At 52.3% G+C, this 137,863-nt stretch overlaps 5 protein-coding genes and 1 long non-coding RNA gene across 17 annotated transcripts; all 6 read right to left on the reverse strand.

The window, feature by feature from the left end:
- Nucleotides 1-1,900: 1,900 nt before the first annotated feature.
- Nucleotides 1,901-68,685, reverse strand: KIAA0232 (KIAA0232 ortholog). Of its 10 annotated transcripts, none has more exons than XM_036227469.1 (11): nucleotides 61,800-65,295; nucleotides 60,478-60,615; nucleotides 43,241-43,737; nucleotides 30,092-30,229; nucleotides 23,092-23,158; nucleotides 21,660-21,741; nucleotides 16,490-19,748; nucleotides 10,466-10,574; nucleotides 7,028-7,105; nucleotides 6,273-6,370; nucleotides 1,901-4,314 (listed from the first exon to the last, which is right to left on the reverse strand). In XM_036227469.1, the coding sequence occupies exons 3-11, from the start codon at nucleotides 43,469-43,471 to the stop codon at nucleotides 4,132-4,134; spliced, it is 4,245 nt and encodes a 1,414-aa protein (XP_036083362.1). In that variant the 5' UTR covers nucleotides 43,472-43,737; nucleotides 60,478-60,615; nucleotides 61,800-65,295; the 3' UTR covers nucleotides 1,901-4,131. The 10 variants fall into 10 exon arrangements, with proteins under 10 accessions (XP_036083362.1, XP_036083361.1, XP_016016711.2 ...); XM_036227468.1 differs by having other exon boundaries at nucleotides 60,446-60,615; XM_016161225.2 differs by lacking the exons at nucleotides 60,478-60,615; nucleotides 61,800-65,295 and adding an exon at nucleotides 68,525-68,685.
- Nucleotides 68,686-100,378: 31,693 nt separating this feature from the next.
- Nucleotides 100,379-101,778, reverse strand: BLOC1S4 (biogenesis of lysosomal organelles complex 1 subunit 4). Its single transcript, XM_016161252.2, has one exon. It carries the CDS (start codon nucleotides 101,735-101,737, stop codon nucleotides 101,084-101,086), a length of 654 nt encoding a protein of 217 aa, XP_016016738.2. The 5' UTR covers nucleotides 101,738-101,778; the 3' UTR covers nucleotides 100,379-101,083.
- Nucleotides 101,779-108,336: 6,558 nt separating this feature from the next.
- Nucleotides 108,337-110,767, reverse strand: LOC107519035 (S100 calcium binding protein P). Its single transcript, XM_016161251.2, has 2 exons — nucleotides 110,580-110,767; nucleotides 108,337-108,606 (listed from the first exon to the last, which is right to left on the reverse strand). Exons 1-2 carry the CDS (start codon nucleotides 110,715-110,717, stop codon nucleotides 108,472-108,474), a joined length of 273 nt encoding a protein of 90 aa, XP_016016737.2. The 5' UTR covers nucleotides 110,718-110,767; the 3' UTR covers nucleotides 108,337-108,471.
- A 4,066-nt stretch (nucleotides 110,768-114,833) lies between these two features.
- LOC118608645 lies at nucleotides 114,834-117,256 on the reverse strand. Its single transcript, XR_004953021.1, has 2 exons — nucleotides 115,775-117,256; nucleotides 114,834-115,485 (listed from the first exon to the last, which is right to left on the reverse strand). It is a non-coding gene; the product is annotated as an uncharacterized LOC118608645 (long non-coding RNA).
- Nucleotides 117,257-119,477: 2,221 nt separating this feature from the next.
- Nucleotides 119,478-121,533, reverse strand: LOC107519036 (putative MORF4 family-associated protein 1-like protein UPP). Of its 2 annotated transcripts, none has more exons than XM_036227475.1 (2): nucleotides 120,929-121,533; nucleotides 119,478-120,562 (listed from the first exon to the last, which is right to left on the reverse strand). In XM_036227475.1, exon 1 carries the CDS (start codon nucleotides 121,301-121,303, stop codon nucleotides 120,944-120,946), a length of 360 nt encoding a protein of 119 aa, XP_036083368.1. In that variant the 5' UTR covers nucleotides 121,304-121,533; the 3' UTR covers nucleotides 119,478-120,562; nucleotides 120,929-120,943. The 2 variants fall into 2 exon arrangements, with proteins under 2 accessions (XP_036083368.1, XP_036083367.1); XM_036227474.1 differs by having other exon boundaries at nucleotides 119,478-120,511; nucleotides 120,929-121,506.
- An 8,139-nt stretch (nucleotides 121,534-129,672) lies between these two features.
- On the reverse strand, nucleotides 129,673-131,809 carry LOC107519033 (MORF4 family-associated protein 1). Of its 2 annotated transcripts, XM_016161248.2 has the most exons (3): nucleotides 131,696-131,809; nucleotides 131,144-131,576; nucleotides 129,673-130,677 (listed from the first exon to the last, which is right to left on the reverse strand). In XM_016161248.2, the coding sequence occupies exon 2, from the start codon at nucleotides 131,537-131,539 to the stop codon at nucleotides 131,156-131,158; it is 384 nt and encodes a 127-aa protein (XP_016016734.1). In that variant the 5' UTR covers nucleotides 131,540-131,576; nucleotides 131,696-131,809; the 3' UTR covers nucleotides 129,673-130,677; nucleotides 131,144-131,155. The 2 variants fall into 2 exon arrangements, with proteins under 2 accessions (XP_016016734.1, XP_016016733.1); XM_016161247.2 differs by having other exon boundaries at nucleotides 131,144-131,699.
- Between the last annotated feature and the right edge of the window lie 6,054 nt (nucleotides 131,810-137,863).

Here is a 137,863-nt window from a genome sequence, read left to right on the forward strand (position 1 = left end):
ACGTCTCTGCCGGGCGGGCGGAGTGCGGCGACCGAGGGGCGCGCCGGGCCAGCGGCGGCCTCCAGAGCAGCCGCTCGCCGCCCGGGCTGTGCTCGCGACGGCGCCCGGCCCGGGGCGCCCTCCGCCGGCTGCGCTCCGAAGCGGGGGCTGGGCCCTCCCTTCCGTCCCCGGACGCCGCGCAGACGCAGGCCGCGCGCACCCTGCGAGCCCGCAGCCTGCCGGGGTGGCTCCTGCGGTGGCAGGAGCAGCGGCCTGAGCACTTTACCTAAGGAGCTTTTACGTCCCTTGGTTGTTTAAAAAGCACTTGGCTGTGACGTCAGACTTCCTGGGGACAGGAACAGGCCGGAGCCCGTTTCTGGGTAGCGAATGCGCACACGGCACCCCACCCAGCACCCCACCTGGCCCTCGCGGGCGTGGGCACTTGTGAAGCGATCCCGCTGACAGTACTGAAAGGACCACGGCAAAGGGGGCGCATGCGGCCCGCGTGGCCACTGGGCACACCCCTGGGCGATGCGTAAGCCGACAGAAAAGGCCCCCGACGATGCCGGTGCACCCGGACTGGGGCTGCCCTGCTGTGGGGACACCCTCCGGCCCCGCCTCAGGGGCCTCCGGGAAGGAGGTGTCTGTGCCCCCTCCCCACTCACCCGGGCGCCGCCGCTACCCCCAGGACGGCAGACGCTGTGACGATGCCCACGGGCCGGTCACTCGGAGGGAGTGGGGCACGAGGCACCGCCTTCAGCACGTGACTGTTGCTTTCCTAAGGTCACAGAGCCACCGCGCAGTGGGACCTGGGTTCCACGCTGCAAGAGCCCAACGCAGACACCGCCTCGCATCGTGGCCGGCAAGCGCTTTATAAAACACGGTGCTGGGCTGCCGGCCAGCGAGCTGCGGGAAAACGAGGCCGAATCCTCGAGCCTCACTCCCTGTACCCGACACGCATGCTGCGAAGATGACCTCTACGCGAAGTACATGGTTTCCAGAAAAACATGGGAGAATACTTTATACTCTTAAGATGGAGAAAGCATTTAAACACTTGCTACACGTTTCAGAAACCATAAATTTAAAAAAATGGAGAGAACACAACTGAAATCCCTGTCCCGAACCCATGTCCCCTCTGTCCAGCCCAAAAGCAAATGCTAAGCCCAAAACCAGTCCTCGCCTGAAGCACGCCACGGAATCAGTCCTGCCCCGCACACTCGCCGCTGGCCACGTCAGCGTGGGCGGCAGCAGGCCTCATGCAGGCGGCTTCCCTCGGGACAGCGACCGTGCGCGGAGCCCCACGGAGCTGCAGCCCAGCACAGCGAAGCGAGTGCAAGGACGCTGATTGACGGGGACCTGTCGCATCTCCGTCAGGGGGTGACAGCTATAAAAGTTGTCACGCAGATCTATTTCTGAAGTTACAGCAGAGCGGGCAAGTGCGGCCCTTTAATGCAAATGTCTGAGTACGTTCGGACACACGCTCGCTCGGCTGTCTCCGCGTGCCCTGCACAAATGTCAGAGGCGCACCTCAGGGGCACGGAGGAGCAGATGACGTCTTCCTTTACACTTCCCTCGAAACACGTCCGTTCCTTTCCTACAGCGAACACTATCATGTTAACATACACAGTATACAGATTTTTTCCAGAGCAAGAACACTTTGTCCACCTCCTAGGGACGGAACGCTGTGTTCTCTGCGGGATTCAGGCGGCGGTTGGGGCGGGGGTTTGGACGAAGGGAACTCGCTTCTCGGTGGGCCGCGCTCACTCTCCTCCAGCAGAGCAGCGCGCCAACGTTTTTTTGGCGGTGCCGGAAGAGGATCAGCTTTCCCGTGGGATGCTGTCACGGGGCGCCGCCTCCCACGCGCACGTGAGGAAGAGGAAGGAGCCTGGGGGTCTTCGCTACGGTAAATAAAGACAACCAATTGGTTTTCTAATTTTTTATTTGGTGTTAACTCCACAAGAAAACAAAAAATCAGTTACTCTGGTGTACGTGAAATCAGAACAATACAACCACGGGAAAAAAAATCTCAGCCTGAGAACGGGGACTGACACCTCAGTGCTACGGACACGCAATGCGCTTCATGCCACAGTGCGTCTCGGCGTCTTGCCGACTTTCTGAAAAGGCTTTTTCTTTGTGATCATCCATTCACAGAGCTAAAAACCACACTTCCACCCCTGTTGCTGCAAGCCTCTGGCCTCAGCCGCTTCGCTATGGACACAAGTAAATACGCTGGCTGTCACCCCTCGCCTGTCTGCGGGCCGGGGGGGATGCACCGCCAGCCCCGGAGCACGCTCTCGATCAGAAGCCGCTGTTCCAAACCAACGGGGCTAAAGGTCGTGTTCGAGATATATTTACTTGGTCTCTGCTACATAAGCAACGATTTCTAGGATGATCGTCACTGTAGTGATTTTTAGGAATTTACAACTTCCAATTCTTTTTTGCCTTTGCTGTTAAATTATATTTCAGTGCAGATGCTAATCAATTATTAGGAAGCTCCAGAAGAAAGAAAAATACATAAAACCTTATAGAGTCTGTAAATAAATAACAGCAACATAAAGTCTTACACACATACGTGCACACACGCGCACACACACAAACCCACTTTAAAGTGTCAAAAAGATGTGCTGCATAAAAATGACCCCCGACGTGTGAGATCACGCCCAACGGCCCGTGGGGTCTCACAGCAAGGATACACTGAACCCAGGGGACCCGCAGCCTCGGAGGGAGTCTTCTGAGCCATGGACTGAGAGAGAGGCAGCAGCGCCCAGTGCGCGCGCAGGGCACGCGTTTCCCGGCCAGTGCGGCCCTGGCGAGCGCCCTCTGCGCGCTGTCGCCACCCGAACCAGCGTGGAAGCCACCTCGTCCGTGTCAGACTTCTCTGCTGTTCTCGACGCTACAGACATGCCACACTGATTTCACACGTTAGGTTTTTAAAATAATAATAATAATAATGATGAGTTGGTTAAAAAGGAAATCATTTAAAAATGTTCAGGCTTTGCAAAGAGTGCCCCTCCCAACGCATGGCGGCATGAAAGCCCGCGGAGGAGATCGCGACAAACAACAGGACTTGCACGAGACGCGCTGCCCCCCGGTTCCCACGGGGCAGTCACACAGGTGTGGGAGAGACCGCGACTCTGCCCGCCCCCACCCCGCCACACACGGAACGTGCACAGAACATTCTCTCAAACACAGAATGCGATCTAAGCTATCCTACACCACAGCCACGAGGGCAGCGGGCTGCAGCGGGCTGCAGTGGCCGAGGTTTCTTTGGAGTGACGAGGTGGCCTTTATTGCATGTCAAACGTTTACAATTTTGAGTTCGAGGGGCCTCAATTCAATGTAGGTCACAAGAAAAATAAAATTTGCAACTAAGCTCCTCAGCAAATAGTGTAAAACTCGCCACACACAGCCCTGGAAGGTGTTCGGTGTAAATGAACTGCAACGTGAGAGCAGGCTGGGGGTGCTACGCCGCGGTGCCTCACGTACCACCCTACGCCCCGAATCCGTGGCTTCTCCAGTTAGCAGTAAAGTCACAAACCACAGTGCCTTCCATGACACTTCGCGGGAACACCCTAAGACAGAACACACAGCATCTTGTAAGTCTCTAGAAGCACGCCCCTGTGGTTCCGCCTTGTGACGGACGTGAGGTTTTGTGGAAGGGGGACCTGGGGGTCGGCACCTGAGCCCCCCTCTGGCCCTCGGGAAGGCCTGAGCCACTGCAGGGGCAGCGCTTCCACCCCAGTTCCTGGAGAGGAGAGCCTAAGTGTCCCAAAGCTACAGTGTGAGGAGCGGAAGTGGCTGCGGACAGCGCAGTGCTGATAAGGTGACAGTGACCTGGCTGCAGTGAGGAGGCCGCAGCTAAGATGCAAAAAGCAGCGACACTTCTAGGACGAGCACATGCACACCCATTCTTGATTCGACAACACAATCTAGTCTATTTCAAAGAGCCAAGAATTGAACAGCTTGGAAAAAACAATCTTCAACAGGATAGCTGTCCTCAACTCTAAAATAAGCAAGAAGAGAAAGGTAAGTACTGATCTGAATCAGTTAATTGAGAAGAAACCTAAGGTGGTGTTTTAGATTAACAGGCCTCACAAAAGGGTCATTTCCCATCACATTTCGTTTTTAAAAAATTTGCACTACTCTGCAGGTTTAGAGATGAGTTCGAGAAAAGAGGCCCTCCTCGCTGGGCTCGGCCCAGCCGCCGCCGCCGCCATCCGAGCCTGGGTCCCCGGGGTCGGAGCCGGCGCTGGAGGACGCCCTTCTGCGGGTGCGGTTGGATCTCACTCCAGAACTTCTCTCTCCCGTGCATCTTGCTTCATAAACAGAAGACACCTAAGATTAAAGGAACAATTTTCAGCAGATCAAAAGCCATTTTCAAAATGGCTACACGGTGCTTTATACACAGAGATTAAATAACGAGTCACTAACGTTTTCCTGTGGACAGTTAAGAATCATGAAGCATTTCACTGTTTCAAGACCCAGCTCTTCCCCCGATCCAGAGGTGGGTGCTAGATTGGGCACCAGGACGCGCACATGGCCACCCCCTCCCAAGGCTTCCACGCCACGAAGGAGACCTGCGAAGCCAAGCAGCAGGACCTCGTGCTGCAGGGGAAGGGGACCGGTGACCCCGTGGGGGCGCTGAGGGCAGCAGTAGCAGGGAAGGCAGATCTCTGAGGACAGGCGCCCTCACCTGACGGCTGGGAAAAGCAGGTGGAGCCAAAGGACCAGCCAGAGACTGCTGGGGCCCTGGGGGCTGCGCTTCCGAACTGGGGTTCCAACAGAAGCTGGGCTTCTCAGGAAAAACTGTTGTGTGGGACTGTCCCCCACACATCGGATGGTCAGGCTCGCTGGCCCCCAAAACATTAAATGCAAGTGGCAGCCCCTCCCCCGTCGGTAATTAGCAACGCTCCCTCCAACCCCCTCAGTAAATCAGCAACACCTCCCCCACTGTAGTTGGTGACGCTTCTCCCACCCCCAAAAGTGGTTTGTGATGCTGCCCACGTCGCAGAAACCAGCAGCATCCCCATCAGTGACCAGCACCCCCTTTCCTAGTGGCAGTACTGTCCCTAATGAGCACTCCTGAGGCAGGAACACGCGGAGGCAGCCATACTGGGGGGACAGGACATCAGAAGGGCACATGGGGGCAAAACGCCAGGGCCTCCCGGGCCGGCTAGGAGTCTGGGCGCTGTCCTAAGAGCCTTGGCAAAAGACAGCAGGTCTGCGCTGCGCACGGGGCGCACGTGGCTGTATGACCCGAGGGCCAGGGTCCAAAGCTTGCGAGCCTCGCTTTTCTTTTCTGCAAAATGGCGTGACAGCACCTACCTCGGGGGGCTGGGGCGGAGACTGAATGAGGCCAGCCCTGGGAGGCCATCCTGCCCTGCTGTGGGAGAGAAGCCCCAAGCAACACGAGCGGAGGGGGAAGCGGAGGGGGAAGCCCGGGCAGCTGTGCGGCGGGGTGGCCTGCGCCAGCTGTGTTTGGGGCGGGGGAGCGCGCGGGTCGGGGCGGGGCTGGCAGACTGAGCAGATGGCGGGACGTCTGGGGAGCAACCTGCAAGTCTGGACTGCTGACGGTGGGTGCAGCCGGGGACCGGGGACCTTCCATAGGGAGGGTCGGGGGGTGCCCGGGGAGGCCCCGAACACCGACAGCCCCAGCGCAGCGGCGTGGGGGCGGCCAGGCCCCACGCTACAGGGAGCTCTGGGACAGCATTCTCGCAGCACCTGAACCGACACTGACAGTCGCCCCACAGAAAAAGAAGTTTCCTTAGATCCATTCGCCTGCTGCCTAACTGGGCGGGGCCTGCGCTGGCACTGCGCCAGGCCCCGCCCCTGAGCCAGGCTCCGCCCCTGAGCCAGGCCCCGCCCCGCATCAGGCGGCTCCGGGTTCTGGGGGGAGACAGACAGCCCTGGGGGAGACAGACACACAGTCAGATGCTCTGGCTGTGACAACAGAGTCCTCCCAGGCACGGCCAGGGCCGTGTGGGGTGCTGTGGAAGAGGAAAAGGGGGCCCGCCTGAGGGGTTTAAGGGGGAGTGACAGGCTCCGGCTGGGATTTAGAAATTCCCTCCGGCAGCGGTGCGAAGGGCTGCTGGAGGTGGAGGACCTGGGGAGCCCCTGGGAAGTGGCTGAGGTGGGAGGTGTCCCAGACCACAGAGGAGAAAGGTCACATCCACAGGGCTTGGTGGCCCGGGAGGGGAGGGGGAGAGGAAGTGCACAGGACTCCCAGATTTCAGCTTGAGTGACAGAACGGGGTGGCCGTTGTAAGGTGATAACGAGCAGGACAGTCCACTTACCCTATTAAAATCTAACAGACGCTCCTCATTACTGGGCATTTCTTTAGCATCTGGATATTCTTCTATACCATTCTCTCCCTTGGCATTTGTATAACAGTCTTAATCATTTTGAATGGAGAAGGGAAAAGAGGGAAAGGGGGAAATTCCATTAAGACACAGTTATGAAACACGCATTCTTGTTTCGCTGCTGAACCTCAGATCGGTCAAGTCTGCCAACCCTCGGGAGGTGCTAAGTGGCCACTAAAAGCAGACATGGTCAGCTCAGTCGGCCGGGGGTGTACGAGGACACCAGGCCGATTTAAAAACTCTTTTAACAGACTGTTTATCGAGTCTTTAAAAAAACAGGCCAGTATCACCACACACTCCTGTCGCCCTGCCACGAGACCGTCATCCACACACGCGGGCACACCTCGCTCCCCTGCACCTCACTTGACTGTGCTTTGCAGATGCTGCATTAAAAAAAAAAAAAATCGAAGGCAAGACCCTACACCAGCAAAAGACGCATGTTCCCATGACGCTCGCTGCACTGCGGTGGCCTGGGAGGTGCCTGTGTCCACACTCACAACGTGACGGGCCCTGGGCACAGGGTCAAAGCCGGCTGTGCGGAGGGCGACAGAGCAACCGCGTGCACAGCCGTGTAACAGACGAACGATGGCGCGTCAGACAGGAGGACGTGCGGTCAGACAACAGTGCGGCGGCCCTGTCTGTTCTTCGCGGCTCAACGACATGCTACAAAGCTACGCTATTTCTTTTACCTGTGGACTCGGGTAGAGAAGCGAGGCTAATGGTCTGACTGGGTAAGCGGCTCGCAGAAGGGGACAGGGAACTACAAGCTGGAATGAGAAGAAATCAAATAAATCATTTAGTCCAGCGGTTCTCGGCCCGGGCTGGACATTCCAATCGCCTGGGGGCCTTTAAGGACAGTCTGCAAGCCCAGTTCCCCATCTGAGAGTCCAGATGAATTGGTCCGGGGAACAGACGAGTATTAACGTTTTCTGACAGCTCCCAGGTCATTCTCTCCCCACCCCAATATTCGAGATATATGTATAAATATTATAGCTGACTCTGTCCCCCAGCTAACTCTGATGCGCAGCCAGGAGCCAGGGCTGAGATGCGCTGGTCTTGACCTAGACCAGCCCCCATTCACCTTAACTCTATGGAGAGACGCAGTGAAGAGACATCGATCGTAGGCCTGGGTGTGGACCCCAACACTGACGTCGCCGTAAGTCCTTTAACACCCCCGAGCATTTGTCCCTCCAGACCAGGACCACCTGCGCCCCCGCAGTACGGCTGCCGTGAGGCTCAACGAGGCGGTATGCTACCCCTTCGCAAAACTGGAGGGGACAGGGCCAGCGCTCCACGGCGACTGCGCCCTCCCGCCGTCGGTGGCAGACCTGTGCGAGCGGGAAGGCAAGGCCGTCTGGGCCCTGCCCAGCCTCTCACCAGGCCGAGCTGGCCCTGCTGTGCTCACCGCAACCTGTAGTTCTGACTGCTGCAGGTCCTCGAGGTCACCAGTTTACATTCGTGAAAACCACCAGGCTCCAGGAAGAGGCAGGGCAGCCCCGTCCTGGTTATGCGACGTGCCTGCGACATAACGGGGCGAGCTGCTGAGCCCTGAGCCCCAGTTCCCTCATCTCTAACAGGGTCACCACTTGCCCTCAGGTTTCTGTGCAAGTTAAGAGAGACGGGGCGTGTGCAGCCTCAAGTTCAGTGCCGCACACCCAGCAACGCCCACGAGGGCAGGGCCTCGGCCTGTTTGCCTGTGTCCGCAGTGAACTGTCTGGCACAAGGCAGGCATGCAAGAACTCCCCGCTGAACAGACGTGTATGTGGATGCATGCAGGCTCACAGGTGGCAGACTGCATGTGCGCGGGGCTCTGGGAGCCGGGACAGGCTGCCTCACTTACACCAGGGGTCCCCAAACCCCGGGCCATGGACCAGTACTGGACCATGGCCTGTTAGGAACCGGGCCACACAGCATGTGAGCAGTGGGCAAGCGAGCAAAGCTCATTCTGGATCTGCAGCTGCTCCCAGCACCAGCATCGCCGCCTCAGCTCCGCCTCGGATCGTCAGGCACTGGATTCTCATAGGAGCACTGGCCCCTGGTGCCACAAAGGTTGAGACCTCTGCTGTAAGGGGTGGTCCTCCTCCCCCACCAAAAGGCTAAGGGCTCCCAGGCTGGCCCGACTCGGGAGTGGCACGGGATTGCTACTCATCATTAGCAACACGAGGAGCTGCAGGAGCTGAGTGGTGAGAGGCTACTTGTTCCCCTGCCGGTCTTCTGAGACTAAGGCCCCACTCCCGGCACAGAGAGAAAGATGCTTCCTAACGCCACTACGGGGCAACCTGCAGGGACCTAACTCACAGCTGTGAGTTAAAGCTCATTCGAAAGCCTGGTTGCCATTATTTATCCATTGAGAGTTTCTCTATATGCCACTTCACAATGAAAAAAAGGCATTCTGTCCTAACGATCACTGACAGCACCCACCATGGAACCAGAGAGACACCACGGGTCTGGAGCCCAGAGCTGGAACTGGATTCCTAGACAGGAAGCTGGACTAAGGCTGCAAAGAGCAAAGAACTCTGTGTGTGTGAAAGTCTTCCTAGGACCCCCCAGCACAGGCCTTTGCCGCCCCCAGACCCTGCCTGCCGCGCATCCTGCTCCCGCTGGCTCTCCCCGGGAGGTGGGGAGGTCTCTGCTGCACCTGCGCCCTGGTAACTCCATGACGTGACGCTCGCCCAGGGAACTAGGCTAGACCTGAGTCAAGGCAGCTTTGTGCTCCTCGCGTCTCCCTGGGCACCAAGCGCAGACGGCTGCTGCAGAGAGCAAAGCTTCTGAACAAGACAGGCTGGGCTGGAACTGAGCTCAACGGCCAGTGCATGATTCTGGGCAAATTCTTAAACCCAAGATTTAGCTTCTCCATCTGAAAACTAGGGTGACTTCACACGAGGCTTCTGTGGGAGTTACAGAAAACATATCGACAGCACCTTGTAAATTATAAAGGCAAACAGATATTAGCTAATGGTGGGACAAGAGACCTTGAACAAACACTGTTAAACACACAAAACCGAAGCTAAGAATGAAGCCTGCGCGCGGGGCCTTCCTTACGGCCCAGCGAACTTTCGGGCGCAGGAGGCAGGGTTTGGGGGGCTGCTTTTGTGCCTATAGAACAGAAAGGCGCAGTCAGCCAGCTAAGGCCAGAGAAGGTGTTCTGAGCACCCGGAGCCTGCAAAGCATTGTGGGCAGTGAGGGACATCGCTGGCTCCACATTAACTACAATTAGCCGAGAGACGAGACAGACGGGCGAACATGGAAATGCTAACAAGTGACTCAGCGCTCTGACGGGAGAGGCTGCTCAGCAAGTGCTGCGGCCAAGGACGCGCAGGAGACCACAGCAATCTGGACAAGCTCGCCCGCTGGGCTGACCCGTCCCCGCCGCCCCCCTGGCTCCAGGTCGGGGGACTCCACAGCTTCCAGGGGCGTCCACCTGGAGGCTCCCAGACTGAGTCATCTTCACTCGACCTGCCGCTGCTCCCGTCTCCCTCCCGCCTCTCGCTCCTCACAGTCACCCCACAGACTCTGGCGTCCTCTCGAAACCTCGTGGTGCTGTTCTATCCACCTGCCCCCAGCGCCCTGGGCCAGGCCCCTATCCTAGCAGCCCCAGACCCGCAAGAGCCCAAGAACCCCCACAGACGCCCTCCGGTTTCTCTATTCCCTCTCCACTCTGTTGCTAGAATTGTTTTAAAACACAGACCTGACACCTTCCCATCTGAAACCCTTTAAACGGCCTCTCCTTGCTGCACGTCCAATTCCACCTGACTCAGCAGAGCTCCGGAACCTGCTTGGCCGCCTGCCTTTCCGCCCTCAGCCACGACCCCGCTGGGCCCTCCGTGTCCCTGCTCCCCTGGCCTTTGTGCGGCCCGTCCTTTCCACAGGACGGTCCTTCCTCAACTTCCCCACCGGGGGCCTCCCTGAAGGCCTCCCCGAGACTCGCTGGGAGCCGCACAGCTCTCACCCACATCTTCCCCCACCTCAGGCCGTGGCTTTAGTTCCCCTCAGTGTCCCCAGAGCCTGACGAATGCTACCCACACAGAAACCTCTCGTGTTTTCTGGACTGATAGTCATAGAAAAATAATTTATTGCTCTTAATGAATTAGAAATCTGAAAGAATGGCTTAATATAGGTCTCCTTACCTTCACACTCTGATGCAGGAAAAAGGGGAGAGTACAAGGCTTTTTCCCACCAAGTCTGTTTTTCTTGACTTCTGTTCATTCCTTGTACATCAGTGTTCAACATGGGAAACTGTTTAGATTAAACCAAATACAGAAAAACTTTACAAATTTTCAGGATAAAACAAAAATTCAAGCATTAACTATAAACTACAAACCCAAGATTTTTAAATCGCTGTTTACTGTTTTAAAATAAAAAATGGCAACATGTCCATAACACACAAAAGAAGTTTTTCTTAAAAAGCATTTATATTGGAACTGGAATGAAAATCTTCTTTAAAGACACAACAAAAGGCAAAGCCACGTAACATAACAGGAAACACCCCAAGTAAGGCAGGTGTCTAGTTCTGGAGCGCGCAGAGAGACAGGGTGGCCACGTGTCCCTGATGCTGTGAGAAAACAGGAGGACCCTCTTCTTCACATATCCAGGCAAGGAGTCGAAGCAGAAGAAATGAGACAGAAGAAAATTTTACAGGCAGAGTTACTGACCTAAAGGTCTTTATAACAGAACTATCTGCTTCAGTGAGAACCAGAAGGAAGCTAAGACTAAAACCAAATAATAAAACCGGGAACAGTTCGGATTTGGATTGCAACACGGCCATCGGAACAAGGCAGGAAGGGCTCCTGGGCAGGGGACCCATGCCCCTGCGTCTCCATGGCCCTGCAGGACAGAAGGCGCCCAGGCTCCATCCCTCACTAGTGGACCGCGCAGTCCCAGCTGGATCCTGCCCACCTGCCTGGGCACTGAGGCCTGGATGCAGAGTGGCCAGAGGTCAGCAGCAGCAGCAGTGATCATTAGTGATTAAGGAATGTCCTCGTGAGTGGTAATCAGAAGACCTCTGGCCGACTGAGGTCACCACGTGCATCCTAGTGTGCTTGTTGTCGGGGCAACACTTGTCCACGCCCCTTCTTCACTGGGCCTGACCAAGGCTCTCCCAGGGCAAGGCCCATCCTGGTATCTCTACCTCTCCCGGCCCCTAACTCAGTGGGTGCCTGCTCAATGGCTAGGCCTGAATGCAGCATACATCTTTACTGTTTTCGAAGACACTCTGTTTTGTGTTCAAGTTTCAAATCTGAACTGTTCAGCAACTAATGATGATTCTCTAACAGGATTTTGTTCTTCAATAAAATGTAAATTATTTATGAGTCTAAACCTTTTTGATTTAGCAATGTATATATTTTTTTAATTTAACTAAATGGTAAATACACTTTGAACTTTCATTTTCAGAAACACTCCTAGGTCAGAAACTGCCTACCCGGTGGTCAGTTAGCTGTCACTTTTTTCTCCTGAAGCGTAGTCTAACCATAAAAATCAGTACTGCTATTAGATAAACAGATACCGCGGCCAACAGAACTGACAAGGCTGGGCAGCGAGGCCAGCAATATGCGGGGTGTGCGGTTAATTCGAGGTGACCAATTACACCTTGTATGGAGTCACCACACCAGAAGACCTTTCCAGAAAGACCGTGCCTCCTCTCCAGGGCATACGTATTGTGAGACTGCTTAGTGCTGCTCAGGAGCAGGGAAGGCTCCCTGCGAAGACCTCGCTGTCGCCCCCGAGGCGCCATGACACAGAGAGGAAGGAACTGGGCTACAAGTTCTTATCTGAGAGGAAAGCGTCCTGGCGGGCTGTGGACTGATGGGTGTTTTCTTCCGTGAGCACGGTGACACTCCTTCCCCGTCAATCCTTCCTTCAGGCTGCGGGATCGGGGGAGGGGAAGGCAGGCCGGAGGGGGTCAGGGCGCCATGGAGGACGAACAGGTCAGATACAAGTGGAACCGGACTGTGAGCTCCGTGAGGGCAGGGACAGCATGGCACTCATGTCCACACGTCCAGACACAGGGCCAGCACTGCAGGCACCCGACGTCCGCTGACCAAAGGGCCCAGTGGTCGGACGCGTCTGCGCACCAAGCGCACCGTTTTCTCCTTCCTGCCGAAACCGCTGTGAAGGTCATGCCAGTTCCTGCCAGTTTTAGGGTTTTTCCTGCATCTCCATTCAAATCCAATGGTTGGGGCTTTTTAGTCCTGTTTTATGCTACACTGAACACATATTTAATCAATATGGATCATTTTTTATGCCGCTTTGTCTCTCAAGTTTTTAAATAAAAACGTTGTTAATATACAATATTATATTAGTTTCAGGTGTACAGCATGGTGATTCGACGTCTATGTACCTAATGAAGTGATCACCATAAATCTAGTAACCCTGTAACGCCGTCCAAGGTCATTACAATATTATTGACGGCTACCTTTGCCATATGAATACGTTACTTTGTCCCATCTTTCCACTTAGCTGTTCCCAACTTTTAGGCTGCACAGTAAAGACAACCATGTTTTGCCTAAATAACGTCTGTTTGATGTATTAATTCAATTTCTGGTTTGGTTGAGAATTTAAAAAGAAAAAAAGGAAGACGTAATGGAGGGAGGAGGCGGCAACAGAACACAAGCCTGCAGGGCCGGGCGCCTGGGCCCCTGGGCTCGGCCGGCTCCCCGGGCGGCTTCCTGGCTGGCCTTGGCCTCCGCGCCCACAGGCCCTTCCTCCACGTGCACCTGCGCCAGGGACCTGCGCCCCCATCCGCCTGCCCCCTCCCTCCGCACAGCACCGTGCTCTGGCGTTCAGGGTAACCGCGCTTTGACGGACTCCACAAACGCGACAATCTTTGTCCCTGACTGGCAGCATCGAGGACGGCACCCAGATACAGCAGGCTCTTAGTAGACACTTGATGAATGAATGCAACAGTGGGAGGGGGGGAGCCATAAACTTGGTCCAGAAAGCTCGGCCAGAGGTTCTGGCAACAGGTGGAGGTGAGCGAGGCTCCCGCTCCCCGCTCGCAGCAGACAGCCCCGGTTCGGTCCGGCGGAGAGGGGTGCTCGGTGCGCCTCTGAGAACGCCCTTTGCTACGGCCAGTTACTGGGCCCACAGAGAAAAAAGGAAGCCTTCCATAAGCCTTGTGCTTTGGGAAAAAAAGAAAGGAAATGTAAAAGAAGAGATGCAGAGAACAGAGGCCAAGGGAGAGACGCGGCCTGTTTTGAGCGTCCCCGCACCGACAGGAAGCGCAGTCAGGGAAGGCACTCGGAAGGCACCTGGGCTCCTCCCCTCAGCCTGGGATCTGGGGCAGGCAGCCCACTCTCTGGGCCTAGTGTCCTGAGCAGTCACGGGGGATGATCTCTGCAGGTCGCCGTGGGCACTCGACAGGGTAGCGGTGCGAAAGCGGTGGGCACAGTGCCTGACACAGGTGGGCTGGGCACCGTGGCCCCGGGCAGCCCGGCCCTCTACTCACGGGGCCCGGCTTCCAGGGCCACTGGCCCGGCACCAGCCTCCTCTCCTGCACGGTCGATTCCCGCAGACGAGAGGCGCCTTCTGCTCCCTTGCGGTGCTCCAAAGGCCTGGCACGAAGCCAGCGGCCCATCGGACGACACGTGACGCTTTCGCCACTAACGTATGCGCAGACGGACACCGGAGGCGCGCACTGCTGCTCCTCGCCTTCCGCCTGACACTTCGGAAGCCACGACCTAATCGTGGTGCTGCCGGCACATGTGAGGTTTCAAGCCTCGGCTTTTGCTTACGCTGTTCCTCCGCCCGGAGGCCCCAGACCCTCAGCGGTGTTCAGAAAGCCGCCCTCAGCCCTCGCAGGCTGTGGGGCTCTGCTCTGGGTCTCCGCAGCACCTGTGCTCGCCTCTGCCATGCCACCTACCATGTTACCTGAAACTGTTTGCCCAAATGCCCTACAAGACGACAGACTGGCTGGGTCAATCGCGGTCCAGCCATACAACAGAAGACTGTGCAGAAGATGAACAAGGGGGGCGATTACCACGAAGTGCCACTTCGCCAAGAGGACACGTAGGGGGACACCGCTGTGCACACACTGGCGCATGGGCCGTGGCACGTCCTCGGAGGCGACGCCAGAACGCACCCTCCCGGCTGCTGCTGGGGAGGGGCCTTTTCACCGCGCACGTGCCCTCTCGTGACTTCTGGACTCGAGCCGCAGGAATGCACTACCCACTTCAATAAAATAAACTCTCTGTTTACAAACTGGCCTTTGTGACTAGACGGGATTCCTTGAGGGCAAGGGCAATGCCTGTTCATACAGGCACCTAATTCAGCGACGGGCATGTAACAGGTATTCAATAAATGATCGCTAAACTGAACTGAACTTTCAAAAAGAATCATAACTCATGTTTCTGGGCACCAATTCTATTAGAAATCCTACATTTCAGTCTGCCTGGTCTGAGATAGCTGGGTAACTAGTGACCTTTAGGATGGGGCTCCCAGAATGCCCTGTGTAGGCTGCCCTCACTCAGAAAAGGGGGAAGAGCCTCGCAGGGGCTCCGCAAGGCTGACGGAGCAGTGTGAGAGAGGCAACGCACAGCCTCACCCTAGCCTGGCCCCACACTCTCTCGGCCTCTCCATAATTCAGGCGAGTCTGTGAAGTCCGCTCCGACCCGGCTCTAAGCTGTGGCGATGCTGCCAGACCAGGGCTGACAGTACCGACAACATCTAGACTGTCACACGACCCCGCAATGTCCTCTGAGGACCTTACTGGTGGTCAGAACCTTTCACGACAGCCCGGAATTCTGATAGCACATAAATACATCAACACGCTAGTCAGCGCAGGAGCGTGGCAGGGTGTGATGCAGACTCTCTCTTCCTTCCCATCTGGACCCAGGCGAGACACGGAGTGCACAAAGGAACACGTAAGGATGAAAGCGGGACAAGAAACAGACAAACGCTCGCCGCGCTGTTTTTTCAGTTCTCAGTTAAGCTCAGAGGTCAGTGTTTCAACGGGATCAAATTCCCGCCTGAGGACGTCCAGGCAAGCTAACCCAGCACTGATTCTCCTCGCCCACCCTCGCAGGCACCCGGGACCCGAGGCACCGACCCCACAAGCGACCCCACACGGGAGGAAGGCACAGTCCGCATCCCTAAGGAGCTTATAATCTAATGAGAAAAAGTATGTAAAGACTCATGGAAAGTGGAAATGCAATTTAGAAAGAGGTATAAAATGCATGAAAAAGGAGAAATTATTTGTTGTGGGGAGTGGGTGGAGCAGGGGAGAGGAAGTAGGGATTGTGTCAGCGAAGGGGGTGGGAGGGATTTAGGCGTGCCACAGGTGGGTGGAGGGTGCACAAGGGACATTCGTCGGCTCTCCCGTCACCACCACCACCTCCAGCTGCCTTTTTAGTAAGTGGTTCCTGAACAAGGCCGGGCACGGCTTTGCCAAGCGACGGCTGAACAGTAGGCAGATCACTGTGCTATTCTGTGGAACAGGTCACTGCCTTAAGTGCGAGTCCTTCAAGTCCACTTCTTAGGACTAGTCAAAAGGGACAGTGACCCCTGTTAACAAAACTATTACTATGACCTCATCTCACAGACTTGGCTCCTAATGCGCACTGCTGCAGGAGTATGCACTCTGTGTAAACTGAGGTCCATTCACACGGGTTCTCCGGAAGCTGCTGTGTTGCATTTAGGTTGTGGGTTAATTTCTTCCTGCATCACAATATATTTCAGAGAACTCTCTACAGATGTAATTTACTTTACATGTAAAACACAAGTTCTGATACACCGGTCAGTGTGGCAGAGGCAGTCAGGTGGACTTGCTACTGGGGAAACCCTGCACAGCTACTTCTGAAGAGCAGAGGGCCTCCTGACTGTGAGCGGCCACGTCCGACTCCTCGACTCTGAAAGCGGAAACGCTTGTATGTTAGGTTTTGCTTTAAGCATAGTATGTGCATACTAAAACAACACATAAGAATCATATCCTGTGATTTAAAAATGTCTTTTTTCTGCAGAAAATGTCTACTGCCTAGTTCAGATTTATAAATATTGAGTTCATTTTAAGTCCTTACATAAAATAATGATAATTCACAAGAAAGTTAAGCTCATTTCCCAATAATGTAACCCCACTTTTCATTGCCTGATCCGGTTCTTCTCAGACTGAAGTCTGACCGAATCCTCTTACCCATACCAACACCCAGAGAGACACCTACCTCCTCCAGCTGTGCCGAGGAAACTGGATTATCTTCATAAGCAGGCAACTGACAACCTGCTTTACAACTGCAAAGATTATTAATTTCTTCCTCACACTGTGCCATTATTTTACAATTTGCTTCTGAGCTTTCTAAGTCGATTTCCAGAGACCCGCTCAGGCTACACGCCAAACACTGGCTCTGCGGCCCCACTGGCAGCATCCCCGCCGACTCCTCCTGGGAATCCAGTGATGTCTGAGCACTCTTTTCCATCCCGGATTTTTTTAACCTGGGAAGGAATTTTCCAGACTCAAGTTCTGATTTTCCATAGTAATGGCCTTCTTTCTCTGCATCTTCTTCCAGTGGTTTGAGATCAGCCTGTGGATCTTCAAATGCATCGACTTGAGAAGGAACAGGAATATTTGCTTCCTCTTTCTCAGATTCAAATTCCGACTCGCTTCCTCCTCCTGGGGACAGTTCAGATGCAGAAATTGGGCGAAAGTGAGTCCTAGGAGAGATTCGAATAGCCCTGTATTGTGTTCTGTCCACACCACAAATCCTGGGGTGAAACACCTCACTGTCTGAATCAGAGCAGAGGATTGATTTCGGTTTAAAACTAGGGCTGAAAGATGCAATCCCTTCGGGTTCAAACGAACATTCTACGTGAAGAACTTGTGAAAATGGATTGCTTAGGTCAAAGGAAGAGAATGAATATTCAAGTCCAGGATCTTCGACTTGAAAATTACCACAAGCTCCTAGTAAGTCTTCATGGAAGATAAAAGAAAATCCCTTATTTAATCCATTTTCCCCACTCTTCGGCTGGTCATTCTGTTCGAAGGACACGAAGGGTTTCCATAACTGCCTGTGACCAGGAGCAAAACTGTTGCCTGGGGTCATGAAGACATCCGTGCCAGCGATCGTCACGACATCGGAAGCTGCACACTGTAACAAACTTCCCTTCGGATGACTAGGCGGTACGACTGCCCACTCCCCATCGCTATTGAAGGTTTTGAGTTCCCCGTACACTCCTCCAAGAATGAAGGCGTTCTCCTTCTCCTGGGTGACGTCCCAAGGTTTAGAGGGTGTAGTATAATCGCCACCGTCCACCTCTGAGAGCTCGGTGGACACGAAAGCTCTCTTCTCCAGGCTCTCCTTCTGCCCCTCCCACAGACGGTACTCGGATCTCTGCACGGCCTTACTCGGCTCCCGCAGGGGCTCCGCTTGAGCTTCGGCGTCCAGACAGCAGCAGTAGTTATTTACATCTGCCGAAAACAGCTCATCATCGACTCTCTCGACTTCTACCAGAGCTACAGAATTCCTATCCGCCATCTTTGTCCAGATGTCTTTAATAACCCCTGAGCTGTAGCCATCCCCGTGCGGACTGGTTTCACGGCACGCTTGTGCAGTTTCAAACGTTTTGCTTTCCGTTTTTTGTTCTAGCTGAATACCACAGACAGATTCTAGTTTAGATTGTTTTTTGAAAACTAACGTAGGAATTTCGCCTAAAGTTCTACTGTTTTGCTGGCAAGTTTCATCGTGCAAAAAATCTAGAAGTTCTTCATCTACATAATTTGACGAGACTCCGGGAACCACGTAGCTGATATCTTCGGCATTAAACTGCGCGGCGGGCTCTTCGAACTGAAGACTTGCTGCCTCGTTATCCGAACGCGTTTCTTCCGAATGCGACCAGGGACTGCAGGTTCTCGTTGAAAGATTAGAACAGTGTTCGTTTTCTTCAAAGGCACTATTTTTGGTCCATATTAGCAATCTAGACTGCGTCTTCCCAAGCACATTAGCACTAGAATCTGTATTTTCATTTCCCAAGTTGAGAGTTTCAAAGGAAAACGGTAGAACAGAATTACTGCATTGCACCTCAAACACTGAAAAACAAGAGTTGATACCAGATCCTTCATTCATGTCCGAAAAGAGCTCTCGGTGGCCGGCGAGCGCGTGCGGACTGCGCGCCACGCCATCCAGGCGCGGGGAGAGTCTCCCCGGGGAGTCTCCTCCCAGACTCTCGCCGTCGGCATCACCGGAGCTGGACGAACAGCACTCCCAGAACCGGGCCAGGCTGCCGAGGTCCTGCAGGAGCAGGCCCTCGGCGCCCGCGGAGCCGGCAGAGTCTGTCCATATTGCACGCTCCCCTTGCAACTCCATGCCGTCTAACACTATGCAACACTCTGCCTCAAAGTCTGTCTTCTCTTTGCTTTTTTGTCGAATCATATTCAAAATCCGACTTTCCCCTTGCATTGTTTCTGAGGCACCAGGATCCAACATGGATTGATCAATATCCACTTCATAGAAGTGTGTTAATTCTGAGAGATGAATATCATCTAAGTATTGGTCGTCCTCCGGGAGAGAACAGAGCGAGGTCCCAGCCAGGTCGAGCTCCTCGTCGATGACCGCAGGCATTTCCACGAAGTGGCCGTCGATGAACGTGCCTGCGGCGAGGTACGCCTTGTGCAGCGCGCCGCCAAAGCGGAGCCCGGCCAGGGCGTCGGCGGGCGCGGCGCGCACCTCCCGGTTCCGGTACGAGGTCTCCAGCTTGCTCCTCCTGCTCACGGGGACGAAATACTCCGCGATGGGCTCGGTGTACCACAGCGGCTCCTCCTTGTACTCCCTGTCGTTTCTGCTCTCCGGGTACAGGTCTCCCGCTTCCGCGCTGCCCGCGTCTTTCCTCCCGGTTTCCTTGGCCGGCCGCTTCCCGCGCTTGCACAGCGGCCCGACGGAGCCGCCGCCGCTGCTGCTGCTCCCGGCGTGGACGTCTCTCTCGGGCCTCTCGCCGTGCCTCAGCGCAAGCCTGCTTTGCCCGTTGCGCCCTTTCTTGTTCCGAATTTCTCGTGTCTTGTGTCTTACTCTCACGCACTTCACGGATGCTTTTAACTCCCCCTGATTACCGCTTGAACTTGAACCTGCTTCGCTGGAGCCGGAAGACCATGAGCGAGGGCGAACCTTCCCTTCGGGCTTATGTCGGATCTGCTTTTTGTACGAAGCGGGCTTTTCTTCGATGGGGCCATTGCTGAGTTTGTTCTCCTTCTCGGTTTTGCTTCTGCCCTGCGCTTTCTCGCGTGCAGTGGTGGACGCTTCGCCGCTTCTTTCCTTGATGACGTCACCTTCGCTGTTGCAGTCCTTGGGAGAGGACGTCCCGGTGCTGGTCGGCGGGGCTGTGGATGACGATGAGGAGCTCGAGTAAGAACTGACTGCTGGCTTGTTCCACACAGTCATGATCTCTTGCAGGCAAACTGGTTTCTCAGAAAGTGGTGGAAACGCTTCATAGTACCTGACAAAGAGTAAAACAACATGATCGACTGCAAAATTGGATATTTCATCTTAACAGTCTACGTTTGCATCATCCATGAATTAGTAACTTTAAAATAATTAGTAACGCAGCAAAAATATCCTTTATGTTTAGTCCCATGTATCAAGCACTGAGATAAGCACTTACAAACATTAAGAAAATATGTAAGATGGCAGTTTTTTTCTTCAAAGTCTGAATTTCGATTAAGCGGCCACGAGTGACAACTAAGATGTAGTGGAAAGACGACTCCTTTGCTACCAGATACCTGCGTCTGGTTCCCGGCTCAGTCACTCGCTGCGCTTGGACTTGAACCAGTTACCCAGCGTCTCGACTGCGAGGTGGCGATGACGCAGCTCACCTCACGAGGCCACCACCCTACGAGGTCGCATGAGCGCTGGTGCAGCAGCGCAACTGGGAACACGAATCCTGAAGTCCCACTTCCTAAGTTTGAACCCCGACTGTCACTAACTGTGCGACCTCAGGCATGTTCCTTAGCCTCTGTGGCTCAGTTTCCTGACCTAAAAACTGGGGGTAATGACAGTATCTACACCTCGCAGAGCTGTGAGGACGGAAGGACTTAATATGCGAAATGAGAACAGAGCCTCCTTAGGTCGGCTGTCGGCGCTGCTCCTTTTCCTCTGCGGCCAGCATGAAGGGGGCACCCGGCAGATCCTCGGAGGTAATGGGGATTATGGCATTCATGTGTTCAGAAAAGGGGGTGCTGGTGAGCCCAGAACCGTTAGAGAAGGGGACCAAGACTGAGCCTTGCAGTTCCAGAAACGTGGTCGTCTGGTGAGTAGTGCCCATGAGACACAGCGACCTAGGTGAGGACACCAGGCTGTGCTCACGGAACCGAAGCCCGACAGGACCAGTGACTGTGGAAATGCAGAAGGGAAAACCGGGGGCTGGCTTCGGGCTTGAAAACAAGGAAGAAGGTTTCAGAGCAAGACAGACTGCCCAAGGAAGAACCTGGCATCAGGCTGGTGACCAAGGGGACTGTGGTTCTGGAGGCCCCCCTTTCCGGTCCATATCAGAGCTAAGAGAAAGATGCTGTGTGTGAGCCTCATATGCAACTCTGAATGCTCTAGGAGTCACGTTGAAAGCATAAGTAGAAACAGGTGAAATTAATGTCAAAAATATATTTTACTTAACCAAATATAAGCATGATAACATCATTTCAACATAGAACCGATATTAACAGATATAAGTGAAATATTTTACACTAAATCTCTGGAATCCGGTGAGACTTTTACACTTACAGCACAGCTCAGTCTGAAGCAGCTGCATTTCAAGCGCTCGCCAGCCTCACGCGGCTTCCGGCGGCCACGGCGCAAAGCACAGGTCTACACAAACCAACCAACTGCTATTTTTTCCTTAAGTTTTAGAAGTTCAGAAGATTCAAATAAAATGTATAATCTGTTTATAAGGCAGCTGATCTTAATATTAACCATTTACAAAGAGAAGATTAAAAGCATCTTCAGCAAACAAGTGTGACAAGGTCAATGACCTGCCGTGTTCCCACTAGAGTCAGCAATGCAGACTTAGCTTCCTTGTGTGTAAAACAAGGATTAACATAATTTCTTTCGGCTGTCTCAAAGGACAGGTATGAATTTCAAAGGTGACAGTACACGAATAGAGTGTAAATAATGAACTTTCTTGTTTCATTCATTCGTTGCAAAAATACTGATTCGATATGAATGCTACAGGTAGAACTATTTTATTCACTTTTGAATTCTCAGTGTCAAGCACACGTGTTAGTGCCCACTAAGTATTTCTTGAATTATAAAATATGAAATTAAATAAAGACAAGAAACAAAGACTGTAAACCAAGTAGCAGCGATTGGCTTGATTTTAACACACGTGCACTTTATCACTGAATGCAACCGTACGTACATTTCCACTTGATCCTTTGCTGCAGGGGATAACTCTGCCTCTGGGGAGGGAGAGCCCTCTAGCTTTTTGTGAATCTTCTCTTCTGTTATGAAACAAAAATTCAGAAAGATTTGTCTTATACCTAGTTCATGAAAGCTCATGTTTTTAAAAGTTTCTCAAGTACCTTTAACAGAAATTATACAGGCTTTTGTGACTTAAGAAGAACTCTATAGCAGTTTGTCTTTTTAATAAAAATCGATTTCTTCAACACACTAGAGGGAATTCTCTGGCTAAACCACGTGGACCCTGGGCTGAGAGGAGAGACCGGTTCATCTTGTCAGTGATACAGCGCCCTAGAGCAGCAGTCCCTAACCCCCGGGCCGCAGACTGGTGCCCGTCTGTGGCCTGTCAGGAACCAGGCCGCACAGCAGGAGGTGAGTGGCGGGCCAGCGAGCGAAGCTTCATCTGTGTCTGCAGCTGCTCCCCAGCGCCAGCGCCCCTGCCTCAGCTCCGCCTCAGATCATCGGGCTTTGGATTCTCATAGGAGCACTGGTCCCTGGTGCCACAAAGGTGGGGGACCGCTGCCCTAGAGATACTTAATTGAGAGACTGAAATCCCCTGTGCACTTATTAATTATACTAGAAGAAGAGAACATTTGTTTAGATTCCAAAAATATGTTCTCACAAAATTCTGTACTCATGGACTTTTACACTGACTCATCTCGACTAATGCCAATCTGCAAAGAAACTTCTTCGTTACGATTAGCTGTCGCTTAACATCAGGAGACCAAAAGCTGTGTTTCAACTACAGCAGAAGCAGCGCATGATACTGCCTCAGGTTAAAAACAAACTAACTGCATCCTTAACAGGAAGGCTCAAGACTCGGGCAGCAAAAGGACCGTGAGAACGACAAGGAAAACAAGGACCCTTAATCTTAGTATGTAGCTCTCATTCTTAGGGCTTACTGAAAAGCTCGGAAGAGAAGCCATGAGGGTTCACGAGTCAAAATGACTTGTGCCTGTCGAGTGCGCCTTCTCAAAAACCCGCGAGTTAAAGCAGATGTTCCTGCCAGGCCTGGAACGACTGCGTCGACACCTGGGGAGGCCTTGCTGTCCACGGGCGGCTGTGAACAGGGGCACGAGGATGGGAAAGGGAAAACAGTGCTCCCGACCGCTGAGCTTCAATTTGCAGACAAACAAAAAGGCCTGGGTCCTCTCTGCAAGGACACCTGTGGATGAAGTCACTCCTCTGACAGCAGGGACCTACCTAAGTGACCATTCGGGGTTGACCCAGAAGCCACTAACAGCTGAGGACACAGCGTGACGCTGGCCTGCTGACACACACCGAACATTGAGACTTGCTCGTTTTTCTTGCTCCCGTCAACTCTAAGAGGCCCCCGACCCACTCCTGGATGACCGACTGCGTCCCCCGGGGAGAGCGCGCGCTGCCCTCACCTTGCTTACTCTGGAGGTCCTTCAGCCGGGAGCAGAGCTCCTCCACCAAAGTCTCGATGCCAGAGCTCTGCATGGGGACAGAAACGCAGTGATTAGCTTGATTTTAACACGCGTGCACTTTATCACTGAATGTGCACTTTGTTTTAACCTAAAGGTTTTATAAGTAAATTTTCCACATTCCAAAAGAAATACATTATCGATATTTAAAAGAACAGAGTTAAAAAATCATAGGTTGGTAGATCTAATTTAGTATACCTGTTTTACTAATATGTGAAAATGTTACTGTACCTCCCAGAACGGCCTGTGTCTTTGCCGGGGCATAGCATCTTGTTGGGGGGGAGGGGGGAGTAAGGGCCTAAGCGCTCACTGGACAGCTAACAGTGAGTCGCCACCAACAGTACTAGTCACTAGGTATGGCTGCAAGGTCTCGTGCAAACTCAGTACAGAAACCACCACCACCAGCAGCAGCAGCTCATCTCAGTCCTCCGGGAGCCCCTGGTCTAAAGAAAACCAGGAGATTCTTTTTCTTTTGTAAAGTGCACACGCATGACCGCAACAGGAAGAGCAGTTTAGAAAACACGGGCCAACGCTGTGAGTGACTGTGGCAGCTTCTGCTTTTAAGGGTCGCCAACAGGGCCCTGGCCTCCACGCACGGACGGGCCGAGCTGAGCGCGCGTGGAAGCGCCCGGGGCCGGGTCGACGAGCCGAGAGCTGACCTCTAACTCCCAAGGAAAGCGCGGGCCGGGGCAGGCTCGGCGGCCGCTCCGCCGCTCATGTGACTTTCACACTTTAAAAACCATTTCTCACAAGAGTTACGGAAAAGCTTTACACTGTACAAAAAAAGCGAATGTATTTTCTAGGAATCTTGTATTTATTCAGCGGCCGAAAGTACATAAAATGGATCTAAATGGGCAGCACCGGGCAGACGCACAGGACTCTGCTTGCCCTTCGCCCTCATGGGCCCTTGAGGGCTAAAAATAGAACTTTACCCCATTCCCTTAACTCAAATGACTCAGCACAAGCGCTGCAGATCTCCTAAAGGAGAAACCCAGCACTTACACAGTCTGAGGACAAGAAACAGATTATGATGAAATGGTTAATTGTACACACTGATAGCTACGTTCTAGCCACAGCAGATCACAGCTTTTAATAGGGAGCCGGGACAGAGAGAAACAGGGAAATGGGCCAGAAGAGAACTGTTCTTTCCTTAAAAACGCTCTCAAAAACCATGGCAGCCATTAGTCATAAACACTGCTCCGACGACACAATCCACCAGAAAGACTCTCCGCTTACCATAGCGTCCAAGGTGGGGCGAGCATGGCCGTTTAATTCCATTTTCTCCAGATCATGAACCCAACACCAGTGTCAGCTGACACGCTGCTGCCGCTGCTCTGCGCAGCAAGCCTGTGGCACTGCGTTTCTAAACCCGGTGCCAGTCTCCAGTGCGAACATCAAGTCTCCTGGGAGCGGCTGTTCCTTCCAGCTCCGGTGCCGAGCCCCGCTGACCACTCACAGTCTACGTGGAGCCACCACGCAGCCTAGTGACTAGACGTTCTCTCTTATGCTCCGTCTTGGAAATCACTGCCACACGGCTGCAATTTAGTTGTTCTAGACAGTAACGCAGCTTAGAGGTATACATATTTGTTCTCCTACATACATGGCAAGGAAACAGTGAACCTACCCCTTGGCTCCGTGCACAAAAGCCAGCTCTACCCACCAGGCTGCTGCTTCCGCCCTTTGGCTGCGGCCGCGCCCCACACATGTAGACACATATATATTTTTCTAATCATCAGACTACCAGGTTGTCATAATAGCAAACTGAAAAGCAAACAGGGGCATCGGAAGCAGCCGTCGTACCCTGGCATCTCAGGGCATATTCCAAGTTGTTAATTTGGAGCTGTTAATGAAAAATTTTATTCACTTTCTTGATTATAATATCATCTATTAGATAACCTAAAGAATCATATTTTACTATTATGCCATATCCACAATGGCAATAGAGAATATTGAGAGCCTGCAGTACATTAAGACAATAAATTATACTCACATTTTAGTGAGAACATGCTGCTGGTGAAAAAAAATGCTAACACTCTACCACTTAACTCAAGAATTGCTTTTCCTAACTATAAAAAGCATCATACCTCCAAGTACCAGACAGACATGTAAAAATGCCCTGCAAACCATCAGAGTGCTCTAAATTCAAGGGACAGCACTCGTGTCCAAAACTCGGTAAGCCACACGTGGTGACTGACAAGTTCCAGGATGCATTCAGCAAGCGGCCTTCCAAACGCACCCCCGTTCACTGGTTTATCACCCACTTATTCGCCCACTCATTTGTTCAGTCGGGAGCACCCCCAGCGTGTCAGGAAGGAAACAGAGAGATAGGTCCCGCCCTTATGACGTTTACATTCCAATAACTCTTACTTCTCAGAAGAAATGGCCCAGGGGAATGTACCTGGGTCTGGATTCCCACGTGGCCACCTACTCACGGGCATGCACCGCTAGTGGTCCAAAGAGGATAGGGCTGGGCCTTGGCCCTCCTGCTGCCTTCCTCATTTAGCTTCCTACCTGGCCCCTAGAAACACATGAGGCTGCAGCTCTTGCCAAGACAAACAAGCAAATGGTCTATTATGTTACGTCCGCCCCCCAGCCACCCGGCCCCATCCACGCCAGACACGTGGATCTAGCTGCCGTGTCAAAATCCCCACTCGGCTCTCGCGCGGGCATCTCAGGTTGCAAATGCGTGCTCCTGCCCGACCTCCTTTCCTCGGTAACAGAGTGCCATTCCTGCAGATCCTCAGACCAAATCCTGGGCTATCTCCCTTGACTCCTCCCCTTCTCTCCAACCCACATCCAGTCCTGTCAGCTCTACCTTCGAGATATACTTAAGACGCCACCAGGGCTCACCCTCCATGCCTCCCGGACCACTGTAGTGGCTTCCTACTGGTTCCCAGGTGCGCCTCTGCCCCTCTACCTGCACGGCCTCGACCTGTCCTGGCCACACTCAGAGCAGCATTTAAGTCAAGTCCCATCCTCTCTGGGCTCCAAACTCTCCAGCCCTTCGGGTTTCTCAGAGGAAGAGACAAGGCCCCCCAGCGGCCCACAGGCTTCCCACAATGCCCTGCCCACCCATGCCCAGGGGGTGAGCGCGGGCTTCCCCAGGCAGGGCTGCCTGTGACAGCAGTGACGGCTGGCATTCTCGGCCTTCGGCACCGCTGGCTTCTCAGGGGTCTGGCCTGTAGAGGGAGCACAGCGTCGCCTTTCAGGCGTACACTGGGCGCCTGGTCCATTTAAGTGCTGGATGAGCGTGACTTATCAATTTCAATGTTCTTATTATTATCCAGAATGAATTAAATTCAAACATTAGCATGCAAAGAAAAAGACATGTGTACCTAAATATGTATATACATACGCATGCATGGTTGAAATTAACCTTGAAAGTAAACTGCTATGAAATACTTTACAAAAACCTTGAACGGCATATGAACGTTCCATGTGGGAAATGCTAAGAGGTCCTGTGTCCTTTTACTGGCAAGAAGAACTCTGCTGGTGGGCTTAGCTGAACGTAAGACTATCCTGCAGTGAGACCCCACCGTACCCAGCGCACGAACCCTCCACAAGGCTCCGTGAATAACCCCAGGTCAAGCAGCTACACAGCGTTAGCAGCAATGCTACCTTAACTGAACTGAAGCGAGTTATCGCCGCATTCTGTCTTTATTTACTCCCCAAACAGGCTGTGCTGGGTTTCCAACCTTCTCAACCATTCCTAAAAAGAGACTGAAATACTAGCTTTGATTCGGTTTTAAGCAGCTCAATAAAAAGAAAACGGAAATATAACTAATTATTAAAAACAATATAAAAAGCTCTAACTCTAGCAATAGAGAAAAGAGAACCAAGTAAACTTGAAGACTCATAAAAACAATAGCACAATTCAACATTCCATTTTATGTTTTTTAAAAGAGGAAAAGGGAGGTCTGGATGTATGTAAGAGTATCAGGTGTGTGCCACGTCCGCTGATAACAGACACTAAACGCCCAGCTTGGGACAGGTCGCTCCGTGGGAGCTCCCCCAGCGAGGGCTCAGGGGCCCGTCACCGAGGCAGAGCACTGCTTCTCCATACAGGGCCCATCACCAACTGCCATCAAAGCAACTGCGAAACGTGTCACAGAAAACGAGCACTCAGAGAACTGTGTGTCATCCACGTGTGTAAACACAGGGGACCAGCAAAGGCAGCGCCAGGGCCAGGTCTCCTGGGGGCGCCACTGCGTGCGGGGCCTCACAGGTGCTGCCAAATTTTAACCGACGTGTAAAACTAAATTTTGACACAACTGGGTTTCCACACTGTTTTGGTGATGTCCCTCAGACAAAACACTGAGCTGAACGGGCCAAGAGATATGCCGTAAGGTGGGTTTTGCTTACTGCAGGGACAGGGTGGGGACAGTGTCACATCACAAGTATGTAATGACGGAGGCAGAGAAGTGAGCCGTTCTCCTTAAACCACGACGCAGAGACGAGTCTGATGACTGCAGATACTTTTACAGAAACAGCACTACGCCTGGAACAGTCGCACATGCAAACAGGAAAGTAACAAGAAATCGTCTCACGCGTAACGCTGAACGTCGCCCTGCCCACCTGCCGGCCATGGCATCGTCCATGTTATGATCTTCAACGAGGCTGGAGATTTGTTTGCGGCTTTTGAACTTGGGAAGGCAAAGCACAGAACCACGAACGCTGCCGCCCTCGGTATTTAGGGAATGAACCACGTACTCACATGCACACATTCGCTGTGGCCGAAACATAAAACGAAACGAAATTTTTGCTTTATACTCTCCTATGTAGGGTCTTTTTGCTCCTTTTTTTCATTGAAGCTGCAAGACAGATTCTGGAAAGAAAAGCCAGGGACACAAAGGCAGCCTACAACTCATAACTGAGCACAGTGACTCCTTTTTACTGGGACAGCCCATAATTAAATGGGTCCTTTGCAAGTTCTTCCACTGGCCCCCCCAAGAGCCAGGAGAGCTGCCTCCAGGGGCCTGTACTCTGATGCACACGCAGCAGCCTGCAGCTCGGACACAGGGTGCTGGGACTTGGGGACCTCCTCCTTCCTCTTCATTCACCCTCCAAGCACTCACCAAACTCATGGGAGATTTTAATCCTGTAAGATTAAAATCAATCATTGTTAAGAAAAAAGCAATGTAAGTTTTTAAATATAAAATGAGAAGGAAAAAATAAGATAGGACAAATATGCTCCACTGGGTCCGAAGACAAAACTCCCGCCTGGGCGGCCTGGCAGAGGGAAGCCTCCTTCCAGAGCAACAACACGAAGCAGCTAAGGTCTTCGCAGGCCACTGTCCTCGCCCTGCGCGGCGCCCCCTCGGCAAACTGCTCTGGGCACTCCCTGCCCGGCCAGGACGGCTTCCACACGCGCAACGAGCCACAGGAGCTGGGTCCGTGCACGACAGTAAGGCAGGAGCCGTCGGACCCCCTGCTCGCGGCCTTGGCCTTCGGCCCGCCTTGTGTTCACGCAGCGTCACTGCGGGGCGAGGGCGGGAGTCACCGCCCAGCGCTGGGGCCAAAGCAGAAACAAGATCCTCTCCCTGACGGGCTCCCTGCTGCTGCTTCCTCCCGACCATGACTCAGCAGCTTCTTTGGATTTTGCTCAAAGAATTTACCTGAACTAACCTCTCACTTTTAAAAACCGTCTGCGTTTTGAATTCCTTCAAAAGCTCCGAATTACTTTATCAATCTAGTCCCCTCCGTGTCATGTGGAAACAGCCGCCTTTCGGGTGACTGCCCGATCCCCCGCCTCTCTCTGAGGCCTGCTCATCACTCACAGCGCCTGCTGTAGGAGGGGACTGAGGGGACCGCCAGGCAGCTGTCCCCTCCCCGCAGCTTAACGAATCAGGGTGGGCACTGGAGATGAAAGACGGGCTATCCGCAGCCCGGCCCAGGAGCACAGGCGGCGCCGGCGGGCAGACAGAGCCACCACGACGCCCGTGAGGGCGCGGGCTCAGGCGGGAGCAGAGACCGGCCCCCACACGCGGCCCTCAGCGGGGGCCAGGCACGGCTGGGGAAAGGCACACGTGGTAGGTGGCAGCCAGACGGCATCACTTCTGGATCGTCCAATGTAGCTAAGCTGGTTACCCCGACATCAGACCATTAGATGGCTGGGTTCCAGAAGGAAGTTTCCAGATGTTAGGAACCTCTCTAGATACTCTGTAAGGCTCTCTCAATTTAACTCTGCATTATAAGGATATGTAAACCACACTATCTCAAGTAGCGCAGTAAAAGCAAAATGATTTTCTAAGGAGTTATGATCTCACAGACCACATCTTATAGTGAGCAGCAAAATAAAAATTCATAGTATTTACTTCAGTAGATGTCATATTCTAAAACTGTTTTGTTATTGCAGGATGCTAAAGTACATAAAGTGTTAAAGAATAGAATAATCTTATATTTTCTAACATACAAACTAAAAATTATAAATCGGAAGAAAATACAGTGTTCTTAAATTGTTAGAACTGCTATCCTACTTCTGGGAATGTATCCAAAAGAAATAATATAGACCACGGGAAAAGCCACACGTGAAAATATCCTAGAAAGGATAACAAAAAATCAAGAGGAAGCTAAATATCTAGTAATAAAGAATATATGATATTGCTGTTGGCATATTATTTGATTAAATATAACTCAGCTGCTAAAAAGAATAAAAATAATATAGTAACAAGAGGAAATATGTTAAGAGGGAAAAAACAAAATTTTGTGTACACTCTAATTACAATAATACATATTAAAATATCTATTATATAAAATTCAATATATATATTTAAAACACTTTAAAGGAAAAAGTGATAATGTTTGTTTATGTTACAGTGCTAAGATAACGAGTAGTTCGTTTTTCTAAGTCTTTTTTGGTCAAGATGTTATATTTGTAAACTTTTTAAAAACACCTCCCTCTTTTTCTCTCCTCTTAAGTATTTGAAATAAGACATAAACTTACTTCATCAGAAGCAGATCGAAGACACTGGACAGCAGCCTGTTTTTTCATTTCTTCTAGAGTTAGATCTGAACACTTTTTCTTACTCTTTCCCCATTTCTTATAAGCTCCTTTCTCCCAGCCCAGGAAGATGTCATTCTCCTAAAATAAGGTGGGACAAGTTTCAATAATCAAAACGAACAAATTTCAAACGCTATTACCTTCTATATACTTGTACAGTCATTCATAAAATGGTACACACTAATAAATTAAGAGACTACAGAATACTGTCTGTCAGAGAACTTCAGAATAATCCATTTGTCTGGTATCTATTATTAAGATTATCGATAATTTATTATCGATAATCTTAATAAATTTGACCCACTTAAATTTATAGTAAATGCTAACAAACACCTTGGACATTTGTATGCAAATCAAGTGTTACTTAAATTTCAGTATAAGTCCTGAACTATGCACACAACTAAACGCCCTCTCTTCTGTATTTCCCACTCACCAATGGTGAGCGCTGCTGTCAGCATCAGATTTTAACAGTTAACAGTTAAATGGTTCAAACCCTATCTCTGTATCTTGTAGTCTAAAAAACAGATACAAAATATTTTATGTTACTATTTGAAGTTGACTTTTTCCTTTGATTATATAATGCCCATTATAAAAATCTGAAGAATTTTGAAAAGTAGGAAGCAAGCAAATCATCCACAACCCTACCAGCCAGTGAAAGCTAGAACAATTTGGCCTGTGGCATTTGGCAGACTTGGACTTCTGAAAATTAATGTTTTAATTGCTTTGGCTACTTAGTTTTGTCTTTTAAAAAGCCTTTATTTGATAAATTATGATTAAAACTACTAGACAGACAACAAGGAAAAAAAAGATTAGCAAAATTAAGACATTGGAAAAATTAAGAAAATTATTTAAAAGAGTACTTAGCCTAGAAGTCGGCCCTCAGGAAATAGATATGAATAAATGAATGAGAAGGAATAAAGAAGGAAAAGCATATCAATAATTCACTCAAAAGATCTGTGAGGACAAATCATAAACCATCAACCATCTAACCCAATTTTTACTTTGATCCAATACAAAACAACTACTTTTATGTCGACAGATTAAGAGTAGGAGAAGGACCCTCCACCCACCATAATTAGCACATTTCTTACTTAATTTCTTGGGCATGTCTGCAGATCTCATGAACCTGAAAAACATATTTTCTGGTTGAGTGGTGTCAATGCCATTTTCCAAAGGAAAATGCTTGATGGCCAAGTAGGAACTATCAGTGTATTCCCACTATCTGATGTGTCTGCCTGGACCACTCTGAAACCTGACCTTTGTGCCAAAGACGTCTTTGGGACACAGAGTTTGTCCTTTAATGGGAACAGGGGACAGAGCCATAACGACACAGACCCAAAGCTTCTGAAGGCAGAGAAAAAGGCTACAATTCTCCCTCTGGCTCAGAGTGCATGAATGGGGTGGAAACAGGACTCCTTTTTGTATGAGCAGCTGAGACTGGCTCTTGACTGCGCATTACCAACAGGTTTCTCTACTGAAGCTATCCTATAGCTCAGCAGAGGGAGCACATATTCAAAAGTCCTAGTTTTATCAGATGGAAGGGGCTTTCAAAATTACATGGACATGCAGTCCTCCGGAGGGCAGTTTGACAATATATATCAAACACCTTAAACATGCACATGTACTTTCAATCTGATAATTCCGCTTCTAAGGAAACAGGCACCAAGGTGCGCACAGGTCTCGCTACAGCGACGTTGAGCCTGCACCTGTTGATATGGTAAACCTGCAGAGACAGTCTCAACATCAGATGGGGAGGGCTTGGTTAGATCACTGATTCATCCGGGTGATATTATAACCACTAAGGAGATTATGAAGCATATTTATTGACCTGGAAAGCTATTCACAATATAATACACGCAAAGTAATTTGTGCAAACGTATGCTCTCATGTTTAGTTAAAATACACACACCCATTAACATGCATTAACAGGTCTAAGAGAAACGCACTAAGAGGTCACCAAGAAGTTTATCTCTTGGTGAATAGGTATAAGACAATGATTTTTTTTGCAGTTAGGTCATATTCCTTTATAGTCAAAAGTTTCGGTGTTATTTATTTACTTTGGATGGAAAACTTATAAGAACAGAAACATGAGAAAAGAGAAGAGTTCCTGGAGACCATCCCTGGAACAGCTATGCGGCATCAGCTTTGTTTCCTGTCTGGCACGTCTTTATTTAGGAAACACAAAAGACACTCATTTTTTCTTGGTCTGGTTGGTAAGTAAAGGCTTCCTACAGAAGAAGGGGTCACGGGGCAGAGTCTTAAAGAGGAAGCAGAAGTCTGGGCTGGAGTTAAGGGGTGATACCAGGCAGCAGAAAGAATGTGACGAAGCAAAGGACGGAAATCTTTTCCTACAGGGGCCAGAGAGCACAATTCAGTGGTTTTTAGAATAATTCACAGGCTATGCAACAATCACTACTATCTTTCAAACATTTTCATCACCCCAAACGGAAAGCCTGTCCCCACCAGCAGTCACTTGTTGGCTTCATGTACTGTGTGAATGAATATATTATAACTTATTTAACCAATAGCATTGAACTAATAATCAGGTCTTAAAAGAACATAATATAAAAAATGTTTAGGGTATTTCTATTTTACTGTTTTTTAGTCTCCTGTACTAATTAAAAGTCCACTTAGAAATAAACATAAAATATTAGACATGTAAAATATTACTCAGTAAACTCAAGCATGAGTTTTCAAAGTCAGAGTCTTAAAGACAGACTCCAATTACCCAGCACCAAAGGAAGGCATGGCTAAGAACTCTCAGCATGGGGGTCTGTCTACCAGGCACCTTCTCAGGCATGCAGGTAACGTGAGGCTAGAGTCTGAGCGCCTGCCCCTTGCTGTCTTCTAAAAGGGAACTGGGAACTGGGGAAGAAAAGGAACACGACATTCTGAAACACAGCTGGGATCAGTGACGTCCGCTGCTCGCTGCTGGGTGCCCGCCCTGCCTCCCACACCTTCCCACTGACAGCGTCCTAGAAAACCAAAGCCACGATGCCTCTGAATGGGACTGCTGCCACCCCCATCTCTGGGCCCTGACTGGCTTAATACAGATCAGCACGTTTCATCCCTTTGGCCACAGAGATTGGCTCAGAAAGGCACGTGACTCAACAGCAATGAGCCGAAAGGGGTGGGGGTGGGGTTGCTGGGTATGCAGGGCACACAGCCTCTCGGTATGTGTGAGAAGAAACATGTTGTGCTCATTGTCATTTGCCCTGTATCCCCAGGGAGCTGGCTGCAAATCCAAGCTGACAGCGGTGGGGCTGGCAAGGAGGCAGGCGGAAACCCGGAGGCCACCATGAAGCTGAGTCGGGCCAGGCTGGGGCCAGCCCCACTTCGGAACTCAGAGCTACATGAAATTTGTTCCCCAACCCCGGCCGATCTGGGCCCAAGTTTTGGCTACCTGTCACTGAAAGATACACCTAGAATTCGAGGAAAGGTCTCAGTAATAAATCCGCTTCTCACTGCACAAAAGTACAATTTGCTTCTAAAAATTGAGCGCAATCTCAGGCTCACGGCACCATTTCCCCCACCAGGGCTCGAGCCAACAGCGCGCTCCCGCCCCGGCCTCCCGCCTTCAGCTGCCGACCAGCTCAGCCCTGCACGCCACTTGGGCCTGCTGGCTAAATATAGCAACGGCTCTTTGTCTCCGGGACTAAAATATAAATCCCCTAGCACAGCAGAGCAGGTTCCTCAAAATCGGCTTCCTGCTCGCCTTTCCCAGGCCAGCCCCCTCCCGCCCCCTCGCTGTCCTCGGCTGGCCTCGCGGCTCCAAGCCCCTTCCTGCTTCTGTGACCTCACGTGCACCCTTCCTTTCTTCAGCACCGTTCCACCGGCATCTCCGCTGTCCTTCCTACTGCCACGGTCCCCGTGCACAGGGCCGCGGGCTCTGCACAGCCAGCTCGTTACAGATCCCTGCCTGGCAGCTGCCCCTCAGGGACCCTCCCTAGGACTCTCGCGTCCTGGTGCTGCCGCACTGTCCGGCACGTCACAGGCATTCATACAGTGAATGAAAACGCAGAAATGTGCATTAAATGCAGTATTTACATTTAAAACGTTTCCTCTATTCCATAAAAAGATTTTACCGGAAACCTCCACGTTTTATTATGGTAACTTAGGGAGCTGGTGGACAGGAATCTATGTGCCCATCATTAGCACTATCTCCTACTCTAAATCTGTTTCCATATTCCTTATGTGTAAAGCTAATTTAATGAATGTCTGTGGACTGAATGTCTGTTGAGATGCAGCACATACACTGAGATGCCAGAGGAACCCAAGATGGGTTGGATTTTCATAGCTGTTACTGTTAAAGACCACGCTCATCTGTAAAGGCCAACGTGCAGACGCCAGCTTTTCCAAGTCGTGAAATGCTACACCAGTGGGACACACTGAGGAGTGTGCAACCGTGTGTAACCGGGGGCCGGAAGACCACATGGCCCCTGGACCCAGAAGTGCTCAGTGTCACCCAGTGGTCAGAACTAGGACCATTTTCACTTAACCTGTGGACAGACAGAGATAATATATTAACAATCCGGCTACATTTCTAGAATGATGGACTTCGAAGGGGACTTTGAAGAAAATGCAACAAAGGACAGTAATCCACACAGCACAGTAGCAGCATAAAGACAGACGCGGGCCCATGGAGCGCAACGGCAAGCCCAGAAACAGCCCCTCGCACAGGTGGTCAGGGGATTTTCCAGAGGGGCGCGAGGCAATTCAGCAAGGACGGTCCGCAGCAAACGGCGCAGGGCAAAGCGGACGTCCCCACGCAAAAGAATGAGGCTGGATCCCTACTTTGCACCATACACAAAAGTCAACTCAAAATGGATCAAAGATTTCTGTGGAGGAGCTAAAAAACTATAAAACTCTTAGAAGAAACATAGGGCAAAGCTTCGTGGCATTGGATTTGACCGTGATTTCTTGGATACAACACCAAAAGCAAAGGCAACGAAAGGAAAAACAGTCAAACTGGGCTTTGTGAAAATTAAAAAACTTTGTGCACTAAAAGACATAAAACAGTAAGAAGGCAGCCCGCAGAGTAGGAGAAAACATCTGCACATCATAAATCCGATAAGGGGTTAGCACCCAGAATGCGGAGAGAACTCTACAACTCAACACCAACAAGCAAACCAGCGGATTAAAAAATGGGTACAGGGCTTAAGTAGATTATCTTTCCAAAGAAGAGAAATAAATGGCCAATAAACATAGGAAAAGGTGGTCAATACCACTTAATTATTAGGCGAAAAATGCAAATCCAAAGGATAAGGAGATACCACTTCGCGCCGATCAGAACGGCGGCTATCGAAAACGAGAAACAGAAAGTAACGAGTATCGGCGAGGATACGGACAAACTGGGGCCTGGTGCGCCACCGGTGGCTCCTCGAAAATTAAAAATGGAATTCCTACAAAATCCAGCAATTCCGCTTTCGGGGATATGTCCCGCAAAGTTAAAAGCAGGGTGTCAAAGAGAAATTTGTATACCATGTTCACAGCAGTATTATTCACATAGCCAAAATGCAGACAAAACCAGAGTGTCCACAGACAAACGGTTAAGCAAAACGTGGCATCTCCACATGATGGAATGTTATTCAGCCTGAAAGAGGAAATTGTGGCACCTGCTAGTACATAAATGAACCCTGAAGACATTATGCTAACTGAAATAAACCAGTCACAAAAAGACGAACACTGCACCATTCCACTAATGCGCGGCACTAAGAGTCATCAGAATCATAAAGACGGCACGTGGAATGGTGGTGGCCAGGGGCCTGGGGGAGGGGAGAGCAGGAAATCGGGGTGAATGGGTAGAGAGCGTCCGTTTTACAAGATGAGAGGGGTTATGGGGACGGGCGGTGCTGATAGCTGCACACCGGTACGGATGCGTCTCACACCACTGACCTGTCCACTCAAAAATAGTTCGGATGGCAGGTTGTATGCCGTGTGTTTTACAATAACAACATGGGGGAGGGGCAGGAATTGCAGGACCTTCTCCAAGGGCAGGCCCCAGTGCGCGGCCCCGGAGAAAAATTAGGTAGGAAAGAGAACTGAGAATGGAGGTTTCCATTTTAATTCTGGTGGTCAAAAAAGCCTGAAAGACACGAAATAAACATAAAACTAAACAAGTAAACAAATGAACACCCTCCTTTGAAATATAACTAGTGGGCGACCCACGGAAGAAAAAATGGATAAGCTGAACTTCATTAAAATGAAAACTGCTTTGTGAAAAACAATGTCAAGTGGGCTAGAAGGCAAGCCGCAGACTGGGAGGAAATATCTGCAAAAGGCACATCTGATCCAAAATATACAAAGAACCCTTAAAACGCAGTAAGAAAAAAGACGACCCAATTAGAAAATGGGACGAAGACCTCAACAGACACTTGACCAAAGATACAGAGACGACAAACAAGCATATGAAAGAGGCTCCACATCACAGGCTGCCAGGGAAATGCAAATTGAAACAATGCAGTACCACTGCACACCTTTGAAACATTCAAGGTCCAGAACGCTGACACCAGCACGTCCCGGCGAGGACGCGGGGCGGCGGGACGCGGGGCAGCGGGACTGGGGGGGCGGCGGGACGGGGGGGCGGCGGGACGCGGGGTCTCTGCTGGTGGGAACGCTCGGCGGCACGGCCACGTCCGAAGGCGGCGGGGCGGCTTCTCGCCAAACTCAACAGACTCCTACCGTTCGATCCAGCGGTCAGACTCCTTGATTTGGACCCGAAGGAGCCGAAGCCTCACGTCCACACAGAACCTGCACACGGATGTTTACTCATAACCGCCTAAACTTGGGAATAACCAAAATGTCTTTCAGTAGGTGACTGGATAAATAAACTGCGCTACATCTAGACAATGGAATATTATGCAGCACTAAACAGGAATGAGCTATCAAGTCACGAAAAGCCACGGAGGAACCTTAAATGCACACACTAAGTGACAGAAGCTGACTGCAAAGGCTGTATCCTCGTGACGCTGTGCAAGACAAAACTACACAGACAGGAAAAGCTCAGTGGTTGCTGGGGGTCGGGGGACAGAGGCAGGAACAGGTCGAGCACAGGGGCTTCTCGGGGCGCTGAAACCACTCTGTGTGACACCGTAGTGATGGATACGTGTCACTACACATCTGTCCAAACCCAGAGAACACATAAAACCACGAGTGAACCCTCATGTAAATTACTGACTTAGGGTGACCGTGTGCCAATATCCGTTTCTCGATTGTAACGAAGGTGCTATTCTGGTGCTGAACATTGATACTGGGGAGGCTACGCACCTGTGGGGGCAGGGGACACACAGGGGACTCGTACCTTCCTCTCGATTTCACTGTGATCATAAAATTGCTCTAAAAATTAATCTTTCTTTAAATTACAGTTGACATTCGACATTTTATGTTGGTTTCCGGGGCACAGCGCAGGGGTTAGACATCTATACAATCTGCGAAGTGACGCCCTTGATTCATCCGGGCCCTAGTCCAGTCTCGTACACAGCCATCGCACCACTGGCTCTGCTCGGTGCTGGACTTCGCATTCACCTGACTGTTCTGGAACCGCCTGTTTGCACTCCTTAGTCCCTTCACGCCGTTTTCGCCCAGGCCCTCATCTCCGCTCCCATCTGCCGACCGCCAGTTCGTTCCCTGCATCTAGGAGTCTGTCGCTGTCGGGTTGACTTTGTTCTTTCGGCTCCACATGAGAGGCCTTCTGGCATCTGTCTTCCTCTAACATATTTCACTGAGCATAATACCCTCTAGGTCCATCCATGTCGTCACAAGTATAAGATCTCATTCTTCCTTATGGCTCAATGATGTTCCACCGGATACATCATCTTCACCCGGTCATCTATTGGCGGCCACCTAGGTCGCTTCCAGGCCTGTGTTACTGTAAATAACGCTGCAACAAACACAGGGCTGCACGTATCTTTCCAAATTAGTGTTTAGGATTTCTTCCGATAAACACCTAAAAGTGGAATTGCTGGGTCATGAGGTAGGTCTACTGTTAATGTTTTGAGGCAGCGGTCCCCAACCTTTCTGGCACCAGGGGTTAGTGCTGCTATGGGCATCTATTGACTGAGGCTCTGAGGCGGAGCTGAGGCGGTGATGCGGGTGCTGGGGGCGGCTGCAGACACAGATGAGCTTCACTGGTCGGCCCACCGCTCACCTCCTGCTGTGCGGCCCGGTTCCTAACAGGCCACGGTCCTAGGTCCTATCAGTGTGGTACTGACCCACAGCCCAGGGGTTGGGGACCCATTTGGAGGAATCTCTATACCGTTTTCCATAGTGGCTGCACCAGTTAGCAATCCCACCAACAGTGCACGAGGGTCCCCTTTTCTCCACATCCTTGCAAACACTTGTTTGTTGATTTATTGATGACAGCCATTCTGACAGGTGTGAGGCAACATCTCATCGTGGTTTTAATTTGCGTTTCTCTGATATTAACGATGCTGAGCATCATTTCATATGTCTACTGGCCATCTGCATGTCCTCTTTGGAGAGATATCTATTCAGGTCCTCTGCTCACTTTTAATTGGTTTGGGGGTTTTTTGTTGTTTTTTTTGGCGTTAAGTTGCATGAGCTCTTTATACATTTTGGATATTAACCCCTCACTGGCTGTACCATTGACGGACATCTTCTCCCATTCAGTAGGTTGTCTTTTTGTGTTGTTAATGGTTTCCTTTGCTGCGCAAAAACTTTTAGTCCCATTTGTTTATCTTTTCTTTTGTTTCCTGTGCTCTTAAAATTAAAGTCTTAAAAAAAAAAAAAAGTAATTGAAAGCAGGCCAACTCCTCTGCCCAAACTAACAAAAAAGGCAGATAAAATACAAAACCAAACCAAATGTGCAAAGCTTGAGCTAAGGGATCAGAGCCCAGCCAGGGCGCCCAGGCCTCAAGGACGGAGCGCGGCTGCTAGCACAGGGCGCTGGCATCTGAGGCTGCTCACCCCCTTGGGAAAGCCACCTACCTTAGGCCCAGGGCAAGGGGCTGAGAAAAAGGTGGCCCTTTAAGAGGCAAAGAAACCAGCGGAGCCGGGGGCCTCTCCCAGGGCTGGGGAGACAGAACCAGAGACGGAGGGACCAGGACCCCAGGAATCGGAAGGGATGGGAAACAGCCCCGCACTCTGCGGGCCACCCCGGGACGTAAGAGGGAGTCTGGAGCCGCGTGGGGCCTGCAGGGCTCCGGCGCTGCCGGTGGTGGTCTATCATTTCTCTAGGTAAAATCTCGGGGATCCGACCTTTGTGCAAATTCGCCCATCTCACCCTTTTCTGTACCCACAGAAAGTTAAGGGGGAAAATCCCTCTTTTATTCCCATGCAGAATCCACGGTTGCTCCCTATCGGCAACAGTTAATGAAATCTTGGGAGTCCCAGGACCTAAAGCAAAGCAATTCCAACGTCGTGAGAACACCTCGAGCGATCCCAGACGGAAGGACCATCATCAGAGGATGATTTCGGGGGAGGTCTGCAAAGACGAAGCGCCTGGAAGCAGCAGGGAACGAAATCCTGGAGAGGGGGTAACACTGGCAAACGGCCCCAAACCTTAAAACGCAGGACAGCCAGGGAATGCTCCTAAAACTTAAGTAGAAGCGTACAAAGTGCTACTTTGCACATGGGCGCTCGGAGAGGACTTTTTTTGGTGGTCGGCGCCCTCCCGAATCACCCCAGATTTCACCTGCGGGACCAGTCCCTCCAATTCCCAGTCCCTGTGGCTTCAGGTGCTTGCAGCCCACTGAAGTCCCCTTACCTAGAAGTCAGGCCGGGACTGGTCACACACAAATGAGGGTGGAAGTCTGGGTCCGCAGCAGGAAAGGGAGGGGTGGAGCTTGGGAATAAAGCAAGAGAGAAACCCCTGGATGGAGCGCACACAATCAACAAGCTGATGACGACACAGAGAGGGGTGGTCGGCTTTGCGGTGGCGACCTGGAGGACACGGTCTGACCCAAAGTCAGCGCTGCCGAGGTGAGACAGACCGACCTCATGTGCTGGGAGGCATGGAAGAGAAGGGACTGTCATCGATTATGGAATGTTTCTGTCGTAAGTGCAGAACCTGACCCGAAACAGGAAGAGACATCGGACAAACGCAAAGGGACATTCTGCAAAACTGGCCTGTGCGCTTCCAAATGTCAATGTCACGAGACACGAGGGAAGATGAGGAACTAGTGCAGGTTAAGGTTAAAGGAGAGTAAAAACACGTGACCCCTGAAGCCAATCAACATACGACCTCAGATCAGATCTAGATGAGGAAAACAATCGCAGTGAAGGACATTATCGGGACGACTGATAAAAACCGAACAGAGACAGTGTGGTACGTGATGTTGTGTCGATGTTAACTTTCTTGAATTTTATAATTTATTACAGCTAAGGAGGAGTCCGATTCTTTAAGAAAAGTATGCTGATTTATTTAGGATACGTGGGCATTAAAAGGAGAGGTGAGAAAGACAACAGAAGTGAAAAAATGTCAGTAACCGGAGACCGAGTGAAGATTCCATGGGCGTTCTTTGTACGACTCTTGCTATTCTTCTGCTTGAAATTATTTCATAAGAAGTTTAAATGTGTTAAAAAGAGGAATATATGATTTCTGCCTGTAAGAATCTGACCAGCTCCTGGGAAAGATAACGCAGTCTAATAGTATAACGAAGAGCTCCACAGCAGAAAAACGGTCAAGTTCAAAGGGGAAACTGTCTGCAAAGAGTTCACAGAGAAAGGTGAGCTGGACCTTGAAGGGTTAGAAAAGTAGTTTATGTTTACATTCGAAATTGATATATAGTGAATTCCTGATTATCTGAGAGTACATTTCCCAGAGTATGGCAAACATGACAAAAAGAAAAATAAGAAAAAAAGAAATCATGGAAATAAAATCACTGGGACACAACCACCCTATCTACGCACTAGAAGGTAGGTAGCTGTCCTCTAGAGTTACAGGCTGCTCGGCTGGTGCCACAACTGCATTTGCAACGCTGCTCAATCCGAGTTTACCTGTAACTGTTAGTTATTTAGCCTCAGCCAGGAGGGTCGATCAGCCTCACTTTTACCTAATCATCCCTGACAGCTTAGACCAAAGTCACACACAAACGCTGTTTCGTAGAGTCTAAGAACTCTTAAGGGTTTAACTAAGACTGGGAAAAGCAACGGCTTACACGTGGCAGATACAGCTGGTAGTTGAAGCAATGGCCTTAAAACCAGCCATTTTTAGGTCCAGGTTCAATTAATTCAAGGACCGAGGGAGGAAAAAAGAAATGATGAAACCAACATCCAAAAGCGGAGTCGCCCGGCCGCCACCTGAGGGCCAGGCCGCCATCGGCAGGTCTGACCCGGGGGCCGGGAAAGGCGGCCGCGAGCGTGACCGGGCTGGAGTCTGGACCCCCGCAGGCGGGCCGAGGCCCTTCCACTCCCCTTCCTCCCGTGAGAGGGGCCCCGCCCCCACGCCACACCTGAACCCTCCTTTTGGGGACACAGTGAGCGCACCCTGCCCCTGCAGACACGGAAAAGGCAGGCAGGGGCTCACGGACTTAGGTCACTGCTCATTAAAACAAGAATCACTTTCATGTGACCTCCGCCATCAGCATGGGACGTGGCACTGCTACCCTGGGCTGGGCGGAGAGTGCTCTAGGGGCCTTTTACTTCCCTGTGGACGCTCCTTGAACTCCAGCCGTGTGTTTCACTATCCTCGAGCCATCCTGTTTCCTCGGGGCCAGACGGAGCTGTGGGGGGAGGACCACACACAGCCGGGCACCGACGCTGTCCTGGCCTCGACGCCAAGGCCCCGCTCACAGAGACCAGCGGAATCCCCACGCACGACTCCCCAGCAGTGTGCGCACCTGCCGCCCTGCCGGCAGGCCCAGGCCGCACGCGCTCTGCGGTGTCCTGCAGCACCCAGCACACACGTTACTCTGTGCTCACAAATGACTGCGCTGACGCAACGGGCCAGGCTGGTCCTGCTGACATACAATTCCAAGAGGACGTGGTTTCTGCGTTAAGAGAAATAACTGCCTCATTTCTGGAAATAAAAATGCCTCCATGTTTACAGGTTACATATTTTACTTGCCCCTAAGGAACTATATTTTACTTTTACTGAAATGATGATGGAAAATAATAGAACCTCAGTAAGGAAATTATACAAAATATGGACCAAAATAACACATTTCTGATTATTAGGTTATAGATCAGTCAAGCCACTGAAAACTTTATTTGACCTAATTCTCACCAGTCACGGCAATGGACAACCCGGAAGCAAGGAAAATGCAGTTTCACCTGGCTAGAAAGGCGGAGAAACCCCAAGAGAAAATGCCTCCAAACAACTGCCCTGTGACACATGTTACGCACACTGGTGAAATCCTCTGTATTTAAGGACTTTGAGGCTTTTTTGTGGTTTGGAAGGGCAAGACCAGCTTCTTCGGTCAATGAAACTTTGTTCCCACTTTCAGTGTTACTAACAATGGTTCAAAACAACTACTGCCCATGAAACACTCCGTTTCTGGTGATTTGTGCACAGAAGCCACCCAGAGCCCACTCGTTCGCTGGTGGTGGCTCCGGCGGGCGCCACTTTCAGCAGCTCCTCTGGGAGAGTGAGATTGAAGTGTTCTTTCAAGAACCCAGATTTGGTTGCTTTCTCACTTTATGCTCAGCCCTTGCGTCAAATAAAATGTGGCCAACTTACCAGGTGACATGTGCCGATTTATGGCAAAGCTGCGTGTTTTACCAAACCTTTGCGCCTGCTGATTTTCACACACATTTTGATCACTGCGCAGCTGAACGCCACTCTCACAGATAACATGGAAGGTGAGACTCTGGAGCGTTACGCAGAGCAACTGACACAATGATCGGTGTCTGGCGATGCAAAGTGACACTCCTCGAGCAGCGAGGACGTGCTGCAGCCGCCGGACCACCGCCGGTCGGCGGCAAGACCGGGGTGTGCTCTGGAACGCAGTCAGCACCGCGGAGCTGCCCAGCGCGCCCGGCGACTCGGCGCAGGGCCCCTCGCTGGCAGGGTGAAAGCCCGTGGGCCACGCCAGTCTACGGCCCCGCCCAGGGTATGAAGCGCTCTGTGGGGAGAAAGCCCCGCGTGCAGACACAGCCATGAAATTTCACAAGACATTTAACGTATGTAAATACCTGTTCCTGCAGGTCGTAGTCGTAGCTGTCATGCAGCAGAAGACTGAGGACATAGCGAGTATAAATCATGGCATCGATGCCACATTTCTCCAGCTCTTGTCCCAGCCAGGTCTGCACTGGACCCAAAGCATGAAGCAGAGACATTTCCGAGACAGAGCCGGGGCCGGGGTGGGAGCCGGAGGAGCTTTCCGATGGTAAACCATCCACAACGACCGTGCAGAGAGGGCGCATGAAGTCAGGTTGCTGACATCCTTAGAACGCAAAGCATCTTCTGTAGTTGTTCTGTTGGTATCTGGAGGGGATTGTCACTCCAGGACAAAGGGGAGAAGCTTGACATCTAGGAGAAGCATCGAGTGTTGCTGGCAGTCAGCCGTCTAGCACAGAACTTCCCTCGTCGGGCATGACCAATGAATCAGCATCCTGACAGCAACAGACGTGGAGGTGCGACGTTCTCCTTTAATTTCACATTGAGGCCAAATGTAAGTTTCCAGCAGAACCTGCAAAAATGAGAGAAAGGGATGCATTTCATAGAGATGTAAATTAAGTTACTGATCTTAAAAAAAAAAAAACCCAAATGAACTGTTCCTCTTCATTAAAACACCTCTGGTATCTTAGAACACTGCTATAATTTTTGACATTTTAAGCTGTTACACTTAAACTTTTAAAAGCTTAATATTATTTTAAAGAAAATTCAAAAACGTGTATTCTTGTGCTTGTGCTCTATTATACTGATGTTCACTTTGCTATCTCAGGAGATTGGACTAGTAAAATTACTTATCTGTAATGCTGACAGAAGTTATCTGGTAAATCACTAGTCGTTTTTAAGTATAACAATAAGCAACTGAAGAGTAATTCCACTGAAACACTGGTAAAAAATTACTTCATACAGCTAAAACCTTCAGACTTGCTCATCGCTTATTTCATAAAAATTAAAGTGAAACATGGATTTGTCTTAGAGCCATGCCAGGATGTACTGCTATTGTAATTCTGCTTCTTATATACCTAGGTTGACTTTTTGGTTACTGGTGATAGATATCACTTTTAATTTAATAGTTTTACCCCCTAAATTAACATATTTTCAAGTATGTCAAACTAATCTAACAATGGCCTTATTAAATCATAACTTCCTTTATGTTAGAGTCCTGACTAATTTGATACTAGAAAATGAAAACTTACACAATTGGTGAATTTCACTGGCTCGGCTTTTGCATGAGTATTAGCAGACAATAAGATGGCTACCAAAAATTATTTAAAAAGAAGTATTAATAACTATTGTTAGTAAAAGCATTAAGTCAGAAAGACAGTCTTCTCCAAAGATTTAAGACTCAGTTTCTTTCATTTCATCTAAAAGTACACAGTAAAATTTATATCCATTAAACATAAAGACAAAATGTTTCAATCCACCATAGGACTAAGTTACTAGATTAGTTTATCACTAATGCGTACTGTTACCTTCTAAATTTTCTAGACCATACTATCTTTTATCGATTGTGAAAACTAGATAAATTAAAGAGTTTCTGCAATTGCTGGAATTTTCCAGCTGACTCTCAAAACATCTCCCATAAATTCTTTAATATGTTTGGATTTCAGGATGCCAAACAGATCATCAATTAAATAATGCATTCAATTCTGGGGATATCACCTGAGGAAAGATGACAAGCCGGTACTCATTCAATGAGGATCAACTGAGATGGTGAGGAGCTTGAAGCAATGGCTGCCGGAGCCAGACGAGAGACTCCGAGGCAGCCGGAGTTCACCAGACAAGGACCAGAGAAGAGCTGCACAGAGGAAAACGCCAGACTCTGCACAGGGCCGCCCCCGAGCACGCGGCGCAGCAGCGATCAGGCACGCGTGGGGGGACCTCGCTGAGGCACAGGAGGTCGGGAAGGACGGAGGGAACGGGCCCTGATGCTCCACATGCCTGGGGGTGGTGCCCATTTCCCACCAGCCAGACTGGAGAACCATGACTCAGGGAACGGCAGGGAGAGTGCTCGGACGGGCCGTGCCTGAGCGGTGGGGAATAATTAGCCCTAGACTAAACACTGCCCCAGTCCTGCCGAACACATCTTAAAACAAGAGCCAAAAGGACCAAACTGTTTCCAACTAATTTCACTACGATCCCGGAAGACAGTTCAAGAAATTTATAGGAACACAAAAACATCCAGCATCCAAGAGGGCAAAATTTACAATGTTTGGCACCCAATCAAAAATGAGCAGGCATGCAAAGAAGCAGACAAAGGGGGTGCAAATGAAGAGGAAAATAAATGGAATCTGGCCTGGAATTGACATAAAAGTTACAATCAGCAGAAGAGGACTTTAAAACAGTTATGATGACTAAATGCCATATGTTTGAAAAGTATAGAAACTGGAAGATATAAAAGATAAACTCAAAGTCAAACAGCTAGAGATGGAAACTACGATGTCTGAGATGAAAATACATAGGGTGGGAATTAACGGGAGATTAGATATCTCAGAAGAAAATGTTACTGAATCTTAAATTGCAAAAATATTACTGAATCTTATACAAAATTAAATACAGAGAGAGAAGAATTTTTAAAAATTAACAGAGCTTCAATTTTAAGGACTCTAAAATAACATTTAATTGAAGGGTATTTAAAATTTTTGAAGAGACAATGGCCAGAATTTTTCCAAAACTGATGAAAACTAAATCACACGTATCCAAGAAGTTCAATGCACTATAAGCATAAGAAACATGGAGAAAATAACACCTAGGCACACCATAACAAAACTATCCAAACCAGTGATAAAGAGAAAAATCTTAATGCCGCCAGAAGGGGGCAGGGGAACACAGATAAGGACAAAGATAAGGATGACGTCAGATTGCTTGTTGAAAATGATGCAAAGACTGAAAAAACCTGTCAACTCAGAATTCTATACTCATCAAAAATAGCTTTCAAAACAAAGGTGAAACATGCAAAAGCCAAAATAACTCGTCATCAGCAAACCTGTGTAAGGAATGTTACTGGGAGTCCAGGCAGAAGGAAAACACGCCAAGGAGACCAGAGCGCTGTCAAGTGGTGACTATGTGTTCCTTGTTATTCAAATACCTTTCAAAGATAACGTTGAAAGGAAAATAGTAACAGTGTATCGCGAGCTTTGGGCCATATACATAAGTACAACGTATGGCAAAGGCCAGGAGTGGAAAGATAAAAAAACAATGATAAAGTACTTAAATATTACCCAAAATAGCATTATATCACTTGGAGACAGGCTGTGATGAGATAGCTGTTAACAATCATGACACATTTAAATGGTCTAAACAACCAACTATAAAATAGAGATGGTCAGACTGGATTTTAAAACAGCAAGATCCAATTATATGCTGGCTATGAAAATATCCATTATTAAATATAAAGATACAAATGGTTACAAGTAAAAGGATGGAAAAAGATATACCATGCCAACCCCAACGAAAGAAAAACTGGAGTGTCTACATTAATATCTGACAGAAGATTTCAGACAATAAATTATAAATAACGGAAAGATGTCTGGAAAATCCCCCAAATATCTGAGAACTAAAGAACATATTTCTACATAACCAATAGGGCAAAGAAGCACTCAGAGGAGAAATTAGAAAAAATTTTAAACTAAATGAAAATGAAGACACAGCATATGAATATTTTTGAGATGCCACTAAAGCAGTACTTAAGGGAAAATTTATAGCACTAAGAGCCTACATTAGAAAAGGTCTCAAATCAATGACTGCTTTCACCTTAAACTAGAAAAAGCAGAGCAAATGAAACCTAAACTAAGCAGAAAAGTGAAATCAGAGCAGACACAAGTGAAATAGAAAATGGAAAAATGAAACCATAACTGGCTTTTTCAGACCATGAACTTTACAAACCTCTGGCCAGAGTGTTCAGGAAAGAAGGAAGAGCATAAGTTACCAATATCATGAATGAGAGAGGTGAGATCACTAGAGTCCACAGGTATTAAAAGGATACTAAGGGAGTATTACAACGACTTTACATCAACACATTAAACAGCTGAGATGAAATAGACAAATTCCTTGAAAACACAAAGGACCAAAGTTCACACAAGAAAAAGAATAGCCCAGTATCTATAAAAGGAAATTAATTTGTAGTTTCAAACTTTCCCACAAAAAAATCTCCAGGCTCGAATGGCTTCAAAGTTAAATTCTACAAAATATTAAAGGAAACCAAAGTGACAATTCTATACAAATTCTTCCAAAAAATTAAAAAGGAGAGGTTACTTCCCCAACTGTATCAGGAGGCCAGCACCATCCCGACCCTAACCCCAGACAGGTGTTACGAGAAAACCACACACCAATATGCCTCATGAACACTGATGTAAAAACTCTAAACGAAATTTAGAAAATTGAATTCAACAACATACGTCGGACCCAGAGAGCACAAGAGTATCAGAAAAATGTTGTAAATGAAATCTACATGGCTGTCTTTGTCACGGAACCCCTAAAACACTAGTTTCACTGTGAACGACTTAGTATATCCTAGCCGTTCTAAGGACTCTAGGGTTAAAACAGCCCTGGTGGTGAACGACAATCACCTCCCGAGACTGGGGCAACTCTATGCGGACTTGGGTGTCAATTACAGCCAACGGGTCTAATAATCATCCGAGCCCCGAAGCGAAAGTGGGGGGCGAGGGGGCAGAACATTCGTCGAGCCCTGCTCACTCCGACACGGCCCAGGAGACCCCACGCCACCCCGGGTCTCCCCAAGTCAGGGCCCTGGGATGTCTACGATCAGACCCAGGACTAGAATAACCAACTGAATTTTAAAAATAAAAGCATTTAATTTTTTAACTATCTAGTCTACTGGTCTTCAGAACAATATGTGTCCCAAATGATTTGTCGGTCAAGGAAAAAACAAATCTAGATACTTGTCATTCCATTAGTAAACACTTTTTCAACGAATAGACAAGACCCACGTGGTTATGACACACAATTCAAATAAGTAATTTAATAATAAAGCATTTTTGATAGATGAGGATCGAGGGTCGTTTTAAAGTTCACTGAATTTCCAAATCTCATCCCTTCTGTCACAACGTTCTCAGGAACACAGTGCCATCTTTTTACACCCTCTGGAACGACACATACGTTACTGAACATAAGTCAAACTACAGCTCCCACAAGTGATCCCAGATAGGTACTTAGGCGCACGCACGTCTCCCACAAGCTCTAAGCGACACACACTCGGTCTCTGGGACTCAGGTAGGGCAGACACGTGGCCGACTCTAAGATAAAGGTGTTTCCCCTCTTTCTGGGATCCCCTGTGTACGGTTTCTGGTTTGCTGAAAACACGTGCGGTATCTCAAGCGCATGACCTCTTTCTGACACGGGCCATACATGTGCTTGTGAAATGTTTCTCATTTTACTATGTTACGGCACAAGTGACCAACAAGCACCGGGCAGTGAACAGTTACAAACCGGGCTTCTCTGGGCAACGTGTAAAACGTGGGCCGTGAGGGGAAAGCGTGGCTGCCTCCGTTCACCCAGGATGCTCGCTTCTGAAATACCCTTTCAGTCTCAAGAGTACTTCTTTTTTTCATGTATACTTTTATTATAAAAGTTTTTTAAATTATTTTTTTAATATGAAATGAGGGACACCCACACATAATTTCCCCAGCCTAAAACAAGTCACTGTATTTTTGTGTTGTCATTATAAGTGTTTTATCCTTTGTGAAGAACTTGAAATTTTTTTTAGTATTTCAACATATAAAATAATAATAATAGGGCTTTTAAAGTCTGTCTTTTTCACCTGACAGTACGTCAATCCTACGTTGCTCGAGGTTGGTCAAAACAGGGCAGATCACGGAGCAGAAACAGCCAATCCCCGAGCCGCGGGAGCGCGGCACAAAGGAGCGCGTCCTGCTCACGCTGCGTGCCCGTCCTGGGCTGGTGGAGATGCTCCGCGTCCTCCCTCAGTGCAGTCACTCTGGGACACAAGGTGGCAGTGTGGCTGCTAACCCTGAAGGCTCCTAGTGCGGGAGCCAGAGTGAAGACCCAGCGAAGCGCACACTGGCGGCCCGAGCTTGCTCCGGAAAGTGAGGCGCTCACTTCTCACCAGTCCAAGCGAGTCTGGCACCTCTTCCACAGGGCGAGCAGGTGCGCTCCTCTCACACAGGGGGTGGCGGGGCAGGCGTCTAAGCCCTAACGACCCCAAAGTCTACCACCGCGGAAGCCGGCATTCTGGGAAACCTGGATGGACAACTCGAGGCAAAGATGAACTGAAACACTGCAAAGAAAAACTGACCCATGTAAAAGAGACTGAAGGATTATGCTCAGAAAGGCTGCAGAGGCCTGAACGCTGATCAAACACTACCACCCAAACAGCACCGGGGTCCATTCCCGCCCCGCCGCCTCTAGGAAGCCTTCCCTGATTGCTTAAGGCCACACTGCTCTGTCCTCATCGCCCTCGGCCCTTCCACGTACCCACCCGCACCTTCTCCCACTGCCTCCTGCATGTGGGTTCCTTCGCGAATGATGCTGAAAGTTCTTCAGGGCCAAACTGTGACACATTCCATGTACTATTCAGCAGAACGCAGGCCTTGGCAGGTGACCAAAACTCTGTCGAACTAAATGCTTCCCAAATCTAGCCGGAGGGAAATAAATTCTGAAGAAAGAGGTTTGGGAAATAGAACAACCGTGTAATATTAGCACGTGGGGGAAAAACTCAACTCTGCGCCCGCTCCGAGCCCGTCGGCAGGGACGCATTCTGACCTAGGACCTCTAACTCGATCATGTCACTGCCCACACGGACCGGAGGCTCCCGTACGGGGCACTGGGCGTAGTGGCAGTGACGCACAGACGACGACCCTCGGGTTCTTCCTTCCGCGTACACCGCCCTTTGCGAGTAGGCTCCGGTCTTCATCCCCAGGCAACCGACTTGTCCTTCTTCCCTCTGAAACCCATGGCCTGGAATGGCCCTGCTGCAACCCCTGCCTTCAACTACGTGTTTTTAACTGGTCCTTCCTCACCGTACACATCACGATGAATTCATTAAAGTGCTCAGTATTCACGGGTCTCCATACCTGCAACTCCCTGTCCATAATTCTTCGATTAGGGTGTCTACAGCATGTTCATATAAAGAAAAGCGTTTGAAGGGGAACGATAAAGGAAATAAAATATAAAGAGAGGAACAGAGAAAAGAGAATAAGGAATGTGGATGTTTAAAATATTAAGATTCTACTACTTTTTACAAGATCCCACATAACATTCGCCTGGCAAACCAGAGATGCACGCGCTTAACAAGGTAGTTTATATGAATCTCTACTATTTTCTGGTCTCGGTGCACTAACTTGGAACGCGAGGGATGTAGTGCTTACTCTCTTTAGAAGTCAGCCTGGCTCAGGGCCACTCCACGGCCAGAAGAGAAAAATCGAAGAGAACCTACAACCTAAACTGAAACTATATCACTGACGATAGGGCCGAGTCCTAAAAACTGGTCACGGACACTTGTTTAGCCTCGGCATCTGGAATGGACACTCAGGCTACAGCCTCGTTCCCATCCAGAGCGTATCGAGTCGCAGGAAATGAGTAAGGCTTCTTTTAAAGATAACATCGTCAATAAAACTCACGTGGGATATGAGTACTTTCTATGCAAACAGGAAGAACTACATAAATTCCATTTCTACTAGCTAGGTTATCAGAAATCAACTGATTAGTGTATATTCTCCAATGACAAAATGAATTCTCTTCATGAATGCAGAACTGTTCTTAGAGATAAGACTACAGCGTGATAACAGGAATTACCAAAGGTTTGAATTGCAGGCCCCTCAACAGATCTGATTAATCTCTGTTTAAAAGAAAAGTTAGAAAAAAGATAATGTCAATAAATTGCAGACAGGAACAGACCCAGTTAATCTCTATGTTTAAGAAATAAGAACAAAGATAAGAACCAACTATAAAATGATAACGTCAGGTGAAGAAAGTATTCAAAAGTACTCAACTTGTTCCCGGTCCGAAGTCCCTGTGCTGATGCTTCAAAAGACCAGAACTCAAAACGTCAACAGGCTCAAGCAAGGAAAGGGGCCGCCAAGAAGATGGGAGGCCAAATCCTCAAATCTATCTTAAGAAAGTAGAGCTCAGACTTCTTTTACGTCAAGGGAAGGAGAAATGGGAGGGCAGGAGGTGACCGACGACCACAGGCATCCATCCGGGCGCCAGCAGCATCTGAGGAAGACTGTGCGTGTCTGTGGACCCTAGGTGCTGAGTGCCACCCTGGTGCCTGCAAATCTTCGATAAACAATACTTCCTTCCCCTACCTCTTTCTAGTGAGGGGCTGTTTTTGTAAAACTCAGGCTGAACACAACATTCCCGTAATGAGCGGCAAGTCCACATGCGAGACTGAGAGGCAGCTCTCAGCCTGAGTCAGGGAGGCCCGCGTGTCACTGTTCCCGACTTCCATCAGAGCAAAACAAAGCCACTCTAGGGCAGCGCATGATCAGACGAAGTAAAAGGGAAGAGCCTTCTGTCCCACCGGGACAGGGCCTCCCCTCCGGACTGAGCCGCTGTCAAATCCGCACACAACTGGGAGTCTGGCTCAGCCTGGAAGTCCTCACAGTTCCAACCAGGCTCGTAAGGAGACCACCTGACTGTGTCCAGTACACTGTTTTATTTCCGACTTTTATCTGGCAGTTATTTGATGATTCATACTCATCTGTTAATATTCTTGGCTTAAAAAAACTGGACTTCTTTTCACAGATTAAAATTTCTTTGCAAGTTATTATATTACAATAAGGTGTTTAGTTCATCTAGATCTGGTAAATGTCAGAATTCCTTAGCAGGGCTACAAAAATTACAGTGTTTTATGTCTCCAAAAAAGTCCTTTCGGAGATTTACAAAAATGCCTCCCCCACACCCCGCCACCCCACCTCAGAAGGGGCAAACTTTGAGTCAGGCAGTGGCTACATACTAAACCTGACTAGCTCAGAGGAGGCCCACAGACCAAAGGGTGGTCAGAACGTAAACTCTGCTAACTAAAAGCCGGTCGTGGTGGGCACTCACGTCCTAGGTCTGCAGCTTCCCTGACGAAGGCAGGTCTTTAGTTTTGAAACCGTCCATCGTCTCGTGCCTCTGAGAGGGCACACCTCTGACACGTCAGTGGTCTCCTTTCCAGAGGCCTCCCGGCACCAGGGCGGGAGACCCAGTGCTCTCCTGCGGCCCACACGCCACCTCCAGGGCCCCCTTACGTCTCCGCCTTGATTCTAATGTATGAAACAGGCTACAAAACTGCCATTCTCCAGAACTTTTTCTCAAATCGTTGAGATTCTGCTTCCCAGCAATTGTCAGTTTGACTCAAATACACTCTTATAAGACTTTTTTCTTAGGCTGGTGATAGTTTGCAGGGTGAAAACACAGGCGTAAAGCCATTTGGGTCAAAGGGGAGAGGGATATGTATACACTTCCATTTGAAAGAATCGGTCCTCTTGCAAAAGAAAACAGCTACCAAACAAAATCCAAAAATCAAAGCAAAACAAAGTTCTTTATTATGAAATTCTAAAAGCTTTTACCAAAGTTGCTGGAAAAGTGATGTAACAACTAAGTTTTAGAAGTTTAAAAACTTCCTTTGAGAGAAACTGAAACTTATCTTCACTCTAAGAAATACACATTTCAAAAACTCTAAGCAAGTTTATTTGGAAACAAAAAATTATAAAAAGTACATTTTTAGAATTTTTGAAAATGCAAAAAGCTTTCATGTGAAACCCACTTTGGCCAGCATAAAATATTTTATCAAAGAAAATTCTAGATCGTTGTGCACTAAAATAATTTTTCATAGTGGAACTGCTGCTTGTCAAAATGTCTCTGCATAAAAATTTTACAGCTTTCAACTACTTAAATCAAAAACACAGTGATCTATCTTTCGAGTTTCAATGTGGGGGGAAAAATGGTCTGAAATTCTGTAATTGCCTGGTAAGACGTGGGTCAATTTTTAAGTTACTACAAAAAACCATAAGCTAACTAATGCATATTACAGTTGTCCAAAATAAAATTAGGTAATAAGCAATACTTTGGTAATGTTCTAACATCTGTCAATAAGAGATCTAATTCAATATAAAAATTTTAAATGGATTATCTGACTCATATCCTACTAGTTAGCAATTTTAAAGTATCAGAATAAAATTCTCTATTTGATTTTGCAAAAAGACATACATTTGAGAACTCGGAATAAGTTGAATGTATTTGTTTTCATTTTTCATCCATTAATTATATGCTTCAAAGACTAAATCATGTCTTTAGATGGGACTCTTAAGATAACTACAGTTACAGACTCTAGGACGCTACTTAAATGAACAATGAATGTCACTACGGGAAAGACAACCTGCTACGGTCTCCCCAAAGAGTATTCTGGATGATATAAGATCTATTATTTTTGCTATAGAACTTCTTCTTTTTGCAAAAATTAGGGAAATACCAAAGCTGAAACAAAAGCAGGTTTGTTTATTTTAGGACATCTTGAAACTTTTAACATGGAACCTCCAGGAAGGAAACAGCAGACAGCACTTTCCATCCGGATTTCACTGTGGCCCCTTTTGTGTCCTTCAGAAGACACTTTGGGAAATGTGACCTTCTGACCAGAAAGAATGAACATTTTCCCTAAGGCCCAAGTTCTAAAGAAGATACAGGTCATTTAGGGTCCCTTATGCCCTGCAGTCCCCAGGACTGAAAGGGTAAACTGAAGATTTAATTCAGGAATAAGATCATTAAGTATACATTTCTCCTCTGCATAAACTGTACTTCTTTATCCAGTCAGTTGATCAGCACTCCTTTTTACACGGTGCCAGAAACTTCCAGATTGTCCCTTTCCTCCTCGGGATGCCTCGGTCCTCAATGACTGGCTGTGACGCATGCACTGAGGGCTACTGGCGGACGACTGCACTGTCAACACGTTCTCCACAACGCTGCAAGGGCAGGGCCCCTGCCGCATGCCGCCTAGTGCCCACGACCGCACGGCAGCGAGGCGGGCAGCCACCGGAATGGCCCTGGGTTTGTTTCCACTTCACGGAACCACCCCGCTGTTTTTTAGTGAATCAGAAGACAGACATCTGACAATATATTAATGGCAGAGCCACCACTAGGAGCGAACTCAACTGGCCAGCAGCTCCTCCACGGAGGACGGAGGACGGTGCCCAGAGGGCACACTCCAGAGGCCGGAGGACGGCCGAGCTCCACGGGAAGCTCCCGCACCTGACACGCAGCTGCGGGGCGTCAGGCACAGCTGCCGGACGTTCGGAAACGCCAGCTGCTTCAGGCGACACGCCGGACGAAGGGCCGTGTTACTCCGACTGGGGACTGACGGAGTTCCCCCGAGACCAATGCGACAGACTCCTCAAAACCCGAAACACAGACACTTTCAAGAGAGGGGAGCAACGCAACATTCTCAAAACTATATGTAAGATACTCAGCAAAGTATGACATTTGGTGGAAGTGACACATTTTGGATTGGAATTTTTACATGAATTATGACTCTTTACCTCAAAAAAAAAAAAAATACAGACTGAAACAACCATCCGTAGAGCCCTGTACAGGTGAAAGTTCTTTAAAATGTCACTGGTATGTACAAATCATAAAAAGCCTTACATTACAAAAGTAAGTGTAAGGGGGAAAGGTTTAAGAGCAATACACTGCATGGCTCGGAATAACGTATACATAAAAATGGGAGGAACACAGCTAACTATCCAAACACTAAACAAAATGTCAACTTTCAAGTGACTCATGTTAAATATAAAATCGATTATTCCTTTCGTATAGATTCTAGTCAAGTTTTCTATCATGTAAAATATTTGATTTGGGGGTTAGTAGTAAGTATGCCGCACAAGTTAATATGAAATTAGACACTTCTGGGAAGAGATTATCCAGCCCTTGAAATGTTTAATAAGTTACCCTTATCCAAATGCACCTTCCAGGGTTTACCCCGCCACCAGTACCTGCACATACTGAAGTGACTTGGCTTCGAGTTGTGTCACAAACCCTTGGACGTTCACGTTTCAACTACTCACTGGCGACGTCAAGCGTCACCACCTACGAGCCAAATCTCCCACTACGACCCCTCGGTCTCGGCGCGCTGGGCCTCACTCGTACAGGAGCGGCCCGCACGCGCCCGCATTCCGCGGCCCTTCCCGCGGCGTCCTTGCTTTCCTTCCCACAGCCTCGCACCGAGTAACTTAATTTCATCCTTCCAACCTACTACGCCCTGCTCTGCACCTGAATCACCACTGTGTGATCCGCTGTGTTCCAGCAAATTCCCCTTTGTGTCCTCATGTCCTTGGGAGAGGGAGAGAGAAGCATGCTGGCTGAATTCGGCTTCTACGGCGGAGCCAGCTCCACCCGGGCCTCCCGCAAGGCAGGCTGACTGGCGCTCTGGCAGAAGGTGCTGGAGAGGCCTGAGTCCTCAACTCAGAGAAAGGGCTGCGCAGACCTAAGCACCCTCCCCCAGGCTCCGAGGTCTCTACCACAAGAGCGACGGAGGGAAGGGCACCAAGAGCGCAGTCACTGTGATGGTCGCTTATGTGTCACCTGGACCGGGCCCTGGGTGCCCACCTGCTGGGTGTTTCGAGAGAGGGGCTTAGCACTTGAATCATGGGCTGAGGAGAGCGGAGGGCCATCCCCAGCGGGGTCAGGCCTCACCCGGCCCACAGAGGCCTGACAGAATGAAAGGCCTCAGGAGGAAGAATCTGTGTTACCAAGTCCCCAGATGACAGATGAACTGTAAGTCTGAGAACAGTCCTCAGATACCCTTCCCCATCTCCAGGTCAGAAAGACACATGTCTATACTTTCCTCTAAAAAATTTCAAGTTTTCCTCCTCACATTTGTGACAGACTGAATTACTTTCACCATGAGATGGACCGGCAAAGGCTCCCTGCACCACCCCCTGGGCCTAGTTTGGCCAGTGGACGGCCATGGACACGACATAAACCATGTCCAAGCAGAAGCTTTACAAGTGATTCTGGGATCCGCCTGGCCGCCCGTGGTACCACGGGGACAGCACGTCCCGAACGGGGCAGCCTCCTCCGCGTGGGTCCCAGAGGGAGAAGAATCTGTGACAGAGCCACGGCAGCCGACTCACTGCCAGTACGTGACGTGAGCCAGGAAGAAACGCTCGGCGTTTACGCCACTGACCTTCGGGGGTTCTGCACAACCTTAAAAATCTAATAAAACATCCAAGTCCTTAATCCACCTACCAGTCACCCATCTAGACTCAGTGAACCGAGTTGAAGAATGCATCCCATGTCATTTTTTTTCTGAACGAAAAACTGACCGTGCCGGCATCCCCGAGGGCTCATCCCTGCAACCCCATCTGCGGCGGCCCCTTCCCCTGCACCGAAGCCCAGCGTGACCACGGTCGGCGGGGGCTCTCGGGAGCTCCATACCTTCAACTGGCACCGGTCCCACCCGTCTTAGCCACCGGTCCTTTACACGCCTCCAGACCAGGCGGGCCCTGCGCTCGGCCCTTTGTTTGTTCCTGCAATTTTAGAATCAGCCATCGCATTCTCTGAGAAACCCTATTAGGATCTTGGTTGAAAATGTGTCACATATAAAGATCACTTTGCAGAGAGCAGAGTGCTGTACGGCCTCAGTCTTCCTGTTTATGAACAGGGCCATTTGTTCATTTCTGCAGGTACCTTTACGTCTTTCAAACAGGTTCTAATTTTTGACGCACAGACCTCGGCTGTCAGATCTACTCCTAGACACTAGGTTACAGAGTCTCTTGGGTTATCTACAGTCATCATCTGCAAATGACAACAGGTTTGTGCTTCTCGGCTGCAGCCCACCCGCTAACGCTGCCCCGTGCCTGCTGGCCCTCCGCGGCCAGATCCGGGGCCTGTGTCCCACACCAGGTTACAGCGACGTCCCCGCCCCTCCTCACTGCCGCGTGTGCTCCGAAGGTTCTTAACCCTGAGCTGGTTAAGGACATTCCCTTCCACCTGAAGGTCGCCAAGATCAGACTCTAGCTCGGCCACCTCTCTCTGGCACTGGTAACCACACCTTCTTCCTCATATCCAAGCGAGGTTTTCTTCCAGCAACGGCGAAGCAGCTCCTGGTCCCCGAGTCCTGGCCCCAAGGGTTTCTGTTTCACTCTAATGACACTATGAGGTAGATACTGTTATTATTTCTTTTTTATTTTTTTAGATGAAACTGAAACTTAGAAAATTAATTGCCCCAAACAGAATGAAAAAGAAGAGTCAGAGTTTGAGAGCAGGCTGAACTCGCCCAGAGCCAAGCTCTTCATCAGCGCAGACCATCTGATAGCAGCTCACAACCACCGAGGGCCACTTCTGGCCCCAAAGCGACAGCTCCAACACCAACGGTCCGCTCCGCTCCTGACTGGCTTTCCAAGAGCAACATCTGCTCCCAGGTGGCCTGGCTGGACCACAGAGCCCTTACGCAGTCCCTCAAACCATCGAAGCAGGACCAAGTCAACCGCGGTAAGAGAGGGACAGGGTTATATGAACCCAGAACTTTAAATTCAAATGAAACGGGTTCCAAAATTTTGAGGATGAGCTATTACTCCAAGGATCTTAATGCCACAGCTAAACATCTGAAAACACACAGGATGTTAAAGAAAATCAAGGAAGTCTCAATCATACACCAAGAAAAGAGCAAGTCAGCATAGATACCACATAAATGACATGTTTAAGGAAACTAGTACGTTTAACCTAGAAAAGCTTAATGTGCACTATAACTCTGTACACACACACACACACACACGCACACGCACGCACGCACTACATATGTGGTAGGGGATGGGGGAGCTGAGGGGAGTCACAGAAAAAGGAGAACAGACTTACTCTGTATTTTTCCGGAAGGTCAACCAATGAATAAAACCAATCAAAATTTTTCTAAGAAAAACTCTGTCCAACTGTGGTGGACACTGCAGTGTACTACCTAGACCCACACCCGAAGGACCTGTCGCTGGCCGCCGGCCGCGCCACATCGCCCCTCAGGGACTGCTGCACCTGCAGAGAGCTGCCCCATGCAGTGTCTCACGACTGACTGCGAGAGCACACAGGTCTGGCCCTGTGGTCCGAGCTGGGCCTATTCTAGCTTCGCAGCTCCTCATGGACCTGGCCAAGGCTGTGGCTGGGCCTGCCAGCGAGACAGGCCAACCTCTCCTTCCCTCTCATGGGTATGGACCCCGGGGGACTCAGGCAACATTCTGCACGCTAAGCTGTCTTCCAGAGAACCCGACTCCCAAAGAACCCAGAAGGGAATTGACTACCCCATCAGATCCACGTGCCCCCTAACTGTATCCACATGTCACAAACCACCACCAGTTGCTTGCTATGTGCAAGACGCCGTGGGGGACACGAAGCAGCTTAATTTGGGGCGTAACAGTGGCATGTTGTCTAGTAATTTAAAAGCTAAGAAAATGTGACTTCGGCCCATGTACAAAATGAGCGTCCTCACCCTCAGTGGGCCGCGCTGTCGTCTGCTCCGCAGATAAACCAGAGCCCACGTGTCCCCTCTGTGGGGACTGTCCTCCGCTTAAGAACTCGGATGTGCGAATCGCAGTCCTGGGCATGCTCGCCGCTCTCGATTAGTAGCTCCTTTTCACTCACCTGCTCACTCACCATTCACGTTCGATTCACCTCCGTTCAGACCCTAATCCAACAACCGATGTCTTGATAAGAGGGGCCTCTGGACAGACACGCACAGGGCAAGGCCACAGGAAGACAGAGGCAGACGCTGAGGGGCCTGCCTACAAGCCAAGGAACACCGACGACCGCCAGCAGCCATCAGGAGCTGAGCGAGGCGGAGCAAGGGCCCTCCCCCGGAGGCCCGAGGGGGCCGGCCCTGCAGACGCCTGGGTTTCGGACTCCTGGCCCCCAGAACCGTGAGAGAAGAAACTGTTCTAAGCCACCCGACTGGTTAGCGCGGTCCCAGGAACCCAACGCGGCACAGCCCACCTGCCATCTGACTGAAGCCGCATTCGCGCTGCTGCAACCTTCACTCCGGTAGAAAGGGCACAGGGGCGTGACAGCGAGGAAGCAGGAGAGGGCGACGCCAGCTTCAGAGGCATGCCATCCCTCCGCTCAGAAAGGTCTCACCCAGGGCCGCGCAAACGCCCCTCACACGGCCTTCACGGCACGAGCACACGCCGAGCTCCGGGGAAGAAGCTGAAACGCGGACTCGGAGCCCACGGCACGTCCAGGCAGGGCCACCGCGGGCCCGGCTCCGGAGCGGGTGCCCGCTCCATGCAACCGTCCACCTCGGAGCCCAGCCCGGAGCCCGGCCGGCAGATGAGAGCGAAGGAGGGAAGCGGGGCCCTTTCACGGGGCATTTAGTGTATCCTTCTTACTCAAAGCATCTGGTTTGGCCATTGCTGTTTACTGGCCCCAGAGGCTCGGAGGCATCTGAAAAGCCAACAGACCTGAACCTCAAGCTAGAGAAAGCAAGGCCGGCTGTGACCCGCTCTAGCCGGCGGCAGACTGCAGGGTGCCGTCCTGCCCGCCCGGCGAGGCCCCGAGGCCCCGGCTCGGTCCAGCTTCCACGCAGGTCTGTGGCCAGCCAAGCGAAACCGCTCTTCGGTGTGCAAGTGTGTCTTTTCCAAAATGAGAGAATGAAATGCAAGGGGGACAAAGTATAATGTGTCAAGGGAAAGAGATCTGCCCCACACTCCACCGATACAGCTATCACCACAGTGGAACGAGCCCGTGAGTGGCACCTGGAAGGGCCTCGGAGCTGCTGTCGGTGAAGGGCCCGAGGCTGTGCCCCGGCTCTGGACGATGAGAACAGAAGGTGGACTGGGTGCCAAACCACACCGACTAAAGTAACCAAACGGCCAACGCGTAAACCAGAACACCGCCCATAAGCTGGGGTAACACGTGGTAACAAAGCCCTCCCTCGGGTTCACTCAAGGGGCCCAACTGAACATCGAAAGGAACCTACGAGCTCAGAACTAGAAAAAGGAAGGAAGGATCCTTGTGGCAGTTTCAATGAACCAAAGCTGCGAGGTGAAAGAAAGCCCCGAGACCAGGGCTCTGAGGGTCACCAGTCACCTGCCTCCATCGAGAGCATCACACCGTCCAGGTGTGCGCTCTCCTCCTGCCGCCGTGCCTGAGCGCGGCCCTGGGCGTCCTGAGGACACCCGCCTTACAAAAGCACTGGCACAGGGAAAGACCCCCCCCGTCCCGCAGACCACCTCGGGACTTGTTCACGTCTCGGGAGCCGAGCCAGGGCCTGCTGCCAACACTCTTCTTACCCGAGTTCTGGAGACGCTGGAGCGAGGCTCACCTGCCCACAGACCACGGCTATTACGGCTCTGCTGCCCCGGCCCGGGGCTCTCCGGTCCCCCGCTGGCTTCGGGCCAGTCCTGGCACGTCTCCTCTACCCCCCTTCACTTCCTCCGTCGGCACTACCCAAGAGCAAAATCTGAGACACACGTACATAGTTTAAAATTTTCTAGTAGCCATGTTAAAAAAACGACTGAAATTAATCTTAATGTATTTAACTCAATATGTTCAAAATATTATCACTCCAAATATAGTCCAGGTAAAAGACTCTCAATGATATCCTATGTCCTTTTTTCCCCATACTAAATCTTTGAAATCACGCATGCATTTCACATGGCTCAAGTAAAAATAGCCACATTTCGAGCGTTCAAAAGCCACATATGGCTCGTGGCTACCTCACTGAGCAGCACGGTCCCAGCTGATCTCCAGTCCCATGATTTTAAATACCATCCATGCAGCGACTACTCCAAATGTCATCTCTACTCTGCTGCTCTCTCGTGAACCCCAGGATTCTAGAGCCATCGATCCACTAGACAGGTGTCTCACTGGCATCTCAACTCATAACATGTCTTTAAGAAAAAAACAAACCTTGAATTCTCATCACCGCCATCCTTGCCATGACCTTCCCACTGTCAGTCAAGGTCAACTCTGTGACTTCGTTGCTCAAGCCAAAAGCTTTGGCGTCACACTGACTGTCCTCTTCCTCCCACATCCCACGTCCACTCCATCTACACATCCTCTTAGCTCTACCCAGAGTCGGGACCTTCACTTGTTGTGCCCTCCCCCCAAATGCTGTGCTCCTGGGACGACCCCGCCTCTCTCTCCCGTGTTTCCTGCAGGGCTCGGCTCAAGCGTCACTTTGTCAGAGCCCTCTGCCCATCCTCTGCGACCCACCTCCACCTCCTGCTTCTTTCCCCTCTGAGCACGAATCTTCACTGGCCGTGTGCATCTGCGTGCCTGCCGACGTTGCCGTCGGTCTTTCCCCCACCCCTTCCAGGACAGAACGGTGCTGCACGTGGTGGCCATGGGGGCCCCTGCTCAGACGGCTCTTCAGGAGAACCTGCTGTGAGGAGCCAAGCTGACCAAAAGCCTCCGGCAGCTGCACATTCGAGTCACCACAGCAAGGACATCGGGCCATGAAATCCCTCGGGCTGCCCCCAGCAGTACTGAGCAGACCTCCAGCTGCCTGGCCAAGACTTCCCCCAAACTGCCCAGGCCTGAGGCTGCTCCCACCCCGCTCCCCGCCACCTCCTGCGCAGACTCACATCTGCCTGGAAAGCGAAAGGTCCCTCCTATCACTCCTGCTCCCCCACTTTCCCTTACCCACAATTCGCCCGGTAAGCCTCCTCCATGTCTAATCGTCTTGGCATCTGTGCCCAGGACGGAGCGGGCAGTCATCAAGCACGACGCGAATGAATAAACCTCTAGGAAGGGCAGGGCAGTGGAAAGAACACGAACTTCAGGTTGCAAGGATGGGAGCTTGGGCTCCTGCTCTGCCATGTATTATCTGAAACCTTGGGGAAGTTCCTTGAGACCTCTCAGCCAGTTCCATCATTTGTAAAATGAGGATAATACCAGCTCTCTCCAGGGTTGCCAGAGGATGAAATGACACTGTTTACCTAAGGTCCTTATCACAAGGCTTGACGTAGGAACCGTTTTAACACGTGTGAGCTCACTGTCCTCCTTACCCACTCTCTGTAGCTACTTCTAAGAACCATTTACGCTTCCTCTTGCCCCTGAATTCTGACCACTTTTTAATGAAATCGGGCCCCAGATAACCCTCTGCACCCACCAGCGAATCCCTTGTTCAAGTGAGCCTGACTGATGGCTGATGTTATTTTCATTCCTATGATGGCCTTAGAGTTTATTTACTAGGTTTTAGAAAACAAATCTCATCAGAGATAGATATTTTAACACTCTGAAACTTAAGCTGTTTCCCTAAAGCTTCAAAAAACTATGCTTTAAAAAAAACAAAAACAAAAAAAATACAACATCTAAAAATGCAGTTCAGTACCAACTTCTTACAGCTAATATTTTTAGAGTTCCTTTAAAAAAATGTTTTCAACTTTGTTGCATTCTAGGTCATTATGGAGTTTTTCAAGAAAATATACATTGACTTTGCATGGATTTCGATTCAGCAGTTTTTCAAAAAAATTCAAGCATACAGTATAAGTGTGCGTTTTTATATGCATTGAGGAGGCTCTGAGCAGAAAATCTAAGCTATCTGTGGGAGGCACTGACAGGCGGCAGGATCAGGAGATGTGAGGATGAGGGATTCTTACCTGCTTCTTTTCAAGTCTTCGAGGACAGGCTACATAAGTTGCGAGGCACAGTGCGAAAGCGAAAAGGTAGGCCCCCTGTTGCAAATTAAGACAACGAAGACTGAAGACTGCGACAGCAGAGCACCAGCCCCGGTGAGGGCCCACGGGACTCTGCAGGTGCTGGCTCAGACAGCAGCCCCAGGGCCTTCGTAATTTTTATTAATCGAATATTTAACGTGCAAGACAAAAGGCTGTCTTCCTTAATAAGACAAAATTCCATCACAGGACTACCTCAGAGAAAAAAACATCCAGCCTAATGTCTTAACTTATTAAAACTAACATAGCCCCCAAGAAAAATTGTAACATGCTCAATGATAATTCTGAGAAGTCAGAAACTTGTTGGTCAGTTTTTTTTTAAAGGCTGCTCAGAGTAAAGAGGTTACTCGTGAAAGTTCGCCGAGTAAGAACGGTCAGTGCAGCACTGTTAAAACGGCAGGGGAGCCCAGCCCATCACCCGGCTAAATAAAGCCTGGCACGTTCGTACGGTGGAATACCTGGTGCACAAAAAAGAGCGGCAAAGTCAACCTGTACATGAACTAGCTCTGTACGTGCTAACACGGAGAGTACTCAAAGACACAAAGTTTAGTGTTTGTTTAAACCGAGAACACTCTTTACCGTGACTTCATATTTTTTTTAGAAATACAGGCATATTTTTCTATGACATCCAAGAAATTTATCAGTCATTTTTTAAGATGAGTATAGGATGGGAAGGGGATGAAGGTTTACATTTCATCTTATAATTTACTTCTTGTCTTAGATTTTTAACATGTACTTTTAAAAGAATAAGTAGGCTTTGCAACAATTACTTCTATTCAAAACAATGTTTTGATAAATCACACGAAATATACTCTAACAGTTTTAAATTAAGCTTTACATTCTATGTAAAGAAGAAACTCCTTAGATGGTACCAGCAAAAAATTACTAACAAAAACACAACTGATACTCGATTATTTGCGGTGAAACCCAAGAAAGCAGTGGCAAGTAACCAGCGCCAAAAAAGGCCCTCGAATGCGTCTTCGATTTCAATTTCCCCTCGATTAAAATTTTTAGGGAAGAGGCTAACAAAGAGCAAAATGTTAATCAGACACTTAAGGCTAGGAATTAAAGGAAAAAGATAAAGAGCTTGAATAAACCCCCAAACTGGACAAACAATCCTGAAACAGTTATGCACTGGCTGTTAAGATTACAAAGGTACTCTGGAAAAAGAGGTTGAGCTAGAAGCAAACTCCTGGCTGAAAGGGGAAAATAACACCCCCCTCCCTTTCAACTTCCCCCCTAAAAAACCGAAAATGCATTGAGGCACATTTCTGTACACATCTTTATCTCCATACATTTTTTTCTCCATAGGCGACTGGCTCATTTCATTTCAAAGTGTCCTGAGTGACCACTCTCCTGTGCCAGGCACCATATGACTCCCGGCACACAGTGCCTTGGCTCGCTCTGGTCACAAGGGAAACACACTCACACAGAGCTTCATCCTTCATCACTCTAGCTAGGAACACACACACAAAGCAACACATTCTCAAGCATTTCTGCAATTATTAATTTTCTACCTGTCGTACTGCCTTTATTTCTAATGCCATTTCATCTACTGGGATAGCCATATCATCCCCAACCCTTTGGGGCAGGTTTTAAGAGCAATTTACTAGGAATATATAGATTTCCAATAATTTTCTTTAAAAAGCTCATAAGTAGAGTCAATGTACGTTAGGTAGCAGTCAATACATGTTCTTCTGTTACTGCCAATAGGGAATTCCATATTTCAAGTTTCTGGATACATGTTAATCGGTAAATGCATATGAACTTAAAAATAGTAACTACTTAATTAAAAGTTTACAAATTATAGCTAGTTTTCCTCACTCACTTTCTCTCTATTTGGCCAGGCGTAAGACTGCCAAACAGACAAAAGAGACAGAGGGCTCTGGAGAAAGCCTAGGGCAGGGACAAGCCTTAGAGATGACATCAAAAACAGAATTTCAATTTTGACAGTCATTCCAAATATTGAACAGTGAGAGTCTATTGCTTAATGAATCATCTCGAGAAATAGATTAAAATGAAAACATTTTCTTTACTGAAAATTAATAGAATAAAATTTAATAATTTCCATTTTTCACTGCCTTTCTTAAGCCTCACACAAAACACCTGGCCCACCTGCTGACAGGTCTGCGTGTCTTCAAGATAATTTTGGACCACCATCATGAATCTGCTGGTGCAAAAGCCCTCCCCAACCAAATACTCACTTTTCTCCGTATTCCCAGAACTAATGAAAGAGCAGAGGTGCAGGTGGAGAGACAGGACTTTTTTCTTTATACACGAGCACCAGAAAAAAATCTGTGAACACTGGTACGCTGAACTAGCACAGACTGTGTGGTCAACGGACTCACCCAGCACTAGTGCTCCCCGCACCTGCTCCCGCCTCAGGTAAAAGCTGCCACTTACTGAGCACTTCCTACTTGCCGGGCCCTGTTCTGAGTGTGCCATGTGGATGGATTCGCGAAGCCCTCACATACAGCCACCCCCCTCCCCCGATCCCTACTCCTACCCTCACCCCCACCCTCGGTGAAATCAGTCTATAGCGACTGAGTTAACTCAGTCACTTACTAAGTAGTATGTAAAAGACTACGCCGCACACTGGAGAGAACCAGCAGTGCGTAAGATTTTCTTCTCCTCCCTCAAGGAGGTTATAATGCAGGAAAGACCTCCATGGAAAGAATAAAGTCAGGAGAACAAATCATTGAATGGAGTCAAGCACTGTGTGTGGGAGAAGAATGAGGAGTGAATTCTGAAAACAAGGAAAGCCTCTTTCCTAGAAGTACAAGTATTTAAACCAAACCTTCAGTATTAAGGACTCTGCTACGAAGAAACGGGCAGAAAAGACATTCCAGAACAAAGGAATTGGACAAATAACCACAAAAGTGGCCAAAGGTCTGGCTGAAACACACAGAGACGAGAGACGCAGTGAAACAGGACGGTGAAGGTTAGAAGGAGGCCAGACAACCTTAGCCTTGGAACGACTGCCTAACCCTTTAACACCAGGAGAGGTGCCAGCGCCTCCAGGTGAACATCCCTGCAGGAGTGAGCCGACCCACAGACTCGGTCATGGCCCCAGGTGTGGCAGAACGAGGCCAACACTGAGGACCTAGTGCATACGTGGGGGGAGGGCACGACATGACTGGCACGGCACCCGGTTCTGGTGACAGAACACAGGAGGACCGAGAGCCCAGAGAGAGGCCAGCGGTCAGGCCTGCAGCACCCATCTACGCGAGGGCTGCCGGGAACCCCCGGGCAGCGCAGGCACCCTAAGGAAAAGGCACGTGCAGGCGGACCCGGCACAAATCTGGTCAAGAACAGGAAGACTCAGAGGCTCAGCCTGGGTAATGAGGAGGACGAATGTGCTGTGAAGACGTCACCTTATATCTGAATGAGGACATGCAACACACGAAAGCGCAGCCACTTTAAGTGACACTACAAAGCAAAAATAGCACAGACAAGACTGTTCTCATTTCTCAGAATGAAAAAACTAAAGTCCAAGACATTTACCCACCTTGCCCACGGTGACCAGGGAGTGCGAGATGAGCTGAGATACACGGCTGAGTCTTTCGGATCCACGCCCAGCGTTCCTTAAATAAGCCCCCTCCAAAAGCGAATTGCTTTTTTAATGACTATAAATCTTTTTTAAAAACATTTTAATCAAAAAACATGTTATCTGCTGGGAGTGCAAGTATATTTCAAACATAAGAAATATTTTCAAACTTATGCTCCAATATTTCAAAGGGGCTGAATGCTGCTGGAATTATTTCGCATCTCCCCTCACTGGACCATCCCAATCATCCTAACAAGTATCATCATTCTTACCATTTTACAGATGAGGAAACTGGCTCAGAGGCCATTAACTGCTCCAAGTGAAATGCTGCTAAAACAGAAAACCCAGGCTCAGTACTTTTCCATGCTGGTATTTTTTTTAATTCCATTACTTTTGAAAAGTACTACTGTAAAAGCAGAGTGGTCTATAATATCATTAGAGAAGTGCTAAAAATCCACATAATTTTCCTGCGTTTACAACTTTCATAACAAATAAGCTAATTACCTGTAAAATAGAGCTGCTTTATGTTAACACTATGTTAGAGACCTGTACTTTTTTTTAACAAAAAACCTGTACCTTTTAATTCTGCTTAGTATGGGATCAAATATTTAAGAGTAGTATTTCCCCTCCATTCAATGTTTCAGAGGTCAAATAGGCATTTAATTGATGAAACAGGCTTACATAAAAACCATTTATACAGATGCCCAAAATGAAGCAGTAAAACTTTTTTAATTATTAAAGATTCATTATTTCGGAGCTACAGCAACTGAATCTAGAATAAGTAGTAACTGCTAGGAGTTTATCTATAGCAATGCAAAGGCACAATTTCGGAAACAGTGTTTGTCACAGAGGAATGGGAAAAAAATCCTGAGACTCATTTCAGAATGGATCGATGCAAAATAACTGATGAGAGATTATCTGACCTTCAAGACGCAGTGTGGTGGATTCCCCCACCCCGTTTAAATTCAAAGCCTACGATACGGTCAAAGTGTTTTGGCACAGACCTTATTATACATTACATTGGAGAAATCTAGCTTGTATAGTTTTATCCACAGCATCACCTATAATCAAAACTGCTTGTCCCCACCCCTCACCAATCTCCTACCACCGTTTTTCCTTCTTAAACAAGCAAAGTTCCAAAGATGTAAAACCCATTCTCAGGAACTTGAACTAAGTAAGTGTCCAACCAAGGTAATTATTAGGAACCGCATAACCAACCTCCTCCCCACTTAATCTCCTATACTTTCTATAAGGTTACGTCTCTATAGCTTGCCTACAGAGAACAAAAACTGAGACGTGGCGAAAAAAATCAAAACTGGGTTCTGTGACATTTGGGGATCTGCTACCCGGCACGTGCGGGCCCTGTCCTATGCGCACGGCCGGCTGCATGCCAAATCCTGGGGCAGCACGCAGCATTTCACAGGTGACAACCCCCGTTTCTCGGGCGGGGAGGAGCAGAGAGCTTTGAGAGGCCGCAGCCGACTCCTGTGCTCGGAAGCCAGCGGGCTCAGGTCCTCTCGCGCTGCGGGTGACTTTGTGGGCCCGTCACTCCCGTAGGCGGCCGTAACCTTCGCCAAACCTTGCGCCGCGCCCGCCCCGCGCGCGCCAGGCCCCGCCCCGAGCCCGGCCGGCCCCGCCCCGCCCGCGCGGCGCCACAGGCCCGCGCGCCCGTCAGTCAATGCCGGCCCCGCCCCGCCCGGCCCCTCCCCCGCCGGCGGTTTCCCTTCCCGGGCCCCTAAAGGACAATGCTGGAGGGGAGGGGGCCGCGCAGCGAGCGCCCACCCGCCGGCCGGCCGCTCCAGGAGCGTCGCCGCTGCCCGCTCGCGGCTCCGCGTCCGGCCCCCGCCTCGCCTCCCCACAGAGAGCCGCTCCCTGTGGGGCGACACCGGCCCATTGTGCGGACTCATCGTACGCCCTCCGCTCGCCCGGCCCCCGCAGCGCGGCCGCAAGCCGGGCCCGGGACCGGGTTCCCCGAGCCCGCAGCGCACCGCACGCCGGGGCCAGGCCGGGGTTCTCTCGGGGCCCGCGGGGCGGGCCGGCCACCCTCCAGCCGGCCGCGGAGCCCGCTGGCCGCGGTGGCCGGCCCGGCCCGCCCCCGCCCGGCCGCGAGGCCGCCGCCCGCCTGCCCCGGCCTCCCGTGGTACCTGCCTGGCGGCCGGCGGCGGCGCCTCCTCTCGCTCTGAGGGCTCCGAGCGGCTGCCGAGCGCCGGGCGGCCCTGGCCTGCGCCTTACGTAAAGCGGCGGCGGCTCCGGCGCTACTCGCGGAGGGCGGGAGGCGGCGCGCCGCGGCCGCTCCGCTCCGTTACCCGGCAACTGGCCTCAGCGCCCCGCCAACCGGGCGCGCTCCATATCCTTCCGCCCAGGCGCCGGGATTACATCAGCGCCGCCGCCCCGCCCCGCCCCGCCGCCGCCCCGCCCCTCCGGCCGGCCCCGGGCTGGGGGCGCGGCAGCTTGGAGGGCTGGGCGCCCGAGTACCCCTGGTGTGCGCGGCCTCGGAGAGGGGGCACCCGTACGGAGGGGCGCGTGGGTGCCGCTCCTGGCAAAAGCCCCTGAACTCTGCCGCCTCCTGGCCCCCGCCCGGACAGTGGAGCTCGGCTTGCTCCCCCTTCCCAGGCAAATGCTCCTCCCGTCTGTGCCCCCTCGTTGCCGCGTCCTGGGATGGCTGGAGTGGGCGGTTTAAAATAAAGACTTAAAAAAAAAAGAAGAAAGAAAGAAACCCAAAAGACAAGCTAAAGAAATGTGACATGGCTCTTTTTATTAAGTAGGCAAAAATAAATTCGGGAAGATTCGGAAGTGGGAACCAAAAATGTGCACTAACCTTTTAATCAGTCTCTTCTCACACGCCCACCCACCTTCCCTAAATGTGATTCCTAGGCCTGTCCTAAAAAAGGAAATCGTTAAGTATAGGCACCAGAGAGGAAGGAGCCCGGAGATTACCTACTTACAAAGAAGGAGGGGGTCCAGCGGGGGAGCAACCTGCCTGCGATCATTGTTCTCTGATCTGTTTATTGAGCACCCACGGGGTGCCAGGCTCTGAGCTTTTATGCTCAGAACTTGGAAGGCAAAGATTCCGCAGCAGCTCACAGGCTCTTGGTGGAAGCAGATGTGTGGGCAAACTGGACACTGTGCTGGCTACTGGGTGCGGGAGGGACAGATAAGGGAGAGCTGTCTCTTACACACTACCTGCAAAGTAGCTCTCTGCAAACATTTCTTGTTCCTCAGAAGAAGCTTGAGTCCAGGCATTAGCATCCCCATTTCACAGGTGAGGAAACAGGCTCAGAGAAAGTGATTTCGCCTAAGCCTTGCTGGTGGGGAGTGGGCAGTCAGAAGACTGCCATGCCCTCTTTTTCAGGAGGCAGGATCTAAACCCAGGCTCCTGGCTCTGAGGTCTAGGGTCTTTTCCTTTACACAGCTCTGGCGCAATAGCAGCTTGCTCACAGTTTTATTCTACACGTGTTCATCTCAGTTGAACATCTCTCATGTGAACCACAGTTTGTTCATTCAATCAGTAAGTGTCTTCTGAGCACCTGCTGTGGGCCTGGCTTGATGCCAGGCAGGGGTGGCCCTGCCCTTTTGGAGATCAAACTGAAAAGAGAGGGAGAAGATGAAAGGGTGTGGGAAATGCAGGCTGACCTGGGAGCAGAGGAGGGGCGACTAATGGAATCCAGTTCCCAGGTGCCCCTAGACTAGTAAAATGCCCCCCAAATTATAGGGGATTTGCAAAGAGTGGTCGACTTTTAATTTTTGTCACATTGGAAGCATTGCTGTCATTGATACTCATCATATTGTGAAAGGTCTCATTAACGGCAAAAAAAAAATTAAAAATAGTGATAGTATGTCTCAGGTATCTTAGAAGAAATGAAAACAATCAGAAACTTTACACACACACACACACAGAGTTTAGTGTCCTTATTTTTCTCATTTTGCCACAGACCAGTTTTCATAAACCACAAGCCGGTGGAACCAGAAGGCATCTTGGAGGAAGAGGTATTTAAACTGAGTAGGAATGAACTAGGATTAGTAGGATTTTGTGTTGGTGTGGGAAGAATACAGATTAGAGAATGAAAGTGGCTTGGTTACATTGTTTCCTTAACAAAACAGACCCCTGCCTTTCCTACTGTTTCCTCTGACAAAAGTCCTGGAAGGTTGGCTGACCCCAGCCTCAGGGCCTTTGCGCTTACTGATTCCTGTCGCTGGAACCCTCTGCCCCCAATCTTCGCATAGTTGTCAACTCCTTCTTCAAGGCTCAGCTACAATAGACATGTTCCCTGATCCTCAATTTAGAGCACACAACCTTCCCAGTCATAAGGCCACTGCCCTGTTTTGTTTGTTATTCATGGCTCTTTTCAGTATCTGGAATTATCTTGGTTGTATGTTAAGATACAACTGGTAAAATTCCCAGGGAATGCAAAGGCCTTAAAGCACAGTTGGTATTAATTTAGGGAAGAAGAATTAGAACTAAATGTTAAATCAAGCTATATGCAATGTACCGATGAGCCCAATGGCCAGACCAGGAGGAAACCTACAGAACAAAAGAAGATTCCTGCTGGGATTACTAACAAACCATTTACCCATTCCATAAGGGAAAACAGAGTCTTTTAAGTCGTACCCTACACCAAATTAACATTCCTTGGGGAACCTATAGATCAAAGGCTTAAGATTGCCAGCGGGCTTTCTCACTATATACCCATGCCTTTCAGCTATGTATCCTATCTTCCACACTGTACGCCCATACCATCAAAGGAAAATCGGTAAACAAAGTCTTTAAACTGTCATTCATTGAAACTAAGAATAATATATAAATTGAATTCCTTGAACACTCAGGGTTCCCCCCCACCCCGACTGTCTTTTCTTTGCCCCTCTCTTTGACTCTGTCTCTCTGTCTGTCCCTCCGAGTCTCTCAGGCCGTCTCACTGTCTCTGAGAGGAGACCGCGTTCTGTTTATGGGGTGTTATCCCTTCTCTTACAAACTTTTCTTTTGTCTCTGACGCTGCATGTGCTTGAATTCTTTCCTGTGCTCCGTCAAGCAGCCTCTCCCAGCACAGGACTTTAATCTACCGGGGAGATTCGCCCTGTCCTGCATCTGTATGGAAGCAGAGTACCACTCCGGGATTTTCTAAAAAGAATCGTCTTGGTCCCTGTGTATGTCCGCAGTCACTCCTTTCGCTCCCCCAGGCTGGGGACCACCTGCCAGGGTTCTTTTACTCCTGCAGGAGGGCTAGGCAGTGAGAGAGGTAATATGACAACTCTCAGCGCCCTCTGACTTGGATGGCCTGGATGCCAGCAAGGATTCCAGCAGACTCTAGTAGCTAGGACAGCGATTTGCAGCCACGTGCTCGGGTGGCGAACAGCTGGGCCGAGGCTGAGTCTGGGATGCTTTGTGGTGCACAATCTGATGGGTCGTTAGAAAGCAGACGCCAGGCCTCCTTGGCCCTGTAATCTTGGGTATCAGTTTCCCCTTCTGCACAGCCAGGAATTTCAGATTTCAAAGTTTCCGTCTGTCGTGTGTGTGTGTGTGTGTGTGTGTGTGTGTGTGTGTGTGAACTTTGGAAACAAAATTTCAATGAAGCTACACTTTGATAAAAGGGGAAGGCTCTCAGTGTGGGGGCAGGAGGTACATGGGAACTCTCTCTACAATCTGCTCAATTTCTCTGTGAACCTTAAACGCACTAAAAAAAATCAAGTCCAATTTAAAAAACAGAAAAGAGTAGGCACAAACCTCAGCCTTCCTCCAACAGTAACAATACCAGCGCCTGTGCACCAACCCCCAGCTGCACGCCTGGTGCTGCCCTCACCTTGTCCCCACGTCCTGCAGGGGGGACGCTATATGCCCATCCGCGGTTGGGGAGGTGGCTTGCCCCAGGCCAGGCTGCTCATAGGTGGCGAGCAGCAGGGTTTGATCGTAGCCCTGCTCTTGCCTCTGTGCTACATGGTGTCATTAAAGTCCATCCCCCATAAGCTTGTAAAGGAATGATGCCCAGGTATCAACCCCGCCAGAGAAGCTCCTCGTCACCTCCCCAGGGACCAACGCCCTCCTGTAGGATTCTAACCGATCATCTCTGCTTGGACACTGTCCCTCAAGGCGGTCAACGACCCCTCCCACACACCTTTTTTCTTTATAAAAACATTGGCTCTGAGCTGACCACTGCTGAAAGTGGATAACGGATGCATTCGGGTCATTTTTTCTACTTTAATGTTCCCAGGTCTGCAGCCCCGGTGACCGTCCCTCCCCCCCCCCCCAGTGCCCCACACTCCTCCGAGGAGCAGTGAGTACCAGGCCCGCCTATGAAGAGTGGAGGTCACGTCTCTGACACGCCTCACAGTACGACCTGGGGGAGCCCACTGACCTCCACCGGGCTTCCCAGTCTAAGAAATGATGGAGGGATAATGACACTGGGCTGGCCTGTCCCTTGTATTGAGGGCTAAACAGAATCAGAGGCGTGGTACCCTCCACAGACTCTAAGGTGCCATATAAATGTCCAGACTCATCACTATTCCAAGGACTGATGACTTTTCCCCACTCCTCTGCCTCCACGTCAAGCCACATAAAACTCGACAATGTCACCAGCAAACGTCCAATCTAGAGGCAGCGCGACAGGTCAGCACACAGGCTGGACCCCTGGGTTGAGGCCGGGCTCCACCACTTAGCTAGCTGATGTGCGTAAGCCATTTAGCCTCTCATTTCCTCACCTGTAAAACAGCATGGTAATAATAGTTGTGTGCCTGAGGGGGTTGTTGGGGGAGGGGGCGGAAGGGGATCCACGCGGGAGGCCGAGCAGTGCCGGCACCGGGTAGACTCTCAGTAAATGCCGGCCCTCCTCGCGTGGCTCCCGTCCTGCCCCACCCCTGGTCCCCCGCGTCCTCTGTCCCTCCTGACTCCGCCCCCTCACCCATCACTCATCATGCTCCCTGGGGGCAGTTCCGTCCACGCTGCAGCCTGCATTAGCGCAGAGACAAAGGACACCTGGATCTGTCTCTTCACCTTGACCTCTTCCCAAGGCCTCACGCCTGTTCCTGCACGTACGTGTCCACCTTGCTGGCGCGGCCGCCCCGCCCCCCAGCATGTCCACAGTCGGCTCACCGCCTGCCCCGGGCAATCGGCGCCCCCTCTCCCGTGGCCGCTGCGTGCCACACCCTCTCCCCGGCTGCTGAGCTGGAGTCCCCACGCACTGCTCCCCTCGAATCAGCCTCAGAAACGACCTCGCAGCCAGGCTCTGGGGTCAGGCCTGGCCGTTAGTCCAGCGCAGCTGCTGGGCAGCCTGCCGCCTTGAGCCAGCTCCTCCCTGTCTCTGATCTGGCTTCCATGTCCCTAAACTCGAAACAACCAGAGCTCCCTCCGGTAGCAAACTCTAATCTCTTGATTGGCCTGCCCAGGATATGAAAGCCCTTCCTACCTGTCGGGACTCCCATTCACCTTGAAACTGGACCACACCTCCCTCCTGACCGCCCAGCCCCCCCCCCCCCCCCCCCCCCCCCCCCCCCCCCCCCGCCGTGGCTTGTAGCTGTTAATGACACCAACGATTCACAAGGCTGCACCTGCACTGGTCTGTCCTTCCGTACCTAGGAGGACCTCGCATCTGGGTGACTGAAATGCAAAGGCCTCGGGAGTGACTTCTGGTCAGGGTATTAGACTGTGAGCACGGCCTGGTCAGCAGCCCGGCCTTCTGCAGGAGAGGGTGTTCCACCCAGGTGGCATTTGAAGGCCTGGAGCAGGTGAGCTAGAAGGTACTCACCCCTCTTTTCTCCATCAAAGGTGGCTCCCCTGCTGCTGTACCCGGAGGCAGGTCCCAGCCAGGCAAGGATGACAGGAAATTGACCCTTCTCACCACTAACGCACAGGGGTCTTATAAGGGCACCGGTGTGTCTGATTCACACCTCTCGAGCACTCCTGGGCCAGCACTGTGCGCCCGACAGGGACCTGGAGGAATCGGACACGGACCCTCAGGGATCATAGGATTGAGGGGTCGCTAGAGGGTGCGTTTGTTTAGCCACGTCCTGGGGAGGAGGCGGTGAGGGTGGTGACCACAGCTGGAGTCTGGAGGCTTGACTGCCAATCACTGTGGCATGTGCCCCAGGAACCTGGAAATTCCTGATACCACATAGGCCACTGTCGAGTCCCCCAGCCATGCCTGGTCACCGTGGAAACCCAGTGAAAGGGGCGGCTGGTGGATGCCTTTCGCTGGTTCCCGCGTGTGCAAATGCGTATTGACACTTCCCCACGCGGTCCAACTGAAGTTAAGTTTACCCTGACCCCTGAGGGCAGAGGCCTGGCCCCTCCGCAGCAGGCACAGCACCTTGGCCAGAGTCCCCGCCCCTGTCTGAGCCTCAGCTTCCGTGAAACAGGGATGAGGACAATCGTATCCACCGCGTAGGTTGTCGTGGGTTTGCAGGGAGACATAATCTGAGTGAAATGCTTGCTCACTGTCTGGCATGCGGATCGAACCAGAAGGAGACGCTTCCTCGGGCTGGAGCGAGGCTTCGTCCTGCTGCAGACACTTCGCCTGGAGAGAGGACCGGTAGCTTCCGTGGGAAACGCATTCGGAACGGAGCCGAGATGCGCAAAGGGGAAGGAGGGTGACATTTGCTGGGCGCCGTGCCTGTCGCTTCCTCTTCCGTTTTCCCACCGGACCTTCTGTAAAACATGTGAGTTTGACAATGCTTCTGGAGCCAGATTTGCCTTTTGGGGGGCAGGCATGTGAAATGGGCTTCCACCCTCCCAGCCCCTGAGCCTAGTCTCCTCTCAGCTGCCAGAGTGACACTTCAGGTCACGTCACCCTCCCACCCCAAACCCTCCAGCAGTTTTCCAGGTCATGCAGAGAAAAGGTCAAAGTCCCTTACCCACGAGGCCCTCGCACCAGGCTGCTTCCGACCTGCGCGCGCACCCCCCACTCCCCGTCCGGTAGCCGCGCCGGCTTTTTGCTGTTCCTCAGATGTGCTCGGCCGGCCTCGGGGCCTTTGCACTTGCTTATCCCTGTGACCTGTAAGGCTCTCCTCCTGCGTACCCGCATGGTTCCTTCTTTCCCGCATTCGAGCTTGGGTCAGGAGTTATGTGTGTTAGTTTCCTATGGCTGCTGTAACAAATGACCACAAACGTGAGTAGCTTACAACAACAGAAACTTATTTTTTCACAGTTCCGGAGGCTATAAGCCAAGGCGTCGTCAGGGCCAAGCTCCCTCCAAAGGTGCGAGGAGAGAGAGTCCTTCGCCTCTTCCAGCTTCTGAGGGCTCCAGACATTCCTTGGCTTGTGGGCCACGTCACTCCGGCCCTCGGCCTGTGTGGTCACATGGCCTCTGTGCGTCTGTGTCTCCTCTTCTGCCTCTTATGAGGACGCCTGCCATTCGATTTAGGGCCCCCCGTATAACACAGGATGATCTCATCTCGAGATCCTTGACTTTAGTACATCCGCAAAGACCTTTTTTTTTTCAAATATGATCACATCCACAGGTTTTGGGTGGACATGTCTTTTGGGGGCCACCATTCAACCCACAGCATTATGGTCCTAAACATCTTCTGTGGTCACAAAACAGCGCGATCCCTTAGCCCTCTTCCTGCGTTACCTGGTTTTTCCTTCGTAGCACCAGTCATCACTTGCTTCCTTGTGTATTGATGTGTCTGCGGCCCTTCTCTTTCCTCCAATGGTAGGTTCCGGAGGCAGGCGAGGCCGTGTCTACTTTGTGAACTGAGTTATCCCCAGCCCCTAGGACAGGGCCCTGCGCACAGCAGGTGCTCAAAATAAATATTTGTTAAATGAATAAAGATCAGAAGATGCCAAAGGTTTACAGCCTAATTTGAGTCATTCCTGATAGTTGTCACTAACAGCTCCTGATGCTATGGTGTTTATGGGGAAAATAGATGTAATTGATACTTATTAAAATGGATGTGATATTTATGTTTATATGCCACAATTATGTCACAATCTGATGGCAGTGTTTTAGTATTCTTGTCAGGAAGCTGGCATCTTCCACAAAGAAGTGAGTCTAAGCGATCGAAATGCGCCAGGTAAAGCTCACGGCGCAGAGGCTGCCTCAGAGTAAAGCGCCAGTCAGAGGCTAGTGGCTTTGCTTCTCAGAGGCTCTGTTTCCTATGCTAGAGAGTTAGGCTGGGTGGCCGAGCGGCCAGGCCCCTTCGCTCAGGCTGGGAGACCCTGGCAGCCATGTCGACCAGAGCTAGGATAAGTGGAGCGGACCGGGATGAAGGGTTGAGGTTCCTGGTCGGGGGCCCCCAGAAGCAGACCTCGGGGCAAGGATTCAGTGCAAATGGTTTATTATGGAGGTGAGGTCAGCAGCATAATGGCCCCTAACGATGTCCACGTCCCATCTCAGGAAGCTGTGACCTTGTTACATGACAGGGCAAAAGGAACTTCGTAGGTGTGATTCAGACTGTGGACCTTGCTATGGGGAGGTTACCCTTGATTACCCGGGCAATAATCCAGTCACACAAGTCCTTAAAAGTGGAAAAGGGAGGCAGAAGAGTGGGTCAGAGAGACTCGAGAAGGGTCTGACTGAAGACAGAGGAAGGACGGGGAGAGCCAAGACCAAAAGCAGCTGGAAAAGGCAAGGATACGTATTCTCCCCAAGAGCCTGCGGAAAGGGCCAGCCTTGCCCACTCCTCGATTTACCCTGGAGGCGCTCGTGTGTCAGACTCCTGACCTCCAGGCGTGAAGGAGAGTGTGTGTGGTTTAAGCTACCAAATTTGGGGGGCGTTTGTTACAGCAGCAACAGGAAACTAACGCAGCAGGTGCCTCCAGGAAACACGGGCAGGGATATTGCCGGCCGCAGGCGCATCGGACCTGGGCGGGGCACACCGGAAATCAGTCCTCAAGCCCTGAGTCACCTCACCGAGGGCCCAGGGCTTCTGCTGGGAGTGGAAGGAGGCGGGCGGGGGCTTTGACTCTGGAGGCCAGAGCGAGCCCTCGGGAGGGCTGGCAGGTGCCCGCAACTGGCGGTCGGGTGAAAGAGGCCTCAACAGCAGGGGCACGCAGGGACCGGATGGTGGCATCCAGGCCTTGCGGCGACTGTCTCAGGAATCGAGAGTCTCTCTAAAACACTAATCTGAAACACAACCTGCCTTGGCTGCTGACCGCCCACACTCCCGTCCTGCTTCCTCTGCCATGTGGCCTGCCTGTGTCCCCAGCTGAACCCTGCACCCTGCCCGGCAGGCACCCCACCCTCTGGACACGCCCAGCCACTTACACTTCTCCATGGCCCGTATTTGTCACAGGCTGCTGCCTTTGCGAATGTCCTTCCCGTTGTCTGGGGCACCCCACCCCCACTCCTGCACCTCTTCTTAGTGAACCAGGCTCTCCCCTGTGACCTGTTTCTCCTCCCAGCAGGGCCGCTGTGCCTGATCTGCTCTGCCCCCTGGGAGCCTGGCCCAGGGCCTGATACCTCCGAGAAGGACTCTGCTCTGCGGAACCCAGAGTCGTGGGAAAGGCACGCCTTGCTGCCCACGGCCCAGCCGCTGGCCTCCCCATCCGCCTGGCTATTTTTACTTCTTTCCCCTGCAAAGGGGAGGCCTGTGGGGCAGGTTCTCAGACGGAGCCAGGGAGGCCTGCCGGATGGAGTGAAGACACTTGTGCTACCCCTGCCGGAGCCATCGGGGTGGCCGCAGGGGCCTCTGGAGCACAGCCCCACGGCCTCAGTCCCCTAGGACGGTCCTGGGTTCAGGGCCCCACTTAGCCATCTTCTTGCTGTGTGACCTAAAGTAAGACACGCCACCTGTCTGCCACATGGCTGGGCATCCAGCTCTCTTTCAGGTGTTGCTAAGGAGCACATGAAAAATCAATAAGTCTAATTCAAATGTCATTTTAAATGGGTAAAACAAAATTCAAATACGGAAAGGACTATTTACTCAGTGCCAATCCAGCCCTCGTCCCCAGGCGGCCTGCCCGCTACCCTCCCTGAAGGCCGTTTCTCTCTATCCCCTTCTTTCCTTTCTGCTTCTTTCTCTCTCTCTAAATATATTTTATTTATACATATGTAAATATATATACAGAGAGAGAGAGAGTTGTTAGAAGAATATATATATTTGTATTGCTATTTATACACACATGCACCAACACTGTGGAGTACCTACTCTGTGCCCCTTGCTTTGGCACATAGTAGGTGCTCATAAACGGTAGCTTTTACGCTGCACCCTCCATCATCAGCAGCTTCACGATTTTCAGTTCCAAATGCCGTTCATTGAATGAGGTGCTACCAGGCAGGTGCTATCTTCCCCGCAAATGTCACCCCATTTTATAGACGAGGAAACCGAGGCTCAGGGAGGCTGGCTGACTTGGCCGAGAGCACACAGCCGGCTGAGGCAGAGACAGGAGTCGAGCCGTCGCCTTTGGACCCCAAAGCCTGTGTCGGGAGGCGCCTGGCTTCGTTTGTGGCCGCTGTGATGCCCTGACCCCGAGAAAGCGGGAGCTGTCCTCCGCGCTTGCCGCCAGGTGCCTTCCCCAGGCCCCAGGCGTGACAGTCTCGCTGAGGCTGTCCCTGTGAGGGCCCCAAACCCTTTGGACAAGTGATAGGGAGGAACGTGTCTGCCTCGCTTCCCACACACCCGATGGGGCCCGTCCCTCCTCGGGGAGACACTCGTGCCGGTTGTCAGTCTCCCTGAACAGTGCTCCGACATCCGGAGAGGGCGGTGCCTCAGCCTGAGTCGCACAGCAAGGGAGTGACGGGCCCAGAACTGGAACACGAGATGGGCCCTGCCCTGCCCTGTCATAGAGGAAGTGTTTAATCGATGCCAGGCTGGAGAGGGTGCCCCATCCGCACCTGGTCAGGCGCCCTAAAGTGTCCCTGGGATTCTGGTTGAAGAGTCTGGGGCACCCTCATTGAACCCTGAGCTCCTGGAAGGCAGGACCACCCACGGCTTGTTCGGGGCCCCGAACAAACTTGGACGAATGCGTGAAAGAATTCTTGAACTCCTCTGACGTTAATTATTACTCATTTGACTGTAGACTCATAAAATAAGAACTCTCAGCGTATTTAAATTCTGCGACATGTGGCTCCTCAAGATTGAAAGTCCCTGGACTTGGAAGTGGAATCGTCCCACTTACTAGCTGTGTGACATCGGGCAAGTCGCCTAACTTCTCCGAGCCTCGTTTTCCTCACCTGTAAGATGGAAGTAATAAAACCTACTGTGAGGGTCGTGAGGACAAAAATCAGGCGGTACAGGCAAAAGCACCTGGCAGGTAGGGATAAATTGTATTAACCGCAACGACGCTGGCATCCATCAGGGCCCATTTCTGCGCAGACGTTGTGCTGGGCTCCCAGTGACTTTTCTGTGGAGGACGGGGTCATTTGAACATCATCGCAGCTCGTCCTGAGTTTTACCTCTTTTTATTGTTGCCATAAATTTTTTATGGCATCCTTCTTATTAAGGCTGTCATTTTCTTGCCACTCGAAACCAGCTCACGATGTTCCGAAACCATTTGGCAGTGTTTGAGTTTATGTGGTCATCCAGAAGATCCAGATATGTTTTTAAGTTTTTAGGATTATCCTTAAAATCAGAAATCCAAATTAAAATACTGCACAAAAAAGCGTTTGGACCATCGGGAATTTAACTACAGATCCCAACACTGTCGGGACACTAAGGGGAGGGGTTCTTCCACCTCTGCATCAACCTCCCGACACGGAACGCGCTCGCTAACTCTTCATTGTCTCTTGTCCCCTCCTGGAATGCCAGTGTGGCAAGCAGGGGCTTCTCCATCTGCTCACCGCCCCGTCTCCAGCACCTGGAACCGGCCTAGGTGTCGTCTGGTCGTTGTTCGTTAAAGATCCGCAGAATGAATTCTCCGTTCGGCACCTGGGTCGGGAAGGCGCCCTCCTTCCCATCCCGGAGAGGAGCAGACGGAGACGCACAGGCACAGGGGCTTGTTCTCTGGCCCGTCCACGCTCCTCCCCCCACAGTGCGACTCGGGAGCTACAGGGAGTGGAGGGGCTCAGAGCGCGGGCCCTGGACTCGAGGCGTGGCTCGGCCACTTACTCGCTGTGTGACCTGAGGCAAGTCACTTGAGCTCCCTGGTCCTCAGTGGCCGGTCTATACACGGAGAGGGTAATAGCAGCTGCCTCGTGGGGTTGTACGATACGAGAATGAAACGAGGTCGTCTCTGTGCGGGGATGGGCATGGTGCAGGGCAGAGCATGGGGCGGGGGCGGCGTCAGCTACTGCGACATCGTCTGTAACACTAAGAAGGAACAGGTCTAGAGAGCAGTGACTCAGCCGCAATCTCCCTGCTCAACTCCACACACCCCCCACCAGCTGCGCTTGGAGACTGACCACACTTGGGAGTGAGCCAGGCCAAGCCATGGACGCCCGAGACAGCTGGGCTGTTGGCGTGCTCCATCCTGGGCGGGGCCGGGCCTGGGGACTCGGTTATCTGTTGGCACCACATGCAGCCCCTGGAAACGGGCGTGCCCGTGCTGTCCTGCGTCAGTCCATACCCGCCACAGCCGCTCTGGCCCAGGCCGGGTGGGGAGCAGAGGGGTTGTGGGCCTGGCGTGGAGCACGGGATGGGGGATGGGAACGGAGGGCGTGCCGAGAGGGAGGGGCACCGTTGCTGGAAGCCTGCCTCTGCCTCAGCCACGCCTGAGCACAGACCCCATCCTGTTAGAGGCTGGGGCTCCAGAGGCCCCCCGCATCCCGCTCCGGAAGGCTGACTTCTTTGACCCGACTTGCAGAGGCCCGAAGGTGGTTCCAGTTGCCAGGAGACTGACTGACAATGAGCCCTGGGTCTATGTGGCAGAGAATCATCACACCCGGGGTTACTCTTTCGGGACAGAATCAAATTATGGTTAAGGACTTGGGTCCCGAAGCCCCCTCTCGAATTAGGGTCAGTTCTGGGAAGCGTGGGGCACGCCTCTGCAGACAGTGTCACGTGGCTCAAAGAATGAGGATCCAGGTGCCAGAATGACCTGTCTCTGCCTCTTGCACCACCGCGCGTGACCTCCCTCAGCCTCCGCCTCCCTGTCCGGAATATGGCACAGTGACAAGCCCTCCTCACAGCACTAGGTGAGGAAGAGCACGTAAAGAGGGTCCCAAGAGACCCCTGCCCTGAAGGAAGGACAGCAAATCGGGGGCTCTTGAGGCGTGCCCAGCAGCTAGGACACCTTTCTCTTGCTGCAGGTGACCGACGACCACCTCTCCACCATGACCTCTCACGATTGGAGTGTACTCCTGGGAGTCAGAGTGTCCCCAGAACCGTGAGGCCCACGGGCTCCCGTCTTCACCTGCCTTTGGTTCAGTGCCGAGCGGGTAGGCGTCTCCCCACTGAGCCATGGTCCAGGGTCTAAAGTGGGACAGGCTGACACACCTCTTTCCACCGTGGGGGCAGACCCGCCGGGGCGGTCGGCACCAAACAGGTGGCCTGAGCGTCAGAGCTAAATTTGAGTCCTGACTCCACTATGTGACTTGGGCAACCACCCTAATCTCCCTGAGCCTGTTTCCTCTTTCGTAAAACACGCAACTCGTCGTCCTGGAAGAGGTTGGTCAGCTCCGTACGGGCTCGACGCAGGAGGAACCTCTTCTCCCATCTTTGAGGAAGTGGGGCCCTTTCTGCCCCAGCTCTGGGTACCAGGGCCCCAGGACCCCGATGGCGGCTGAGCTCCCAGGAGGGTACCTGGGATGGAGGGTACCTCAACCATGCCAGCTGACAAAATGCATCTGGGGGAGACCATAACCCAGGGCAATGAGCCCCTTCTGCCCCAGGAGGGATCTAACAGGAGGGAGAGCTCACTGGGTCCCTCCAAGGGCAGAGGTCATGAGGACAGGGGACCTGGCAAGCTCAGGGCTACAAGAGGAGGATCCAGAAGCCTCGGGTGGGCCCAGGACCCTCTCAGAGAGGGGCGGAGGGTGGGGACGATGACCGTAAAAGCCCTGAACCTCGGCCTCCGCCTGTGTTTGCTCCTTGCCGTCTCTGCCTGTGTCCTTTTAAAGCAGGAAGGGCGGCGTCCTTGATCCTAGGGGAAGGAGTGGGCAGTGTCCGGCTAAGGAGGCAAGGAAGCGGGCCCGGCCTGGGCCAGTGGGAGGGAGGACGATTCGGAATGCCCGCTGGGCCCAAGCAGCGCTCTCCAGGGCCGCGCGTGATCCTGGGGTTCCACTGACGTGTGAGAAACGGCTCTGTGCATTGTTGTGCAGTTGGAAGCCGTGAGAGGGCTCCGGGAGACGGGGGTGGACGGCCCTGAGGCAGGGCCCCTCCACAGAGGAGCTGCCAGCAGCCGCGTGGTCCTTGCAGGAGACGGAAGTGAGCTCAGCTGCAGACAGCTTCGGATTGTGACAGCGCTTCGGAAAGGAGTGTTTTACAGGGTGACGTGGCCAAGGCGGGGAGGCCAGTCTTGGGCGGAGACCCTTTCGGAGCCCACAGGGGCCTCTCTAGGCTGTCATCGGCCCCTCGTCCCCATTCCTGGGTGAGGACAGTGCCGTCCAGAGAGGGATGGGGGGACCGAGGGAGTACCTGCGTGCCAGGCGCCGCGCACAGTCTCCCAGGCTCGCAGAGCCCGCGAGGTCAGGTGGCGGTTCCGTTTTGCAGATGGAGAAACAGAGGTTCGGAAGGTTAAACAACCGGGCCCAGGTCCCTCGGATGGAGGCTTTATTTTGTTTTTCTCCTGATACGTCATCCCGTGTTGCCTTACTTTCATTTTTCTCCCTCCATCGCTCCCCCGCCCCCTCTTCTTCTTTCATGAAAAAATTTGTGGAGTAAAATGCGCAGATCTGAGTGTTTGATGAGTTTCGCCAGGCGATAGGCTCTTGTAACCACCGCTCCAATTAAGACCGCGGCGATTCTATCCCCCGAATCCGCCGCCCTCACGTCCTTCGTCCTCCACTAATGGATCCCCCCCCCCCGCCCCCCACAAAAAAAGCAGCCCTCGCTCTGAACCGCATCCCCACGGGGTTGTGTTCAGAGCGAGCACCTCATAGACACGGATCCGCGTCGGCTTTTCGTCGTTGTTTTTGCCTTAATCGTGATACGGCGCGAGGGGTGGAGACGCACAGCGCAGGGGGCCGAGGCCAGGGAACGTTTTCCCTGCGACGCGTCCCTGGGGCCCGGGTCCCAGCGGCAGGGCACGTGCGCCTGCGCCCCCCTGCGCCCCCACCCGCGCCCCCCCGCCCCCACCCACGCTCCCTGCCCGCGCGCCCCGCGTCCCCAGCCACGCTCCCCACCCGCGCCCCCCCGCGCCCACCCGCTGCCTCTGCGCGAGCCTTCGCTGCCCCGCTCGCTGCCCGTGCCCAGGGCCGTCCCTCCGCGCCCTGGTCGGACCCCTTTCCCTTCGACACCCGGGGCTCCTACGGGAGGTCAGCGCCCAGCGCTCGCCGCGTGCCGGGCGAGGGCTTTGCACCCACATTTCGCGCACGTGGACTCCTACGGCACGTGGTCCCTTGTGACCGGCTTTTTTCTTCCAGGGTCACCTATCACGTGGCCTGTATCGGCACTCGGCTCCTCGTCAGGGCTGGGCAGCATCCCACTGCGTGACACCACGCTCCGTGGACCCGTCATTCCGTCTAAGGACATCTGGGCGCCCCCGCCCTCCCCGGCTCCCGCGCCCAGCATGGCGCGGTTTGGACGCTCAGCCTTTCTCCGCCTCGGTTCATACCCCTGTGCAATGCGGGTGACAAACGTGCCCACTCGTGGGGGCCCTGGGAAGATCCAATGAGTTGTAGAGGCAAAGCCCGTACCTGGCACGCGGGAGGCCACGCCCCGCTGTTCCTGCCGGGTGTTTACTGCACGGACCGACCGAGTTTACCGTTTACCGAGCATTACCGTGTGCCAGGCTAAGCACTCGCCTGTTTCCGCTCCCTTTCCACTCATCTGTTAATTCCTCCAGCAATCAATGCCACTTTTTCGGAACACCTAGCCCCGGAAAGGTCAGCTAGTGAGGTGCCAGTGGAGGCAGGATTTGGACCCAGCCAGCCTGGTCCTGAAGCGCCGGATGCTTCTGCTGGTCTACACTGGAGGGCTCGTTCACACAGCCGTCCACACTGAGGTCAGCGTGGTTGTCTCCAGGTGAGGCACCGTGGGGCAGTTTCTTTTCCCCTGGACTTTCTCTGTTCTATGTGTCTGAATCGATTCATTTGTTTGTTTTTACGAGCACATAACGATGCTGTGATCGGGAGAAAAAGTGAACGTGCCTTTAGACGGTGGCATGCCATGTGTTAAGTGACTCCACGTGCGGCTGGACCCCGACCCTGTGGGGACGTGCACAGGAGCCCCCAGGAGCTGCTCGGCAACCGAGGTTTGTCTCTGTAGACTGCGTGGGTGCATTCAAGATGTTTCATACAAGTTTGGCTAGTTTTTCCAACTTTACCTTGACAACAAACAGGTGTCGCTTTTATATTCAGAAAGAAATTGATGCTAAAACCAAAAGACAGACCCGAGGATGTCTCTGCTTTGGGCCCGGCGGGGCGAGTTGGTCCGATGTGCTGACAGCCGGGGAACTCGCGGGAAGGGGTCAGGCAGGAGGAGGTCCTGCACCCAGGGGTTGCTAGCCCCACACCTGCCATTTGTCACCCCACCCCCACCCCAGGAACACAGACAGGACGCTCCGACCTCAGGGCTTCTGGCGCAGTGCCCGGAGCAGGGCCACCTTGGCCCTGGGCTGTCCCTGGCCTGCCCGCCGTGCCAGCCTCCTCGCCTTCACTTACGCAGGGCCTTCCACCTGGAATCCCCCGCCCCCACCGCGTGCGCTTCCCACCCCGAGCCCCCGAATCCCCGAATCCCCGTCGTCCTCCAGGCGAGGCTTGCAGGACGCAGTGGGGCATCAAAAAGAAGCGACCGAAATCGCAAGGCGTTTCTCCTGGCCGCGGCGTGCGGTGCGCGAGGCGCTTCCACACCCGCGTGCTGCGTGGTCCCCACCACGTCCCCAGGAGGAGGGCGGTCCGCCTGACCTGATCACGGCTGTGTTCCTGGGTTCTAGAACAGGGCCTGGCACACAGGAGGCGCTCGGTGCGTGTTGCGTGGAGGGCACTGGTACCGGCCCCACCCTAGGACGCGGGCGTCCGAGGCCCAGGGAGGTCAAGCAACGTGTCCGAGGCCGCGCGGCCAGGAGGAAGCTGAGCCGTGACGACCTGTCGGTGCCCTCTGTGCCCACGCTCTCCGCCCCACGCCAGGGCTCCCCACTCTGGGTTCTGGTTTCCGGCGGGGGGGCTGGTGCTCGGCGGTGTCGCTAAGGGCTCTCTGGGAAGGAGCTGGGCAGCGCTGCCTGGACATTGGCACCAGATGGTCAGAGTCCAAATCCCAGTTATGCCCCTTACGAGCAGGGCGACCCTGAGCAAGTGCCCTAAGCTCTCTGTGCATGACTGCCGTGAGGGGCGAGTGACCGTGCCTGGTCCAGAGTACACGTGATCTTTGCTGGTTGAGGAAAATCGAGCTTCTTACGGTGACAGCTGAGCTTCTGGGCTGAGCCGGGTCCCCTGACCCATCACGGCTGGTAGATTCCGGGCCGTGTGGTGGCAGCCAAGCCTCCTCCTGGCTGGGGGTGGCCATGGAGCCCCTCACCGTGACTGGGCATCTCTGTAGCTCTCTCTTCCTCCGCCTGACACATGCTCCTGTCTGCGGCCCTCATACCAGCATTCGACCCCGTCCACCTGGGGAGAGGGGGAGTTGGGCCCCTCCACACAAGGCTGGGGACTCCTGGCGTAGCCAGGATCGTGGAGAGATGGCTAAACCCATAATAACAATAAGCAGGGGTGGGGTCCGCGTTGGGGAGTCCAGAAGCCGCCCGGAGGCAGTGCCATTTGATGGGGTTGTGACGGCCAGGTCAGAGTTTGATAAGATGAGCCAAGAGGACAGAGACTTCTCAGCGGTGCGGGGCAGTGTGTGCTAAGGCGGGGATGGCAGAAGATGCTGCGTCTGACCCCAGGGTCACCTCTGCTTTGGCAGGACACCCAGGCAGGCCCAACCCAACCCTGACAGCAGCTGCCAGGAAAGCAGGTCAGAGCAGGACAGACCCTGGCAGCGGCCCCGCACGCAGGCTCGGCTGGTCGGAGCAGGTGGGTGGGCCGGGTGGAGGCTGAGCCCTGACCTCTCTGGGGCTGTCACTCCCGCCCTGACATTCGGGCCACCCAGCAAGTTTGCAGGCCAGTCACGGCCAGCAGGAGGGGGAGCCCAGAGCGGGGGTGGGGGCCCAATCCCCACCCAGCCGTTCTGACCCGGTTCCACCCAGGAACGAGGCCCAGCCTCATGTGGGCTGAGTCTGCCCTCAGCACAGGTGGACACTCGCTCTACCTGGAGACGTCTGGGAGAGGCGTGTCCCCGGCTCTACAGTGGGCGTGGCCGGCCTCCGCGAAAGGCCAAGGACAGCCCAGGAGGGCGGGGCCGGCCAGCTCAGCTCCACAGCTTGCAGCCGGGTCCTCATGGACCAAGGCCAGGTCACTGCCCTGGACCCCTGACGCCATCCGTGCCCTGGGCTGACCCCGTCCTCCCTCCACCCTGCACCCAGCCAGCCTGAGGTGCTGCCTCCCGTGCCCCCTCACCCCTGCGCGAACCCTCGTTTACGAGGCATTTCACCTAAAACGTGCCGTCATCCCTTACATAACAGCACCGCTCAGCCGCTGCCGCCGTGGGCAGGCCCCGCGCCGGGCGCCGGGCCCGCAGGAACCGCAGGCGGCGGACACAGACAGTCGGCCGCGGGCGGGCGGCACCCTCCACCGCCTCGCAGGGCAGGCGCGGGTTTGGGGAGGGGTCAGGCCGGGCTTTCCAGAGGAGGCCCCTCCCCTCTTAAGCCCAGGTTTACGGTTGGCGCCTAGGGCCGGCGCCTAGGGCCGAGCACGCCCAGGGCTTGGTGGGGCCAGTGAGCCACCTGCAGTGAACGAATGGGTGACCCGGAGTTCTCAGAGAAAGGACGCGACTCTGGGAAGTGACCCGGTTGGGTCTCTTAGGGTGGTACTGCAAGAGTCAAAGAATGTTTGGTGACCGAACTGTGGACAGTCCCCTTTGGCTACCAGGTGTGGTGGCCCAAGTCCCCTGCCTGGGCCTTCTCACTCAGGAGGTGAGCAGGGCGTTCCCCAGCCCAGACCCCCAAAGGGCAGGGAGTGGGTGCCTTTGCTGTACTGTGTGGCCTCAGTCTCCCCGCCTGTGAAATGGGATCCTGCCCGCGCTGTGACCAGGGCTGAAGTGGGGGAGGGGGCTCAGCAGACAGTGAGGCCCTGCAGGGTTGTCAGTCTGGGCTTCCTGCTCTCGGGAGCCCCCCACGGTCCCTGGGGAGGCTCCGTGCAGACTCAGAGCGGCAGCTCCTTTATCATTCAAGCTCCTGGGCACCCCGGTGCCCGCCATGCTGGCTACTGGCACCCTCTTTAATTATCGTGTCTGTCCGCACACCCTGGAGCAGCTCTGTCTGCCTGAATGCACTCATTTAAGCCCCATAAAACGGAGTGACAATGAGCCATGTCAGAGGTGAGGATAGGAGCCTTTGCAGAGGCCTCCCGACTCTAATAGGCACCAGGCAGAGCAGGCCGGGGCCCCGGGAGGGCGGCCGGGCTCTGTCGGCCAGAGGGCCTGGCAGGGCCTGGCCCAGCCCCTCCTGGGAGGGGAGGTGAACCAGAGAAATGGGAGGTCCTGGCGGGTGGGAAGGAGAGAGGCAGTGAGGGCAGTGGGCGGGGCGGGGACATCTTGGGAGAGGCAGCCTGGACAGAGGAGCTTTGGCCTGGACACGAGGGGCCCCTGGGCCTGGGCAGCCCTGCCGAAGCGCACAGAGGCCTGGGCGGGCCAGCGCTGGAGCGGGGCTGCAGCCGGCTTGAGCGTGAGGAGGCCCCCGCAGCCCACCCGCCGTCCCCTGCTCCATGCTCCCAGCAGTGGCCAGCCCAGACGCGCTCTCCCTCCCTGGCAAGCACGTGTGTGCCCACCGACACGTCTTCACGCACACACGGGCTCATACACACACACGCCCAGTGTCGCCGACTAGTGCTCACAACTGCACATGCGCCGGCACCCCTGCCCACCCCGGAGGCCACCGGTCTGCCAGGAGCGTGTGCAGGCACACGCCTGGCCCCCCGTCCCGAGGCTGCCTGTAGCCGGCTTGAGTCCACGAAGACCCCTGAAGCGCCTGGCGGGGCCCTGGGACCCCCAGAACAGTCGGGGCAGGGACGGAGTTCTCCGTGCAGGGACCACATGGCCCCCTTCAGAGCCAGCCCTGCCGACCCTCCATCCATTCCACAGGGCGGAGAGCGGCGGGGCGCCCGCCCTCGGAGGTCCCCTACGTGGTGCTCCTGTGCCATGAGCCCCCGCCTTTGCCATCTCGCTGCTCCCCACTGGTCCTGGTGTGACACAGCTTCTGATTCACGTTGTTTACCAAAAATCCTCTCCCAGCCAGCATCATAAACAGAGCGGAGCTTAGGGAATTGAGTGGGTGGGGGAGACAGAAGGGGGCTTCCCAGGACAGCGGCCCAGGCATCCATCCGCCCGTCACCCATGCTGAAGACACCAGGTGTGGCGGCCATCGGCTGCCCTCGGTGCCCCGCGCACCTCCCTCTGCCCCCCTCCCAAGTCCAGGGCAGACCTCGCCCCGACACCCCTCAGCCGCGATGGCTCAGACGGAAGATTCTGCCTGAGGTGGGTGAGCGAGCTCAATCCGCCTTTGAGAAAATGGCTTCATCACAGTGACCAAAGCCACAGGGCGGAACTAGCTCAGAGGCACAGTCCGCACCCTGTGCCTGGAGTGCCCCAAAATGACTCAAAGTTGCAGTTTTCGAGCATTCATAACTTTTCCCCCACGTTTATTTCTTAATTGCATTTCTTATTTAGATATAATTCACATCGTGTACAATTCGTCGTTTTAAGGTATACAATACGGTGGTTTTTAGTATATTCACAGCGGTGTGCAACCACCCCCACTACCTAATTCTAGAACCTTTTCATCACCCTCAGAAGAGACCTGTTCCCGTTAGCAGTCACACCCTCCCCTTCCCCCGGCCGCCTCTAACCACCGAGCTGCTTTCTGTCTCTGTGGATTTCCTTATTCTGGATGTTGCGTACAAACGGGATCCCACGACTTGTGGCCTCGTGTCTGGCTTCTTTGCCCAGCGCCACGTTTGCGAGGTTCGCCCACATCGTAGCACATATCAGCGCTTCGTCCCCTTTTTACGGCTGAGAAATATTCCACCGTGCGGACGAACCACACTTCGTTTACCCGTTCCTCCGTTCGTGGCAATTCGGGTTGTTTCACACACACTTTTAAGATCGGTCATCTACGGAATAACTTCGGAAACGTCAGTGTGCAGTTGGCAACTATCCTCTCCTGCTGTTTTCTCTGTTCTGAGAATCAGTCCTTCCTCTGTTCAGATGCTTCTTCTTTGAAGAAACGATGGCGACACCAGGGGAAAGTCCTTAACAGAATCACAGATCGACCCCCAGCCCTCTTCTGCTTCCCTGGTCCAGAAGCCCCAGGTGCTGATGCGCCGACAGGAAGTGGTTCGGCTGCGACGTCATCGGTGGCGAAGGCGGCCGCCTCCGCATTTCATCAGGGTCCCCGCGTCCGCACGTTTTCAAGGGTCTGCATCTTATGAGGAAGAAGGCAAACCCCAGCCTGTGGGGACATAGACGTTCCTCATGCCCCTCTTCCCCACCCTGGGGGCAGCTCTGTGCAGGGGAGGGGACAGCCGGAAGATCCAGCCATCACATCTCCCGAGTCACCAAGGTGTGAAGAGGTCAGGCTGCTGGTTTCACCTGTGTGCCTCGTTCCTGTTCCCTGCTGTCAACTCAGAATAACAAAAAAAGGACACTTGTCAACTGCATAGTGCTCTCCCAGATAAGTTTAGCCCTGGAAGTGACCTTGGGGATGAGGTGGCGACAGGTGGTAAGAGAAGTGGCCACTTGATGTGTTAAAAATTATGTGCACGTAGAGTTTATTATGATAGTCATCCAATAAGACCAACCAGAGTTCTAAAAATAGGAAAAGGAAAAAAAAAGCCACTTCTAATCTCACCCCCCAAAAAGCACTTATTTGCAGCAGAAGGAAGTGTGCACCCGAGTGGACAGGAAGCTGAAGATGCTGGCTCCCCGGCGCGAAGATAATGTGTAGACGGACCGGACGCAGAGCCCAGAAACGAACCCCCACGTCTACGGGCAAGTGATTTGCAACAAGGGAGCCAAGACCATTCGATGGGGAAAGAATCGTCTTTTTAAAAAATGGTGCTGGGGAAACTGGATATCGCATGCAAAAAAAAAAAAAAAAAAAAAAATGAAGTTGGATCCTTATGTAACACATATACAAAAATTAACTCAAAATGCATCTAAACGTTAAGCTGAAACTATAAAACTCTTAGGAGAAAATATTGGGAAAAGCTTCGAGACTTCGGTCATGGCCATGATTTCTTGGTTATGACACCAAAAGCATAGGCAGCAAAAGGAAAAAAATAGATGTTGGACTTTATCAAAATTAGAATTGCTGTGCATCAAGGCAAGGCGCGGCATGGGGAGGATATTTGCGAATCATAATCTCACGAGAGGTTAAGATCCCGACTACATAAAGAACTCCTACAACACGCTGGGTGCACCTCGCTCGCGGGAGAGGGCCGAGTGGGCGCCTCCCGCCTGCCTTCTCACGACCCGGCCCTGCGCGGGGCTCCCAGGGAGGGCTCCCTGTCATCAGCCTGTCCCCAGCTGTGGGAACTGCTGAGCCACCCCGGTGGGGGCTGCCTGCCCTGGGATCAGAGCAGGCCTCGCAGAGCCAGGTGGCCACCTTAGCCTTCCCCGATACGGTATACCGGGTGCCTGGGAAGTCGCCATCTCAGGGAGCTGGGAGACTCGTCGCTGAGGACCTCCAGGGGCGGGGAGCTCTGTATTTTCCAAGATGGTGAATGGGGAAAGGTGACATTAGTGGCTGGCTGCCATCCCCTGGCGTGGCCCCGCGTGGAGGCCGAATTCCTTTGGCTGCGGAGAAACGGAGGGGCCGTTTCACGGTCTTGAACAATTCCAAATGGGTTGGTTCCTCCGTGCACAGAGAGGAAGGGTGCTCGCTTTGGGAGACAGAATCCAAGGCAGCTTCCTGTCGGTGGGGCTGTCTCCGTTTCCACATCTGCCCTGAGCAGACTGGCTTTGGCGCACCGAGCAGCCTGGACGCCTTGTTTGCCCCGATAAACGTCAAGTCCGAGCCTAAAGGAGGCTATAAAAAGGCCACCCGCGTGGGGGGGATGGTTTTAATGGTTTTAGGGGTGGCCCCTGCGGAACTGAACATTATTTTCTTCCCCGCCCGCGTGAGTTGGATTGTTCTCGTGTGATCCCAGCCAGATGGCGAAAGGGTGCCTGCCACCGGGGACGTCCGGATAAAGTCCTGCGCGATTCCGTCTGGCTTAAAAAATGCCTTTTCAGAGCTTGGCAAATGAAACTATTTTTTTACCTTGATGTCATTTTATTTTTTTCTTAAGGTTTTTTTTTTTTTTCACGTTACAAACATAATACGTGTTTATTGTAGACAGTGTGGAAAATATAGTACAACATAAAGAAGAAAAAAACAAAAATTGCCTTTAATTCCATCTCCTAGCAACAATCACTGTTAACATTTCGATGCATTTCTTGCGTTTCTCCCTTTCTCTCCCGCTCTCTGTCCCTCCCCCTTCCCACCCCACCTCGTCAATGAGCTTACGCTTCAAAAAAACAAAAAAAGATTGCATCGTACCCCTTATACGCACCTGATACGATAGACAGATGCACGAATACACCGGACGAGGGCCCGCCCTCTCGGGCTTGGGGTGAACGGGAGGAAGAAAATAAACACACGAGTTAACTTTCCGATTGTCTCCAACGTGCTCCGTTAACAAACACTACTGCAGGGAGCTTTCTTACAGCCAAGTGTCCGAATGCACACGCGATGATTGTGTTAGGATAAGTAATACGTTGATATTATCCGATAGATACCGCCTCTGCCTGTACTAGACAGTGTTCAATGACAAACTTCTAGATTCTCATCTCTCTTCTTACCTACCTCACGTACCCCCCAGGACAGAGAGCTCACTCCCTCCTGAGGGAGTTCGTTCCCCGTGTTCATGGCTCTGCCTTGGGCCGTGTTCCCCCACGGTGAAACGAAGTCGGTCCTCCGGGGCTCTCCCCACTGACCCAGGCTCTCGAGACTGCACAGGGCCAATCCTGGCCTCCTCCTCGCGCCAGCCCAGCGGATCACGAGGCCAGCCCCACGTCGCCTTGGCACAGACGGCTCGCTCAGCTCCCACTCTGCCGAATGGCAGTGCCTTCCCGAGACTCCATCTCAGCACTGCCTTTCCTCCCCACGTGAAGGGATGGGAGTGGGGGGCAGGGAGGAGGGACGCAGCAGAATTCAGGCCTAGGGAACAGTCGGCACAGAGGTCTTGAGAGAGGACAAAGCCAGGATGACCTCCGAATTGACCAGAGGGCATGTGAAGGGCCTTGGGTTATTTGGTCTATCAACATTCATGGAGCAAAGGTGAGTGCCAGGCCCAGGGCTGGTAGTGGCTTCTGGGGACCCTGGGGATAGAACTGGCCCCAGCATTGCCTGGAAGGGGTGAGAGGTGAGCGAGGGAGGCCAGATGACTAAAGGCAGATCAGGCAAGGGTTCCTGCCTGTGTCCCCTGACTCGTTAATTCAGCCAGCGATCCTTTGAATCATGGCCTCACCGATTCATAGCTTGATTTCTACATAGGGTGGTTGGTTTGTTCACTCGTTCATCTAACAGACCTTGAACGTGGCCTTCTGTGGGCCAGGCACTGTGCCGGGCTTTGCGGAACGGGCGTGAACAAGGCCGACAGCTCTGGGACCCGGGAAGCTCACCTCCTAGACAGATGAGACCAGTGCTAAATATGGGAAAATCAAACAGGGCTGGGAGACAGACAGCGGTCAGCGGCGGCAGATCCTGGTCCAGGAGGAACTGCCAAAGCTCAGGCCTGAGGGGGAGGGGGGCACGGCCCGTGCTAAGGTCCAGCCCTGGGAAGCCTGCTGTTGGGGGGTGGGGCGGACATGTGTTTTGCCCCTAACAAATCACCCCTAATTCCAAGCGGTTGCCAGCGCGGAGATACCCATCTCTGCCACACACCGCGAGTGCGTCTTGCTGGAAACCAGCGAAGGTGGCCTCCCCACAGCTGGCACGTCCCCCTCCCCGGCAGGCCCAGGGACCGGGTGGCTGTGCGGCAGCGAGAACAGGGTCGCATTGTGAGTGTCCCACAGGAGCTGTGGGCAGACAGAAGGCCCGAGTGTGTCCAGGGCGGGCAGGCCAGGAGCCCAGAAAAGCTCATCGAGCCCTCGGTCACCAGGCCAAGAGTGCGGCCAGGAAGAAACAGGGCTTTGTGAAGAAAGGCCCGGCCCGGCCTGGAACAGAGGCCGCACTAGGCCATCCACTAGGCCTTCCTGAGGCTTTGGTCGGCGTGGGGCTGGACACGGAGCTGCAGCGCAGTCTGCAAGGACAGTGCACGGACTACTCGTCTTAACGGGGAATTCACACACACACACACACACACACACACACACACACACACACACCCCTTCCTTCCCTCCTCTTCTCTACCCTAAGATAGGAAAAAAAAATTCATTTCCTAATGAAAAGTGGTGGCCCATGAATAACACTGGCCATGCCACCTGCGCTCAGTTGTCCCTCAGCAATCCCATGAAGTGGCGCCCTCGGTACCCCTGTCCTGTGGATGAGGAAACAGGGTGGGGGAGCGCCATACCTCTGCCAGGTTCGTGCTGCTAAGTAATGGAGCAGGGACGAAGTCCAGGTGTTCTCGAGCCCCACACCTGTGCAGGTCGCCACCATGGTGAGTGTGTGTATGCATGTGCACGTGTGTGTACTTGCATGTGTGTGTGCATGTGTGTGCGTGTGCGTGCATGAACGTGTGTGCATGGTATGTCGGGGCGGCCGGTTGTTCCAGGGTGCATTCAGAAACTTGACTTGGTCGGAACAGGCAAGGTGGGCTCACACACACAGCAACCGTTAGGGAAGAGCGCCCCCTGCCAGTGGCCAGAGCACAGTGCCGGCGCTGCTGGTCAGGGCCCCCAGGAAACCGGTGGGCAGGAAATGGAGCAGAGCCCCAGACAGAGAGAGGCTGGAGAGGAGGCTGGGAGGCTCAGGGGCCTGCCCCACAGCAGCCCCTCCTGCCTGCTGGGGAGGGGGAGCCAGTGCTTACGGCTGTGACTGGTTGCTGCTCCCAGGCCCTGACCAGGACCCTCCCACCCGCCCTCCCCATGCGGCTCCCAGAGCGTCTCTCCATCGAACCTGGCTCCCTTTCCCTGCTTCCGACCTTCCACGGGACAGATTCAAAAGCTACAGGACCTGCCCCCTCGCTGCCCTCGCCTCTGCCTCGCGACTTTGGACCTGGCACTCTGATAAAGCGCTCGAAGCACGCGGGCCGGCCAGCATCCTGTGTTCACCTGGTCACCGCCAGAGTGACCCCGCCCCCCGCAACCGCTCCACCTGGCGGGCGCCTCCGCCCTCCGCCAAAGCTCCTAGGGAACACCGCCCTGGCAGCCCGGCTGGTGAAGGTGCCTTCCGGCCTTTACGTGTCCCCTGCCCAGTGCTTGTCCCAGCGGAGACCGGGGACTCGTCTGTGTCTGTCCCACCCGAGCTGCTCCCCTGTCAAGGGTGGTCCCGTTACTCTGTGGCCTGAAACAACCGTTTGTTAAAGCTCACAGGTTCTGTGAGTCGGGAATTTGGGTCTGTCTCTGTCCCACGATGAGGGGGGCCTCCGCTGGAGTCGTCTGGAGGTTTATCCACATTGGGCGGTTGATTGATGCCGGCTGTCCACGGGGGGGGGGGGCGGGGGGCTCAGTTCCTCTTCACGTGGCTGGTGTGAGCCTCCCCGCAGCACAGAGTGAGCACCCCAGGGATGGGGGCGGGTGGAGGGGAGCTCCACGGAGAGGGACATGGATTCCCTACCGGTGGGCGGGAGACGTGTCCGGGTCAGCGTAAGGGGGACGCAAGGGCTTGTGCTCCTTTGGGAAGATGCGGTCTACCTCACGCTGCACCCCCGGAGCCCGGAGTGGGCCGGCCCCCCGCAGGTGCTCAGGAGAGGTTTGCTGAACTCACGTAGTCCCCGCACCGCCTCCAAATGGGGAAACTGAGACTCAGACTCGCAGTAACTTGCGCGAGGCCCTCAGCTCTCGGGACGCTGGTCCGCCTGCGCCACACTGCCCCCTAGTGACCAGAGGCGGATGTCCAAAAGCGCAGGCCTGACAACCTGCGCTGACATGGGGACCTGGCCCTGGCTCCCGGGACACGTGGGCAAACTCTTGACCTTTGGCAGTTTCCGGCCTGGAGTGGGATCAGCGCACATTGTGTCGTCACGCTCCCTGATGGTGACCCCATCAGTGACGCCCTTAGAGATCTCTGGTCACTAGGGGGCAGTGTGGAGCCTGCTGCGTGCTCTGCCATTTCCTGTGTGCTGGGATGGACCTGGGGCCCAACCTGGTGGACGAAGGGCTTCTTTTTGGGTCCTCCCGCCCGCCGCCAGGAACTCTGGGTTTTCTGAGGGGACCATGGCACCTGCTGCAGGGACCACTGTCTACATGCCACCAAGTCGAAGCCAAGCAAGAAGAGGAAGCCTCCTGGGGCAGCGGCTGTGATTCATTATTCCACTGGCTGGACATGGAACCAGGGGTACCTGAGGCTCACGCTCAGCACCCACAGAGATCACTCCTCCTCCTCGTGTTCAGGGGAGGGAAGGGAGGGCGGGAGTGCCAGATAGTGACGCAAGGAGACGGAGGAACAAAGTGCCTGCTACAGTCGTTATCGCCGCGGGCATTTGCTCTGTCATCGTCATCGCCTGCCCTGAAAAGCCTCAGCCTCCTCCTCACCTCACACCCGTTGAGAGGGCCATTATCAAAAGAAAAACAAAATAAAAAGCGCTAGTGAGGATGTGAAAGAATTGGAAGCTTGTGCACTGTTGGAGGGAAGGTAACATGGGGCAGCTACTCTGCAGAACAGTCTGGTCGTTGCTCAAAATATTGAAAACAAAACTACTATATGATCCAGTAATTCCACTTCTGGGTATATACGGCAAAAAATTAAAAGCAAGGTCTCAAAGAGATACTTATAGCCCCAAGTTCATAGCTGTGTTATTCACAGCGGCCAAAAGGCAGAACAAACCAAGTGTCCAGCAGGTGAATGGATAAACTGAAGGTGATATATCCATGTAATGGAATATTATTCAGCCACGAAAAGGAAGGAAATTCTGATATCTGCTACACCTGCTCGAGAACATTAAGCTAAGTGCAATAAGCCAGTCACAAAAAGGCAAATACTGTATGATTTTCTTCACATGAGGTCCCTAGAGGAGCCAAATTCATAGAGATAAAAAGCAAATTGGTGGGTGCCAGGGGCTGGGGGAGGGGTAGTGGGGGGGTGTGTAATGGGGACAGAGTTTCAGTTTTCCCAGATGAAGAGTTCCAGCGATGGATGGTGGGGGTGGCTGGACAGCACTGTGGATGTGCTTAGGGGCACTGACCCGGACATGGACAAATGGTTAAGAAGGTAAATTCATGTTATGTGTCTTTTACCACAAATTAAAAGAAAAAAATGATAGAATTTTTAAAAACCAGTAACAACAAAATAAAATGAAATAAGAGCGCTTACATTTCCAACTTCAGTGCCTTCCTAAACAACCTTATAGAGCCGCAGTGGCTGGCACTTGAAACTCAAGTCCCAAACTACTTAACTTCTCACATCAGAACCTCTCCGCCATGCAAGAAGAGCAGCCTTGGGGAATAGCTGCGGTCCCCACACCGGGAGCCCTTCAGGGTGAACAGCGCCTGGTAGGTCGGAATCCCCGGGGCCCAGGGCCACCGGCGGCCGGATGGTGTTTCAGTTCCCGAAGGCAAGGCTGGACCAGCGGCTTCCAGGCGGCCTTTCCTGCTCCGCCAGCGCCCTCTGCTGGGAAGGAGCTGTTCCTGCAGCCACGCACGCTGGCGCACTCCAGGGACCTCCCCACTCCGTCCCTCCCTCCTGCCCCACAGTCTCCTGTGACCACGCAGCGACCCCTCCCCTTTGAGGATGAAGATCGCAAAGAAGAATCATTCTAAATGAATTTCCTTCTCCATTACTGAGACTGACGATTTAGGTCACTTTAGAAAATGTTTCTTAGCACGTGATTTTTAACCTTTTGGCATGTAAGTCTTTCCAGAACATAGTCCTACAAGGTCTCTCTGGCCTCCAGGGCATGGTTGAGAAGAGGGCCTCCTTGGAGCCCACAGGAATGCTTACACGGACCTAACAAGCTCAGTCCTGGAAGCCTGGGTTCGACTAAGCCAGCATCTCCGCCCACCAGCCTGCCTGCCCAGCTCTTGGGAGAGGAACTGGGGCTTATGTAGCTTCATGTCCTCAGCCCTCCCATGGTGCTCGATTTCCCAGCGAACATTTCACTGAATTACTGTATTTGCCTTTCTGCCCCCTACTCTTTATGGGGCACCTCATTTTTGCCTAGCCATTCATGCACCAGACCTGACAGCCATTCATTCAACAAGTATCTGAGTGTGCCAGGTGCGGTGTTACCTGCTGAGAACACAGGTGAGGTCGAGCAGGACGAACAGAGCCCAAGCCTCCCACCCCCCGGAGGTGGATGAGGCAGACGATAATCAAATGCTGCAGACACAATTGTGGCAAGCACTGTGAAGGAAACACCTGAGCCTCTTCCAGGATGGAGGTGGGGCTGGAGGGGGTGAGCAGGCCCGTATGGATGCGAGACAAGGTCAGCAAGGGGGCGGAGCCAGATCCTGCAGGGCCTGGCGGGCCAGAGAGCAGTTCTGCTTTTATTCTAACGTAATGAAAAGCTAATGGTTTTAGGCGAAGACCAGTGTATTCGATTTGTAGTTTTAAAAGACCCCACTGGCTGCTTGGAGAGGGGCGGGGAAGGCAGGAAACCACTTTAGAGACTGATAAATGGCCCAGGTGAGATGGGGTGGTGGGAGGGTGAACAGCTGGGATACGTTTTGTTTGGGTGGTGCCTGCGCTCACACTGAGAATTGGATGTTAACTCTATTAACGGCAGAGCATTCTAAGCCAAAGTCCTTAGAAGACACTGCCAAGAGAGTCCATGAGGAGAAGTTTCTGGTGAAGAAAAAGTAGGGTGACAGGGTCTGTGCCGGGCTTCACTAGTGCATGACTGTGTCTCACATCCAAGAGAGGCTGATGACTTGGACTCCCTGTCTGCCATCCTGAACCCACTGTTCTCCTTATTCTCTCCGTTGCAGGAGAAAATCCTTAGCAACCAATGCTTTTCACCTTCCCATGCGGCCCCTTCTGACAGCTGTTCAGCCAAGCTAGTTTAAAACTTTAAATTCCGACCATTTTAGTTTTCTCCTGTCTGTCCTTTGCGTTTCAAGAAATACCCGTGTTTGTGAGTTGCATTTGCATTCAGCCTGCATGTTTGCTTACATATTGTGGGTGGTGGCAATTCTATTTACTGTCTGGCCCTTAGTGACTTTGCTGACCACTGTCCTCCACCATAGAGTTAGCAAGTTCACACCAGGCTGTCTGATCCAGGACCTCATGTCTACAATAGACACACCATCCAAGACTCCTATTCCTCTAAGTTCCGGCTTGGGGGAAAAGAGGCCACCAGGTGCTTACTAGCTCATTAGTCCCCAATTTTACGTGTGTGCGTAAACTGACTCCCGGCCCCCGGGGCTGCCCTTGTACAGAGGGCCTGTCCTAGGGGCCCCTGAAAACTCTAAGCGGTTGTCGTGGTCTTGGGTGCGGGAGCCAAGAGCAAGGTGACTCCTGAGCAATTGGTAGGGGAGCCCCTCTCAAGGTGTATTAAACCCCATCCCGGGACATCCCTGTTTATTCTTCTAGGAAGTAGGGGATCACCAGACCCCAGCAGCAGATGGCCACCCATGATAAGTTGGCTTCCTGGTATGGGGCCCCCTCCCGACTAGCTGGCTGACCTATGAAAAGGTGGAAGGGCCAGTTTTCCAAGATCCAGAAGTGCCTCCTTAACCCTCCAGGGGAGGGAGACGGGGCTGGGGGGGAGGTGGAAGGTCTGAGGGTGGCAGTGTCAAAAGACCTGGGTGCGCCTGGCCCCCCAGCCTCTTGAGATAAATATCCTTCGTCTAATCTGTCTTGTACTATCCAGACCAGCTTCAAGTCTCCATTCCAAACAAGGCCCTGCACTAATCTCTAGAAATGGCACAAACACTAAGAGAATTTCAGGACCCAAGTCCCTCAGAGACAAGTTGCACAAATACTCATGTAAGTGATCATCTAAATCAGGACCTAAAATTACATGATTAGCTTTAAAAACTGCTAAGCTGAATTTCATTGTTTTATTATTATATTTTTAATTTTCTCAACCCAATTTATTTTGTAGATAAATACCTAAGCATCCTATATTCCTAATAAAAGTTTTATTTTATAGCACAGTCATTCACTTATGCCTTCTGGAATTTAGAGTGTCTATTAAATCTCAGCTTTTAAATTTTTCTAACTGTTTATAATTCGTCCTAATCACCACCTACTCTTTAATATTAACCGTGAGTTTAAAAACTGTTTTTGCAATACAGATGTTATGTAAGGAAGCTATTTCCACATTCAGTGACTGTCATAGGGTTATACTAATTACTTACAGCAGTACCCAGCTTCCTGAATTTGTAATCAATGTACTACCTGGAAAAAAAAAAATGTAAATGCATGACATAGAAGGTCCATGAAAGCTAAGGCTGAGATTACATTATCAGGTTTTTCCTGATACATAGTGAAATGGTGCATACTCTATCAGCCTCAAAGATCAATGATGAAGGACACGAGGCAACCTAAACTGCATGCTTGTTTGAGGCCGACTATCTAGGACCGCCTTATAAAACAGATTACGATCTAGCTCAAAACCTGTGGGAATCCTTTAGATTGCATGCTGTCTGAAACTACAAATAAAAAACCGCGTTTTCTGGGGTGGGGTGAGGGTGGGGATTCCATGTTGTCAGTTTGTAAGAACAAAATCCTTCTATCAGTTATCTACACAAAAGATTTAACTGTTCACTTTGCAGGGTAAGAAACATACAATGCTGTGAAATAGTAGCGAAGGTTAGTTTTTCGCATTAGCCTTCTAAAGGAAGCACTCTCAAGCCACTTTTATCCCGCTCCTGAAATCATATAAGCAACGTTTATTTTCAAACAGGAAAGAAATATGTAAAGTCCTTTTCAGAAGGCAAGCTTTTTCAGTAAAATTTAAAATGTTTATTAATATTTAAATTATAAACCAAATGCTTTCAGATATAGACATGTATGCTGCACACGATTCAGATCGTGAGGTCATACTTTCAACACAACCTCAGAATTAACTGCAAAAAATCGATATTTTCTTAGAAGTTGTATAATTTGAGTGGAAAGTTTAATGCAATGTTAAATAATTTACCACCCATCCTAAGAGTAGGGTATAGAAAATTGAATTACCATTAGGATCAAATAACAAGGCTTTGAAGGTTCAGTAGTTTTTCTTAAGAGTATATGGATACATAAACCTTGAAAATACTGGTTTTTGAGCTCTAAAAAAAAAAAAAAAATCCATAAAATAACAGTTCGGCCACAGCGCAGTTATGTGCATTCGATTTGCTTCTCGATCGCCCCCACCAAGCAGCTTTCAGGTTATAACTGGAAGACACAGAAAATCATAAATCCTACATGAAATAATGAAGACAGTGAGAAATAGAATGTGCAAACAAACTTTAAAATTCCGTACTCCAACATCATGTCTATTAACCGAATTTTCAACTGATTTAATTAACACTCAAATAATCTCAGATCGCAGCATCTCTAGCAGTATTGTCCGGCCGACTCAGATCTGAGGCCTTTCGCTGCAACAGGGGAAGTGGTCCTCGGTCCGAAACAGGACAGGGGGTTCGTAGCGGGTTTGCTGGGACCTGCTGGAGGACGCCTTGTTGAAGATGGAGGGCACGTGAATTGTGTGTAGCAGTTTTCTGAATGTACTGGGGAAGGCCCCCAGCTCGGCCTCCGCCCTGGAGACCTGCTCCTCCAACCTGGCCACGCTGGCGCCGATCATCCCCACGAAGGCCTCGAGTCTGTCAATCTTGCTGTACACCTGCCGCATCTCGGTGGCCTTCGCGTAAATGCGAGGCACGCCCTCGCTGACGACGTGGGAGGAGTCCCCGCGCAGCATGTCCAGCATGCCCACGAACTCGTCCACCCTGGTGAGGAGGTCCTCCAGGCTCGCGTCCAGGGCCTCGACCTCAGGCCGCGCCCCGGCCCCGGGCAGCAGGCAGGCGGTGTAGCTCGCGGCGGCGCGGCGCAGCAGCGGCAGGTCGCAGCCCGGCACGCCCAGCTCCGGGCCCTCGTCCTCCCACGGCCCCGAGGCGCTGCTGTGGCTCTGAGACACGTTACCGCTGTCCCCGCTCCAGGCGGCGCTCTGGAGCTCGGCCTCCTCCGCTGATCCTTGGCGAGACGGCCCGCCACCCGAGATGAAACCCTCCATCGCCCGCGATGTCCGGGTCCGCGAGGCCGCTTCCGGCCTCCGCGCACGCGCACGCACAGCACGCACGACCCTGCTTCCGGTCTCCGCGCACGCGCACGCACAGCACGCACGACCCGGCGTCCGGCCTTTGCGCACGCGCACGCCCCTGCCTGTGGCCTCCGCGCGCTCACGCTCACGCACGCGCGCTGCGTTTCCTGCGCGCTCGCCCTCAGAATCAGAACTCTTTTTAAAAATGAAGGTATACCAGGAAGATGATAAAGTGCATACATCGTAAGTGCACACGTCGATTATTTTTTTCACATGCCCATACAACCATGTAACCTCCATCCAGATCGAGATAAGGAACACGTCCAGGACACAAGAAGGGTTCCCTCCCATCGCGTTTCTTCTTGCTATTTATAGTAAAATAGAAGTGACCAGAGAGAAGCAAAAGGAAGGTCTGTTAAGCCTTGATATTCTTGATAACTTTAAAAGTTGTTGGCCTCTCCAGATAGCTAACATAAAGAAATAAAATTAAGAAATGGCTTTGCGGCAAAGATCAAATCTTGGGCACTACCAGAAAAACCAGTTATGACTTTAAAACCCCTCTTCCCAACCGCCGTTTCAACTGCCCAGTTTGTTGTTAAACAAGACAAAGTCATCTTTTGTCTAAAATAATTCCCCCCATTTTCATGCTCTATTATTGCGTGTTGAATGGAGGGAATTTAGAAAACAGGAGAAAACAATGTAAAATCCTATTTACACAAAAATCTCAGAAAAATCAAAGGTGGTGACTCGGATTAAGGATGTGCCTCACAGACCCTCTCGAACAAACAATAGGGTCTCAAAGGAGCTTAAGCGCTTGTCCCATGGCATTATCAGTAGAGGCCCAAGATGGACCTGGGCTCATCTCAAAGGGGCTTGAAGGTGGGGCATTGTCTAATGGAGTGAATCCCGACGGAATTCACAGGAAACCTACAAAGTTTTAAAGATAATTAGAAGAAACGCTGCAGCTTAGACTAGAAGGGACAAAGATGGTACTAAATGAAAGGCCTTTTGGATGCCCGCCCCCCCGTCCCCAAAGTTTTACAGGGATGAAGCAAGTTCAGAAAAGTACTCATCTGCAAACACATGCTGCCTTTCATGAAAAAGGAAGTGTGACTCAGAGGGTGGAACCAAGAGCCATGGAACTGAGAGCCATGAAGAATCATTCCTAGACCTTGAGACTGCGTTGCAGAATTGCCATGGACCAGTGCTGCCTTCGTGCCTCCCGTTCCCCACCTAACAGTTATCCTACGCCTGCTCCCAATTGTGTATTGGAGGTATGTGGGCAGATAACTTGTCTTTTTAGTTTCAAAGTTCTATGAATCTAGAAGAACTAGTCTAGGGGCTGGATTTAAGGGACTACGCTCATGGAGCGTTATCTACGTTTGACTTAATTTAGATGACAAAATTCTGGACTTGGGATTGATCCTACCCCAAGTATAGAATGTATCTTTGGGGACCTTGGGTGGGGGTGAGTGTGGTTTGCGTGTTGGAAGAACATGAATCATTAGTGGCCAGAGAGCAGACCATGGTAGCTCGCCTTCAAGATGACCCCCGATGATTTCCGCCTCCGGCTCTCCACACCCTTGTGTACTGAGTGTGTACTAGACATAGTAACTTGCTCATAATAAATAGGAAAATGCAGAAGTGATAGTGTGTGACTTAGCGATGAGGGCTTAAGAGGAGGCATGTCATCTCTTTCTCTCAAATCTTCTGCTCTGGGAAAAAAACAGCTTCCATCTTGTGAATATCCCTATGGAGAAAACCATATGGCAAAGAACCAAGGCCTTTTACTAACGGCTAGTGAAGAACAGCCTCCTCCCTCCAACAACCATATGAGTAAGCCATCTTGGAAGTGGATCCTCCAGCCCCATTCAAGCCCAGAGGTGACTGCAGCCCCAGCTGACATCTCCACTGCAGCCTTATTAAATATCCTGATCTGAAACTATGAGGGATGATAACGATATGTTGTTTTAAGCTGCCAAATTATGTCGAGGACTTAAATGCCAGTGTGGCTGTTTTTGGGAAGTAATTAAGGTTCAATGAGGTTAGGGCTCTGATCTGATAGCATTAGTGTCCTTATAAGAAGAGACACTGGAGCTCACACTCACTCACTCCCCGCCCACCCCTGCCTGTACATGAAGAAGAGGTCACGTGAAGACTGCAGCGAGAAAGCGGCCATCTACATACGCATCAGGAAGGGAGATCGCACCAGAAACTGGATTTGCTGGCACCTCGATCGTAGATTTCTAGCCTTCAGAGCAAGGTGCCATCAAATCCAGTTGGGGGCGGGGTGTGTAAGCCACCCTCCCTGTGGTATTTTGCAGTGGCAGTCTGAGCAGACTGAGACACCTGTCAAGAATGTAGGAGAGTTCCAGATGTCCCCAGTCTTCCCTTGCTGTTGTCAACGCCTTCCATTTGAGCTGTTCTGGTGGAGGAACAGTGCTATCCCAGTGTGGTTTTCATTTGCATTTCCCTGTTGAATCACGAAGCTGAGCACTTTCTTATTTACTTACTGGCCATTTGTCTATTTCCTTTCGTGAAGTGGCAGCTCAAGACTTTTGCCCATTTTTAAACTGAGTTATTTTGTCTTATTGATCTGTAGGAGTTGTCAATACAGTCTGAATCTGAGTCCTTTGTCAGATATACCTATTGAAAATATCTCCTCCCTCGTTGTGGCTTGCCTTTTTCACTCTCTTAATGGTATATTTTGATGAACAGAAGTTCACGATATTAATGAAGTCCTATTTATCAAACCAGGAAGTTTTCGAGAGTGAAAGGAGACACTATTAACAATCATATCGAGACATGGGTAGAAGATCTTGGGCGAACCATGTCATATGATTATTATGGACCACAGAGATCATAATAGGGGCATTAGGGATATGCCCAATGGCCGCCCTACGGTTATAGGTGGAACTCGAGACCCAGAGAGATGCGTTCAAGTTAGCCAACTTATCCGAGGCCACTTTAATCCCTCTGTAGGACGAAGGAGCAGAGCTAGGTTGTGCGGCATATTGTCTGGTGTACGTCGTGTAACCCGTCAGGTGAGTTTGCTCAGACAACCTAGTTGACCTAAGTAACAAAAGAAGTCGACTAGGGAATGATGGAGTATGCTTCGCTACTGTGATCCTGTCACACTACAGGGATTTCAGAGTGTCACATCAGGGAGACAATCTCCAAAGAGCCTTGGGAGGCTGGAGAAAGGAGAAGACATCCTCGGGGCTCAAAAAGTCCCTTCTAGTTCATTTGGGGCAGTGGACTTGACAGGGGTCCAAGGTCAAAATTAAGCGTGTAATAAGTGGTCATTCACTTCTAAAAACAAAGACCTAAAAAGCCTTTTTTTAAAAAAGTAAATTTTTTGTTTCGATGGCCGACGCCCCATGTGTGTTAATAAAAGCACAATGAATACGTTTCTTTTGAAATGGATGTTCTTCCTTGAGTGTCGGTCATCATCAGATGGAAGTGAGCTGGTTGCAGTCCAGGCTCTCAATACGCCTTCCACTGTGAGGGAAAATTGTTTATGGAGCATGCTGTGGGGTTAAGATGACAGCACAGAAACCAATTTCGGGGGCATCCTCAGAGCCCCTGCGTTTAGGCAGGTGAAGTATGTTTAGTCACTCAGTCAGTGGGACTATAACGTGCTTCATACCTTGCCTGAGGCACTAGGAATGTAAAGGTGAGATGGATGAGGAGGAGCTGGGCCGAAACAGGAATGAGTAATTACGAGAGAGCGAGCTCAGCACCGTGTGGGGCGGGCTGGGGAAGCTCCCTCCCTGGTCCTCTCTCTCAAGTGTTTATTCTCAGATGCTCCATCTTCTGATTTGCCTTGCTCCCACCTCTTTACAAACTCTAACACCCACTTCAGCAAGGTCTGGCTGTCTGAGCCCAGCCTCCCTGCAGCCTTGGTGTGTGGATTCCTCACACACTCCCCTTCCTGGGCCAAGCTACAGCGAGTGTGGAGACTTGGGTGGGCCCAAGGCTGCAGTTTGCAAGGGATTTCAATTCCTAAAAAACGTGTGTGTGTGTGTGCACATGCGCGCGTGCATGCGCGTGTGCGCACAGTGAATTCTTGTTATTTAAAGTCACGACAAACACTGAAATAGCAGACACTGAATGATTGCTCCTAGGAGAAGTGCAGGGTTAGGTTCCCGCCAGCCTCTGGCCACATAACTTTGTCTTACATGAATTTCCATTTAAAGACACATTATTTAATATGTATTGTTGATTCATAACATTAAACTCATGGCCAATAGCACTGTAACTCAGGCCTCAATGAGGCTTATCCAACACACATTTTCACTGTGAGGCACATCACAGCCTTCTTGTGCTTTGGAACACACACACACACACACACACATGCATGTATTTACCATAGACGTGTGTGTCTATATAAATATATGCACATACTGACGAATATCCCCGAGTTCTGTCCATTGGGAGGGGCTGGGAGCAGGGACGCCCAACAGCAATGAGCACGCCAGCTCTGAGATCTTGGCTTCCAAATACCATTTTCCACTGAAAGAAGCGAGGGCTGCTGGGAGAAACGTGCAATTCCAGAGCCAGGGCAGGGGAAGTGTAAGGTGTATCCGGACATCTTGCTATGACAGGAAGCAAAGAAATGTTTAAAAAACATTGAGGATTTGTCAAAAGGACACAGAGGCCAGCTTGAATGGGCTCCCACTGGCAAATCAGGAACAATTGGATCATTAGAACAAAAAAAGGTCGCAAAAATTACAACCAATTGAATAATGTGGGAAACCACGAGTTCACATAAATATGAATACATGAATAAATTAAATGCTTGATGAGAAATAGAATATTTACAGTTTCAAAGAACCTCCTGACAAAATGCTCATTAGTTACAAAGGTGAAAATAATTACTCAGTAGTGGAGAAGCTTTGGATTTGGCCAGTGGGAGCCAAGTCAAGCTGGTTTCTGTGTCCTTTTGAAATATCCAGGTCATTCTTTGAACATGTCCTTACTTTCTGTCACGACAAGATGTTCTAGACACAGCAAGATGCGCCTTGCCCCAGCTTAGGAACTCGCCATTTCTTCAGATATCATCTTAATCCTGTGATCAAAGTGATCACGATCGGTTATGTGACAGACTGAAATCATGTGCCATCTGATAAGATGCAACAAGAACATTACATCATTTCTGTGATCCTTTTGCCAGAGACACGTAACTCAGACGTAGCCATGAGGAAACATCAGATGAACTCAGAGACGAACTCAGATCTAAGGCAATGCTACCAAATAATGGCCTGCAATCCGCAAAAGGTCGGGACCCGCCAGCGGCCAAGGTGAGAGTGCAGCTCATTGGTGATGAAATGTCGGGTGGGGGCGGAGGACGCCCTGGTGAGGAATAGGTCACCCGGTGAGCACCCAGGACTACGGAAAGGATTAGCGGAGAGAGAAAGGAGGGAGGGTCCAAAGTCCAGGGTGAGTGATGATTGGCCAGGGGAAGACAACGGACGGGGGTGGCGTCACTGGGCAACGAGCACTTCAGAGGGGCGGGCTTTTGACAGCGGAAGCAGCCCCAGAAACTGCACTGATGGAAGCCCGTGCTATGTGGGAAGAGGGGCGGCTTGCCTTGACAGGCCCTGGGGGGAGTGGGCTCGGTCCTCCTGACAGGCAAGGAGCCTGTGGGCAGAGAGCAAGCACAGGCTGACGACAGTCACCCAGTCCCTGCGGGCCGGGGGCAGGTCTGAGGTCTGCGGGTGGAACTAGAGCTGTTTCTGAGCGGGGAGAGTGACGGGACGGAAAGCCGTGCCGGAGAGCCGCCCCTGCTGCCACACGGGGAGAGCACTGGGTGACCGGCCTGAATTTAGCCCTGAGTGTGCGGCAGGCCTAGTAGACAGGGCGCGTGGCTTGCCGTGCTCAGCCAGGAGTTACCCAGGACATGGTGGTCCCAGCACCCACAGGCACCCAACCTGAAGAAAGTGAAAATGCAGCATCCTCGCTTAGCCAAGGACTATTCAAAATGACAGGTGTCTCTAAGCCAGGACAGACCTAGTACCTGGACCTCCCACGAGCCACTGCCTGCTTTCTAAAGGCGGTTTCATAAAGCTGCGGACATCGGTGACGTGCCCAGTTGTTCACCGGTGGCGATTCTAACCCTCGCTTATAACCTATTTCTTCTTTAAGTCTGTTTCTGCGTTTTATGGTGTTTGTGGCAGAAAAAGAAAAGAAAATGATATTGTACCATTAGAAACATGTTTAGAGAGATGAAAGACGGAGGGGCCAGGGTTTGATGAGTGGCTATGTGACCGAATGAATGGAAGCATATCCCACGATCCTGCCTCGGTCCAGGACAGGGCAGCACTTGCCTCGTGCTGACGAATGAGCGTGAGCAGGGACCGTGTCCCAGCCTATCAGGCTGGCACAGGCCGGGCCCCAAGGAAATGGCCCGCAAACGGATTCTTACCCAGTGACCTGTGTCGTTCTGTCTGCATCTCTCCACTGGCCAGGCGATGAGCCCGAGGTGACGTATTAGTGAGTTCTTGGGGGGCGAAGGGGTGTATGTGTGGTACCGAGGCTTTAAGGAAGTATAATCAGTTTCTAAGACCATGGTCACTTCACAAACACTTTATTAATCAGAGGGCCATCGGCTCGCTCAGCCCAGAGAAAGAATTGCCACCTTGGCTTTCCAGGCTGCCCATGTCTCCTCAGGAATCTGGGTCTGCAGGGCATCAGCTGCGTCCCGCCTACTGAAAGTACTTGTGACAGGCGGTCGTGAGCGCAGCCACCAGCACTATGAACTCGCTGAAGTCCACCTCCGCGTCGCCGTTGGCGTCCAGGTCCTTGAGCAGCTTGTCCACGGTGTCCTTGTCCTTTCCACTCTAGGGACGAGAGGGTGAGGGTCAGAGCTGAGGGTGCCAGGGCAGGGCCTCGGCTGGGCCGAGTCCCAGGAAGCTGGCTCGCCCTTAGCTATCCTCGAGCACCTGGCTTTGTGGGCGTTGCCTCATCTTCACGTTACGTTTACTTCACGCCCATCCTCTGCGGGCACCGATCTATCTAGTGGATCTCTGGTCCTCACAACCACGGGGCAAGGGTGGTGCGTCCCCCTGCGTCCCGGATGGAGAAATATGGCCCAGGGGCGCGAAGGGACTTGCCTGAGACACTGGGGAGGAGGGGGGCCGGGGATTGAGACCAGGCTGGGAGGGAGAGCCCCTGCTCTCCCCTCTGCTTGGGCACCGGACATGGACCCAAGGCCCAGGTCATCTTTGAGAGGCAGGGCAGCGGGGGGGGGGGGGGGGGGGTCTCCGAATCTGCTCACGTGACAGCGCGAGAGCACGACCCTGCAAAGAACAAGGACCGCCGCAGTGCAGATCCGAAAAGCAGCAGCAGGGGGCGCTGGCGAGCCGGCCCCGGAGGCGGCCAATTCTACAGTAATCAGGGAGTGGCGTGGCCTTACGCGGGACCCTGCAGCCCTCAAAAGGGAGGTGCACGAATTGTGCAAAAGCCAGAGGACACCCAGCGTTTATGAAGCCCCGCCGGGCTGGGCGTGGAGGAAAGGGCCGCGGGGGGCGCTGCCGAGCGCGGGGCGTCTCGCGCTTCGCGGGGCTTCGGCCGCAGGCCCGGCTTGCCGAAGGGCCCCCTGCCTTTGCCAGGTTCCCCTGTGATTCTATGGAACCCAAGTTTGCGAACCCCTGGCTGAGCCGCTGGTTCTCAAAGAGGCTCCCAGGAGCCCGCCTGCCCGGGGCGGGCGTTCAGTGAGCATCGAAGCTGGGGAATGTTGCTGTAATACTAAGTTCCAAAGTGAACTGCACGTAAATTAGAAACTCACATCTACTCTCGCAAGGGTAAAGGCTGAACGGAAGGAGAGGGTCTGTGCGGGGGGATTCCTTCCCCCTGTAGTTCTGTATTTTTACATTTTCTACCACAAACATTTATACTAGAAAAAAAACAATGAATTATATATATATATATCTTCACTGCATTCACATCCAGAGAAAGAGGAACATAATCTACTATAAAATACCGAAATGCTCTGTGTCTTGAAGTGATACTTAAGGCTGAAAATTTCAGGCTTCCATTTTCAAGAATCAGTGTCAGCAAAGACCCTTAGAGGGCAGGTAGGTGGAGTCTGGTGGGGGCAGGGGGGCAGGGGGTTTGGGGGAGGGAGGACGCGGGAGGGGGGAATGGGGGAGGGGAGTAGGAAGAGCGGGAGGCAGAAGATGTGGGCCCTCCGTTTAGCCCCCGTGGGGAGGCCCCCTAGTGAGGCTCCAGGCGCAGTGGCTCTGGGCAGACGGGCGGCAAGACCGGACGTCCTTCAGTCCTCACTCCTGCCCTCGTTCCTGTCCATCCCACTGGGGGCCTGGTCACGGGGGAGGACGGGGAGCAAGCAACCGGTGGGGCGAGGGTGCCTGTGGCCAGCAGCCTGGGAGAGGGACACCCAGTTCTGACTTTAGAGACAGCTCTGGGTCTGGTCCCAGTGCCCCCACCCCCAGGCCCTGCCACTCAGGTTCCCACCTCACTCCCTGCCCCCAGGTCCCTGCAGAGAAAGAACTCACTGGGCTCCAGCTCAGTTTCAAGGACTGGCCTGGCCGGGTCCCCTCCCTGCTCAGAAGTGCCAGGGCCCCCGGCGTGGGGCAGCAGATCCAGGTCTCAGCCTCCGGGGCTGGCCTCCCCTTACTGCTTCCCTACCTGCCCCCTTCCCTTCTCCTTTAGAGTCTAGACCTTCTGTCCCTCTACCTTCTAAGAGACCCCCCAGCCACGCCCTAGTCCTGCCTGGCCCTCCGGTGTTCCCTGACCAAGCTGGCCTGCCCCCAGGTGGGGCCCCCACCCTGTCACCTGGGGCCCTGCACCCCACCTGCAGGAAGCCTGGAAGCTCCTTCTCCATGAGCGCCTTCAGCTCCCCCTTGGTCAGGGTCTGCTTATTGCCCTCGTCACCCGAGTACCGGGCGAAGACGTCGATGATCATGCCCATGGCGATCTCCAGCTCCGACATGATGCTGGGCCCGACCGGTGCTCACCAGAGCTGGCTGGCTGGCTCGTTGGCTGAGGGTTGGCTGAGGAAATGGCCCGCTGAGCGGCCTCTGGGCACTTTATAGGGCCCAGCCTCAAATCGACACAGAGGGTGGGACAATAGGGCGGATTGTTCAGCAAACCCTGCCCCTCCCTGTTCTGCATTGCTCTGTCTGGACCAAACGCTTCCTGGTTCTGTTGTCTGGAATCTTCCCCCAGGCAGGTGGACAGGCTGCCGAGGGGTGCCCACATTTTACTGTGCTTCCCCTGTCCCTGGGTTGTCACTGAATTACAATAGTGTCCTCCACCCTGGGGGACAAATGAAGCAGCGGGTGCCTGGTGAGCTTGCCTAGTGAGTAATGAATGTGTGGATCTGTCCTCTGACCCCCTTCCGGTGGATATCAGATGGGCCTGGCACTCAGTGGGTGGACGGAGGAAACGTCCGAGTAAATGAATATTGGAACAAGGACGATTATGGAATTGTCACCTGCTTCTCAAGACACCCTGTGAGTCACAGCTGACACGCCTCGGCCAGCTCCCCTGACCACAGCCGTTACAGGGCGGAGACCTGGTGAAGGCTCCTTGGGGCCTGTGTCTGGAGCAGCAGAGTGTGGGGTCTAGGTCGAGGACCCACCGGGCTGACCTCGTCAGCGCAGGAGGGGGAGAGGGGGAGCGCACCCAAGGCCCTGGCGGAGAGTGAGGAGGGAAGTCAAGGCGCCCGCCGCAGCCAGAGTCAGAAGGGGAGTTTGGCAGACGGGGCGTCGAGGGCGGCTCCTCTCAGGCAGAGGGACAGGGACGGCGGCAGGGCGGAGTGAGGGCTCCGAGAGGGACCGGGAGCGCTGGCGGAACCCGGGTGCCACGTCGTTCCCCAGTTCCCGTGAGTTACATTAAAAAGCTCTGCTAGCCCGTGACCTGTGACGTGGACGCGCAGCGAGGGCGGGAGGAGCGTGCGGGAGAGGAGAGCCAGAGGCCTGCCGGCCGCCCCCGCCGCTGGTCCACAGGTCCCCACGGTGTTAGCCCCGGGGGGTGACTGGCTCTCGGCCCCTGGTTCCCCTGCACAGGTGTGGGGCCCGGGCTGTCGGCAGTGCCCGCGGCGACCTCCCCTCGCTCTGCAGGCTCCGCCCAGCCTGGCCGCGGGGCTGCTCAGCACATTGCGCCTCTGACTGTGGCTCGGCTGACACTTCTCTTGCTGTCTCCTCCATTACTCAGAGACAGGGCTGCACTTTGGGAAAGGGTCACGCTGAGACCGCAGTGTCAGAGGCCCCACCAGAAGAAAAATGACTCCCGACACTTGTTAAACAGGAGGAAGACTACGGGGGCCTATTGCAGCCGGAGTCCTGACTATCGAAACAGGGCAGCAGGGCCGGGCTCGACTCCGAACAGGAGAGGGACACTGGGCGTCTGCAGCCAAGGAGCGGAGCGAGGGGGTCGGTGATGGAAAATCACTAGGAGGATTCTCGCTCCAGCCAGGCCAAGGACTTCCACCTGGGGCGGGGGGCAGGGGACAGGGAGCTTAGTCAGATACCAAGGTGTGGAGTGACTTGGTGATTCTTGCGGGCCGGGCCAGGCAGGCTGGAGACAGGGCCGGCTGCAGGGTGAGGGTTCGGAGGAGTCAGGCTTCAGTTTGGTCAAGGAGCGAGTCCATCAGACCCAGAGGACAGCTCCCAGACGGGCAGAAAAAGTCGGGGTTCAGCAGTGGCGGCGGCCTCGCCTGGGCCCGGCTGGGCTGGGTGCGGGGCTGGCACGTGCCCGGGCAAGGCGCTGCCGAGAGGGGGCTTTGTGGGGCCCGTGGCAGGCCGGGCACAGGGCAGGGGCCGCGTGGGCCTGATCCACGGCGTGGCGCGCCCACAACCCCCATTCCCATGTCTTTGCTAAAAAAGAAGATGGTTTTATCAGAAAATTTAGTTATGAATGTGTGTTTTTTCCAAACTTTTGTTTTCCGACTTGTTGCAAAAGTCAGGCAGGCCAACTCGGAGCCCTCCCTTGTTAGAGAACTTTGTTGGGACTTAAAAAAAAGTGGCCGGGTCATCACTGTCCCAGTGCACACAGATGGGGGACAACGCCCAGGTACTGGCCTCGGCCAGCAGTCTCCACATGGGGAGACGACTAACTTCCCAGACCAGGTCTCGACTCCATTAAAAATTTAACAGAAATTGCATTTGCTAGAAAGCGTTTCTTCCTAAAAGGGGACTGTGGATTGCATCGTGCAAAAAAGCCTTCCTTCCGGCGGGCTGAGGTTGTTTTTCTTCCCACCCACCACGCATGGGTGCCCAGGAGTCGCTGGTGCTGCGGTGTCCTTTACAGATTCTGTGGGGTCCTGAGGTAAAAGGAGCAACGGCCAAGCAGCAGACCAGGGAGCTGCAGGATCTGAGGGGCTGTCACCTTCGTGGGCCCAGGCCCCCGGAGCTGGGAGGGGACCGATACCAGACCACACGCCTGGTGCTTCGGAAGGCTGGCACACAGAACGTCGGGGTTCGGGGTTCGGAAAGTTTTATTGATCGAGATCAAATCGATCTTGCTGGCTGGACCGGGCCAAGCGTCCTTGAGGGGCTGGGGAATGGGGGTCAGGTATGCGCAAGTGCTGGTGGGGGCGTTTTAGTTGGAGAATCCTGGAATTTGGCCATTTATGGTACAGGGCCATCAGCACCACGCCTTCCTGGACAATGGACCCTTAGCTTCAGAAAGGGTTTGGGTGTTCGAGTTCCGGTCACATTCCAGTCCTCTGGCTCCAGGGACTTTGGTTTCAAGCGCAGCTGGAGGCCGAAGTTCTCTCCTGTGCTCGCTCTGGCTGCATGAGCCCGCAGTCCCCGTCTGCTGTCTCCGGAAAACGACTCAGTGCGGTGTCTAACAGAACGGGACCGCTCCGAGCCGGTTTTGTGGTTATCCAGTGTCTCCTGCTGCCTGCGGCATGGATGGGGCAAGTGCTCCTGCCCTTAGCACGAAGGCCCTGCCCCGGCTCACGCTCCCTCGTAACTGGGAGTTGGTGCTATGTGGCCAGGCCTGATGGAGAAACCAGAGAGCTTGCTCTCGACAGGGCCACATGCCTTAGTAGGGCCTTCGGCTTCCCCGAGGTCCTGCTCCCCATCACCCACTGCCCGCTGGCTGACCCAGACAGCTGGGCGCTGGGCCCCTCCCACGTCCAGTGTCTGACACTGGAACTGGAATTACCGGTTCCCTCCACATTAGGGCAAAGAACCACCCAAAGGGGGGGGGCGTGCTCACCACCCAGGGGGGCAAAATGAGCCCAGGACTTCGCCTAGCCTCTGCCACCGCCCTGGGGGATGGACAGGCAGGAAGTGCTTCCTGTGGGTCCGGGCCTGGGGTGCGGCGGGGTGGGGCAGTTCGGGAGAAGCCATGGGTGGGGGGTGGGGGGTGGGCGAGGCAAGGCCTGGTGGGAACAGCTCTCTAACTTCCAGAGGCCGGGTCAAGTAAGGCATCTGAGAGGGACATCTGTGCTCAGCAAACATGACCACAGACCCCTCATGCATGGCCCCAGGTCAGCACAGAGCCTGGCCAGCACAGGCCCAAACCACGCTGGCCCAGGAAGTTCATGTCACCAGGTCCCTGCACCGGGCTGGGCATGGGAGGAGCGGTGCAAGATCAGGACTCAGATCCTGACCTCAGGGGTCCTCGGGGGTCCTGGGCCAGAGGGAGAGATGGCCGGGGGAGGGGAGAAGCAGAGGGCCAAGGGTGGAGACTGCCGAGGGAGGTGGGCCCGGAGGACACAGCGCTGAGGGATGGGGGGCAGCAAAGGCTCGGAGAACGGACACTTCGGGGGGATGGGAAGTCGAGTTGGGCTGGAGAGGGGAGGGCGCAGCCCAGGAAAGGCCTGCGGGTAGCCTCGTGGACCTGATACACCACGGGCCTGGGCCTTACAGCTGCTACAGCTGCAGCCGCACGGCAGAGCTCATGGGTGGCTTTAAATGCCAGCTGCCTGGGCCCCACCTGCCCAGAGCTGCCAACTTCATCGGCTGGGCTGGCCCAAAGCTCCCCAGGTGACCCCTCTGTGCAGCCAGCTTAGGATCAGTGGTCTGGTCTTCAGCTGTGCTGAATTGCCCTTTTGAGGCCCACTCGGCAGCTGGCCTAAGACTGGGAGGAGGAGGGCGAGGCTGGAGGGGGGGAGGCCAGGGAAGGGGCTTCACGGGAAGGGGCCCTCTGGCCATGCCTGGTTCAAGGGTCCTGCAGCCACCTGCCCAAAGGACATCCGGGAGCAGTGGAGGCCCCGGCAGGGAGCAGAAAGGGGAAGGAGGAGGAGGAGCCTCGCCATCTGTGTGACCTCCACGCTTTGCAGAAGGGGAAACCGAGGCTCAGAGCAGGGACATGCAGTGAACCAGCCCAGGCTTGCTGACCCCTCTCTACTCACTGCACACGGCTCCAGGGTCAAACCGGTTTTATCCTTGATAACATCTCAAATATTTGGTGAGGGAGGAAGCGAGGGTTGAGAAATCCAGTTCTTCAGGGACAAGCTGAATGTCAGGGGTCACATACCATGAAGCTGTGTCGGCTGGGGCCTTGCCCTGCCCCGGGCCCCTGCCCCGGGCCCCTGCCCCGGGCACACAGCTGCTTGGGAAGGCGGCAGCGAGCCTGGACCAGAGTGGCCATTAGCGAACCTTTCTTCAGGCGACCGCACTAACCAGCCTCCCTCCCCGCTCGGGCCGTGGCCGACGTCCTTGGAGCTTCGCGGCTGGCATCTGCATTACTCCAGCTCCTGCCTCTGACGTCGCGTGGCCTCCTTCCCTGTGTCTGTGTCTCTGTTCGGGACACCGGCCATACTGGATTAGGCGCCCATTCTACCCCAGCATGACTGCGTCTTAACTCGCTCCATCTGCAATGGCCCTACTCCCCAATAAGTTCCCTTTCTGAGGTTCTGGGAAGGACATGCATTTTGGGGGACACGTTGCCTGACCGTGAATGCTGACATTGTAGAAAATCTCAGGCTGACTTCACCTTAATTCCTGCCTTTTACTCTCTGTGTGACACCATGGACAAGTCCTGCAACTTGAGATCAATGTTCTAAGAAATGGTGAAAATAATCGTTACCCTTCAGAGGCGCAGAGAGAATCCAAGGGTGGGGAAGATGCAGGATTAACTGCAGAGGGTGCGGGGACCCCGCGGCACTCAGCACTCATTCCCACGCCTCTCCCCCTCTTCCTTCCGCGGTTCCGGCTGCCTTCTCTGTGCCAGATGCTCCAACTGTCCATCAGTGACAGGTCGGTGTCATGCCAGAGGCCTGTGGGAGCCCCGAAGAGTGGCAGACCCCACCCAGAAGGACAGGAAGCCTCTGGAGGAGGGAGGTGGTGCTGATCAAAGGGGCTCGTTTAGACGAGTGGTCCTCCAAGTGTGCGGTCCCCAGGCCAGCAGCATCAGCGCTCTGAACTAGAAACCCTGGGGCAGGGCCCCCAGCCGCAAGGGAGGCTGGGAGATGGAGCGGGACAACCTTCCAGGTGTCAGAACCACTTGTCTAGAAAATCGAGCACTCTCGCCACGGGGACCAGCAGGTGTAGGGGTGGAGCCGGGAGAGAGCGAGGCACATCTGCAGACCAGCGCGGGTGCGGCGGAAGCTCTGGGATGCAGCTGGGCGCGGGCAGCGGGCGAGGCCCCCGGTGGTGGGGAGAGCTGGGTGCGGACGCGGATTCTGCGGAGCTCGGGGTCTGTGATTCTGGCCTCTGCGAGCTGAGTCGTGGGCGGAGTGGCTTTGGTGATGGCAGTGAAATAACTGACCGCTGGCCAAGGGCACTGGGACGGAAAAGCCAGCCCACCCTCCCAGAGAAGCGGCAGGCCGGGGAGCGGCTTCCGGCCACCTCCGCGGGCCTGGAGTGTCACGCTCCGCAGCGCGACGCAGGGCCTCGCTGCCGGCCGCCTCCAGATCGCGTCCTAATAAACGTCACTGAGTCTCCTTCTGAGTCACGACTGCTGGCTGACAAGGATTCAGAAAACCCAGGACAATTTGGGGGGCTCAGGTCACCTTTCCACATGTTCGAATTCGGTCCCAGCCGACCCCAGACTAAGGTGTTAACGTCCTTCAAACGTCTCCTCTCGCTGCGTCTCCCTGTCACTGGCGTGAATTCTGCCCCATGACCTTTGTTTGAAGCAGAAACATGGGGTGGGGGTGTCAGCACCAGGTTCAGTTTTGCAAACAGCGGACAGGGGAATCCTGCTCCTGGGTGCTGGCCATCCGGGGGAGGCTCAGATCTGGCCCCAACACACCCCCCATGGTGCAGGGGAAAGGGTGGGGGGCATGGGCGCTCACCTCACCTTGGAGGACACCAGAGGCAAGGGCCGAAATTCCGTTCCTGGGACAGCTGGGCAGGAGAAGCTACCTTGGACCTGGGGCCAAAATGGGGCTCGTCCCTCCTCTCAGAACTGAGTCTGGGGGTGCAGCCACTCCCCACGGGGCAGCCCTGGCAGCTGGAGAGAGGAACCAAGGGCGGGGGCCAGAGGCAGGGCCATGTCCCGCCTGATCTCAGATGCTCTGGCAGCCCCGGCTCTCTCCCGCTCTCCCAGCGTGGGGGGGGGGGGGTCCTCCTGGGGTCCCCTCGCCTCAGGAGGGTGTAGGGCCGTGCGGGGAGGGGCGTCTGGAGGCTCTGGCACTCCCGGTACTCTCTGCACCCTACGTTCTCCCTCACAAGGTGAGGCGGCCCCAGCCACGCAGGGCGCTGGGAACGACAGTGACAGGAAGCGCTCAGTGCACAGGCCACAGCCCCACGTGCCCGGGGCCTGGGACCGCGCTGGCTGCCGCCCTGTCGCGGCGGCCCGCAGGTGCGCACTGCCGGCCGCGTCCGCCCACCCTTGCCGGACTCCCAGCGGTGACCGCAAGGGCGCTGGACGCTGCGCACGCTTTAACGGTTTACCGTTAATCCTCATTTAATGTTTTTATATTACAAAATGTTTATCATTTTAGTATTTTAGTCATTAGTTTTCTCAATATAGGGAAGTATAAAAAACCGAAACGGACGCCGCGCTTCCCACTCTGACGACTTTCATCGCCACGAAACCAGTGGCTCGCGTCGCACACACTGCTCCCCGCCCCGCCACCCCTGCGTCTCCCTCAGCCTCTCCGGGGCTCCCCACTACTGTTTCTCACGAGCCGTCAGCGAACCACGCTCAGAGGGCCTTGCGACAGAGGGTGTGACCGAGGGTGTGGCGCTTCCCCGGCAGGGCAGAGGAAGGTGCTTGCCCGCAGGATCGGGACCTGCCTTCTGCGCGACCCGGGGGCGCGGACGCAGCTGGAAGCAGCCCCCAGCGTGAGACTCCCTTGGCCGGAGGAGTGTCATTTTAAAAATTAAAGACATTTCTCCAGTCAAACATTCAAAGTTGACTCTTCAGAATGCACCAATACGTCAGGTACCGTACAGCACTCCCGGGTCCCACGTGGAGAAAGGACCCATGGGATCAAGTTCACACTCTTCGGGCTCCTACCCCGCCCCCTGGCCTCCCCGCTCCCCCTGAACACCCACGAACCCTCTCCAGCACGCCACTCCACCCGCTGAGGGACTCCTGGGGCCAGTTCCGCCCCTCCGTCCCTTGTGCCGCGGGGTGCTGCTGCGTAGTTGTGCGTCCGCTTCCGGGCCCAGACCCAGTGTCGCTGGTCTGAAAAGCTTTCTCAGACTCCCCGATGCTCGGTGCTCCCACCACGTTATCGACAGGGTGCCCACACCTGCTGGCCTGTGTCAGTCTGGGTTCATGCTTGTGGTCCCAGCTAACTATTACTAGGGCCACCTTTCCCTTTCAAAGCTGCCCTGGTTTGACGAATGCTACGGCTACCTAAACAGAACTGTGGTTGGGTCCTCGCAGGTCCCCATCCAGTCCCATGGCACAGCCCATCAGCCACACACCTTCAGGGCGCAGTGACCACGCTGCCCCCATGACCCTGCTCTCCGCAGGCGGCCTGGCCTCCCAGCTCTCAGCCTTGCTCTGCCCCTCGGCAATGTTCAGCACAGCGGCCAGCGGGCCTCCTCCCGAGTGGTCAGATGGCGTCCCTCCCCTCCTTACACCCTCGAACCGCCCCGTGTCATTCACGGCTGACGCGATTGCTCCTGCTGACCTGCCACCTCCCCTGTGCTCCTCACCACTGGGGCCTCGTGCTGCCTCTCGTCTCTGCGCCCTGCTTGTCTCATCTGCCTGGAACACTTCCCCTGGACATCCCTGTGCGTACCACGCATCTATCTTTGCTGAAACGTCACTATCTCAGAGATGGCACCTGCCCAACCCGGGTAAAATGGCAACACCTCCCCCCACCACCCTGTCTTCCAATGCTCTTTTCGGTACAGAACTTCTGTCTCACACGGCCAGTCACTGCTCTAAGCGCCTCACGAACATCAGATCCAAGTGCACAAGCTCGCCGTCTGCTCAGGGACGCGGCCCCGCATCTGTGGGCTCCCGGCGCATGTGGAGACCAGCACCGAGGACACCATGCTGTGATTGTGTTTACAGGTCTGTCTCAAACTCCTACTTCGTCATCTCTCCTGGACATTCCTCGTGTCCGGTGGAGAGTGGAGCGGCCCACGGTCACAGTAAATAGGTGACTGAACTTCAGCTTCCTGAAGGTGGGGGCCAGACCAGATTCCTTCCAGAGGTCCCTTCCTGCTGTGCCCCCTCCCCCTTCCCAGTGCGAAGTCCCAGCAGCTCAAATACCCTGGGGCCACAGCCCTTGGAATGCGCTCCTAAACCAGAAGCACCAGACTCCAACTGACAAGGACAAAGACGCACAATCAACACACAATCAACACACAATCAACGAGACTTTCACTTTGAAAGAAATTTATTTATCTCACCTTTTCCTGGCCAAGTGAATGGCTTTGATCATTTGTACAAAGATTCTAAAAACTGGTTTCGCCATTTGTTTTTCCAGGCAATGAAGTTTATCATAACGAGCTAGAGGTCTGATCTCAACCCCTGCGAAGTCTGCTCTGAGAACCTAGGCTGGACATCACGTGAGCCTGGAAGACGCCTCCTGCTATCAGTCTGGGGCTCACTGTAGCCAGTGCCACACTTTCCCCCTCGACCCTTCCAGAGGTCACGGGCATTTGTGGCAGAGAAGCCCCTAAAATGCACGACTGTATTATACTGAAAATTTACCCCAAAGGCAGCAAATACATGTAGTACCTAGAACTCATCCCCTAGCCTAGGTTACTCACCAGAGGGGTTACTTGATGTTACCAGTTAATTACATCGCTGAGAAAACCAACCTCCCCCGCTCCCCAAGACTCAGCTCTCTTCCTTGAGCTGAGGGACTACACAGTCCCCAAATCTGTACATGCCCAACCGTTCTCTGGGCCTTCTCAATCTTATCCAAAGTAGAGGGATCCACACCCTTGCCTGGGGTTGGGGTTCTTGCTTAAGCAGCTGCAGCCAAGTAGTGTCTTCTCTCTTGCAGACCTCTGACCTCAAGTCCCTCTCATGGGACCCCAAATTCCAGGAAATGTAAAAAAAAAGAAAAGCAAAGCACAAAAGTATACTTGCAAACTTAAAAAATACAATATTCACTGTAACAAATATGACCATACAGCAGCTTACAATCTCGGGCCTATTTCTTTACGTAAGAGCATTTAATGACAAGCTGTCTTTTCCAAACCGAATGCACCTGGTGATCATAATCCACATATGACAGCGTAATACTGAAATCATCTACCAGGACGGTACTGGAGATTTAGTGTTTACCATGGTGAAAACGCAGACAGAAAAACAAGGGAGAGAAAAAGAATGACTCTCTTGGTTTCAGCCTCTCCAAGCAGTCAGTCCTTCTTACCGGCTGAACGGACTCCATCGGCGGATAACCTGGAGCACAAACGGGGGAAATTCATCATCGCAACGTCAATACCCGGCCACCTGTGCATCGGAAACGCTCAATTTCATCACAACATTTACGGGTTTCCATCCTGTGCTTCCGTTTGACACTTGCCTAACGCGCCCGCTCCTCCTTTCTTTTTTTCTCATCGACCTAGGTTCTCACTCCAGTGACTGAGCTGATCCGCATTCTGCAAATATTTTACCAAAAGTGTCTCTATGTCTCACAGCTACGTACCAAATTATTTTCTTCTAATTACCAACGTTAAAGAAAAAAAAAGATATTTGAGCGGAAAGCTCAGCGGTGTCAGCCTCCCCACCCCCACCACGCAGTGTCGATGCGCTTCGCTGCGGGGAAGCACGCAGCACCCTGCGGCGAGCCGGCTGCCCGCGCGGGCCGAGACGTACCCGCTCCCGCGTCCTTCAGCAACAGTCGTGGCTGTCGATCTGCTGGTGGAGCTCCACGATGCGCTTCCCCATCCGCGCGGCCTCCGCGGCCTTCTTGCCCACCTTCTCGCACAGCTTCAGCACCCGCCGCTCCGCCTCGGCGCCCGGGCCGCGCGCGGCCGGCAGCGCGCCCCGCTCCGAGGCCTCCACCTCGCGCGCGATCTCGTCCAGCAGGCCCTCGATCTCCAGCAGCCGCCGGCGGGCGCGCAGGTGCGCGCGCACGTGCTCGCGCTCGAGGGCGGTCACGTCCCGGCGCGCGGCGGCGAGCCCCGGGCGCAGGAGCCGCTCCCAGCCCGGCTCGGGCGCCCGCTCCTCGTCCGCGTCCACGGGCCGCATCGCGCCCCGCTCACCGCGCCCGACAGGCCGGCCGGCCGCCAGCGAGCGCCGGGCGCGGGGCTGCGCTCGGCGGACGCGCCACGGCGACGAGCAACAGGTCCTCTCAACTTTCGCAGCAGAAACGGCGTCCAAAATGGACGCGCAGCCGTCGGCCCGAGCTCGGCTTCCGTGCGGCGCGTTCGCGACACGCCGGGGCTCCTTTACGGCCGCGCCGCCGTGGGAACCGCGCCGCGCGCCCCGCCCCCGGCGCCCTGAGCCCGGGGTCTGCGGACCCGGCGCTCGCGGGGCTTGAAGTCCGCTGCTCCGCGCTGGCAGCGATGGAAAGGCTGGCTCCCTGCGAAGCGCTCCCTGTGCGATGCGCTAGGTCCCTGACGCTCTAGGTCGTTGTAAGCAGATCAAGTTGGTGCCGTTAGACTCTTAACGCCCCGAGCGACTAGGTAGCTTGCCCAGTGTCCAAGGCCGTCCTCTTAACCTTGGGCAGTCGGGAACTGCGACATCCCCGTGCCGATGCCAGTGACCCTGGCCTTTCCGTCCTACCCAGCCTCCGCTAGCTTTGTTTAAAAAATAAGTTTGATTCTGCCTTGGGCTTTGGTTCTGTCTGGGTCTCACTTGCCCAGACTGTAGCGTGGGTCCGATTCCACACCGTTTCCTCACCCCCACCTGGCCCCGAGTGTGCCTTGGGGAACGAGAGTGAAAGAGTTCGTTCTGCGCTTTGCTGTGTAAGCATCTCTGAGAAAACATGCTGGGAGCGTTGTAGCCGCCAACCCCGGAAAGACACACGGACCACCAGAACTCAGGGAGTTATAGGAAACACTATTTATTCAGCCGGCTGGGTCTGCCAGGGGTACACAGACCCCAAATTAAGCAGCCCCGAAATGTAGAGGTACAGAGTTTTTAAGCCCAAACCTCCATTCTTCATTCTGTCTGAACACAAAGGTCTATTTTTCTTCTGTTCACTACCTGTCACCTCACAGGTCAGTGCGTAAGCGGGGTTACAGAAGCAGAAAGCCTGTTTAGAGTGTTACGTTCCTATGAGCGATAGCCTATGTTCCCATGGCGCTAGCCGAGCAGTAATTTCCTGCAAGTAATACATTTCTAGTAGTCATTTTTCAGCCACCACAGGCGTGGGCACTTAGTCTTGTATTTCCCTATAGCCCTCAAGGGCTTGGCAAACAGCAAAAGCTCAATAAATGTTGCTTTAACATTATTTCTCAACATATATATTTTTAATGCAACTACTGTATGTTGTCATTGTGGGATGGATGAGGTAAGTTTCTAGGCTTGCTTATTCTGTGTCTCTGGCAGGAAATATTGGGAAGACTCTCCTTGTTGGTTGTCTAGGGTCACTCAGATTCTACAGGCCAGTCTCTGGCCCTTGTACGTGGTCCCCTCCATCTTCAAAGCAAGCAACAGCATGTCAGCTAATTCCTGTCCTTGGAACCTCTCTCACAGGTACCTTTTGCTCCTAGCTAGAGAAAACAATGCTTTTTAAGAGGCTCACATGATAAGATTAGGTGCATGGGAACAGTCTCCCTTTTGCAATATAATGCAACACAATCCCAGGAGTAATACCAGGGAGCAAAGATCACAGGCAGCCACCTCGCAATTCTGCCTAGCGCAGGCTCCAGGCTCAGGGTGTGATCTCCCAGCAGCCAGATATGACAAAAGTAGCAGTAATTAAGTCTAGAAAGCTAAACATATCTCAGAAAGAATTGTCTTGCTTTTGGTATGTGAATGGAATGGGATAAAATACTTAGGAAACCATATCAGCAAAAAAGCTGCTGGTCTGGATGAAAAGAGATTTCTAGAATCCCAATTTTCTACCAGCAGAAAGCAGGCCCAGTAGCCAAAGGGGCAGATTCCTAATGCTCTCCTCGGAATGGTCAAGGAGCGAGATGGAAAAGGCAGGACACGGCGTTGAAGAGCACAGTGTCAAGAAGAGTGGACGAGGGTGGGGGCTGCAAATTACAGCCCCTGAGCTAAGTAAGGATGGTTTTCATGTTTTTAAAGGGCGGTAAAAAAAAAAGAGAGAGAAGAAAAAAAAAGAAAAAGAAAGTAAAACAGGTATATGTGACAGAGGCTGTATTTGGCCCACAAAACCTTAAACGTTTTATTATTTGGCTCTTTATAGAAAAAGTTTGCCAGCCCCTGTCCTAGCGAACCACTCGTAGGTTGCAGAACCAAAGCCTAATCAAAGAATTTTCTCTCTCCTTAAAGTAGAGACACTGGACAGTATCAGCCCCACAGAATGTCAAAATTGCTATAATTCGGTGACTTGCTGCGTTGCTCATTCTTCCCTTACCAATGGGCATTATCGAGTCCCGGTTTCACCACTGTATATTGGGTCCATGTGGGCGTTACGGACTGTGCTGTATCCCTCCAAATTCATGTGTCGAAACCCAAAGAGATGCTACTAGGAGCTGGGATCTTTGGGAGGTAATAAGGTTGTGAGGGCGGAACCCCCATGATGGGAATAGTGACCTTATGAGAAGAGGCACCAGAGAGCCAGCTAGCACACTCGCCATCTCTCTCCCTCCTCCTCCCCTCCCCCCTCCCCCTCCCCCTCCCTCTCCCCCCTCCCCATGCCCAGTGATGATACAGTGACGGAGGCAGCTGTTTGCAAGCCAGGAGGAGACTCACCAGACACTGCATCTGTGAGCACCTTGACCTTGGACTTCCCAGTCTCCAGAACTGTGAGATATAAATGGGTCACTGTTTTAAGCCACTGGTCTATGCTAGTTGTTATGGTGGCTTGAACCAAGACAGTGGGCAGTAACTAGTTTTTTTAAACGTTAATAGGCCTCTGGACCATGAAAAGCCATATTTAAATCTGATGTGGTTCACAAGACTTCTAGCCTGATGCCATTATTGGAAGAAATTTTGGGGGCTATTTGGATGGGGAGAGAAAATTTTACATGCATAGCTGGGGGCCATGGGGACAGACTGTGGTAGACAGTATAAGTGATCCCCATTCTTTTGCCTTGTGTCTCGCTTTGGCCAATGAGATGCTAGCAAACATGACACAAGCACATGCTTGGAACATGCTCACACAGATGGCCATCGTCACTCTCGTGTCCCTGCCTTTTTGCTATGAGAAGAACATACTGGGTTGTCTCATTGGTCTAAGGAGAAAGATGAGAGAAACATTAAACCAGGCTGCCCCAAGCAGGCCCGGCGCGGATCGGCTGGCCCGCACTCGTTACGGAGCCAGTCCACGTCATGCAACTCCCAGCCGTACAGCAGACACTTCAGAGATGTTTATTATTGTTACTGGGATTTATGGCGTCCAAGGCTTCCTTGGTGAGATCATAGTCCCAAATAAACTAAAGTGCCAAGTTCTCCTTTCTTCCATATTTTTATTTGGCTCAATCTCAGATGGGGGGATCTCAACTGGATGCCCAAATGTTCTGGGTTTTTTCTTTAGAAACTTCAGCTGGGAGTATCTTTTTCGGGTATTCATCCCTTTGGTACCTCCAAAGCCTCTCTCATTTTCATCCCCTTTTGTACCCTGAACCCAAGTTTCTTCTGTGTCTTACTTGTCTGCATGTACAGCGCCAGACTCACAAATTTTAGAAAACGTAACTGTCACTACAGCCACTTTTCATCATCACGCCATGCAGAATGAGGTTTTCAGAACCTTGTACATTTTGCCAGCCGTAGACCACATCAGACTCTGGGGAAGCAGGTGATGGACAGATGTAGCAGGAGAGAAAGTAATAAAAGTCTTGATGCCAGCTTTTCCCAGCGCCATTCAGTTCCTGCGAATCATCTGTGAATTTAAAACCCACTTGGGAGAAGCCTTCCATCAAGTGACCAATCGCGAGAGTGTAGAGACTTAAAAAGGGAAATTTATTCCTGTCCGCGTTAATGTAGGAAATTTGGGTAAGTTCCAGACATCAGCCGCTTAACACTTTTTGTCCATAATAACTGGTGCAACTACAGACGTGAACAGAGCAACCTTCGGGGTGACCTCAGTCACAGTCTGACTGCAACTTCGTGAGACCCCGAGCCCGACCGCCCAGCTGTGTTGCCTCAAAATTCCTGACAAAGTGCCAGAAAGAAGCGCTTGTTGTTCTAAGCCGCTAAGTTTTTTTTTTTTTTTTTTTGACCGGTAGTAGATAACTGGAAGAGGGACAAGTATCTGTAAAGCGGGTGCTGCCAAGACAATCTAAAACATGGGAGTGACCCTGGGACCGGGCGGATGTCGCAAAGATACTGCAGAGACAGAAAACGCCTGATGGCCCTCGAGAAGGCTTTAAGGAAAGTGAGGGGTCTGGAGGAAAGGGGCAGTTGGGGTACAGCAGCCGAGCCTTCGGTAACTGCTACTGGCGGGAAGATGGAAAACAACGTGGACCTGATGAATGGCGGAGCGAGGAAACGTGCAGGCGGTGTTCGAGGTGTCGCCTGGCTTCTAGTCGCTTGCAGTGAAGAGCAAAAAGAGACAGAGAAGCTCAAGAAGCACCTGTTTAAATGTGTGACTCAGGCTTAACCAGGTTTGCGGGTAAAAGTCTGTCATTGTCAGCCTCCCGTGGCCAACAGCGCTCACACTGAGAGGGCTTCTGGGCGGAGGTCCGATCCAGGTGGCTGCAGGAAACCTGGCTTACAGAGGAGATCAAAGGCGCGAGTGCAAATCCTCCCTCAAACCTGGCTGGAGTGAGCAGAACCTTCAAAGACTCCTCGAGTCTTTCAGATACACAGAAGGCTTTCTAAGGATCTTAAAGGCATTGATAGATCTTGCAAGTGTCACCGGAGCCCAAGGTAGAGAAGGGCTTATTTCAGTGAGTTTCGTGGGTGTGGCTTTTGTGGGTTCATCTATTAATCAATTATGGATAAATTAGTAAGAATTTTACAAAGTGTTAAAAGGCACTTCATCAGCTTGAGCTAAAGGAGACAATACAAAATGAAAAGGAATTTTGGAAACCCAAATTTCTATAGGCAAGAAGCAGGCTGAAAAAACTATTCAGCTGCAAGCCCTAGTTATATTGGATGAAAAAGGAAAGATGATTGAGAGGTTGGAGCTGAGAGCGCAGAGGCCAGAGCCGGGTTCAGGCTGTTCCCACGCAGCACGGCTGAGCCCGAGCCGTAAGGGCGAAACCGCGAACGGCCCAGGGGGGTTTCAGAAATGCTATGGACCAGCGATTGCTGTGTTTCCCGGTTTCCCCTCTGAAAACATCCTTTATCCCTTCAGGAACAGCTCCACCTCCCGCCTTCCCTCATCCCTGGGCGCCCAGCAACCACTCGTCGGCCTTTTGTCTTGGGAGTTTCCTGTTCTGGGTATGTCACCTGCCAATCTGCTAGGGCGGCCACAGTGGAATACGACAGAATACAAGAGACTGGGTGGTTTAAAGAACAGAAATTTTTTCACCATTCTGGAGGCTGGGAGTTCAGATCAAGAATTTAGCGTGCGTGTGCATGGTCCTTTGCTGCGATAATGCTCTCGTCAAAACCCACACCTTTTCTTACTCCTCTTCCCCCTCCCGCCCCCAGAAACACAGCCCCTGGGCAGTTGAGTGCGGCTCGGACCTGGACCATCTCCAGCGAGGCTGCAGGAAAGCCCAATGCTTGGCGGAGTCTGGTCTCAGCTGTGAAGGTGGTACACATTCTCTGAAGAGGCGAAGAATAACGTGAATGGGTTTGGGAATAGAGTGTAGGACCGTGTGAGTCACGGATTGGAGCGCTTTAAGGAAAAAGGAATGGGGATATAAATCGGGAGGAAGGAACTGCAGAACACAGGGATCGGAAGAGGGGGAAATAGAATGGACCAGGGGCGGGCTTATTTCGGGCCATGACTGGGGCGAGCCCTGGATCGATTTATCTGGCCTCAGTGTTAACCAGGTAACAAATCCCCATCTTTGGGAAAGTGGTAGAAACTCAAGCCACATCACGTTTATCCGCCGCCTGGATAAAACAACTAAAGTCTTTCCGCATTTGTGCTACGTTTCATCGTACGTTGGCAGGGAGCCATGCTCATCAGTGGAGCCCAGGCGGATCATCGCCCACCACCTCGATGTTGCTGGTCCCTACGCCAGAGGGAAGGGAGAGCCGGGGAGAGCAATCCTGTGTGCCTGGAAGGTGGAGGACTGGAATCTGTGTGGTAACAGCACTGATGGCGCCCACAGCAGTTTATCTCCGATAAGCTTTAGTTCCAGAAGTCATACAGAATGCCAGGGCTTGAAGGAACCTGAGACAAACCAGTGTCTGCTCAAGGTCACAGAGGCCAGGCAGCAGGGGCAGCAGGGTGACTGGGAGCCGGGACCCCAGGTCCCCGGCCCCTCTGTTCCACGGCAGCCTTTGGCAGGTTAAGTTCTCTTCGCACTGCCCTCCGTCACCGGAGCCGGACTTTCCCTAATCTCCCCCCGCCCCGCCCCGTGCCGATTGTGTCCTTGGCTGTTGCCAGCCCTCCCATAATGTCCGCAGGAATTAAATGTTCTCTTCCTAGGGGTCATCTCAGCTGAAGCGGCACCCGGATGCGGAAGCCTCTGAGGTACTACTCTGTGGCCTCTGCAGTCCGATTCTGACCAAGTGCGAGACCGGTGAATTTTGAACATTCTATATACTCTGCTGCCACTTTTCATTGGCGCTTTTGTTACACAATCCCCCAGGTTCCTGTGCTGCTTTCTGTAACAGCGCTCTGATATAAAAGCACCTGTCACACCTGACATACCTGAGCAGTGAGGTCCTAGCCTCACGCAGCCTCTGCAGCGTCAGGAACCTGCCCGAGAACCCCCAACAGGACATTCTGCACAGCCTTCCGTGACTCTGAAAGCCAGCCAGGAAGGGGACAAAGAGCTTGGGACTCACGAGGGACACATGGATGTCATAAAAATTCTGGCAACCCAAGCCATACTCTAGCCTCTCAGAATAGTTCCTGATCAGATTCTCTGCTTAGAAAATTCAAGGTTCAGCTGTGCCTCCAATTACTGGCAAGCCAAGACACTTAAGGACCCAGAGAACTCGGGACTCGGGTGGCTGCTTTGCAACTGTGACTGAAGTCAAAAGGAAAAGCAACTAAGGAGTCAGAGAATTTAGGACACTAGTTCTCAAACTTGTAAAACAATCACCTCTGAACTTAACATTTCTAGAACAATGAACACTATGCAGCTGTTAAAAAAAATGCAAATCTCGATGTTTAGAGAGGGTGAGACTTTCAGACTGGTTTTCGGGGGAAGGCAACTCAAAGGACGACAGTGTGCTACCATTTATGGTAAAAAAAAACAAACACACACAGCCGGGGAGTTACGTGCGGATGTGCTGCAACACCCACGATGCTGGGGGGGCGACACCACCGGCGAGTGGCTGTCTCGCCGGAGGGGGACTGCGGAGCCGGGGCGCCATCGCCCTGCTATCTTTTGAACTTCGTTCCCCGTGTATTACCCGTTTAAAAATCGATTACCAAATGCAACGCGGCACGCTAAAACCGAAAAAGCGCCTTAGTGAAAACTGGTGAAATCAGAATCAAGTCCGCAGTCCAGCGGTATTGTACCAATGATAATTTCCTAATTTTAGCTCATACCAAATGTAGTTTTGGTGGTGGTTGTTTCCTGGTTCATAATTCCATTCTCCCTACTTTTATCAGAACTAAAAAATTCTGAATCTGGGATTTCAGTGTTCCCTGTGCCTGGGATGCCCCTCATTCTCTCCTTGTCCTTGGTAGTTGTCCTCATCCTTTAAGGCCAAGTTCTCCAGTTACTTGTTCTGAAAGGCTCTTAATCCTCGCCCTCAGTGCTGTAAGACATGGTGTCTAGATTGTGACACGTGGTTTCCTAGTATCAACTGGGTTCTCCAAAGAGTGGAATCTATGAAGAGCGCAGGGAAGTTTACTGGGGTTAATGTCTGAGGAAAGGGCCACCAGGCTGGGCAGAGGGAGAGCGGGCTGGGATGCAGTCGTGACAAGTCTCAGCAGACTGCGTGAGGTCTGAAGCCGAGATACCCTTCAGAGTTGTCCTAAGTAGCAGTGAGACGGAGCCCTTAGACCTCCCCCAGCCCATTAGTCACTGGACGTGGGCCACGGGGCTTGACGCTGGCCAGCGAAGTGCTCCCAAGCACCCGTCAGCAGCACTCCCAGCAGCTGGGGGAGCAAGTTCTTCATCGCTGAGGCGGGGCACCTACCACCCCACTGACGGTTGTGGCCTACCACTACGTCACTAGCGCAAGGCCTGGAGTAGAACGTGCTTCGATTTCCTTCCTACGCTAAGAACTGAGCATGTTTTCCTCGCGCAGTCCCCAGAGCAGCAGAGATGTCTTCCTTCTGACTGGAGACCTTACCGAGAGCTTTAAATACCATAAAAAATTCATCCTCCATTTGGCAACGATGACAATCAAGGAGAGAGATTTCATTCTTAAAAAAGTACAATTTCTTAGTCAATAACTTTTTAGGTTCTTTTCAAGCAAATGAATACTTTTATTAACATGGTAATTTTTTAACACATGGTAGGGTTTTGACCTCAAATACTTGTCAGGTCTGCTATTCAAATGAACTTACAGCTGGACAACTTATGAACCTTGAAGACACTTAGTCCCTGTCCACTTTAGGGTCCAATGCAGACAGTCCTTGCTTTCCTTCCCTAGCCCCTCGAGGGCTGGCAAACATTTCACATTATACCCAGAATCCCCTGAAATGCATCACGGTAAAACATTGACTTGTACAGAACACTCAGATCTCATCCTCCATTCTAGGTTCCATGTCAAATAAAGCTGAGTTAGGTTGTCCAAACAAACTGACCAGACAGGTTACATCGGATAGCGTGCCACATAAAATTCAGTTTTGAACAAAATACATCTCTCCTCCTTTGGTCTCACACGAAAATTCAAGTCCCAAAATACAGACAGTACCATCTTCCACCCCCTTCTTCCGATTCATCAGTCCTGGCCCATCAGCCCCATTCACATTCCCGGTTGACGTCTGGTCCCTTCTTCAGCTTCTTCAGCGGCTGCTGCATGGAGTCTTCTAGAAATAAAGCCGCTCCTCCAGCACCTCCAGAGCTGGAGAACTCCAACTCTGAGTCTCATGTGTCACACGGACCCAAAGTTCCAGGGAGCTATCAGATCACACAAGAAAGAGCGAAACACCTCAAAATTTAGAAATAACCAAAGCCCAGGAACAAATATGACCGCTGCGCGAGCTCACGCTCAAGGCCCTAATTCTCGTCGGACGTCAGAGCGTCGCCCAAAATAAAAGTCACTCCCCCAAACAAAAACATTTAACAGTCAAAACTCATATTGAGGTCATCAACCACAGACCACAGCAGAAACGTAGTGTAAATGAGGACAGAGTACAGACAGAAAAAAAGAGAAAACAAAAGGCTCTCTGGTTTCAGCTTCTCCAGGGTGTCAGCCAATCTCCATCAGTTGACCAGAATCCATTGGCTGTAAACCTAAAGCACAATTGCGAGAAACTCATCGTTAAGAGATGAATCCCGAGGAAAACCCAACCAACAAGCCTCACGAACGTCACCAGCCGTGCGGGACGTCAGTTTATCTGGATGCCATCTGACTCCTGCCAATCTTCTAGCAAAATCTGGAATTATCCAATAACAACAGTCCGTCTAAAAATTCTCTATTTCTATCCCCCCCTCGCTCAATGGCCCATATCGTGACCTTGGTCCCTTAGCGAATTTCAGGGTTAGCATTCCGTAAATATCTACCGACCCCACACATACCGAGCCGCATGCTAACGAGACGACCGTTTTCTAATCACCAGCGTTAAGTGAAAATTAAACGGCATCCGCTAACACGTCCTGAAGTTAAAAACCGAGCACGCTTTGAGCCTCTCCTCTGCCCAACCTGCGCCCGGTGCGGAGGGCACCTACGCAACGCGCCGCCCGGCGCCCTCGGCCTTACCGCCGCCCGCGCTCACGACGACTCGCTCCTCTCTATCCGCCGCACCAGCTCCACCAGCATCTCTGCCATCTTCGCGATCTCCTTGGCCTTCTCCTCGGCCTTCTCGCACCTTTTGGCGGCCCTGCCCTCGACCCCGTCGCTCGGGTTCTGCAGATGGTTCAGGGCGCTCTCCTCCGAGGCCTCCACCTGCGTCTTGATCTGGATGAGCATATTGTCCATCTCCCACAACTTGCTCCTGTTCCGCATGTACGCCCGCCCGTGCTCCCGGGTGAGGGCCGCGATGTCCTCCCGCATCTCGTTGATGACGGGGAGCAGGAACTGCTCGAAATCCTCCTCGGGCTCCAGCACTTCCACTTCCTCCGGTTCTGCCAGCTCGACGATGTCCAAGGGCCGCATTCTCCCCGCTACTCCGGAACCGCAGCACCGACGTCTGCTGCAGAGAGAAAATGGAGACTCGCTATGCTTAGCAACAGGGTTCCAGAATATTCTTTAAAACTTTTACCCTTTAAAAACTTTTCGCCTCGGAAGAAGCCACGGAAACAAGCGACTTACGAGCAGAGCAGCGGCGAACAAAATGGAGTCCCCAGCCGTCAACCAGCTCCCTGCGTGTTGCGGCCCCTTTCACGACACGGCCGCGCCCCTTTACGGTCACGCCGCGGGTAGAACGAGGTGCGGGCGCGCGCACGTCAACGGAGGGAGAGACGCAACCAGCGCCTCCGCGACCGCGCGCACGCGCACGCGCACGCGCACGTAGCTTTCGTCTTTCCCTTTACTCCTCACCTCGTGCTCGCTTCGCCGTTACGCTAGATTTGGGGCGATCGGTTCTGGTTTCTGGTGCGCCCTCCTCGTAGGGGGTTACTCGGTCGCGAAATTTGCATGCTTTTAAGATGTAAACGCGACCTTAATACAGGAACCGAGGAAGATGCTACGTAATAATGTACTGAGAGGCCGTGACATCCCAGAGCTAACCCTCGCAGCCCCTTTCTCTAGTACCACCGACACCGGACCCCTCCCAGCCGTCTCAAAATGTAGTTTTTATTCTTGCTTGGATTGCGGTCAGAAGTGATTGGGTGTCTTCAGCAGGCCGAGCCCCCGAAACTCCAGGGTAGAAATCCTGGCTTGAGGCTCTACCAGACCCAAAGCTCAGCTGAAAAGGGCCTCGTTGACCCGCCTTCACGCCTTTTACTAGCGTCAGGGCACCACGGGTGCATGTGAGTGTATTTGGGGTGTGTGTGTGTGTGTGGTGGTGGTGGGGTTCTTATTTAATTCCAAACCTGTAAGCAGAGCTTGTCACACATTAATGAATTTGCTTGAACATTCATGCAACACAAAATTTTAAGGACAGGTAACTTAGTTCCCCAGCCTACCCTGCCGGCTCAGTCACAGAGCAGCAAGAGAAATGGCAGGAATCCAGCTTGCACAGGTGCAGTAGGTTCGGTTTGTTTTCCGGTCAAAGGGACACAATTCCTGCTTTCGAGTGGGACAGAGTTCGGAACAAAGAGAAAGGAGAGTCATGAGAATTCTTATACTTTTTTTTCACAGTTAAATTATCTGCATTTTTTTCAGTTTCTGTGACATAAGACATCGATTCGCACTTTCATTGTAGTGTATTCTCACTCTGAGCATCACCTAAAATAATGGTCAACCTTAAAATCAATGGCTTCTTAGATTTGATGGCATCCCATATTATTTCCAAGTTTTAATGTTATGTAGCTGCTTGCTCAGTTGTCTAACGTTCTTACATAGTATCTGATCCTGTACCTTCCTCTAGAACAGAATGTTTTGGACTGCAGGCGGTTTTGTCCCCCAGGGTATATTTTAACTGTTACCACTTGGGAGGAAGGGCTGCTACTGGTGTGTGGTGGGTAGAGGCCAGGAATGTCCCTCTCCTTGTCTGGTTAATTTTGATAGTCTTTTCTTTCTTTTTTTCCTTCTTCAATCATCTCGCATTTCTTTAAATATTTAATAGTCATTTTATATTCAGTGTCTGACAATTCTTGTATCAGTTGTCTTTAGTTTCTGCTGACTGACTCGTATGTGGTGCTTTGTTTCTGGGCGTGTTTGTAATATTTGGCTGAATTTAATTTGGGGGAATCCTAACAGGTTTTGTTGAGAAAGCGTCTCCAACAGGGATTTGTGGTGGTTTCTGCTGGGCACAAATCTCCACATCTGGTTGAGAGCAATTCCATAATTACAAATCTACAGAATTCTTTTTTCAAATTTATATTTATATTTTTATTAGTTTTTTCACCTATATCCAGGATGCGCAGACTGGATTCCTTTTGGTACCTTTGCACAGGTTGGAGGATTTTCAGTGGCAGGTTTGGTTTAGATGCTCCAAGACCTAGTCTTCTATCCCTGTGTTTCTGCTCTTGGTAGCTCTGATCTGACCTTTGTCCATGTCTCTGGTTTCAGTATTCGGTTCCCTCCTGACTGCCTTTGAGGATTTCTCTTATCTTTGAGGATTTGCAGGTAGCTCTGTGAGGGAGCTCGGTAGTGCGGTTAAAGGGAAGTTTATTGTGATCTGTACTGTCTGTGGCCGTAGAATTTCTCATCCGCCACATCTCCAGGAGCACGTGGCCTCCATACAGGCTCCCTTTCCTGTTCTCGCATCCCATCTCACCGCTAGGCTGAGGAGTCACAAAGGACAGCGGAACTTCCAGGACAATGGGGCTCTACCCCTTCCCAGGGCATGAAGGGAGAGCACTCAGGGAACCTTAAGACGTTGGCACTGTGAGGACCCGGAAACCAGCAAGTCCAGCCACACCTGCTTTCTTGGTGGAAACCTGGCAGGGTTGGGCTAATGAAGCAAATGAGGCTGAGGCTCATGGCCCCTTCTTCCCCTTCCTGGTAAAGTATCTAGCATATTCAACACCCGGAGGGGATAATTTTTAATACCCCTCCTCTCTATGACAAATTACTGAAGTAATAAATGTGAAACAAAACTATACGCGATGTCATAGATCCATATATTGCTTGAATTGCGTCTTCTTTTGCTTGAAATTTGCCTTTGTGGAGCTCCACGGCGTCCGTTTCTTTAGCGGTGCCTCCGGTAACATTTCTGAATGAATCCAGAGTAATTATGGGCAAGTTGCTGGTTTCACAACACAACAGGCTTCGAATGCCTCCAAGTACCCGAAGGACAAACAAGCACAACTATGCATCAATAACTCTGACAGCCACTACCTACCAGTTTGATCTTGGCTCTTGTGATTTATGGAATAATACGAAGTATCTCTATTGGTCTCCGCCCCAGGTTCCTGGCACAGAGCCTAAACCGCTGCCACTTCCTAGCAGCACTAGGAGCTTCTGTTATTCTAATACTTTGTCTTTGACCCTGGTTCTTGACCCAGGGCTCTCAGATCCCTTGGAACTTCCTAGGTGACGGCAGTGCCTCCTGTTCTAATGAGGTGCTTCTGGGTGGGCTCCTGGATCGGGGCTGGTCACCAGAAAGATCAGGCCATAATTACAAGTCTGGAATTTTCGGCTCCACCCCCACTCTTGAGAGAGGAGAGAGGGGCTGGAAATGGAGTTAATAATCGATTGTACCTATGCGATGAAGCCGTCATAAAAATCCTAATAGTATGGGGTTCAGAGAGACTCTGGGTTGGTGATCACATCTACGTGCTGGGAAGCTGGGTACCCCAACTCCACAGGGACAGAAGCGCCTGTGCTCAGGACCCTTGTTTCTCTGTATCGGCCTGTTCATTTGTATCCTTTATTATGTTCTTTATAATAAACCAGGAAGCATGAGTGTGTTTCCCTGAGTTCTATGAGCCATTCAAGCAAATTACTGAACCTAAGGAAGGTGTCATGGGAACGTCGATTTGTAGCCAGTTCTTCAGAAGTTCAGCTGACACCCTCAGACTTTGTATTCGTGTCTGAAGTGGAGGCAGCCTTATGGAAGTGACCCCTTAACTTGTGGGATCCGATGCTAATTCTAGGTAGAGTGTCATAATTGAACTGAATTATAGGACCCCCAGCATGTGTCGTGGAGAATTGCTCAATGCATTAAATGTACACACTTGGTGTCAGAAGTAAAGTGAGGTATTATGTGACTAGTAGTATGATAGTAAAACTCACACGAGAGTGAGTTTTTCCTTTTCAGATTAATCTGATATATTATTTTGTGTAACTAAGAGTCAACTAATTAGTACCTTAATGTTAATAAAACCAAGAACTCTGCAAGAGATACAATTTAGGCAACTAGTAAATTATACCACTAATGTAACATTTTATTTTCTTGATCAATTCTTTAGTCTTAAAGCAATTAACAATTAAAAATACTTTTTAAAGATATTGTTAGAAATATTGAGCATTTTAGCTAAGCTTTGAACTTACCAAACAAAAATATCTTGTTTTTAAAATTATGAACATAAAAGTCCAAGTGGTCATGTGGAATGCTAGAATGAAGGTACATGAGCTTTTGTTTCTTCATCTTTACAATAACTATTCCGTTATTGTTTATCTTGCGCCATGCAGAATTCACAGTATGACAGGGCTTGAAGGTGTGAACTGTACCTGAAGCCAGTGTGAAGACCTCTGAACTGTTATGAACTTACTCTCGAAAGGATGCTCAGGGCTGCGTCCTTGTGTGTCAGGGGCGACTGTACAATCAGAAGCCTCCGAATTAACTTCTGTGCAACGTGAATGTTTACTAAAGGAAAAAATAATTAGAACGAGCTAATTTTAAGCTTACATGTTGGACTAGTCTCCTATAAAAAATTATCACAACCTTAGTGGCTTAAAACAACACACATTTATTGCATCGCGGGTCTGGAGGTCAGAAGTGTAAATCGAGAGGCCAGCATGGCCATGGCCCTCCCGGAGGCTTCCTCGCCTTTCTTAGCGTCCGGAGGTGGCCCACATTCTTCGGCTCCTGGCCCCTTCCTCTCTTCACGCCGTCCTCTCTCTGCTTCCATTCCATCTCCGTCTCTGACTCAGATCCGCCAGCCTCATTCTAACTAAGACCCTCCTGGTTAGCTGGGCCCACCCGGACAACCTGGGATAACCTCCTGGGCTCCAGATCCTTAACGCACTCCCGTTGGCAAAGTCCCTTTGGCCGCATACAATAACATTTACAGGTTTAGGGGATTATGACTTGGGCATCTCGGGGGCGGGGCATTTTTTGGCCCACTCCACGTATATTCTCTACGGTAACTGCAGCCAGTGTGTCTTGAGGGAGGAAGTGTTTCATCACTGACGTTTAGAATGGCCTTTGCGGAGCGATAACATAAAGCAGACAGACTTGGTTGGTTTTATTGTTTTTAAATTCTCTTTAGACAGGACACTCCTCATCGCCTGCCTCCCAGTGCCTTGCCCTGGGTCCGCCGCTGCCCCCGCCCATTCACCCACCCTGCTGCCCCAGGAGAGATGCTGACCTTTTTTCTTGATCTTTGTCCAGATTAGCAAATTCAGAGGTGCAGTCGTGCCAGCCAGTGCTGGCCAAGCTGGGCGGCCCCGGGGCTTCTCTGGCGTCCACTCGGGCGGCAGCAGCCGCGCAGGTGATATGGGAACTTGTTTTTTCCCCAGGTGGAAACTGGAGAACACTTTGTCCTGGACCAAGTGAAGCGAGGCAGGGCCAGGTGGGAGCAGGGCTTGGAACCCCGAGTCCTATGGTTTGGGTCTGAACCCCGAGGAAGAGCAGAAAAAGGGATTTTTTTTGAGGGGTGGCGGGGAGCAGGGGAAAGCTGAGGAAAGAGGCCGGCCACTGCGGTCTGGAAGGAAAACTTACACTGGAGGTGTGTCTCGGGCAGCGTCCAGACAAAGCGGGAGTCCTCCACGTAGTGACGCCGAAAAGTCACACAGAACCGTGGCGGGGCAGGGGATGGGAGTGGGCGGAGAATGGATGGGGTCCTGGGGCGCGACTCGTCGGGACGAAGGGGAATGCCTTGGTGCTTGTCTGGGACAGGGCGGGGAGAGGTCCCTGGCCATCCTGGGAGGTGTCTCTGCTCCGGCCGGGTCGGGGGTCAGGGGTCTGGCGGGGTCTGGCAGCGAACAGCCCTCAGCTCCGAGCTCCTGGCTGACCGGCTGCGTCTCAGCAGAAAGCGGTTCGCGCCAGGCCGGGCGGGCGGGTTTTGGAGAGAGCTGGCCAGCTGCCACGGCCCAGGCCACCGGGGGTCGCCGCGGGTTTGAGCGAGGTCGGAGCCGCCTGACTTTGGTGTGAATTTAGTTTTTTTTTTTTTTTCACGTTTACATTTCAAGTGTTCACATTTTTGTATTTTTCCTTTTTTAACATGTAAAGAATGTTTTCTGCATACAGACCTCTACCGCAAACATGTCCTGAGTGTCATTCCCAACTGTGCCTCTGAAGCGCCAGGTGAGGCGTCCTGTGAGTGACCTGGCCAGCTGTGCACCGCGAGCCGCTTGCATCCTGAAAGTCCCCATGCGCAGGCCTGCAGCGCCGCCAACAGCCCGGCGGAGGGACTGCAGCTCTCCAAGCCTTGGTTTCCCGCTCTGTGCGTGGCGGCCAGGGTCCTGCCCTCCCAGGGTGCTGAGGGTTCCAGATCATGTCTGCCGAGGCCCGCGACAGGGCCGGGCACGCACAGGACCGGCGGTAAGAGTTACGCGTGAAAGGCCCCGAAAGGCGCGCTCGGCGACCAGGGAAGCGATGGTTCTCCTGCCCCACCCGCCCAGCGAGCCTTCCAGACGTGGAGCCGGAGATGCCGGGACTCCTGCCCGGGGCTCCCGTCCTAGGTGAGCTTTAAACACACGGCAGAA

This window comes from Rousettus aegyptiacus, unplaced genomic scaffold (assembly GCF_014176215.1).
Source record: "Rousettus aegyptiacus isolate mRouAeg1 unplaced genomic scaffold, mRouAeg1.p scaffold_m13_p_10, whole genome shotgun sequence".
NCBI lineage: Eukaryota > Metazoa > Chordata > Mammalia > Chiroptera > Pteropodidae > Rousettus > Rousettus aegyptiacus.

Excerpts from the sequence above, each read along its gene's own strand:
- KIAA0232 (XM_016161225.2), bottom strand. The coding sequence starts at position 43,471 with ATGCGCCCTCTCTGCACGGTCGTTGTGGATGGTTTACCATCGGAAAGC. Across the intron at positions 30,230-43,240 it reads ACTACGACCTGCAGGAACAG|GAGAATGACATCTTCCTGGG; the intron begins GTATTTACATAC and ends ACCTTATTTTAG. Across the intron at positions 21,742-23,091 it reads GGACCTCCAGAGTAAGCAAG|AAGAGAAGATTCACAAAAAG; the intron begins GTGAGGGCAGCG and ends GTTTCATAACAG.
- BLOC1S4 (XM_016161252.2), bottom strand. The coding sequence starts at position 101,737 with ATGGAGGGTTTCATCTCGGGTGGCGGGCCGTCTCGCCAAGGATCAGCG.
- LOC107519035 (XM_016161251.2), bottom strand. The coding sequence starts at position 110,717 with ATGTCGGAGCTGGAGATCGCCATGGGCATGATCATCGACGTCTTCGCC. Across the intron at positions 108,607-110,579 it reads AGCTTCCAGGCTTCCTGCAG|AGTGGAAAGGACAAGGACAC; the intron begins GTGGGGTGCAGG and ends TCTCGTCCCTAG.
- LOC107519036 (XM_036227475.1), bottom strand. The coding sequence starts at position 121,303 with ATGCGGCCCGTGGACGCGGACGAGGAGCGGGCGCCCGAGCCGGGCTGG.
- LOC107519033 (XM_016161248.2), bottom strand. The coding sequence starts at position 131,539 with ATGCGGCCCTTGGACATCGTCGAGCTGGCAGAACCGGAGGAAGTGGAA.